This window comes from Carya illinoinensis, chromosome 9 (genome assembly GCF_018687715.1).
Source record: "Carya illinoinensis cultivar Pawnee chromosome 9, C.illinoinensisPawnee_v1, whole genome shotgun sequence".
Taxonomy (NCBI): Eukaryota; Viridiplantae; Streptophyta; class Magnoliopsida; order Fagales; family Juglandaceae; genus Carya; species Carya illinoinensis.
The window spans coordinates 2,202,636-2,305,976 of NC_056760.1; the positions used below are offsets into that span (position 1 = coordinate 2,202,636).

At 36.0% G+C, this 103,341-nt stretch overlaps 5 protein-coding genes and 1 pseudogene across 10 annotated transcripts; 4 read left to right on the plus strand and 2 right to left on the minus strand.

The window, feature by feature from the left end:
* Positions 1–21,230: 21,230 nt before the first annotated feature.
* Positions 21,231–25,336, plus strand: LOC122275827 (BEL1-like homeodomain protein 1). 3 transcript variants are annotated; one of them, XM_043085104.1, is made up of 6 exons: positions 21,232–21,491; positions 21,836–21,974; positions 22,126–23,005; positions 23,453–23,826; positions 23,926–23,986; positions 24,072–25,336. In XM_043085104.1, exons 3-6 carry the CDS (start codon positions 22,166–22,168, stop codon positions 24,897–24,899), a joined length of 2,103 nt encoding a protein of 700 aa, XP_042941038.1. In that variant the 5' UTR covers positions 21,232–21,491; positions 21,836–21,974; positions 22,126–22,165; the 3' UTR covers positions 24,900–25,336. The 3 variants fall into 3 exon arrangements, with proteins under 3 accessions (XP_042941040.1, XP_042941038.1, XP_042941039.1); XM_043085106.1 differs by lacking the exon at positions 21,836–21,974 and having other exon boundaries at positions 21,231–21,491; XM_043085105.1 differs by lacking the exon at positions 21,232–21,491 and having other exon boundaries at positions 21,535–21,974; positions 22,135–23,005.
* A 3,886-nt stretch (positions 25,337–29,222) lies between these two features.
* LOC122277331 lies at positions 29,223–30,608 on the minus strand (annotated as a pseudogene).
* A 10,198-nt stretch (positions 30,609–40,806) lies between these two features.
* Positions 40,807–44,063, plus strand: LOC122275905. Its single transcript, XM_043085243.1, has 3 exons — positions 40,807–42,998; positions 43,125–43,212; positions 43,314–44,063. The coding sequence occupies exons 1-3, from the start codon at positions 40,807–40,809 to the stop codon at positions 44,061–44,063; spliced, it is 3,030 nt and encodes a 1,009-aa protein (XP_042941177.1).
* A 10,702-nt stretch (positions 44,064–54,765) lies between these two features.
* On the plus strand, positions 54,766–56,489 carry LOC122277374 (E3 ubiquitin-protein ligase PUB24-like). The gene has a single exon (XM_043087338.1). It carries the CDS (start codon positions 54,897–54,899, stop codon positions 56,115–56,117), a length of 1,221 nt encoding a protein of 406 aa, XP_042943272.1. The 5' UTR covers positions 54,766–54,896; the 3' UTR covers positions 56,118–56,489.
* Positions 56,490–62,618: 6,129 nt separating this feature from the next.
* Positions 62,619–64,215, plus strand: LOC122275311 (E3 ubiquitin-protein ligase PUB22-like). The gene has a single exon (XM_043084319.1). It carries the CDS (start codon positions 62,798–62,800, stop codon positions 64,034–64,036), a length of 1,239 nt encoding a protein of 412 aa, XP_042940253.1. The 5' UTR covers positions 62,619–62,797; the 3' UTR covers positions 64,037–64,215.
* A 16,734-nt stretch (positions 64,216–80,949) lies between these two features.
* Positions 80,950–95,766, minus strand: LOC122276131 (DExH-box ATP-dependent RNA helicase DExH1). 4 transcript variants are annotated; one of them, XM_043085624.1, is made up of 16 exons: positions 95,479–95,766; positions 94,904–95,049; positions 93,952–94,051; positions 93,660–93,881; positions 93,421–93,516; positions 92,310–92,585; positions 91,747–91,950; positions 91,494–91,646; positions 90,565–90,657; positions 84,021–84,235; positions 83,117–83,276; positions 82,674–82,947; positions 82,400–82,592; positions 82,096–82,282; positions 81,486–81,854; positions 80,950–81,358 (listed from the first exon to the last, which is right to left on the minus strand). In XM_043085624.1, the coding sequence occupies exons 1-16, from the start codon at positions 95,761–95,763 to the stop codon at positions 81,233–81,235; spliced, it is 3,099 nt and encodes a 1,032-aa protein (XP_042941558.1). In that variant the 5' UTR covers positions 95,764–95,766; the 3' UTR covers positions 80,950–81,232. The 4 variants fall into 4 exon arrangements, with proteins under 4 accessions (XP_042941558.1, XP_042941559.1, XP_042941560.1 ...); XM_043085625.1 differs by lacking the exon at positions 95,479–95,766 and adding an exon at positions 94,593–94,681 and having other exon boundaries at positions 94,904–95,047; XM_043085626.1 differs by lacking the exon at positions 95,479–95,766 and adding an exon at positions 94,593–94,681 and having other exon boundaries at positions 93,952–94,055; positions 94,904–95,047.
* Between the last annotated feature and the right edge of the window lie 7,575 nt (positions 95,767–103,341).

Here is a 103,341-nt window from a genome sequence, read left to right on the forward strand (position 1 = left end):
ATGCTAGCTCCTACTGGTTATTGTGCTTCTATATACAATATGGATTCTGCCATAGGCTACTGTACTTTATAATTTGCATGCAGATGTATGCTTGCTAGCTAGCTCTTTTTACGGAAGTGCGTGCAGGAGATCAGCAAACAGTATCTGACTTCGTATATATATCAGGAGATTTTGTAAATGTAAAAAATATTAAGATTTCATTTATTAGTTAGAAAAAATATTTAAAATAATAAAAAATATAATATTTAAATAATATAAATAAATAAATTTATGTATAATATATTATAAAAATTTATATATAAAATAAAAAATAAATATATTTTAATAATATATTTTAAAGGATAGGAGGAATATCATTGAAAATGATCTTATATTGTTGGTCAAGTGGGGTTTCCTATGTATGAATGGGCTGTATTTATGGATGTTCACCTAATTAAAGAAATAAATAACGACGCTGAAATAATTTCTCTAGCTAGCTAGGCATCAGAGCTATTAATGAGTACTGGTTTCCAGATTAATCGAATGCATTCCTAGCTAGCAAGCTGGCTAGTTGACGATGTTGTATATATGTATTTTCATGCGTAATTAACCCATTTTTTCGAAAAAGACAAGGAAACTAGACAAAATTATATAATTAAGAAAAAGCTAGAACAATATATATATTTATATATTTATGACGTTCATGAAGCTTTGCCGACTTCTTGTAATTGGAGCTCGCTCTCGTCACTCGACAATCTATTAATGAGGCGAAGAGCATTAAAAATTATAATTCGAAAAACAGTAGAATTAGAAACTAAAATAAATTCTAAAAAAAGGAAACTAAAATAAAATAAAATAAATTCTAGTCATGATTTATTCAGTAATTGTTTCCTCAAAACAAGCTAATCTAACGACATGCCAAGCCTATATATATATATATATATATATAGGGATTAAAATTGCGAGTTCTTGACATTTTGATTCCTACTAAGAGCATAGGCATTGGCTTCATCAAAAGTCAAGCCAAATGTATAAAATGATAAATATGTGTAAATTAAAGCTGTATTGGATTCATCAAATGAGAAATTGGGAGTTTTGAGTTATAGTAAATCTATAGTTTCCTTTAAATTTGAAGGGTTATTATACACTCATCAACTAATTATTTTACTACATTTTAATTCCCAACTGTTATAATTTATTTTTCCTCTCATTTTTTTCCCCTGCAACCTTAATTTCATTTCAGTTTTGAATTTATGGTCAGCCCCAAGTATAAAATTAAATTATTAATATACCTATAGTTAGTTTAATTGCCAAAAATGAAAAAAAAAATATTATTATTAAAAAAATAATATTATATTATTATTTTGATGAATTCAATAGCTAATCCAATGTAGGATTATGGATAGGAAGGTTTTAGATTTATGAAAAACTTGTACTTTTCATCAAATTTTGAAGATAACTTTGATGAAGTCAATGTGAATGCTCTAAGTGGCCAGCTTACATGGAGTAATTCATATAAATATGTGTGTGTGTGTGTGTGTGGGTGGGGTTAAGTGGCTTATTTTAAAAACTTCATGGATGGTCTCAGGCGGCCTAAACCCTACGATGAAAGTTACTCCAAGAGTTTTAAAGAAAGGTACTGCATGCATTACTGAAGTCAATGATAATTACTCATCCTCTTGGCCAAGTTGCCTCTGTGTGTACGTATTCAATTCGAGGAGGAACTAAAGTCTAAACAAAAGAAAAACACCGATTGAAGAATTAATTAATAAGGAAATCAAAAAATTAAAAAAGAATTATTCAAACACTGATTGAAAAACCACATTTTCTTTGTTTTTAAAGAAAGAGGTCATATATAGTGGAAATCTTAATTTTTATTTGTTTATATTATTCACTCGAGCACCGTGTCAAATGCGCATTGAACGGAGTGTCGAGTACGTGTCAAGCGAACTCTCGAGTTTAATGAGTGTTAGTAAACTTTGTACTTCGCACTTTTTCTTATCCCAAACCACGATGCATCCTTATTGGTGGGGAAGCGAGGTACCATCAATTTGAGCCAACACATCAACAAAATTAGGCTCTATAAATCCAACAACAACTTGGTACTGATAAATTTGTAAAACTCAAGTAATTAACATATGCTTACAAGCATATTAATTAAAAAAATAAAAATTTTATGTATAATTATTTTTATATTTTTATTATACATTTTATTAATGTAATTGATTATATTAATTTTTTTAATATAAAATAAATAATGAGTTCTACCACATCAATAAAATATAAAAAAATATAAAATTAATTATACGTAACATTATTAAAAAAAAAAAAGTTAAAAACTACCTGAGATCATATCTCATAAAAAGAATACTAAATTAAATCAATAAAAAAATAAGCCCATATATATATGTCGTTGAAAATCATGGAGTCTAACTTCTGTAGGCAGCAGACGATCGATGACATTAGTGCGATTTGACTTTTAGAAGTTCGAGGGTAGTGGTACTCCCTAATTGATTCCGGCTTGGTTCGGCAACTAATATTATTTCGCTCCTTTTCTTTTATCTTATTTTATTATTATAATTTTTTTAAATTTTTATATAAAATAAATAATTTATTTTTTTTAAATATTAAAATAATAATAATATTTTATTTAACTTTTATCTTTTATATAAAACCATCTCATTTCATCTTATCTTATTTTTGAATCTAAATCTTAGAATTTATGTTATGTAGCCTCCTCTGTTTTTAATTTGAGATTAATTAAAATAAAAGTTAAAAATTAAATAAAATATTATTAAAATATATTATTTTAGTTTTAAAATTTAAAAAAATTAAATTATTTATTTTATCTTGTATGAAAATTTAAAAAAAAATTATAATAATTAAATTAGATGAGGTGAGAATAATTATAATTAAAAACAAACATGACCAACTCCCTGGATCGATTTCCCTGGATCGATTTCGTGGAAAGAAGGGAATGGATTTAATTAACTGGCAAATAAAGCTTAGCTATGAACTCCCTGGAAGTGCTAATATACATGAGACAAGATGTATTACAAGTGCATGATGCGCATTCTTCTTTGATCTTTCATTGGGGTGAAACGTTTTCGGTCTTAAAAGTCAAATGAGCTCTACTCCTCATCATCTACGGTCACACATTATTTATCACATTTTTTATATTATTATATTTTTAAATTCAATTAGTTTAAAAAGAATAAAATTAAAAAAATTAAATATTTTTCAAAAAAAATAATAAAGAATTAAAAAAATATAGTATGTAGTATATTGAAATGATGAATAGAATCTTTCAAATTAGTCAAATTCGTCTACAACTTGGGTTTCGATATTTTGGTATGCATCAGGCAAATTAACATCTGTTTTTCCCATCGGCCCGACACCACAAAAGCAATTAAAAGATCATGTTCTTTTGTTGATCTGATAGAGCAAAATTAAGACATTAAATTCCGGATACATTTTTGATAAGGTACTTTCATTTTGGGCCTTTTGGGTCGGCTGAAAAGTCCAGTTTGGTGACACAACTCCAAGCAGGCCGGCTATTGGGCTCTCCGATAAATTAGTTCGACTATTTTGTCGACTTCCCTATATATTCATTACAAGAGATTGGAGGATGAATGAGACTAGTTAATTAACGAGCGACTGTGTTTCTGCACTTGTTTTGGATTAATACATACAGATAAGATCATCTAGTACATGAAAACTTCGGTTTGAAAGGTCCCAAACGCTGCAATGATCAGAACATTGTAGGATAACACTTCACCCCAGGCCAATATGAAAATGGCCTGGAATCTCATGATCGAGCAACACAAAGCTAGCAATCTTCTTGTGAGAATAAATAAATAAATAAATAAAACAACCTTAGGCCCCATGATCTCTCTCTATCATTTGATATAATAGTACTCTACTACGCACTCGTCTAGTTGACTCATGGGCCAACCATGCATGCGTACGTACTGGGAATTGTCTCATCTTTTGTTCCGTTATATAAAACGTACAGAAACTCGAATTCATTGCCTCCCTCCCTCTGAATTGAACCATCAAAGAAATCAGCCCTCAACATTGATTGACACCAGAGAGTGACTACCGCGTACTGCCCATTATAAGTACTCTGCCAATTAAGGTTGATTTAGACATGATCAATGCATGATGGTGTCAAAGTTTGCAAATTAAGAAGCACAACAAATGAGAGTACTGATGAGTGAAAGATCATACAAAGGATGATTCTGGTGGTACTCTTGATGAATCATATATATATAATACTTGGAATGTCATGGGATTGTCTATACTTTCCGAGGCACCAAGCCTCCAAATTAAGACGTAAGCATCCCTTTCACAAGAAAGAACCATCCATATATGAATCAATATCGTTATAGAATAATAAAAATAAGAACAACAGACAAATTAAAAAAAAAAAAAGCAACACAATCATGTATGCATGCATGGTTGGTCATGTAGGAGCCAATTAATTCAATATTGAGATTAATACCTCCAGATGGGCTTACCGATCGAGACCCAATGGCATATGGGAATTAATTAAGCTCCCCAAATAGTACTTGATGTGCGTGGTTTCATTGATCCAATCCCCAACTTCATCATCAAAATCTAGTGCTGTTTATCTTTTCATCGGATAATTATTATAATATTAATATTTCTAATTCTTTAAGTTGTATATATACGCCTACAATGTCACAATCCCCACTACAACAAATATGGCTTTTAGTGACAGATTATAAATAGTGACGGTTTCTAAACTGTGACTAAAAGGTATTTATTGTGACGGTTTGTGAGAACTGTCACTAAATGTTGGGCAAGAATTTCAAAACGTTCGGACGTTTTACATAATACGTTCGCACGTCACAGTAACGTTCGAATGTTATGTATATTTACGTGCGAACGTAAAAAAATTTAGCGCGAACGTTCGAACGTTTTAACTTATTACGTGCGAACGTGAATATATTAGCGCTAATGTTCGAACGTTAATGTGATAAAGTTCGAACGTTATATGTTAAATTACATAAATTAACCATAATATATATTTTTTTAATAGTAAGGTTGAGTAACGTTATATTAAAAAAAATTAAGAGTAGAAATTAAGCTACACAATACATACATTAAATATTTGTGTCCATTACATATGTCGAAAATAAAAAACGTTCGAATGATAAATTTTTACAAATCACTTTCAGAACTGCTGGTTTACAAAAGATCGAAACTCCTCAGTCAATGTCTCAACCTTATTGTTTAGCACATCTACATGATGTGCAAGATGTGCGACAGCCTGATCTATATGTGCAATCTGTCTATCGATCTGTCGGTCTATATGCGCCTTCATATCTGTCATCATTGTATCAACCCAAGCAGGTCGCACATCCCCAGCAGATGTAACTCCCGGCTGCTGACTAGTACTCGCCGACGGGCGAGCAACATCGGCCCCAGACTCAGTCGGGGGAACAAGATCTGGCGTAGGACCAGACTGACGCCGAGCTGAGCCTCTCCCCTGTGCAATGCTCCGGCGGTGTGTGGTTATGTCGATAGGGCTCATCTGGTTTATCACCATCTCCTCCGCCTGGAGTGGCACTCCCCGGGCTAGTAATAAGCGGCTGATGATGACTCCGTACGGGAGATTATCCGTGGTAACGATGCTGGCCTCGTAACGGATCCGCTCAAATATAACAAGGGGCAAGTCAATGGGCTCACCACGTGCCAAGCCAATCAGGAACTGTGCACGAGCCCGACTGAATGTGCTCTTATGTGCCACCGGGTCTACATTTGTTGCAACAAAAATGTGCAACATGCGAAAGAAAGGCAGCAGCTGATTCTGGCTGAAGGAGTTCGGCCTATCGAGCTTTGTGCGGTCCGTGCCAGTGAGGATGTAGAAATCCTGGTCCCGCTCATCGTCACCAACCTCAGCAGCAATAGGATCGCCCTCGGGTCGATCTTCTTCATGACTGGGCATAAACTCAACAGGGCCCGAAGATGAAGCAGAAGCGGCTGGATCTGCCTCGAATATGCCCGGGGAAAATGCAGCTGCTATGTCATCAGCCTGAGCAGCTGTCGACTCAGGTAGTATACGCGGAATCTGGAGTAAGTCAGCGAGAACATCTGCCGAGAACTGAAACTGTACACCGCGTACACTGAGAGTATGGGATGATGCATCGTTAGGCATGGTGGCCATCCCAATGTAAAACTCTCGAACCATTGTGGGGTAAATCTTTCCCCTCAATGTGCATATGGGGCCCCAGCCTCTGGTGACGAAGACGTCTCTCAGCGTCTTCTGCTCCCAGCTGAGCTCATCAAACTCATTAATGAGAATTTCTCGTTCCCCCATAACAGTTCGTGCCCCCAGTCGAGCAATGTCCGGATTGCCTCCATCCCTCCCTCGCTTCCTTGTCGTCATATACTGAGCCATATCCTGAAAATTAAAAAAAATATATAAATTGTAACATTTAAAAAAAATGATTATAATCACAGATACATACGTATTATGACATATATGGATTATACAGAAAATTAAAATATCATCTATTATAAATTTACATAATTTCGCCAGTAAAACTTTGAAATAATTTCACTTTTTCAATATATAAAATAATAATACTTAAAAGGAACAATATAAAAATATTTTAACAGGAAACGTTCGAACGTTATTGAAGGAACGTTCGCACGTTAGTCAGGATACGTTCGACAAAAAGATGATACGTACAGGACGTTTTTATCGAACGTTTCATTCAAACGTTCGATAAAAACGTGCGAATGAGTTCATTACGTCCGGACGTATTATCTAAACGTTCGGACGTAATGAATTTGAACCGTCATACGTTCGGACATTCTTACTAGCCGAAGAATACCAACGGTTTACGTTCGAACGTTTTTATCCAACGTTCTGTTAAAGCGTTGGATAAAAACGTTCGCACGTGAAACTAATACGTTCGCACGTTACAATATAACGTGCGAACGTAAAGAATACCAAAGGTCGCACGTTCGGACGTTGTGTCGTGACGTCCGAACGTTACGACACGTAATCGCTGAGTCGACTCAGCCATTACCGAAAGCTTCGAAACGCATGTTTCGAAGCCACAAACAACCAAAATAAGCATTTATATACAGTGGGGAATGTTTCTACGGTCCTATTTTATCAATTTACTGCGAATGGTGGCCGAAAATGCAAGTTTTATAACCGGGTACGGTGGGTTTCGAATTTTTGAAACCCACCGATTAAAAGCAAGGAAATAGAAGAGGGAGAGGGCACATTACCTTTTAGTGACGGTTGCGGTGGAGGATGGCGACGGTTGCGGCGGCTTGCGTGGCGGAGAGGAAGAGAGAGTTTGAGTTCGGTGGCCGGTTTCGTACAAGTTACGGCCTGGAAACCGTCGTGCCTGGCCTTATATACAGTTAACGTTCGAACGTTAATTAATTAACGTTCGAACGTTAAATGTACATGCGAACGTTATGTAGATTACGTTCGGACGTTGAATCAAACGTGCGAACGTATAACTTTTACGTTCGGACGTTGTGTTAACATGCGAACGTATAACGTATATGTTCGGACGTCAATCAAAACGTCCGAACGTTTTAGTTATAACATTCGAACGTTTTTATACTATATATTATATTATATATATTATATAATATATTATTATAATATATATTATATTACCTATATATTACTATATAATATGATAGGTAATATTATATATCATATAATGTATAATATTATATACGTATAATATACGTATATTATATAGTATATAGTGTTAATAGTGTATATAGCGTATACTATATACTGTTGTACGTGTATATAGTGTATACTATATAGTATATAGTATATTACACTATATACTATATAGTGTATACTATATACTGTTATATAGTATGTAGTTTTAATACGTATATAGTGTTATATACGTATTATTGAAACCTATATTATATAGTATATAGTAATATAGTATACTATATTATATACGTATATAGATATAGTATATATACGTATGTTATGATATATTATATTATATATACTAATATATTATATTATATATACTAATATATTATATTATATCTAGTGTATACTTATATAATATTATTGTATATATTATTGTAATAATATTAATATATATATATTTAATACTATTTAATATGTTTATATATATAGTATATATTATATAGTAGTATATAATGTTAATATTATATAGTATATATTATATAGTAGTATTATATAGTTATTTATTTATCCAATACTATAGTTAATATACTATAGTATCTATATAATAACTATAGTATGTACTATATATATTAACATTATATACTACTATATAATATATAGTAATATATTAACTATAGTAATATATAGTATATAATATATATAGTATATATATATGTATAGTAATGTATAGTATACTATATATTACGATATTTGTAGTATATATACTATATTATATACAAGTAGTATATATAACATAGTACTAGTACTATATTATATCTATTATATATTTACTATATATAATATTATACGATATTATATAGTTATTACGTATGTTTAACATACTATATACTACTTATACTATATTATAGACTACAATATAGATAATATATTATATAAATAATAATACTATATTATAGACTATAATATAGATAATATATTATATAATATTTATACTATATTATCTAATAACTATATTACTTTAATATAGTTATTAGATATACTATATTAAAGTATACTATACTAATTACTAGGATAATATACAATTTTTGTACTATATAATATATTATAATATACTTGTTATAACTATAATATATAATATACTTATTATATTATAGTTATAATATAATATATATTTTATATTATTAGTTAATATAAGGTTATAATATATATGTAGTACGTTCTTATATTATACTTATGTTATATATATTATAATTGGTACAAATTATTTATTAATTAATATTTTATAATTTATAATTTAATATATAAATATATTATGAGGAATATACTAAATTTTAATATGTAAATAATAATTTTTACGTTCGAACGTTCATGTGAAACGTTCGGACGTTATAATAAATTCGGAGGGAAATTTCCCGCTTAAACCAAATTTCCACAGTACGTTCGAACGTACTATATAAACGTTCGAATGTTACTGACGAATACGTAGGAATGACAATAATACGTGCGAACGTATTATATATTTTGTGGGCGGGACTATTGTACGTTCGGACGTTTATGCTTAAACGTTCGCACGTAAAATGAAACGTTCGAACGTACTTTAATGAACGTCCGAACGTTAATTGCATAACAAGCAGAAAATAAAACTTTCACGCACGGGAAAGCAGATTCATTTCTGCTTTCCTCCGTGCGTGTTAGAGTGAGAGACTGAGAGAGTTTTAGAGAGAGGGAGCTGGGAAGAGAAGAGAAGAAGTGAAGAAGAAGTGGAGGGTTATAGTGAGAGAGAGTTTTCTAGAAATATTGTTTTAAGCATTAAGGTAAATAATATTTCTCATTTTTTATTTGTAATATACATGATAATTTCAATGTTTTATTTCATATATATTTAACTAACTAGTATTGTGTATTTTTTGAAGGATCATTTGTTGTGAATTGTTGAGAAGTTGTGATTTTTGAAGAAGAATTTATTTAAAGCACAAGGTATATATACTAAACTATATTGTTACATTTTATTGTGGATTTAATTTGTGATATAGATTGTGTTGTTTGGATGAATTAAAAAGAAAAATTATTGTTATTGAATATGTTTATTCTTAATGTGATAATGTTTTAGTATAGTGTATGTTTTTGAATAATAATTATTTGTTAGTTTATGTGTCTATTTTAGTAATTTGTTGTGATAAAAGAATATATATAACAATTTATTTGTTAGATAAATAGTGTGATTATTTGTGTAAGAATAAAAATTATGGAGATGAATTATTAATAACCATAATTATAAATTATAATATTACAATTAAAACTATTATATATATAATTAGTTAAATAACTAATATAATAAATTATCATATATTACTAAGTGTCAATTATAAGGCATAACTATATAGTATATAGCAGAAAAATCGAATTACTAAAATTATAATATAAATAAGTATTATAAAATAATAATTCCTAAAAATCTAATAGCTTGATGATCCTAAATATTTTATCTAATAATATATAGTATAGGGTATATTAGTATTAATCTATAATAATAATTATCATGTAATGTATAGTATTAAAAAATGATTACTAAGAAATAGATAAGTAATTATAATAATTATCCTGAAAACTTTTCCCTCATTCATGTCTATGCTGCTGCTCACACTAATGAGCATAGTGAGTGGATGGATCCTGCAGCTGCAATTAATTATGTAAGCGGTATTCCTTTTGTTGAATTATATTATGTAACATGTGATTAAATTATTTTTTATTTGTATTTCTTTTAATATGTTACTTATTGTGTGTTTTGATCTTTCAAACTGCAGGGGAAAATGATGGAGATGCAGTCAGTTTCTGGGGATTCCTCTCCTAGTGATTTGGACATTTTTTCACAGGTGCTTGGGCCCAACTCTAGTATGGCAAGAGGTTTGGGACGATCTTTCAAGCATTCCGGTTCATCTTCCTCAACCTCATCGACATCACAAATTAATAATCTTACCAAAGATTTAGAAGCTGCACGACGCGAGAATGAGTATATGAGGTCTAGACAGCAAGAGTTGGAGTCCCTCTTAGAGCGACAGTCTCATTTAGAGACGCGTTTGCAGGACCAACAAAGAGACCAGGAGGAAAGAATCCGTAGTGAGGTCCAACAGCAAGTGCAGCGGGAGATGATGCTGCAAATGGAGCGTGTTATGTCATTGCAACAGAATCGTGCTGGGCGAGGAAAGAAAAAGAAATGAATTTTATTTCTGTATTACGTTTTTAACATCTAATTTGAAAACAGTTTCAAACAATATTGGTTGTGAAATATGTACTGTAATATGAAACAATTGGTTTGTTTATTAAGTGGATGAGTTTAGCATTTCTGATATGTACGTTCGAATGTAAATAAAATACGTTTCAACAGTATTAAACGTTCGAAAATACGTTCGAACGTAACCATACAAAATAGTAACAAAACGTTCGAACGTTTAAAAAAAACGTTCAAATGTAAAAAAAGTTTAACGTTCCAAACATCCGAACGTACATTTTACGTTCGAACACTACTCTCTTAACATTCGAATTAACGTCCGAACGTCATGATACAAACGTTCGGACATTATTTCATTTTCGTTGGAATCGAGATTCGAACGTAACGTTCGCACGTATAAACGTTCGAACGTTTACATTATACGTCCGAACTATAATCAACAAACGTTACCTTTTATCGTTCGGATGTCAGCTCGTCTTTTTTACGTTCGAACGTGTAATTTTAAGTTCGAACGTTATATTCTGTGACAGATTCTAACCGTCACAGAAAATAATACGTTCGAACGTTACTTCAAACGGCACATCCCCAACCGTCACTAAAAATATTTTTAGTGACGCTTGTACAGTAAACTGTCACCAAATGTAATCCGTGACGCACATTACGTGACAGTGGTGGTGACGGTCTAAAACCGTCACCAAATATATTTCGTGACGTTTTTTCCATTTCTTGTGACAGTTTCATCTGTCACTAAAACCTATTTTTGTTGTAGTGCCCATACCTTTAGGACCTTGCACTATTTAGCATTTGCATCTCTCTCGTATTAAAATAACATGCACTACGACATACGTAAATACATGACGTATATAAATAAAACTAGTTTTGGATCCCAAGCGCGCACAAGACACCTTTAATTATTAGGTAAGTCCGATTTTTAGAATTTAATAATATGTTGAGTTCATGGGACGTTCCCTCTAATTGGTCACGCTTCTGGCCGGCCGGGGATTTTATTCATTGGGCAATATCGCTTCATGTCTACAGTACATGTCGTTATCTTTAATGAAAGAGATAAGGGTCAAGATTAAGAGATATTATGATCAGTGACGTATGCATTCATGTTATCAACAATGGCTGCCTAACAATACCAGCTCATGCTGCTGATCCGCGGATGCAGAAAGGCCACGTACTTATGTAGTTGGGAAGTGGGATTTTATAAGCAAGTTTCCCTTTTGGCTGCTGGCCGAAGGAAGACCAACCAAGGGATCATCGAAAGGAAAAGAAAAGTCATGGGGATCTTTTAACAAATATTAATGTTCCAGCTCAAAATAATTATCCAATTACAAGTTGACATGCATATATATGCAGTGTGTGTGTCTTGCACATGACTAGAAATGGAATTTTCAACAAACAATATTTGAAACTTTAATTAAATAATTATCTTATTAAAGAACATGCATGCAATTATTCTATAGTTCCACCGGCAAAGAAAAAAGATGTATAGATCTTGTCGATCCAAGGGTGCATGGCGATTCTGATCGAGTACTTGTATATATATATTTTTTGCCCTTTTCGCTTCTACCTTTCTGATTGCATGCCTGGTCGGATATTATTGTGTATATATGTGGAAATTAAAACTACGTACTTTGATGTACGTATGTCTGCGCTTTCCTTAATTCTTAAAATGTTTTGATCATGGCAGTTTCAGGAATCCACCGCAAATGCTTTCAGCGTCAATATTATATATATGAACGGTACATGAACTCAACAAGATAATATAGAATTAATTAATGAAGATCCAGCAGCTTGAAATTAATTAAGATCTGTCATTAATATTATTAGTACATATAGCCGTAAAAATATTACAATCAAAATAACCGCAATTTTGGTCCTTAATTCATGAAAGATATATGCTATATATGATCCACACTTCAAAACAAACAGTTAGGGCGTGCCCGCACATACACGTACATATAACTTATATATTAATTTTTTGAATTAATATTTAAATTAAAAAAAATAATATTTACAATCGTGAAATATTATACAAATGCGGCACTATATCTTAAAAAAAATGGTAACTATGGAACATACATAAAAAAAAAATTAATTTTTTAATAATAAACTTTACTCTTTTTCAAAACGATTGTGTAACGCTTACATAATGATATTCAATTATATATAATATTACTCTAAACTAAAACCAAAAAGAGATCGTGCGTACTAGTTTCTAATGCGAGCTAGTTAGTTAGTTATATTGCATTAATTGACATCAATTTATAATATGAGAGCGTAAAATATATTTTAAAAATTAGGTCTAGTCGTTCAGTCTCTTATAAACCGCTTATATAACACCTAATTAATTTCTATATGGCTCAATAGTTTATAAGTTCTATTAAAGGATAATTCTATGAGATCGATCAAGTCATTTCATCATGAAGAAAAAACGAACGCGATTAGCTAGTACTGACCCCGTGTATGTATATATGTATGTGTATATATATATATATAGCATAATGCTACTATGCTGCCCAAATAGTACTGCTCAAGTGTACTACTTGATAAAATTTTTATTTATTTTTATTTAATAATTAAGGAAGTGATTTTAAATGTATTTATGTATTTTTTTTAAAATATTTAAATATATTAAAAGATATGAATAGAAAATTAAAAAAATAAATGGACGACACGCTCAGCGATAAGAGCTGGGTGGCACAATAGTCCGGCCCATAGATATATATATATATATATATATATTACGCTTGCTTGTATGATATATTAATGTATGGAAAATTTGCAATCATGATGTAAAATCGCATCGCATATTACAATATTATAAAAAATTTATTTACTTGCTATAAGCATAAATATTACGAGAATAGACTCATTCTCAATTATAGTACAATAACTAAACAGAATATGTATATCTACGTAAGTACTATGTAATTATTATTATTTTAAATAAAGTAAAAATAGTTAATTATTAAAAAATTAATTTTTTAATATAAATTTCATGTTTATTTATATATTTTTTTAAATTACAAGATATTTATACATTATAATACTGTAAAATTTATTTTCTATATTTAATAATTATTCCGGCCAGTTGATCGGAACCCCAAAAATTTAGGTTGAAACCTTTGCAGAGCTTACTTTTCAACGCATGTATGCATGCGAGGAAAAAATTGTGTGGTTCTCATTCAATGTTTATATTATATATATATATATATATGAAAATTTTAATTATAAATAATCGTGTGTATCAATATATGTATTCATCTAATATTTTTAATTAGAAAGTTAAATTTTAATAAAAATAATATTTATTTAAGTTTTAGATATTAAAAAATAACAATAATACGTAAATCAATTTATAAATTTATTTACATATAGTAAAACTCATATATATATATATATATATAATTCATCGTTAATTAATTAGCTGCTAATGGTCATGAGGTGGTACCAATAGTCCACCTACTACGTACTGTACGTACGATGGAGTACTGATCATCTTGTATATATAGTTGAAAATAATGACTTGTAACGTGTGGAGGAGCGAGAAGCAAGAGCTAGCTAGCTAGCTAAGCCATCACTCAACCCATTATAATAATAATAATATCCCTCCCTAATTTTAATTTTCTAATATCTCTTAATTCAACATTATTGTATTCACGTCAGCCAATATTATTAATTTCAAACTTACACTACGTACAACTATTTCTTTTTCGAATTTTTTGGATTTAAGTGGTTCATGCACCATATATATATAGTTAATTACAAACACATTTTTGGGTTTCATTTTAGTTAATTATGGACTAAAAAATTGGAAAGAACGAAAAAATGCCCGTTAATGGCCTACATTCTAGATCCTGAAAGGTTAATTAATTAATTAATAAAAATAGATGAATTTAGTTATTAATTAATTTGTGTGGATCAGAATTAAGACATTTTCCCCCAATACCATTATAAATTATATCATCAAATATTCTAAGAATTTAAACCAATAAGAATTGGTGGATTTAATTACTAGTATTCAATTCATATTTTCGCAAATACCAATTAGTACTACACTTGATCATAAGTCAAATTATCACATAATATTTTGGAAATTAATTATTTAATTTAGTTAAGAGGAAAAATCCAATACAATATATACATATAATATTGGTGACGAACGTGTAAATTTATAGTAGTGTGGAAATGGGCAGAAACGTAGAAATTAATTAGTATATAATAATAATAATAAAAAGTTTTAATGAAGAGAAATATTTGGTTTTTAAAAAAAATGTTTTATAGTTTTCTTATAATATAAAATATATCTGATATATTACGTCACGCCAAATTATAAATTAATCTGCTTTATAATTTGTTTTGGAATGTGCGAAAAGGGGTTTTAACTTTTGAGGATTAAACCGTCTTTTTTTCAAAAAGACGAACCGGACTAAGTAAGTGGGAGCACAAAAGTCACAGGAGGGTGGGGACAGGGAGCGGGGCAAGTTTGTCAGGTGCTATAAGAGTGAGACACGTGTCCAATCATGGAACCGACAACGACAAGTTCGGGGATATATCCGCATTAAAGAAAAGGCAGTTGCCGAGAGAACCAGCACTCCTCCTTATTGGTTGCTTTCTTGACCTTGTGAATTACGTGGGACCCGTCTATTCGTGGAATTACACGCCTAAAAAAATAAATAAAGGGAAGGGGGGTTTGATTGGACAGTGGGACCCGGTACAGAAGGAAGGGGCGAATCTTCCTTTAAGGGATTAGGTGGTATGGGACCTGTATATTTGACGCGTGTACAGTGCGGTGGGGCCCGTGTGGGACCGCTAATTTGCAATAGAAAAAGAAAAAAAGTTTCCCGACTTCAGAGACGGAGCGTGGGATCGACGCCGTGGGACCCGTTTTCTTGCCTAACTCTAGCTTCTCGTGCTTTGTGTGACGTGGCGGTCACTGAACCCTTCGGCGCCAAGAATATTAGTATACGTAATTAGAGATAACAAAAATTAAAAAATAAATAAGTTTTTTGAATATATAAAAAATAGATACTTTTCATATATTTCAGAAACAGATAATTTTATATTAAAATTATTAAAAAAATCAAATGTATCTCGCGCTTTCAAGGGACATTATAATTTAATAGATTGGTTGAAGGAATTATTTGAAATTTGGTTTAGTAACAACTCTTTTGTACAATTGCTTTGACTAACAATATAAATATCTTACCATACTCTATTAATTAATGCAACTATATCAGAAGGCTAGACGCTGAATTCTCTGAAATGAAACCCCGGCTGCCTGTCTGAAAATTTACAAGATCAAGTTTGTGCTAGAGATGGAAAAGTACTCAAGTAATTTAAGCCGATCGAGATGCTAGCGTGCGTTAATTGTAGGTAAAACAATAATTGTACATGTAAAAGCTTTTAGGGGGCTTGATTTGGAGGGAGCCATGATGATTTTTCATTTTTGACAGCTCCATTATATATAATTTATATAAATATTTAACCTTCTGGTTAAATTAAGAAGAATGTTATATATAGTCGTGGAGTGCGTAAGTACCGTATAATTATTTTAAAAAAGGGTGAGATTTACTATTTAAAAATTAATTTTTTTTACGTAGATCTTGTAATTATTTATTTTTAAATGATTGCATGTACTCACAAGTGTAATTATTATTTCTCTAAATATAATATATAACTCGTTTTGCTTTTGCTATGGATTGGAAGAGATCAACTATGGTCAATTTTTATTACTTATATACTTAGTTAATTTATTACTACTTTATGTGATTTTTAATATGAAGGCAAAACAATATTCTATATTGCATTTTTCATAGAATTTAAAGTCACAAACGTTTATACAACAACAGTACTGTTGTGCGTATGTATGAGAAAAGAATTCGCAAGGGCATCCGAGATCTGCTAATAATACATACATGCACGTATATTATGTTGTACGTGCGTATATTCGTGAGACTCTATTCCCGATTACTTAAAAGCTGTCTACTTAATTCGAGTAACAGTAGATCATAGATAAGCTAATTAATTAAAGAGAAGCACAATGATGGAAATGCCAAACGTTTGAAATAATTAGATGAATTTGGCATGTGAAATCTATAACTACTTGATGATCATGACCAAACGTTAAAGGGGACGTTGCAAAAGCGTTTGGTTGTCAAAGTTTACTTAGTTCATGAAGAAGGAGGGATGGAACTGGAAAATAAATTAATTTTAAAAATAATTATGATTTTAGGTATGTAAGATGACAAATGAATGGTCCACACAAAGAATTATAATATTATTTATTTTATAAATTTGTATTAAAAAGATAAATTTTTCTTACTATTAAGTTATATCAATATGTAGACAAATCTAGGTTCTCATGTAAAATCATATATTTTGAAATTATATATATAGAGGCATGCATGTATACACACATCATGTATATATGTATGTATGTATGCATGTATACATGACATACGTATACATGTATTTGTAATAGGCGCGTGATCATGACGGTGATCATGACGCCAACAATGACTAATAATAAAGTTAGTACGTAAAAAGCTATCCAAATTTTTGTGTTTAAATAATAGTAATATTAAGGGTTTGGTTGAGAATATAATTATTATTTTTTTTATATTTTTTACTATTATTTATAATTTATTTATTATTATTCACAAATTATTTATTATTATTATTTACATATTAATTAAAATATATCCAAAGAAAGCTTAAATATTTGTTTTTTGGGCAGCTGTTGAGGGATCTTCTCTCCAAGAAAACTCAATAATGGTTGCGTCCCGGAACGGGTATTATCGCGAAGAAAAGACTAACATGGCAGAGCACAGGAGAAGCCGCTTTTGTAGCTTAATTAAGACATGGGTCCATCTTTGAAAGCAACACCACTCTCCCTTTCCTCGCGGTCAACAATTACGACAGCTAGGACCATTATTTTTAGCTGAAATATTGAAAATAATTGATATATTAATTCGGTATTGCATATAAAATAAAAGAACAGGCCTGTAGGTGGTAACTACATGACTCGCATACATAAGGAAAAACTCGCCTGACCATTTCATATATTCCATGCTTACAAAATTAAAACTGAGGCAAAATTACATATATATGAAGTTTCTGCTATGTTATATATATGTAACTACGTACATCAATGTTTGAAGGATGAATTGCCTTTTTATTTGGGTGGGAAGCTGGGGCTGGATGTGGGGATTCATGTATGAAGAAAAAGGTTGATTTTAGGCTATGGCACGTACGTACGCACGAAGCTAGCTAGTTGCTCGCCAAATCAATTGTCAAGATTGAAAAGTAGGTCATGCTTACCTTTGTAATCAGTAGCCAAAGCCCCGGCCCACATACATCAACACCCACTTCTTAATTTTGGGGTGTGGGGAAGAGGGTTGGGTGTAGGGTCAGATTGGTGTATATATTTTGATGGTCGATCGTGATGATGCAATTAGTTTTGGAGAATGAAGCACATGTGGCTTGTCTTGATTTCCCTATAACAACTTTCATCTTTGCAATCTTTTGATTCCTGCCTCTTTTCGACCCAATACATGGGAATTTTTTAAGCGTGAAATCCCTAGCTTTTTAGATGTTCTCTTGCTCCCTTGCTAGTCATGAATTTGCTGTGAAAAGAAACTAAAATTTTGGAAAGAAGCGACAAGCAGCAAGAATCAATTAAGTGATCCCTCGAGTGACATTATTCAAATAGTTATATATAGATCTCACACGAGGGACATGCCTGCCACTTACAAACCTTTAATTTATAATCTCATATACACACACATGTACATGACATTAAGATGATCAGAGAAATTAAGACAGACGGAAAGAGAGCACAACAAGGTGGAAGGGAAAACTAGTACCGGGGCTACTAGATATATGATGTGATATGTGTCACGCACATGTTTGAAATCATCATCTGATAATACCACTAATATTTAAGCTGACATCTTAGTACGGCATGTACAAGGAATAATATTACACCTCGTCTACGATGCTTGCTTAATAAAGCTAGCTTAGGTATACTTAATCGATCTTTCAAAAACGTGAAAATGACAGTTGTATAAGTAAATATATATGAAACTGCTAATTGCAAGAATTGATCTTACGTTGAAGTTTTATTGACCCTATTTTGATTAATCAATAAACCCACAATGTAGTTATCCGGTGTGTCACCATCAAGGTGATGATTCTGTGCACTGTACTTCTAATTTGACGATATATATATATTCTCCTGCAAAAGTTTCTTAATCAAATGACCATAGACAGGAGGTAGGATCGGTCTCTGTTATAAAGTAGCCCGTGGTTGCATTCAAGCAATTTTTTGGTATTTATGTCGCTACCTCGAGACAACTGTTCATGTATCCCCATGCAGTTCTATCCATGCCTTTAAAACATAATATATGTATATATATGTATAGCTTTTCCTAGGAGGAAAACCTTATAGGAAACTATAGGTACCAAAAGCTCTTTTAAGGCCAATGAAACAGTCATTTAGGTTGTATCGATCACCAAAATTCTAAAACTTGAATTTAGATGCTACTTCCAAACAAAACATATTTACACAAGAAGAAAAGACACAGATTTTGGGATTCGAGTATATATAATATATTACATTGATCAGGTACGCGGTCAACTCCCAAATCATTGGTAACCTTTTGATAAATTGACCGACGTGGCTTAAGGGAATTTAGAGATATTAATGATCATTTAAGAAGACCCTGCTGGCCAATTATGTACTCCAGATGAATGAGATGATTAAGCTCATATTTTGTGACAGGAGGTTTTAACTGTGTATGTCTGCATGCATTGTGTGATTTGCGAAGTTAATTATAATAGCTAGGTTTGGGTTAAAGATGGTGGTAGCTAACTAGGACGTGTTGAAAATTTAATTACTCTGATTGATGTTGAGAGGATCATGACATTTGATCACAACAGCCTAAGCCTATATATGCACATGAGAAAGCTATATAAATAAATTAATTAATAACGCTCGCCCCCCTGCTCACGGCCACCTCATTGTTCACGGCGTGATATGTACGTCAAAATACAAGTACGTACTCCTATTAACATCAGAAGCTTTTAAAGTTTGCCACTTTAATAGGTCTGTCACTGCTCATTCTCACGCCCATCATTGTTATTGATGGCGATGGAAAACTTAATGTAACAAAGCTAGTGAATTATAAAATAAAAATGGGTTGTAGGTGACAATTTTGTTGCCCTTTTAGATGTCAGGTTGTTGCAGACATTGGGATTGCCATTTGTGAGTGATTTATTTATGGTTATTTTCTGTATTTTTTTTTAAAATTTTTTTCCAGCGTATAATTTTTTTAGCAGCCACCAAATTAAAATAAGAAAATTATTTTATGAAAAAAATTAAAAAAGGAAAATGATTTTATGGAAAAAAGATAAGTGGAAAAGGTGGTCGAGCCACTAAATTGCACCCCATGTCCTCTGAATTTATCCAACATGATCTACTAGGCACCATAGAATATGATCGGGACCCATTATTATTTTTGGATGGGACTGCTTACTTTTCGGCAAATGCATGCATATATATATATATATATATATATTTACATTTTCTAGTTTAATTAAATACTCAGGAATATGTATTGTAGATATCAGAATTCAGGTATATGAATGACTAACACACGATATAGTTAGACAAGTACGTAGATACGTATTTTTAACTTTTTAAGCATTAAAGTGGGTGTTAGGGTTGTTGGTTCTCTCTCCCTTGAGAATTTAATTGCTTTATCTTCAAACTCTGGCATCCAACCACAAAAAAAAATAAAAATAAAAATTTATATATATTATTTATATATATAAATATATATAAAGATGATGAGAAGGAAACAAAAATATGAAAAAGACAAGGAGATATTTAATATTGAATTGAACAAGAAGACCCCCTCCACCCCCACTTGTTGTTCATCATCATCTACCTTTTTCTTTTTTCTTTTTAATTAAGCTTTGGTGGAAGGAGACGTTTCGTCGTTTTCCAGCTGTTTGTATCTTCTGACACGATTGGAAATTACATTTCAGTATATTTTATTTCATTTTATAAATGCAGATACATGATACATCACTCTATATATCTTTAAAAAGTTATTTTGATCAAGGAGTCCTGGCTGCATCAAATGATTTGAAAAGGGATCCAAGAGGGTCAAATCAACAAGAAGTTCTTCTTTGTTTTGATCTATTCGCAGGTACTTCACTGGAAAGGCCATAAGAGAGAGATAGAGCAACGTCTACATATAAAATAAATCCATGGACTAATTGTAAATTATTTTTCCCTGAAAATGGACGTAATTTGTGGATAATGAGGTGAATAAAGATGGGTATCTTTTTCTCAGCCCTGTAACCCAACTCTCTGTTTCCTGCCTTTTCTTCGCCTTTTTATATCTGTTCCTGTATTTTTAACCAATACGGTTTCGTCTCAACACACGCATACATCTACTCACTCTCACCCTCTCTCTCTCTCTCGAATTGTAATGGGTTCTGGTCACTGTAAGGCAGATTCTTCTTTCCATTGCGGTGTAGAGATGATCATGAAGCACGTGCACACTCGGGTTTTAGTCACAACAGGTACCAGTTTATTAACTAATACACTAGTCGGTTCCTCTTCTCTCTCTCCCCTCTCTCTTTGCATCAATATATATCTTTACTTCTTTATCTCTCCTCCCGTCTTTCCATATATATAAAGCTAACATGGCTTCATACTTTAGTCCCTCTCCTCCTCCTCTTCCTCCTCCTCCTTCACCTTCGAGCAATATATGATAACTTAATTAGGTTCTTAAGAAGAACACAATAAAGTACTGCACGGTTCCTCTGAAGTACTAGTCCTGGACAGATCAGAATTAGTGCACAAACTTGGTTGATCATCGCAAACTGAATAAATTTGTTGTTCTTTTGCCTCTTGATGTCACCAGGATTTGTCTGAAAAGAAGACCACCTTCACAGAGAATTCTGTAAGTCACCCACCCGTAAAGCTCCGACAAACCAGTTTCTCAACGGTTCTAGCTCTTTCATGGGTTGAGTGATCACCCTAATTCCCACATAATTCACAAGGTAGATAAATACTCCCTCAAGATATATTTTATCTTAGCATGTAATAACTTATACAATCCAGTTGTATTGTGCATGTGTTTGTGTTTGTGTGTGTTTCTGGATTGGGTACCTGGATGTGAAGGCTAACTAACGTGGTCTCTTTTCAATGAAGTAACCTCAGATACATAATATATCTATTTCCAAGAAAACCGATGGGGACGTACTTTCATGGCAATTCAGAAATCCAAGCACCTGATGGCTTACAAACCCTCGTCCTCATGAATCCAGCTGGCTACGTCCAATACTCCGACACGCCACCACCGGCACAGTCGGCAGCCAACAACTTCGTCTTTCTAAATTCTGTCGCCGCTGCTGCTGCCGCCAGCTCCTTAAACCTCCCTCACGCGCCGCCACCCCACACCCAGCAGTTCGTCGGAATCCCTGTACCCACCTCTGCTTCACCCTCATCCCATGACCCCAATTCTCAACCCATGCACGCCCACGCCCACCACGAGATCTCCGCCATGCATGGCTTCGTCCCTCGGGTTCAGTACAATCTTTGGAACTCAATTGACCCAAACGCGGCGGCGCGTGAGACTCCACGGTCACAGCGGGGACTGTCTTTGAGCCTGTCTTCACAGCAACCGGCGTATGGCTCATTCCGGACCGACCGTGAAGTTCCATCACAGTCTCAAGCGCCGGCTATTTCAGGGGAAGATATGCGGGTTTCTGGTGGATCATCTTCTTCAGCTTCGGGGGTTACTAATGGTGTTTCGGGTATGCGGAGTGTGCTGCCACTGCTGAGCTCTAAGTACTTGAAGGTTGCTCAAGAACTTCTTGACGAGGTTGTGAATGTCGGTAACGGAATTAAGAGTGAGATACTAAAGAAGGCTAATGGGCGGACTACGGTGATGGGAGAATCATCGGTGGCGGCAAGTGGTGAAGGTTCGGTTGGCGGTGAAGCAAGTGGAAAGCGTGCTGCCGAACTATCAACGGCTGAGAGGCAGGAAATTCAGATGAAAAAGGCAAAGCTTATTAACATGCTTGATGAGGTATGGTCGTTTTTTGTGAAGATGCATGGTTTGCAGCTAGTCTCTACGTTGGCTTGGGTATGAGGGGTTTGGTTTTCCATATAGAGGAACGGATAAAAAGAATTTGAAGTTTGATTCTTTAAAAAAAAAAAAAAAAAAAAAGGTCTTTATCGGTTAAGTTCCGAGAGATTTTGACTAAAAGCTCTTCCTCAAAGAGAACGCGTCTAAAAATTTCTAAGGTGTTCCTTCCATAGAATGAGTCCTTAAAATCTTCACAAGTTTCCAAGGTTCAGCTTTTAGAGATTGATGGTATCTAAATGTGCGTTGTTAGTTTGGTTCAGCTACAATGAATACAAAATTTATGATAGACCCTAATTTTGATGGGAATTCCAAATACGGTAGCTTTGATTCCATTGTTTCACCAATTTTTCAATCTGAATTCTTTTGTACGTGTTTTGTAATATGAAGGTGGAACAAAGGTACAGACAGTACCACAACCAGATGCAGATTGTGATTTCCTCTTTCGAACAAGCGGCCGGAATAGGCTCGGCAAGAACGTACACAGCCCTTGCATTACAAACAATCTCAAAGCAGTTCCGGTGTTTGAAGGATGCAATAACGGGCCAAATTCGATCGGCAAACAGGAGCTTAGGAGAAGAAGATTGCCTAGGAGGCAAGATCGAAGGTTCAAGACTCAAATACGTCGACCATCATCTTCGACAACAACGAGCTCTCCAACAGTTGGGAATGATCCAGCACAATGCTTGGAGACCCCAGAGAGGATTGCCTGAAAGATCAGTTTCTGTTCTCCGTGCTTGGCTTTTCGACCACTTTCTCCACCCGTAAGAATCTCAGAATTGTCATAATTCCATTTGCATTTGTTTTCTCATATTGCAATGATTCGTTATGTTTTCACTAACATTATTCAATTTGGATTTTAGATATCCGAAGGACTCAGACAAGCATATGCTTGCAAAGCAGACAGGACTTTCTAGGAGCCAGGTATCCCGTCAATGTCCTTGCATTCTTTATAGTTGTTTACATTGTTGTGGAATTTTTCATGTTGAATAGCTTGATCATAATGCAGGTGTCTAATTGGTTTATCAATGCTCGAGTTCGGCTTTGGAAGCCAATGGTGGAGGAGATGTACATGGAGGAACTCAAGGAGCATGAGCATAATGGATCAGAGGACAAAATAAGCAAGAGCAATGAAGATTCAGCATCGAAGTCCATTGCTCTGCAAGAGAAATGTCCTGCTGCTGAAAGTCAAACCAAACGTTTCAATTCGAAACAAGAGAATTCTGCAAACCAGAGCCCTGCAATTTCAATTTCCAAAGCTTCAACATCTCCGGTTGGAGGAAATATTAGGAACCAGACTGGATTCACTCTCATTGGATCGTCAGAATTGGAAGGAATCACACAGGGAAGTCCAAAGAAACAGAGAAGCAATGAGATGCTGCATTCTCCAAGAAGTGTTCCATCAATAAACATGGACGTCAAGTCTAATGAGGCAAGCAATGAGCAAGTTTCTATGAAATTCGGGGATGAGAGGCAGAGCAGAGATGGATACTCATTCATGGGCGGCCAAATGAACTTCATTGGAGGTTTTGGGCAATACCCAATTGAGGATATAGGACGGTTCGATGCTGAGCAGTTTGCTCCAAGGTTTTCTGGCAATGGTGTTTCTCTTACACTCGGTCTCCCCCACTGTGAAAACCTCTCCTTGTCCGCAACCCACCACACATTTCTCCCTAACCAGAGCATTCAACTGGGAAGAAGAGTAGACATCGGTGAACCCAATGACTTTGGTGCCATAAGCACCTCCAACCCTCACACTTCAGCTGCATACGAGAACATCAACATTCAGAACCCAAAGAGGTTTGCAGCACAATTGTTGCCCGACTTTGTGGCCTGAATAAGAGCATACTCGAAGATATGAGATTGGTGGCGTCATGGGTTAATGGTATCTTTCACAATTTCTTCCTCTTCCCTCTAATACTAAGGAACCAGGAAAATGCATGGTAGTGTAGAGAAAAAAGAATATTTACTCTAGTATAGGTTTATACTTCGAATAGAACCATTTGAGTTCTTAGACAACTTAGGATTTGAGAGCATATGGTTGAGGATTGTATATTATTTTTGTAAGTTTTGAAGATGGATAGATGGATGATGTCATAAAGATTAGTTATCTAGCTGGACATACAATAATATTAATGATTGTAATTACAAGCCGCTGTGATTAACGTGTGTTCTGTCCAATAGACCAGGCTACTTTATTTTCCTTCCATGTATTCAAGCTTGAACAAAGCATGAAGTGAAGTTAAATCCGAGCCATTCCTGATTTTCCTTGAACATAATCATTTTGAGCTTTTCATCTTGTTAATTATGTACAAATGCTATGCTGTCAAAATTTTGGTGCGAGTTCAGCTTCAAAATTTTTAAAATTGCTCGACGTATGCTTATAGTCTACTCGATCGGGCTAACTTAGAACGCGTGACGATATAATAATTTCAGTTCTAATTGATTTTGGGGTCCCCCTTTGTTGCCCGCAAGACCCATATTTAACCTATATATATATATATATATATATATATATAAACTCTATTTTACACGACTTTGAGAGTTAAGAGAGATCAAAAAAGAAATCCTCATTGTCTTCATGAGGGAACTTTATTTTCAGAGATTGAGCCTTAAAACTTTGTTTTCTTTCTTCTTCTTCTTAGTTCTAAACAACTGCCACCGTGTTCTGTTGATCACCTTAGGCTTTGATTGTTGTTGATGAGTTCTTTGATGTTTTCGGAGACTCGATTAGTGGATGTGCTCGTTTGTGCTGAGGTGCTATAGAAGGAGTCAAGAGAGTATTGGAATATGCTGTGGTGCAAAGATTGTCCCCAAACATGATATTTCGATGGAGTAGTCAAGGTTAGGCATTTAATCAAGCATTGTTAAATCTTAATTTATAATGCATAAGCAAGCCGCTCGTAGTTGTTTATACTTGCAAAGGGGTTGTAACCACGGTAATCCTCATCTGAAAGCGAGGGATGAGTCCGTTCTCTTTGTTAAAAAAAAAAAAAGAAAAAGAAAAAAGCAGCTCCTAGTTGGTACTTACTGTGTTTTCTTATGTTCGGAATTTGACAAACAAAAACTAGATAACATAACTTATGCAAGTGATTTAGATGATATAGACAATTCAGACTGGGATTAACAGACAATTCAGAATCTAGAAGAAAGTACTCAAATAATATAAAACACAAGTTATAGACAAATTTATCGGATTGCTTCGCGGGAAACGATATCCGGTAGCTTGTACGTATGTTCTTATGACTTTTATGTACTATATATATATATATATATATATGTAAGTAGTATGAAGAAGTTCCCACGCAATAGTATTTTATATTCTTTTGGTTTGATCATTCGTTGCCTTCCAGCCCTGGACTACCAAGAATAATTACTAATATTGACCTAGATTTGTCAGCTTTAGTGGCTAGATCAGGACAATAACTTAATGATGATATGGGACCTCTAATTAACAATCATTTCATAGAGAAAATGCAGAAGATTCTTAATTTCACAAACAGATCCTTCCGAGAAGTCTGCATCAGTAATTGTCGATCAAAGGACATAACCGCAAACTCAAATCTTGATGTGCCATGCTTATTTAGTAATCCTGGCCCAAGCTAGACCAACAAAATCTGTTCCAGAAAGTAGCATAAAAAACGATTTGTTGAAAACTTATGAACGATGGTCGGGGCAAGTCGTTAATCAAAAGAAATCCAATATTTTTTTATCTTCGCAGATTTCTTTGTCTAGGCGTCGAGCTCTCCTCTATCTCACTGGTTTTATGGAAGGAAGTTTTCCTTTCAAATATTTGAGAGTTCCTATTATCTTCAGTAGACAAAAGATTGCTTATTTTGATGATTTGATTGCTAAAGTCCAGGCTAAGTTGGAGGGTTGGCAAGCAAGATTGTTATCCAATGGGGCGCGGCTGCTTCTCATCAAACATGTGCTCCAAAGTATTCCTGTTCATAGTCTTTCCATCTTAAGGACTCCTAAAGCCGTTCTTGAGAAACTTCAACGTATTATAAGTACATTTTTCTGGGGTGTTAAAGATGGAAAAGTTAAAAAAAAATGGCGTTCTTGGGATAATATTTGTAAGCCGATATTGGAAGACGGTATGGGTATCCGTCATCTTAGAGAAGTGCAGTCTTCTCTTCACATGGAGTTAGCCTGGAATCTTTTGAAAGTTAATTCTCTTTGGTCCAATTTTTTTCATGCTAAATATGTTGGTAATCAGCACATTTCTATGGTGGATCCAAAGAAAGGGTCCTTGTTTTGGAAGACGATTTTGATTCCTCTCGTGCAAGCTCATTCTAAATGGAAAGTGTGGGAGGGAAACCTTTATTTTTGGTGTGACAATTGGTATGATCCTGCTCCTTTATGTGAGAGTTCTCAGATTTCTGATATGCCGAATCTTAAACTGGAAGATTGTAAAACTGAGTTGGGTTGGAATATGGAGTTATTTACTCGATTGGTCGGTCACCAAAAAGCCGAGGATATTATTTTGTAGCTGGGTAGGATTAAAGATGGGCAAGATGTGCTGATTTGGATCCCGAATGCTGATGGCAAATTCTCTACTAAAAGCGCATGGAACTGCATTCGTTCGAGGGGTCCAGAGTTTCCTTGGGCAAAATGGGTTTGGAATCCTGCTCTTCCTAAAAACATTTCTATTACAATGTGGAAAGCCATTCATGGATGTCTTCCGGTGGATGCTCACATCCGTGATATTGCTATTTCTATAGTTTCCCGTTGTGATTGTTGCTTGAATTATGGTGATGAGAACCTTAATCATGTTCTAGCGAGAGGGGATTTTGCAGAAAAAATTTGGAGAATTTGCTCGGTTGTACTTGGAGTTCCTTTGATGGAAGGCAGCTCTTGGAGACAAAGGATGGATTGCTGGCATAGGCGAGCAAGTAATTCAAATTGTCCTGGTCAACTATTTGGTCTTCTCCCGGCTATTATTACTTGGCGGCTATGGGGGCGTCGATGCAAGGCAAGGATGGAAGACTTGAGGGAATCGGTTCATCAGGTTTGGTGTTCTATCAAATATTGGGTGTCTTGGATTGCTTTAAAACTTAAGGATGTAAATGGGCTCACTCGACGTGATGAAGCTATTTTAAATTGTTTCACCTTGCCTTTAAATTCTCCAAGGAAGGAGATTGTCATTCCGGTGACATGGAAGCATCCTAACCCAGTTTGGGTTAAGCTGAATGTGGATGGATGTTCACTTGGTAATCCTGGTCCGTCAGGTGCCGGTGGAATAATTAGGGATTATAAAGGGGACTTGGTTTGTGGGTTTGCCGCAGCAATTGGTCACAATTCTAACAACTTTGCTGAGGTGATGGGCTTACTTCATGGGCTTCGGCACATTGATCAATTGGGGCTTTTATTGGTGGAGATTGAATTGGATTCCATGTTAGTGCTTAATTGGTTGAGAACTCAGAGATGTGGCTTGTGGTATATGGAAGATTATTGGGAAGAAATACAAAGTCGGCTAGCTAATCGGCATGTTTCTTTTGCTCACTGCTATAGAGAAAGTAATTTGGTTGCTGATGGCTTTGCTAAAATGGGCGCTAAAGGTATAACTGGTTCCTAGACTTCGTTATCCGAGTTGCCGGCTTCCATTAGAGGTAACATTAGGCTTGACAGAGGGGATCTTCCCTATATTCGGAAAGTTCGTCGTATTTGCTAGGGGGCTTCTCTCTAAGTATGTTTTTCTTGCCTTGGTTTAAGTTCTTATTGACTTTATGTTCGTGTAGGTTTTTTCTTGCAGGTTGCTTCTTTGTGTTTTGGTCTTGTTTTTCTTTTGGTTTGGTCTTGTTGTTGAGTTTCTTTTGTTTTTTTTTTGAGGTCTGGTTTTGATCTTATTTTATACTTGTATCCCCAGGCCTCCCGTTGTAACCACAATTTTCCTCCGCCACAAGTGAGGGTGTATTAATAAAATTAAGACGGGATCACAATTAGACATGTGACTTTCAGTTCTTCTTAAAAAAAAAAAAAGGTCTAGGCCTGCTAAAATTCTTTCGATGGTATTAGAGCTTTCAAGAGTGCTCTGAAAAGAACAAGTTATGCTTGTCAATATAATTCAACTTATCTAGTATTTCGACTTTCATTAAACAGAATTCTCAAATCAAATATCATCCATTAGCTTGGTTATCCTTAATATAAGCATGCAGAGTTCGACAGTATGATTTCATTTATTCCACAAAATAGATTCCATAAAAAAACATCAAATGATTGATAAGTTATAGTATACTACAACTGCAATTTATACATTGAAATAGAACAAGTAACTCAAAGCAGGGGCTGTTAATCTAGACAACTACTTTGGACAACAACTTTTCCAACATTCTATGGTTTATTTAAGGATAGTCTTTTCCGCCAGATCCCTTGATTGTTAAAGGGGTGCCCAAATTAGCGGTCTAATGAGAATATGCAAAAATGTCAAAATGCTTGACGTATCTGACGCATCAACCCAGTTGTTGACAAATTTTTTCACAATTTCCAGCTTGGTCAGTATCTGAACAGCCCATGGCAAGTCAGATAGGTAGTATGTAATGACTGCATTATTCCTGCCCCACAAACTGAACTCCAGGCTCACATGCTAAGACTTCCAATAGATCGAAGAATCTGGAAAGAAGTCTCTTTACACATTCTTCCACTTCTAAATTATCTCAACACCAGCAGTTAAAAGAGGGGCATCATCATCTTCAGTTAGCGTGTAATCAAGGTGCTCCTGGGATTGAGAAGTTCTGAGATAATTCGTGGCTAGAGGTGATGATGTCGTAAATCTGATGGCTGAGAGAAAATCCCCATTATAGCTGATGGATTGACTAGTTGCGGAAGGGCAAGAATGGCTTCTGCTTGTAATCCCATGCGTGGTATGATTCTTAAAGTTTCCACCTCCCCACCTCTTCCCGAGGGACAGCTTCCAATTACTTCACACAAGCAGTAACAATTTGTGGGCACCCTAGCTTGACTGCCACCTGGAGTATGCCAAGGGAATTTCTAACACCATGTCAGACGCCATCCATGTCTGGGCCATCTAAATCAACGCAGCGATGGTGTAGAAAATTGACATGGTAGTCAAAGTCAGATTCGTGGCAGTAAACCTCAAACGCAGTTGCATGAATCAGGGATCTGACATGTTGGCTAATCACAGAAAGACAGCCAGGATAATATCTGCTTTTCTCAACGAGTAGGCAGGAGTGATAGTATATCCAATTATCTCAGCGTTCTGTGTTCACAGTCTCACAACTCCATCTCTTGTTAATTGGTCACCAGTCCTGCTAGGAACCACTGTTTCATTACCCTGAAAGCAAGGAAAGATAAAAGGTCGAGAAGAAAAGAATGGGCAACTAAGCAGTGAGTGTTGGACATCAAAGAAACTTTTGAAATGTAGTACGTGGATTTGGGTGTTAAGAAGTGTTGAGGTATGTTGTGAATAATAGTAAAAAAGTAGGTGAAAAGTAATAATAAAATATTGAATAGTAGTAAAAAATAATGAATAGTAGTAAAAAGTAATTATAAAGTAATAAATAGTAATGAAGTACGTTGAGAAGTGTTGAGGTATCCTCAACACCCAAACATAGCTCCCTGAGCTGTCTCATAAAGAAAATAATGCTCATAAAGTTTTGATTGTGGAAGTGGACAAAACCACTCGACAGCACCAAACAAGACAGAAGAGAGTGTCATCATATATCATACAGCCAAGCACAGAAACATACAGAAATTTCAGCAGTCCAATGTTTAACTAATGGAAACAAAAAAAGTGACATGATTCTAAGGTGACCAAAAATATAAATGAAAAGCAAGTGGAAAACTTACATGAGATGAGTACATTGGAGCAATGGGCACTAAAGAATGTCTTTTAACCATTAACAGTACGTCACCAGTACCATGAAGAAGAATCAACATGAAAAACCGATTTATTACAAACACTCAACTCAATTTATAATTGTTACTAATAAGCACTAGAGGCTTTTTATTGTAAATGGCATCATAAATAATTGAAACTAGATCTCACAGCCAATAAAACGCCACATAAGATTTCTAACATGGTCTAAAAGTTCTCTCCAATTATAAAACGTTACTGCATTATCTATGTTTTCAATTGGAATTCACCTAAAGGAGGAATTTTAATGCATGAAAAATATAATGGTTTCAATGGATAGCAAAGCTGCAAAGTGCAACAAATTTTAAACCTTTCAACCTCACAATCTAAAATTTTTTATGCGGAGGGCTGGCAAGTAAATCTACTCATAAAAAATGCATTGATAGATGTGGATTTTCTCCATAGTACAATGTAATAAAGATGACACCAAGAGCTTCCTAAGCAAAAGCTTAAACCTTGCAACAGTGTGGAATTTGTAAAGAAACCAGAGAGTTAAAGCAAGGATGATATGTAAGGTAAGCTTATGGTTCCTTGGAGCCAACGAAAAATGTAATAATTAATCTCAATCGTGAAAGGCAGTACCATGCACAATCCAACCTATATAATAATTAATGTCATCTCTAAAAAACATCTCTTGGAAATTCATGTTCTAAACTTCTATTCTTTTCTGAGATGCCTGTTCTAGCGAAGCAATCAGCAGCTCCATTTTTTTACTCGTAGATATTAGAAACCATAATCTTCAAGTTTGCCTCATGAATAATATTTTTAAAACCAGCAAATCACCTAGGAATATTATGTTTTCCAGGGTTGTTTCACATCTCTTTAGAAACCATATGTGATTGCTCTTCACTGGTAAAAGCCCATTTCTAAGAAGCTTTGTGGCTTCGAGAAAAGGAACTGAAACACATTAAATGTACCAGGACTCTGCTAGAACACCATACAAGAAAAATGGACGCCAAAAAAAAAAGAAAAAAAAAAAAGAGAAAAAAGAAACTACGAATTAATGGTACAATCGATTTGATTAAGAAAGTGAGTGAAGGGCAAACAAGGAATTTCTTGAAGTGGGTACACATTTGGACTTTTAATTGTAAAACCCAAATCTTTTATTATTTTTCTGAGTTCACCATTAACCAAGCTCGTGTTGCTTTCTTCCAAATTCTCATGATTTGTATGCAACTTCCCAAACAGAATTATTAGAATGCAACCAATTTAGGGCCTAATAAATTAGTGTGAAATTAAATAATATGTATGAGACAAAAACACTGAAATTCATTCATTCTACAAAAAACAGGGAAAGCAACAGAAATAACAAGCGAAAAAATCAATGCTTTGCCAAAAACTGAATAAACTCCAAAGGGATTGGAAAAAAGAAAAACATGACAGATGAAAACCCATTTAGTAAGAGAGAATCGGAACCTTGAATTTATCTTTCCTTCCTTGTTCCTCGGAAGAAGCTCGTTTAATTCTATTTTGCACAAGCAAGCAACCTGAGAAACCTGTGTGTCAGTGTGTGGCTGAGGGTCGAGTGGGTTACAAACTTACAACTTACACCTAATAACAGAGAGAACGTCGTCGCGACCGAGATTCTAATTTGGACTGCCACTAACAAGATAAGATGGGCCAGGCCCGGAGAAAGTTATTTCCAATAAAGTCCAAAACGAAAGGCCCCCATAATTACTTGGATATATAGCAAGCTCGAGCCCAATATGCATGGCCCGAATTTCTTCCGCACGGTTTCGAAACGCGAACAAAAATTTGAAATCCATATGAGAGCAGGAATTTCTCAAAATTAAAATTCCATCGGTGGCCAGGGGCCTGTGCCCTGATGGCACAAGACCTACGTTTTTAAAATGGAGATCATGGTCCAACTCCCCTCCCCAATGTATAAAAGAAAAAAAAAAAAAAAAAAAAATCCATCGGTGGACTTTAGCCATATAATTGTTACCGAGTCCCATTCTGGATCGATCACAATGAGATATAGCTGCATGCAACTTTGACCCTATTTTTCTTCCATTAATATTAGAAGGAATATTTGTATCCTCTAGTAATCAAGCTCACAATCTAAGAGATAAAATCAAAAAGATATCAGATAGGGGGAATTCAAACTTCTAGCAAGAGATGGACTCACACTTCTAGAAAGAAAAGACTTTACAAAACTAATTAGACTCATATCACAACAAGAAAATAACCTCTATAAATAGCTTACAGGAGAGAACAAATTCTTAACTTGATTGACTATATGTTCTTACTCTTATATTATATTTCTGACTTTAGCATTAGAGTTTTCTCATGGAAATCAGTGCCGTCCTTTTATTTGTTGTAGGTGGTCAATGTGATAGGTGGCTGTGAAACCCTTAACAAATATATATATATAGCCAAAGATAGAAAGATTTCCGACACTACAACAAAACTGCCCTGTTTCAGCAATAGCATCCTTCGGAATTCATCCTATAAATCGCAGCAGTTGGACTGTACCAACTATTCTGGGTTGGTCGCACGTTGGACGCCTTAGTTTCGTTGCAACTAAGGGAACTCAGCTATGGACGTGAATCGTTGGGAAAACAGAAGTTTTCCATCGTTTTCTACTGATGCGAAAAACAGAGCATGTCCGCTGCAACTGCCGTGGAGGAGTACCATTTCTAATCGCTGCAGTTCCGTTCTTGGGTCGATTAGTAACGTTGCAATACTGATGGGAAGCCGCTGCAATATATCAGGTTTCTCAACGACTTTTTAAATTTATTTGGCACAAGTTCTACTAAGAACGGAATTTATTTGGCACAATATATCAAACCGCTGAACATCGGCAGCCCGTCAACCCCAAGTTCTACTGGGTTTCTAGGTTTGTGGGCGGCATTGAAGGGGAGGCGGTGGAGTTGCGCCGTGGAGGAAGGCAGCTGCGTGGCTTGTACACACGGCTTGAGCCAGATCCGTGTGAGGGAGAGTAGATCGACGGGGAGAGAGACGGAGAGCTTGGATCGGGGCTCTGCAACTGTCGTAGCTGGAGGTGGAGCATGGGGGTGGCGGTGGAGCTGCGCCGTGGAGGAAGGCAGAGATTTGTGGGTTTGTGGGTGAAGAGAGAGGGAGATTACCTGGGACAGAGAGAAGCCGCGTGAGAGGGACCGGCGACTGAGGAGGTGGACGGCATCGGTGGGTCGACGGCGGCGTTTAATACAGTGAGGAGATTGAGCGAGATCGATCAGCAGAAGATGAGGGAGATCAAGAAGCCGAGAGAGGGAAATTTCTGCAGATCGACGAAGAAGAAAGTCACGGACTCACCGCCGGGGGGGGGGGGGGAAGAGAAAGGGGAGAGAAAAAAGTGGGAAAAAGTGAGTATAAGAAAACGTTATTTTTACATCGAAATTTACATAGCTGCAAAAGTATTTTTTTTTATTACAACAATTATTTTGTTGCAACAAGTAAAAAATGAGCCGGAAGTACCATTTTTAATATTGCAGCAAACTGCAACTGTCGTAAAAAGTGAAACATTGTTGCAAAAGATTAATTTCGAATTTTGATGTAAAAAACTTTGCATCAATTTTTAAATTGTTGCAAATAAAGATTTTTTGCAGCAATTTTATTTCCATCAAACTTTTAATTGCTAGAAAAAGGCTTTATTCTTGTAGTGCGATAAGGAAACTTATATATATATATATATATATAGAAAGATTTCAAATAAGGAAACTTCAAAGCTGTTTCTCGTGCTTGGTAAAAATAAAATATTTTGTTGAATATAATATCAAAGCGCGTATTTAATTAATATTCTAAGAAATAAAAATGGTTAATTGCCGGTCTTTCTGCTCCATCTTGATTCTTGATGACTGATATTTTAGAAAGTCGTCAGGCCCTCTGAAAACAAGCCATTATCTTTTGACATATAAATTAGTAGATCGATCTTCTGCTTGATTTAGCAAGCAATATATATGCATGATGCAGGCCAGCAGAAGCCACTGAACGTCTCTACTTTGATCATGTCGTAGGCAACTTAATTTGACATTTCACGCCCTTTTGTTTTTTTAAATGTATTTATTCAATGCTGATCGATGAGTACTTCCCAACCATGCATGCGGTTATTTTTTTAACTCTGATTAAATTGGTTATGCACAAAGTTTTAATATATATATATATATATATATATATATATATGTATATACTGATCATGGGCTGACAGGCAGCAGGCATCTTAATTTCAACGTGCTTTAGCAGCCATGTTTACTAGGGCTTCAGATATCAGATATGATTTGTTGAAAGTTTTTTTTTTCCCGTTAAGATCATGGATCATTAATAGATATTATATATTTTTTTTGTTAGTATATATATTGATTATAAATGCTTGAGATCTTTAAATCTCCAGCCTATAGGATATTTTTTTTCTACGAGACTTTCCTCTTGATCTTCCATGCATGCATGGCAGCTTGTAGCTAGATACAAGAAAGTAGAAACCATTTTGGATTCAAGAATTGATCACAAAAAAGAAAAAAATTACACGTGTTCAAGAATTTTCAAGTGTTCAAAGGAAATTTAAAGATGAGAATGCATGCACCTGCAAGGCAGCAGCCAAAATAAATAGCTAAAAGAATATTTACAACTCCGAATCAAAATAAGCTATTTAACCACATGCAGAAACAGATCATCACAGGAACTGAACTTGGAAGCATTGAATTAACTTAGAGGAACGGATTCTACGACCAATCGCCATTTTTGACCGTAGAACAAAATAAATGTAAAGTTATATTTATTGTAAAGTAGATCTAATAGATTATATAAAGTTATATCTATTTATAAAATTATTTTTATGTAATCTTTTTTTTGTAACTATAACAATACTCTTTAAAATTTGAAGTGCTATATATAAAAGGCAGACCAACTGCAACGACAATTCTTAATTAAATGAAATTTATTACACGATATATACGTAAGCATGAAATAATTATTAGAGTTGGCGCTATATATAGCTAATTGGGATTTTGGGGGCGGCGGACCATGAAAAATTCAAAGGAGCCCTCTGTAGGTATAAATTCTAGTTGGTGGATTTTTTTCACAGAACATACATAATTATTGTCAAAACTCTTTCTATATGTAATCATAGCAATATCATGCATTGACTCGAACTCTTTGTAAATTATAATTTGACTTCGACCAAGTAGTACTGCTAATTGTGAACTGTGCGCAACAAGCAACTCTCTCTCTCTCTCTCTCTCTCTCTCTAGTACTGTATAAAGCGTGGTCCAAGGCGATCGATCAAGGATGCACTACAACAATTTGAGGTTTTTGCCACCAATTCTTTCTCCATGACACAAGAGGGTGGCAAACATCCACTAATTCTCTCCAAAACTAGTCGTGGAAAGGAAACATACTTTTTACCATGAGTTTAGTTCGGTGAGAATAATTTAGTGGGAAAAGGAATTTTTATCACTAACAAATATATTTTTTGCCACCACTGGAATTAGTAGGAAAAAAAGTGAAAATAAAAACTTGGTCCTCATGGGTTATATCCTTTAACGTAGAATTTTTTTCTTTTGCCATGATAAGGACTTAATCGCAAAAGGTTATGAGGTCTCACATTATTGTATCCGTCGGTAGTTGTTTATTTGCCACGATGATGTATGCTTTTTGCGACGACTGAAAGTGGCCGGTATTGATAGAAAAATAATAGAAACGAGGCATAATCCCCGCGTTACCCCGCGAGACCCATCTTCCCTTTCCCCTTTCTTTGTTTTCCCCGTACGCCCTTTCCTTTCTTCCCCAACCATCCCCCTATGCCCTACCTCGCGATAATCACCATGGCCCTCTCCCTATAGACGGCGGCTAATTCGCAGGGAGCATAGGATCCGCCCCACCAACGCAACCTCACCGATTGGTGCCTATTAATTGTGATGATGCCCTAGACTCCAGAACCCTCTCTTCAGCCGGAAATCAGTGGGTGCGTCCCCTCTCTCTCTCAATTGATATACACAGTAAGCCTCTCTCTCTTCTCCCTCCGTGTTCTCTATCTATCGGTTGTATGATTGTGTACCATTATAGAAACTTTTGTATGATTGTATACGATTTGAGGGAAAATATTATGATATGGTTGTCACAACAGATTTGAGTGGTAATTGCTTGACTGAATCTAGATTTCTGGAGTTATATTATCTGCATATGCCCGCTATTTAGACAGGAAAAAAAGCTGAAGGATAACAATCAGATTTTGGTTGTTTTTTAGTTTTAACGAAATGGTAGACCAGCCCTCTGTTCTGAAAATACCCCTGTATTAGATTTAGCATTTAGATTTATAATAAATGAAATTAGTTGCTTAAAATGCCATTAATTCAGCACTCTAATTAGTTTGTATGGAATTTGTAAACTGTATTGCACAAATGATAACCCATCATCATTTTCTCCTTCAATGAATAATCGAAAGTTTTTACGTTTTTTTGGACATTCTTTGTAATGAAAAAGCATACGAACAGAGAACATGATTGTTGTGGAGAATATTATTAGGTAAGATGTTGACGTTTCGTGAGCAGCCCCAAACCTTTATATTTCCCTTGAGATCTTTATTGCTCTTGTTTGGTTATTATACACAATCTCCTTGGGTAAATTTTTTGGCAATAAGTACTTATGGTCTGAAAACATAAAGGTTTGTTAGGGTGTCACATACTCACTTGTGATTGTATCTAACCAGCTGGCTCATGATAAGCTAGTACTATTTGGTTCTTCGCACACTTATTGTCTGAATCCACACATGATTTTTTTGTCTATCAGACATGCATGCATACATGCCCAGCTACTCACAATAGCTTAGTGTACGTGGGAATGCAAATTATAGGTATTCTGGCTAGGGGCCTATATTGTGTATGGTTGCATCATACCCTTAACAGAAATGTTGTCCATGCTGTTATAATGGTAATTAGGGTTGTCCAGACTCGTGGTTAAATTTCCTTTAACCCATACTCTATTGATTGGAAGGTGGAATTGTTTTTTAGTGTTTGTTCTCATGATGTAGTAAAGCTGAAATCAGTTCAAATGATATCCCAACTAGTATTCCCAATGCACCAGATTGTTGTCATGAAGGTCCACTGCTAATGGTCAATTTTCACTTTACCATTATTATGGTTGGCTTCTTTAACTCCTAAATTCTATGAATCATTAGCTGAGATCTTAGAATTTAGGAGATGGGCAATCTTCCAAGGCTGGTTCTTTGGAGCAAAGATAGCCCTTATTGTAAGTAGCTCAATGTGCCGTAATTCACATTGAGCTGATGTGCTTTGCTTTTCTAGACTCACATCTCCACTATAATCACAATTATAGTGGGATTTGCTCCAATGATCCACTTTAACATCTTGTAGTGGGGTTTGCTTTAAATGGTATTTTCATGTTTTTCTCAACTTGGTATGAGACAATTTTTCTGATACTAGCAGTCCCGCACAAGTTCTGATTATTGTTGGTCACTATAATTGGTTAGCTTAATAGTGCAGGGTTGATTCGTGTTTAGGTGAAACAACAAATGGATTCTTTTGTATGTTGGTATGTTAAGTCAGCTAAGAATATATATTCTAATGGGGCTGCTCATACACTAGGGTATGAACTCTTCAATAAGGGATTAGTAAAGCATGTGGTTGATATGGAAGATTACCCTTCTTGTTTTCATTCCTTCATTCTGCTACCGACTTCTCAACCCTGTATTGGAAGGTACTCCCTTTATGAAAATTTACATTAACCATACTTTCATACACAACTTTCTTCTTCAAAAGGTTAGGGTTATTAGGACTGGCCCAGATTAACATAGCTCTTATAATAGAATAAGAGCTTTTTCTCCCCTCATATCTCATGTATGTGGGGATTGCACATTACTCTACATAACCCCTAATACATGTTTAGCATGGTTGCATTAACGTGCTGGATCATTTCTGCATTACCCTAAACCATTTTGATTTTTACACTCTATGCTTAGCATAATTTGAACCTGCTACCTAATCTATAATTGGGGAATGGTAATCCAACCAATTCACACACACACATAAACCCACTCCTCTACCTATATAGTTAATTATATACGGAAAAACAGAGGGCAAAAACATTGGTCTCGGTTTCACCCCTTTAGGTTGATTCCCCCCAAGGTCAACGGACTGTCCACACTAGATATCCTCTCCTTTTTAGTGTCTCATGTCATGTCCTAATATAGTAATGTTGGTTATCTTGATCAAGTCTGATCTTCTTGGGTCTATTATCCCCACCTGACCAATACATGAATTCAGATTTTCCTGTCAAATTTATGCAGAGGCTGTGTGTCACAAACAATTTAATTCAGATTTCTGATTCTCTTGACTTCAAATGATTTTAATTCTCAACATAGACGTAAGGATGTAAATGTAGTGTGTTTAAATTTCAATACCAATGATTTTGCCGGACGGTGAATTCAATCCCTTATTTCACCGTTTATTGTGTGGTTCATCACTCATATTGATATTCACTCTGCGGATAAACTGGTTAATCTTTAATGGATTCATGATTGGTGCGGGCCATTTTCAATTTCTCTATCCTATCCTGTTTTTATACATCACCCGAAGCCGAAGGAATTAGTTTTTTTTTTCGTATTTATTTTTTCGTTTTTTTTTCCCACATACTGAATTTTACCCTTGAGTTATACATCATCTTATTAATTCATGCGACTATATTGTTTTGTAATATTATGACTTTGTAACATTTCTTATTCATCATATACTATTTTCCCATATGTAAACCTTCCATATGTAAACCTTCCAGTATGTAAAACTTTCACAATGATCCCAACAACTATATCCGGGGAAAAAAAACTGCAGCACAGATAATCCATATACATGTTCAGCTACAAAAATATATTTGCCGTTATCCATATGTAAACCTTCCATATGGATCCACCTAGTTTGCGTCTAATCACCTTAAATTTAATTTAAGGTGTAACCAAAATCATTACTAAGTTAGAGGGTAGGACACTCCAATTCTGATGCTAGCTTCTAATCCTTTGGGAAAGATACCCAACTCAGATTAACAGCATGTGGACTACACATTGGTTAACCATATGCATTTGGTCCCAAGCATATAGTTAATCTGTTTGGATTTTTTAAATAACTATCTCTGTATCTGCAACCTCGCCCTAAACAACAATCTTGTGGGACCAGCTTGTAATTGGCATGATCATTACATTGTCAATCTCTTCATGATGGCCACACACCACACTAATGTGCAGCTATTAACCGCCTTCTGACTTAAATGGATCAGGATGCCGCATGTTCCCATTAATTAACTACACGCAACAACCATAGGCATGCCAATATACTTTCATGTATGTGATCTTTGACCTTATACATCACAGTATTGGATGATTTTGAGGTTTAATTGTTGGATATTTAGTTTGAAGTCCCCAAGGTGAAAATACTTGTAGGTCTCCAAGATTTTTAACAGCTATTGACAGTTTCATAGCTATAAATCATTCTGAAATACTCTGTAATCTACCAATATCCTAATATGTTGTTTGCTTCCATTTGGTCAGCTTCATACTATGGATAAGTCTTGGATGCATATCAATGATAGATTGCATTCCAGTGACTATGCTGAAGGGGTTAGACAATTCGTCGCTATGGCCATTTCCCACACTGCTAATACTGATCAGATTAGGTGTCCATGTAGAAGATGTCGGAATAGAGCTTTCCACTCCATTCGTACAGTTGAAGATCATTTGTTCTTTAGAGGGATTGATCCAACTTATACTCCATGGATATTCCATGGAGAAGATGATCCATTCCGGAATTCAACTTTTTCGGACGAAGAAGAAGATGATCCATTGGCTCATAGTGATTATATTGATGATCTCGATGAGCTTTTAGATGACATCCATCATGGGTCGTATATGGATCATCATATCAGAGCTGACGGTGAATCTTATGGTGGCGATCAGCCCTCCACCTCTACTCCTCCTGTGAACTCTAATTTCGAGGACTTGGTAGCTGATGCACGACGTCCACTTTATCCTTCATGTACTAAGTTCTCAAAGCTATCATTCATCGTTAAGCTGCTTCACATCAAGAGCATAGGTGGGTGGACCGTGAAGTCTTTTGATATGGTCCTAAAGCTCTTGCAAGAGGCATTTCCTGATGCTCTATTCCCTGATTCATATAATGATGCCCGTCGCTTGGAGCGGGGATTGGGATTTAGTTACGAAAAGATTCATGTCTGCCCAAATGATTGTACCTTGTTTTGGAAGGAAAATGCATCGTACAATGATTGCCCTAAATGTGGAGCATCTAGGTGGGAGCAGAGCACAATTCAGGGCCGAAGGATACCACAAAAAGTACTCCGACATTTTCCCCTTAAGCCGCGCTTGCAGAGGCTATATATGTCAAAGAAGACAGCCCAAGACATGAGATGGCATGTAGATGGGCATGTTGACGATCTGACGTGCATGCGACACCCATCAGATTCGAAGGCTTGGAAGGACTTTGATAAGAAACATATGCCATTTTCCACAGATCCTCGCAATGTTAGACTTGGTTTGGCCAGTGATGGGTTTAACCCATTCAACAACATGAGTAGACCGTATAGCATTTGGCCAGTACTGCTTGTGCCGTACAACTTGCCCCCCTGGCTATGCATGAAAGAACCATACACTATGCTCTCGTTGCTAATACCTGGCCCTAAGTCACCAGGTAATGATATTGATGTCTTTCTGCGTCCTCTACTCGATGAGTTGAAGGAGTTATGGGAAGAGGGTATTCGTACGTATGATGCATACAGCAAACAACACTTTATGTTGCATGCAGCGCTACTCTGGACAATCAATGACTTCCCCGCATATGCCAATCTTTCTGGGTGGAGTACAAAGGGCAAGATGGCATGCCCCCATTGCATGACTGACACAAATTCACAATGGTTGGTATATGGCCGCAAGCATTGCTATTTGGGTCATCGACGATGGTTGGCCCCAGATCACAGTTGGAGACGGAAAAAAAATGCTTTTAATGGACATGAAGAGCACAATCTCCCCCCATCAAGGGTCCAGGAAGAGCAATTGCTACAACAATTGAGTCAAGTGTCCCATCTTCAGTTTGGTAAATCTTCTACCAAAAGGAAACGAACTCCCAATCATCTTAATTGGACGAAAAAGTCAATATTTTTTGAACTTCCTTACTGGTTATCCTTAGGTTTGAGACATAATCTGGACGTCATGCATATAGAGAAAAACATATGCGATAACGTTGTTGGAACATTGTTGAATATTGAAGGTAAAACTAAGGACTCTGCCAATGCACGTAAAGATTTGGTCAATCTTGGAATAAGGAAAGAATTGCATTTACAACAAAATGGCGAGTCTATAACCATGGGTCTTGGATGCTACATGTTAAATTTAAATGAGCGAAGGGCTTTTTGTGAGTGGTTGTCAAAAGTTAAATTCCCTAATGGGTTCGCATCGAATATTGCTCGGTGTGTCAATGTTCATGAGGGAAAGATCAGTGGAATGAAGAGCCATGATTGTCACGTATTTATGCAAGCACTGTTGCCGGTTGTTATTGGTGGGTTCTTACGGGCCGACGTGCGTCAAGCCTTACTAGAGTTGTCTTGGTTCTTCAAAGAATTATGTTCCCGAACTTTGAACTTACCAGTGTTGCATCGTCTTCATGCTAATATTCCCTTGATTCTCTGCAAATTAGAAATGATATTCCCTCCAGCTTTTTTTGATATCATGGTGCACCTCTCTATTCACTTGCCAGAGGAGGCTCTACTTGCAGGACCCGTGCAATACAGATGGATGTATCCTTTTGAGAGGTACTTAGGAAAGTTCAAGCGGTACGTCCGCAACAGAGCCCGTCCTGAAGGCTCAATTGCTGAGGCATATGTGCATCTCGAGTGCCTTACATTCTGCTCTATGTACCTCCATGATATAGAAACTAAGTTTAATAGAGAGGAACGCAATAGTGATGTACTTAACAGTTCTGCTGAGGAGGGGAATAGGGCAAGTTTATCGGTTTTCTCACAGAAAGTTAGACCATTGGGGACAGGGCACCACCACAAATTAGCCGACATACTAATGGTCAAGGCCCGATGGTATGTTCTTAATAATTGCGTGGAGGTAGAGCAATACATTGAGTACGTCCATCATCCTACTGTTCAATACTTTAGGTTATCAACAGCAATTGCTGATACCTTCTAACAAAATACTTGTATTGACAGGGAGCACTATAACAAGATGAAAGAAGAGAACCCTGATAACATCGATCGTAGGCACCAGAGTCAATTTCCATCGTGGTTCAGGGCACGGGTAAGAGTTTGTTTCCTTCTGGTCGCATGTAGTTAAGTTAACGTTGATATTCCATAATTAGCTGTAATGATTTACACTTTCGCTTTCCTCTTGTCTGGTAGATTCGAGAGCTACGTGCAGTTAGGCCAACAGAGGTATCCGACGACATATATGCATTAGCATGTGGTCCAGATCCATGGGTCGCATCTTATGCTGGATGCATAATGAATGGTGTTCGATTCCATTCAATGGAGCGTGAAAGGCATCGCCGCACTCAAAACAGTGGGGTTGCGGTGCATGGCGAGCATCGGGGATCCACCGTTGACTTCTACGGAGTGTTGCATGATATTATAGAAATGCGCTACATGGGTTGGCGTAAGGTTTATCTATTTCAATGCTGTTGGTATGATGTTGGCGACCCGAGAAGGGGGATACGGGTTAGGGACCACTTAACGTTGGTGAATACTGCTAGGCAGTGGTATAAAGATGAGCCGTTTGCCCTTGCGTGCCAAGCAAGTCAAGTATTTTATTTGTCCGATCCAATTTTGGGTGGAAGTTGGCAGGTCGTCCATAAGGTAACAAGTAGAAATGTTTACAACCTTCGCGCAATGACGCCTGTTGAGGATGCGCTTGATGATGGTGAGTCATCATGGGATGACTCAGACGATGACCTTCGTAATGCACTAGACAACTATCCCCCTACTCTTGATGTTGATGAAGCCATGCCCGATCCATTGAACCGACTCGGTGAAGAGCATTTGCTAGTTGAGACAACAAATATCTCGCGTCCAGACCCGGCCCAATCAATCGACGATGATGTCGACTCCAATCCTGACCCAGGTGACGATGAAATGGGTTGTTGGAGGACATAAGTGACGATGACAACTCGGACAACGAGTCCAGCCATCCTCTGACTAGGGAGGATGATGATTAGTGCCCCAAGACATGATTGTAGTGAGTTTATTTGATGATGTTGAAAAGAAAATTTAGGAGTATGTCTAATATTGCCTGTCTAGTAGTTTTACCAAGACTAACAATCTAATATAGGTTCCATAAAGTTTTTATAGTTGCTCACCTGTAGTTGTAACTAATAAACTATAGGTGATTAGTTAAGCTAACGTACTTGCTGACTACGTGTATGTGTGTAATGCGCAGACAATGAATGACATAGGGTATCGACTCCATTTTGCTAGAAGATCAATGGGAAGCAAGCATGCGAATGCATATAGGTATGTTCTTTATGTGGTTAGCGTACAATGTTCCAATGGCCAAAGTTGAACAAATTAAGTAAAACATGTGGTCATTGGTTTCCCATGACCATTAAATTGATAACCAAATTGGTTGGGTTAGGTTGTGAAAGGTTGCTGTTTAACAAAATTAGATAGAGCTCAATTGGTATTCCATGGGTATGAAGTTTGGTATACATAACAAGGCAATGTATACATGATAATGTAACTAATAATCTTTGTTAACTTAGAAATATAAGTTGCTCAGTTACTCATAGATGGTCATTACATATTTTGTGCAGATTTCGGGGATTGCACATTAAAGCTAACGTGATGCTTGGAGAACCTACATCAAATGTCGAGCATCTAAGTTAGTATATTTTGTGATAGTGTGTTGGGATTTAAATGGTACAAATTGCTAGGCTATGGTTACAGTTGAATGTTAGGTTGATATTCAAATGGGAACAATTTAAGTCTTAAAGCGTAATTTGTCTCAACTGAATTCTATATTCCACTAATAAGTGAATGTGGTTGTCCTGGCTCATGTGGATTTAGTATGGAAAAATTGAATGCAAGTAGAACAAGATGTGTCCATATAAGATGACATAAAAGCACGCTGCATGGATGACATAGGGTATAATGCATCCGAATGGGGGAGTGATATAAATATTAATCCTAGTTAAGGGGTGAAATAACATTTGGTAGTTGCTGCAAAGTTAATTATAATAGGCGTACATGCGGCTAGTTATGCTCATCTAGGGTATATTATGTACTAAGATGTTTGCGAGTTAGTCAGGTTCACACACCATGGTGAATGCAAGTTATGTAATATTCGTTTACGTAAAGAACAACACTTTATGAAAACCATATGGATGAATCAGAGGTTTAAAATCTGTTTCACACAATATTAATCCTACTTAAGGGGTTAAGTAGAAACCAATGCATAAAGTTACATTGCCCATATCATATAGGTAAGTATTACTACTGACTTATATGATATGGCATGTGTGAAATCATAGGTAAAGAGCTGCGGCAGTTATACAACCATAAATGGAATATTGAGTGAAGATCAGTGAAATTTTATTTTCCATTCGCAGGCATGCGGGAAAATTTGTGATGGAGATGCCATGATCATTAAGTTAGCACAATCCAGAAAATAGAATATAAAATTGATAAGAATTGTAGTCTGATTTTTTTGAGGGGTCTCCCTTCGAGAATATAGCATCTGTGGTTGTGAAAGTTATATGTAGATGAACCAGTAAAGTACATTTGCATAGAGTGAAGAAGCAAAGTGTTTCTATATGATTGAATTGTCTAAAACAGAGTCCAGCTTCTAATATGTTCCTGACTAGGTGCAAATTGATTAATAATGAATTAATTAAGTATAATAAAGGGTTAGTGAGGTTCAGATAATCATCCACAAGCTAGCTTAGCTTGTGGATGATTATTAACTATGATACTCTGCCCAAAGTATGCATTATATTTGTGGCCAGGAAAGAAAAGAAATGTCTACCAATTATGCTGGCACAAGATTCATTCATGACTAGCAGGCATGGTTCCAATTGGAATATGTTTCTCCTACTTTAAACCCAAAGTACATCCGCAATATATAACTATAACAGGGCAGTGGTGTAAAGAGCTAAGTAGTTATTGATCCCCAGGATATTTTTTATAACACTAAATATCCTTTAACAAGCAATATTTAGTTACTCTTCAAAAGTAGTTCATTTAATGGTATGTAAGGATATAGAAATTGATTTATATGTATAGCAATGTCAGCATATATATTGTGGAGGGGAACGAGGGTGTATTTCCAGATCCAAATATTTCTAGAAGAGGCTTTTATGCCTAATTAATAACCACCAAATTCCAGTGAGTATAAAATCAGAATGCAAGCAAAATTAATTAAAAAGTTGCAGAATAAATTATAAGTCTCCTACCTAGAATTGGTGAATAAATCAATAATTACTTATTGCTCACCAACCTACCTATAGGGAATAATTTATAGTTTCCACTAACATGAATATCTCGCGTCCAGCGCATATACAAGTGCAAAATGTACTATACAGATTGAAATATCTGTATAGCAATTTAAGTAAGGGATATTTGCAAGTGCACGTAAATAGCATTCTACAAGGCATCCAACACAGATTAATAACCCAATGGGTGAAACTTAGAAAAGTGGTGGACATAGATAATTTAAGTCAAAATACAGAGCGGGAAAATTGTAAAATTCAGGGCGGGATATTTTAATTGTGATGATGCCTTTTGGCTGGGAAATGGCGCCAGTGATGGGGTCCACAGCAAAGCTGAACTGCAGGGTGGATTGATGAGGAATTGACAGCAGGGGAGTTGGTGGCATCGTACAGCAAGCTGAGAGGTTTGAAGTAGAGTCATACATAACATATTGGGTTCCTCAGTTCACGTAAAGCAACACTTCCAGTTGAGAAAAGGTTGAGAGTTTTTCTCAACCTTTTCCTTCACTGCACGGGTTCACCTAGACTCCCTTCTGAGCTGCTGGCCATTTCCTCTATATCCATTCACAACCCCACAGCTTCTCTATCCTCTTCACATCTGCCAGGCAAGCCAAAGTGGAAGGAATAGTCAGGTACACATTGCTACTCTACACAATTATATTTGTGCAACTCCTTCTGAATGGATGAAAAGGTTATACATTCTCGACAGTTCTCTGTTTTTTTAGCGTGTAATATCACTTTACAAAAACCTGTTCATGTAAAGCATGGATTTTTCTTCTTCTTAGGCAACAACTAAATTGTGGTAGGTTAAATTTAAGAACATATGTTGATTACATATCGGTTTGCATCAAAAAAGTTCATGCACTATACATCACAAGCATGTTATATTTGTCAAAAAACCATGCTGTTTTTTACACCAGCTTCATACTTCGAACAGTGCTACACAATGGGTGTTTTGTGCAATATTGTAGTAGCTGTGGTAAACCAGATACCCAAAGTGATCATCCTTAATACATCATGCATTACATAGCATGCATTGAACTCTCTTCTGAGCTGTAAGCGCTACTCAGTTATATTTTTATAGACATGGACATGTTTAGTTCCCTACATTGAGTATTACCTGGCTGGAATTTACAGAACGTTGGTGAAATAGGTTGTTCCCTGTTTTTACATATCAATGTAGTTTCTGGGTGGAGTAAAAGATAAATTTTTTTACTTTTCTAACACATAATAGCATCCACCTATGTGCACATCACAGTTGAAGAGCAGGACACCACTTCAATACTAGCACCAGTAATAGGGTAGGTACAGATGATTTTATCATGTTAGTATTACAATTTAGCTATAAATTGTAGAATAATGAAAATAGAAGTAAAAAAAAAGTGGTTAATGACTTCTTATTGATAAAGACATTTTGGCAGGTTCAGTTTGGTAAAATTGAGCCCTATGATAGTTAGAATATTTTGTTAAAATGACAATCACAGAGTTAAGACTTCAAGAAGACATATTAAAGTAACATGGGGAATGGTTAGTCTCTTACCCCACTAACTTAGAAGAGCCTTACATGCCTTGTTTTGTGAAACCAGCTGGCCTGCTACTTAGTGTTTTTTACATAAAACACAGAGGGCAAACTTTGTCGCATGGGGTCAAAGTTGGAGCAAAAACTTGTCAAATATTTCCCCCCTGGCTATATCATGTTAGTATGATAGGAAATCAATACTATAATGTGGCAAACATAACAATTAGAGGCTTATTTATCATTACTTTACATGTCGATACTGTTTTGTTTGGCAAATATGTACTTAATGTTGTAAATATGTTCCTGGTTGGATGCAGCAAAAACAGTATTGATATCCACCCAATAGCAAAGTCAAGGATGGTGAGAAGTATAAAGTTTCGGGGGGGTCGAGTCCGACATGGTAGAGTTCAGCTATGTAGTAGTCAAGTATAGGACACGTTGCCTCCGAGCACCGTGTTGCGGGATGAGCCGGACTCAAATGATTCAACTCAGGATGTAGGAGCAGCGGGTGCAATAGAGGTTTTGGGTGGACACCAGGTTGGAGATTCAATCACTAATAGAGGTATGTCATTCGGTGCAATAATCCAAGCTATAGCATTTACTAAGTATTTCTCAATTGATACACAATCAAATAGTAGCCTAATGCAATCTATACTAATGGTAGCTATATATATATGAGACAATAGTTATAACAATTTTCTGTATTGATGTAGATCCACCCCCTAAGAAAATGGGAAGAGGGCCAGCGAAGGGCACTCTATTTGAAAGGATGAGAAAAGTGGGAAAAATACCACTTGTTATACAAGATGGACATAGAGGGCCATCTTGCGAGAATGCAGCAATATTCACTGGGCGACTAACGGATATCATTAAAGTACATGCCGACATGAGGCATGCCAGTTGGAGTTGTGTACCTGATGATGAAAAGCAAGAATTGATTGACCGTGTTAGGGTAGGACTCTGTTTTTTAATGATAAACAACATAAGCTGCATTCGTACATATCCAACCCACAAGCTGGATCATGTTTGGCATTACTTTATGTAACAGCTTTGCTTCTTTGATATTGCAGGCAGATTTTGTTCTAGATTGGAATAGAGACAACCATCGTGAGATGGTTGAGACACATTTGGCCGACAAGTATAATACATATCATTATGCATTACACAAAGTATATTTAAAATATGCTTCACATGAAGAGGCCCTACGTGGTGGGACGGACAAGGTGGAGAAAGCTGTATGGGAAAAGCTCTGTGAACGGTGGGCAAGTGCAGCTTTCAAGTTATAATTTATGGACATTAAGTTTCTGCTCTATTTAGACCTTTATAACAAGGTCTGCAAAATTCTGTTCAGTATTGTAGCAACATAGCTGAAGGCACCTCCCATTTAATTAGGTTTCATATTCCTGTTTTTCTCGCACATGTTAAATAATATAGACATAATGTCGTTTATAAAGGGGCATTAATAAAGTGGAAACGGATGCAGGAGAAATCCAGAAGGAACAGTTCAAACAGGCAGAAACTCAAGGTCAAACACACCGGTGGCCGAAAATCCTTCATACGGATACTTGAGGAAAAGGTTTGTCATATGCATATGGTATAAAACCTTCCAGATTATGGGTATATCAGACAATAAAGTTACTCTTATTTGTGTGTTTCAGCGGGAGAAAGCTTCTAATATGGTAGAATTCTACAAGGAAACACATTGGTCAACACGGAAGGGTAAATGGATCAATGCAGCGACCGAACACAATTACGTAAGAGTGTTAGATTTAATTTTATATCTTTTAACAGGTTTCAAAGTAACATTAACAACCCCCTGATTTTCCTTTGATAACATTTTCAGAATTTGATGATTGAAAGGTTAGCTGAAAAGGATACTGAAGACGATGTAGAAGAAGCTGCTGACACGGTCTTCAAAGAAGTTTTGGGAAACAGACCTGGCTATGCGGTAGGCTTAGGGCACATGGTGATTCCAGACCCCTCTCCTTCAATGAAGAACAGTAGGGCATTTATCCGGCTATCGGAGGAGAATAAACGGAACAAAAGTGAAGCGGAAATGTATAAGAGCAAACTCGATGCAATGATGGGCGATATTGCGGAGTTGAGAAGGAATTTTTCTGAGCATGAGAAGGTCTTAATGAGCTATAGGAGCACTGATCAGCAACTTTATGGTAGTGAGTCTCATGGAGAGACTCAGCGAGATGCTTAGGCATCTCACTTGATATTCCAGGATTTTTGGCCATTGGAAATATTTTGTGGGACTCTATTTTTTGTGTGTTGTTTATAACATTTGTAACAATCCAATGGCCAAAGACTATAGTTAATTATATGTATTTTGGTACTTTAGTATTATAGTTAGGGTGCATATCTATTAATAGTGCAGGAAATGTAAAGCTGAAGGGTATTACTTTTTGAGTTGTAGCTATGTTGTTGTTATGAGAGGGTAAGTTCTCTCTCTCTCATATAGTAAAGATATGATCTTATGCTTGGGTCAGATTTGATTAAATTGACAGAAAAACTCCAAATCAGAAGGCTGATTTAAGTGTTTTCAAAATTGCAGGTTAGAAGAGTACTGTCCAGCTTTCAGTCATAATGTCCATCGTGGAAAGTAGATGCAGGGTTTGCTCATCTGATGATATACATTTTCAGAGCGGGAGGTAATTAGCTGGGCTGTAATTTGGGTATGTTTAGGACTCTATATTTCTACACACTTAGTGGAAATTTTCTCACTAATATCCATCGAAAGCACCCAGTAATCTGTTTGAGGTTTGGTTTAACAGCCCAAGTTGTTAGTTTATATGCTATAGTTAAATATTCACACCTAAGTAGTTAGATAAGATAAGGAAACCCTCTCTTATCTAACTATTTCGGATATATAAGGAAACGGTAGTAAAATGGACTACCGTAATCATCTATGTGTGGATAATAAAGTGGCATGTATATCTGGTATTGCTGATTGACCAACACTTGATGGATAGTGCGAAAATAATGTAGCTTTAAATTATTTTGTTTTCGTAGTTTTCAGCATATGAATTTTTTAAGTTTGATATTGGATTGTGCATTTAAATGAGTCTCTCTCATAAATTAGAGGAGGGGATATTTGACATATGTATATTGGTTGAAGGGGTAAATTGTTACAACAGATTGTGGGTCATGTGATGATGTGTATCTAACCATACTCTCATATGGGAGATTCAAGATACTCTGTAATCTACCATTGCTATGGAAGATGATGTTTCTGGGTATAAATATGGGTCGGTTGTTTTCTTGCAACACTAGCCCAATTCCGAATAGCAATTGGGCTGTTCTTAAATAACGGATATATTTAAGCATGTATTAATGTATTGCAAGCATGTGAATGGCAGACCTGCTATAGCTATGACAACTTGTAGAATATGCATGCAGGAACACAATAGCTTAATTCTAATGGTAGGTGTACATGCTCATTGAATGATGGTCTTTTGTATGTGCCAATTGAGTCTCCAATATTTAATTTTCCATACACGCACGAATTGCATTCATACAGCTAATTATAATTAATAAATCTGTATATGCTATAAGGGCTTGAGTATCTGTATTTAAAAATAAACCCAAGGGTATTATCAACGATTAGTATAGTACATTCCCACCCCATGCCATGTCATATAGTAAGAAGTATTCTCTTAGTTTTACACTTAACTTTTTGCTAAATGTTAAGGTAACATTTAGCAACCTGTTTTTGTGTTCATCAGGATTTCAGATTGTTGTGGAGAAAGATGTCAGCAACATCATCATACCCACACTACACAAGCTGTCTAGATGGACATTCTTCATGTTCACAATAGATGCTGCTGGAGAGAGTTGTGTTATCACCTGCTATATGTAACATGAATTCTGTCTTTCCCTTGTTGTACGTGGAAAGGAATGTAATTAGCAGTTTAATATATATGTTGGCAAATTTGGTTATTAAATGCTATTTCTATGGATGTTGGTAGATTATTGCTTCTTTATGGTATGGATATGATTTTTGCTTAACAGGTTATTAATTATAATTAGGGTTGTCCAGATTGGTGGGGTTTTGTGTGATTGGTTTTGAAATTGAGCAGATATTTGGATGCACTACTGTTGGAATGGATTTTACACTGATTTACCCAGTGTCAAATGATAATTCTTTGTGTCAATGACTGTGAATTCTATTCTTTTTTGCAATGATCATTGTTAAGAAACAAAAATGTGAGGTAAGGTGGCAGTGTATAAAGGAAACACTTGTTGTGCCAATATATATTTAATTTGCATGCTTAGATTCGTGGTACAAAATCTACTGCCCAAGAAATGGAATGGTGGGGAAAAAATTAGAGGAGCTATATGGACTCCCAATTAAGATAGACAGCACGAAGGTTGTCATGGCAAAATTCCATTTTCTGCAACAACCGTAATTATTGGACTGATGACTATTGAAATTGTATCCACGAGTGAAACCATCCGAATTCACTAATAGCCACCAGGGAAAATTATACCATATAGCCTATTGTCACCATAAATGATTGGTGCTAAATGGAGTAACAAATGGATTCCAATTTGTATTTCCGATCATATTCTTCGTGGTAAAAACATAACTTTTACCCACCAAATGCAGGTTTTGTGATAAACTGTTATTGTTCATGAATTATATGCCACCACACTCTCACGGCATCATTTGGTGGAAATTTCTTAATTCCCACGTAACTACCATGTTTTTCCGACTAATGTTACTCATGGAAATAACAAGATAAGCCACCACAAACGCACTGATGCACTATACTTTTGTCACGGCACAAGTTCATGGATTATAGAACTTTACCCAGTATCTTAAATGGAGGGGAAGACTTATTAGCAATGATACATTTCATGACAAATACTTATTTGCAATGGAAGGATTTTCGAGGAATTCCTTCTTTTGACAAGGACGCTGGTAAGTAAATATTATTTATCACTATATCACCTAATCCGAAACGACTTATACTCACGATGAAGTCAGTGGCTAAAACTTTTATACGAGTAGACGAGTGACGGTGAAATTCATGGCTATAGAGGTTTTTCGGACTGCGGCTGTGGTGACAAGTGATGTTCCTCTCACCACAAAGGACAAGGTAGCAAGGCAATTTGCCACGAAGGGAAACAGGTTTCTCCACCCCGAGCTGTCGTGACAAAAAGTGATTTTTTCCCACCACTTAATGAATTCATGTGAAAAGGTTAGTGCTCATGAATTATATGCCACCAACGAGTCACGAACGGAATTGGTGGGAAAAGCTGTTTTTCTCACATAACCCCCAGATATGGCCACCAAATTGCCTTGTGGAAAAAACCGAAATTTGTTGTAGTGATGTTACTTTCATCATTTTGCATGACCAACTAATTCGGGACTATACAATTCATTCAAACCCGAACCCCAGTATTTCATCATTTCTAATGTAACATAGACCCTTGATCAAGCGCTGTGAAGGTCTTTAATCCACTGAATGCCTGTACGTCAAAGAAATTAATTAAGGGTAGGTTTGAATAGTGAGATGAGAATTTTTTATTTTATTTTAAGTGTAAGTTTAAAATATCATTTTTTAATATTATTATTATTTTGATATTTGAAAAAGTCAAATTGAGATTTAAAAATGTTGAATTGTTTATTATATTTTATACGAAAATTTAAAAAAAAATTATAATGATGAAATGAGATGAGATGAGTTTGTATCTCATCCGGCCACTTGCCGAACCTGCCCTTAATAGAAAAATCTAGCAATCTTGTCATAGAGTTTATTGAATAGTGCACTGGTAGTGGCGGTAGTAAATTCATATGTCAAGTCTATTTTGGCAAAGCACATAAAATTAAACTATGAATAACTCTATTCTAAGGCATTTACAGTACCACACTTGCATTCACATGTCATAATTTGATTTAAGAGATAAATTTTAAAATTTGAATATTACAAATCAAATTATCATGTTATGTGGATCATGTGATGTGTAGTGTAGAAGTCTTAAAATAACAATACTTATGAACAATATTAGGATTGCGAGATATATATATATATAGGTTGTGTACGTATTGCGCACTACGAACTCCAAATCACCCAAGACTTCACTGCCTTTGAATTTCTCAACAGGTTTGCATGGATTGTGGATTCATTATAAGAAGAAACCCCAATTGTGTTTTCCTAATTAAACCAATATCCAAAAGATGAAAACATTAGTTAATGCTAAGATTATTTGACAAATTTATACAGAGATCATAACTTGGTTAATGTAAAGTGATTTGCTGCAAGGTTTGACAAATTGGAATTGGACTTAGATCGAACCAGGTGAGAACTGATTCAATGAATCGGAGAATAATTAATTCAATGAATTGGACGATTCATAAAATGTTTGGATGCAAGTAATTCGTTGATAATAAAAATATATATATAAAGTGATATTCATATATTTAAGTTCAAATTATGTAAAAGAGTTTAAAATGAATTTGTTGACTGGCTAGCTAGCTTTAATATATAAGAATATGATATAAATTTAACTAATAATTTCAATAAAAATAATATTTTTATCATTCTACAAAAAAAAAAAAAAAAAAATTAAGGTCTTCGAGTAATAATTAATAATAAGATCATGACAATAGCGCGCAGTACCAAAGACTCATTTTCCTTCTAGTACTCCATATTATTTTTTGTTTCAAATTTCTACCCTTTTGGGGTTTGTGATTTGTTGCGTGTCAGCCATTATTCCGTTTACATTTATTTGGCCGTAGTCTACAACTTCCTCATTAATTTGACCAGCGAAAGCTGCCATAGAATGAAATTATTGAGTAGAATCGTCCCATTAGACTGATTTTGTAGGAAACGACCAGTCTGATCGGGATGTATATATGTCTCTCACCCTCCTTTAATTTAGATTAGCCGCCTTCTTTTACCACTTTAACCAGAACAACCTTGTCCTTTCATATATACATTGTTATTTTCTTTAAGATATACACTATTGTGCATGTATTTGTGTTCATTCATGGATGACATTGAAGTTCCTCAGTATTTCCTTTGCCCTATATCCCTCCAAATAATGAAAGACCCAGTGACAGTCATAACAGGCATCACCTACGACCGAGAAAGCATTGAACACTGGCTATTCACCAGCAAGAAAACCACATGTCCGGTCAGCAAACAGGCCTTGCCAAAAGGCTCCGACTTAACCCCTAATCACACACTACGCCGCCTTATTCAGGCCTGGTGCACCCAAAATGCCTCGCATGGCATCGATCGGATTCCCACACCGAAACCTCCTCTCGACAAGTTTCAAGTCCTCAAACTGATTAAGCATCTTCGGCAACCTCAGTTACAGCTGAAAACCCTTAGAAAATTGGAGTTGCTGGCATCCGAAAATGATAAGAATAGGAGTCATATGCTTGACGCCGGAGTGCCAAAAGCCATGTTGTTGTTTATTGCGACCCGTTTCAAGGAAGGCCAAACTGATGGCCTTGAAGAAGCTTTTAGTGTACTCAATTCTATCCCGATTCCTTCAGCTGAAGCAAAGCAACTTCTTATGGAAAACGATCATATTATCGATTCTTTGACGTGGGTCCTTGGTTGCGAAATGGAAAACCAAGAACTCACTGTGAAATCCCATGCGATGATAGTGTTGAAAACAATCACCACAGATCCGAGCTCACGTATTCTAGAAAGATTGGAACCCGAATTCTTCAACACGATTGCGAGATTTTTAAGAAGTGGGACCACTCGACAAGGATCTAATGCCGCTTTGAATGTGCTGTTAGCTGCTTGTGATTGGGGTAGAAATCGAATGATGATGGTTGAAGCAGGCATAGTTTTCGAGCTCATCGAACTTGAGTTGGGATTGCCCGAAAAGAGAACGACAGAGCTCATTTTAGGAATATTATTTCATCTATGTTCCTTCGCCGACGGGAGAGCTCAGTTTCTGAGTCATAGAGGAAGTATTGCCGTGGTCTCAAACAGGATCTCGAGGGTTTCACCGGCAGCCGATGATCGTGCGGTTCTGATCCTTTCAATAATATGTAAGTTCTCAGGGACAAATATGGTGATTCAGGAGATGTTGAAGGTTGGAGCAGTATCAAGGCTTTGTTCATTGCTCCAAGCTAACTGTGACACATATTTGAAAGACACAGCAAGGAAAATCCTCAAGTCACACTCTGATGAGTGGAAGGATTCTCCTTGCATTGGTGTTCCTAATTAAGATCAATAATTCAGGTGAAATGCATCACCTACTTCATTCTGATCTCACTCTCACTCCCTATATATCCATATGTCATTTCGAACAAATTATATAAGAAAAACGAGGTGTGTTTACTTTGGCACGCATTCCTAGGACGATAGGTGTATTTTATGTATTCAAACAGTTTACCATGAGAATCAGGTGGATCCAGATCGAAGAGAGAAGATGCCAAAAAACGCTAATCTCTGAATTAATAAATTGGTAGAACAAAGAAAACTAAAAGCTAGCACGGTTTTGGATTAGAACTCCAGCACCAACCTCAAGAAGGGTACCACTGGTACTGATACCTTCGGCTTGTCTTCTTCCCAAAAAATTGCCTGCCCATATATTATAGATCAGCTTTTGTTGTTTATATTCTGAATTATACTGTATTGATTTCCTTATTTTATAGAAGTTCTTTTTTCGTGGGATTGACCGATATATTGGACAAGGATTAATCATTAACTTACACATTTTTGGCTTTAGATCATGATCATGATCAACGATAGATGAGCAATGGTAAAATTACCCTAAGAATTAGCTCGTACTCCTTGGGCTTTTGAGAATGAAACAAGCTTAATTAATTATTTTATCCCCGGCTTTAAGACTAATACACGAAGTGGCATATATATATATATATATATAGTGTCTCGACGACTTAAACGTAATTCATGAGCAAAATGGGATTTGAAATCTGAGGAATTAACCAAGGCTAACTGGGCATGTTGTTTAAAATAAATGAAGAATAATTAGGAGAGTTCAGAGTTCACTTCCCTTTGAACAATAGGATTAAAGAAGGAATGACTATGAAACTATCCAGATGAATATTTTCTGCCAAATATGATAGAATCGAAGTATGCAAAGTTGTCATGCATCCTCATCAATTACATATGTGTGTGTGTGTGGGTAGGGCATGCATGCATGCAGCTAGCAATGTTAATCCAGTTACAGCAGAGGTGGGGCGCGGCATGCTGGAATAATAGGTACGAGAAACTTTTCCAGGGAAGTAAAACTTTAAACTTGATTTCAGAAAATTTAACTCCCGATCGAGGATTCTGGGGATCAGATTACACATCTAATCGACAAATCAAGATCCGGTAGATCAAACGGAAAGAAAGCAATATTTGCATCACCGTGCTAGAAATATATAGCATCGATCCTTGTTGGCCTGTCAAGCCAATATGTATTAATACAAATTTTCCTGTAAAACATGGTACTGAGCATTAACTTATTAATTTAGGCTTTAATGATTGGAATAGCGCCGATGCCCGAACCTGATCATATAGCTTGCCAATATTGTTTTTTAAATAACCAGAAATAATAAAGAATTCACTTCGTTTTTCTATTTTGAGGTTTAATTAATTATATTAATTGTCTAGTAAATCAATTTTATATACGCGCGCATGCAACGACTACGCTTTGATTGATCAAATCGGAAAGTAAACTGAATCCGGCCCTTATATATTGGACTTCATTAGTGGTAATAAAAGATTCCACATACAGTTCGTGTAGCCAAAGATCACGATTAATTTCATCAATGTACCATGTGAATTTCATGCAGTAATTGCCAGGCCGTACTTTTTTTAAAAATTGAAGGCATTATGATTTCTCAAAGAATTAATCACATTTCCACTCGCGTGTACTTCAATATATAATTATATATTGTAGCACTTCATCATGAATTGTGCACTAACTATATATAAATATATATGAAAAATGATAGCCTTGTTACGGGTTTATGTCCGGTTTACAATATAGCTACGTGTTAGCTAGTTTGTGAATCAGACACTTCATATATAAACAAAAAATGAAAAAAAAAAAAAAAAAAAAATTGAAAACGCAAGATCTGGCTCATCAAGCCCATTGCCCACTGTACACCATTTTGTCAAGAAATTTGCTAAGTAGCTGCTAGAACGTCCGCAATTCCGGCCCTACACCATGCATGCTCCGTTCATACGAGCTTCTCTCTCTCCCTCTCTAATTTTCGAGTTTCCCTACGCAGAAGTCAATCGCTCTCATATATATTTGCAATTATTAATTATTAAAAAAATATATATCTATGATTATTATATATAATTAATAATTGCAAATTAAGCTTTCACAATTAATACCACATGATACAGGGAGGAATTAAGAGATGGATATACGTGGAATCATAACCGTCAAACGTACGTTGTCACGAGAGCCATGGTTACTTATTAATTACCCATTGACCCAATATGGGAAGACTTCATGTGATCATTAAAAATAAAAAAATGGCGGACGGACGTACGCAGGGCTCAAACGCCATTAATTCATAAAATAACTTACAATAAAAAGAAAAAGAACTTAATTATAACAAAGCCGGCCGTGAACCAAATAATTTAGACATGCATACACATGAAACAATTAACATTATTCATGCGTAACGAGACTTCAACAACTTAACTTTAAAATCTTGGATTTAAATATTTTTAATTTAGCATGACATCAATATGGAGTGTTTTTTTCTAACATCAAAGATATAAATAAAAAAATCTTCATAAACCAGCAATATGAGCACCAACTTTCGTTCCTATAATCATTAATAAGGGATAGTGCTGTAGTCACAAAGTAATTTTACAAACTAACATACATGATTTAATGTGATCTGTCAAATCTATTTTATAATAAAAATAACTTTACAATCTGATAAATCACATCAAGCCACATCAGTACTTTCTGATATATATTATTTTTATGTAATCACTTTATAACTTGAGTATTTCTCATAATTAATTACCAACCTTCCATGAATTTTCATCGGTGCAATATATATTGGATTTAATTAATAAATAAAATATTTCATATTTTTTTATATAATGGGGCTTGTCATAATTAATACAACTACTAAGACCATATTGACGGAGGATCATATTATAGGCCAATATCCATCGATGGTATTCTCATTATACAGTCATAGCTAGATGCACTCCATCCTTTGCTTATGTTATTATGTATAGCATTATTTAACAAGGAAATTGTACAATAAGTAGTTTTGACGAGAAATTGGAGATGACATCATCATGTTCATATATAGATTAATTAAGCATGTTTAATTTGTTGCGATTTATATTTTGAAATTCAATAGTGATCTTCTTAATTTGATGCGATCCTCTTAATTAATTATAATTCGGAGAGCTAGCTCGGTCGGGGTCTAAGTTCCATTAATTCCTTTTTAACGACTTATTTTTTATATATAATTTATAATTCCTGACCAAATCATGACCGGCGAAATGTGGCTGTTGATTCAACAGTTGACTACATTGCCAAGAAGAAAATGGCTGAATTTTACTTTAATTTTAAAGACACGTATGAGGTACTATTTGAGCGAGGATAATTATTTTTTAAGATTTTCAACGATATGATCCGAAGATTATTATATATTTTTGGATGCATCTAAGTGACGCAGATTCCCCCTCAAAACCATTTTTATGGGCAAAGTATATTATATATATATATTCTCTAGTAAAATGGTGGAGTCCATATTATATAGCTAGCTAGCTAGTTGTATTCATGTAATGATATATATGAAAAGTTAGGACTTTCGTACGTCCACTTGTAATTAGTGTACGTAGTCATTATTCTTCACTGGCAGCATATATAAACTCGAAATATTTTCTCTCCTCGGTAAATAAGCGTTTTATTTGGTGGAAAAAATGAAATATTTCAAACAGTATATATATGATTTAAATTCGAGAAATAAATTAAACAAAACCACGTACGGTTTAATATTTTTATTTAAATTAATTAAGTTTCAAATATATATTTTTTATGAAATGTTCTTATGCAATATTGTCAGGAAAAATAATGATATTTTGGGATGGATAAATAATTCCTAATTACAACACTTAATGAAAAATCAAAGACGATAAATCAGAAAACGCTATTGAGGCCACTAATTAATCAACGCTAAAGAAAATTCAGCTTTTGATCAGCCAGCTGAGCATTTATAAGGATGCAGGAAATTTCAAAATTAAGGAGGTTGTTAGATTTTCCGAATCGATCATATAGTCCAATAATATTTTCATTTCACGTGAAAATTAACAAGACGTTCTGGATTCCAATTACAACATAATTATAATTAAAAATAAAATAAAAATAAAATAAACGGCAACGCTGCTGGCACACGGCTTGATCTAAATCAGTGTGATGATGATCGCAATGATCCAGATGATCAGTCCGTGGTCGTATCTACTAGCTAGCCAACAGTATATGCAAGGAGTAGATAAGGACAAGTCAGCGTTGCTAAATGCGCTTTTGCTTAGACTCCGACTTGGCTGGCGGATTTGACATTTTAGCCGTGGATAAGCTTGCCACTACCTACGTACTATTCTTCATTACTACTACTCAGTACTGACTTTATATTTGGGTCTACCACGTGACAGTATTTCACGACCGACGCCAATATATATGCGACTTCCCCCACCCACCATACACTTGTTGTCTTGTGGTAGAGCTTTCACTTTTTTTTTTTTTTTTCTTTTTAATTCTTCCATTTTTGTCTCTTTTAGAAATTTGTTATAATTAGCTATTTCTCTAGCTAGCTTGTTTGTTTTTCAGTTGGATCATCAATACAATAGATGGCTTTGGATCGACCACGTTTTCTTGAATACATTAATATATATATATATATAATATTATAAAAATATTACTAATTATTCGTGACTAGTTATTTCATATAAAAATAATTATCTTATGTAAAAATAAATTTATTTTCATCATAAATAATTATTATCATTATAAATAACTCGTCATATTCCTTTTATCTTGTAGTGATATATTATATACACAGCAACGACCTACGTCCAAATACTTTGCTGATGCAAGAGCTTACAACATGAACTTCGTGATGTTTACTGTTTTCCATGGATATACAATATTTAAACAAACAAAAACGCAGTAGTTGTACTCATGTTATTTCGAGTCAAAAGTCTATGATCTGTTCATAATTAAAAACATGTAGCTAGGTTTTTTCCCTCTTTAATTAATCAAAGGTGAGATTTGATGGGATCAACTGAAACGTACGTACGTAGGCTTCAAAAAAAGTAACGATAGAAGTTATAAGATTTTTGAAAAATTAATGGGCGAGATCAGTATCATGATGATAATCATGATCATCAGGGTTTGTTGTGTATATATATATATTGGGTCGTTATTTAATTAGCAAGATCGAAGCTGGTGAAACTCATCTGAGAATTAACAACTTTACTTCATCATATATATTTTACGTTAAGAGAACAAACACTAATAGTATACGACTCTAATTTTCTGATAGGGACCGTGCGCAGTGGTACTTAATTTATATATAATGTTGTCTAGCGCTGTCGTGTAGAAAAAGTACTGCTAAATGACATAATGAAATTGCATATTAAAACTAATTTTAAATCATGAGATTTTAAAACAAAATCCTGCCAAAATGCAGATGATGATGATGATGATAAGGTTAATTGCTTGTTGGGATCTCTCTGAATAATATTATCGTTTATGTTATGCAATCAAATAGTCACAAAACTGACCGACCGACCATCGCCTGACGGCCTGATCTGCCCATATAATATTATATACGTACTGGAAGTAAAATATAATTTGAAACATCAATCCAATCAAATAATCAGATCATCATGATCAGGGCTGCTCAAGTTCCACCTAGATATATTGCCACAGTTGACTTTCTGGTAATTGGTAAAATTGATTCATGAAATCCGAAAATTAGCCCCCATCTCGGACTATTTACAAGGCTCAATCGATTGAGGTCAACTAATGTCCGTGACGGCCATTAGATTCAAACTTTTCACATTTTCTTTTTTACCGCGCGCGTACTGCGCCTGCAGGCCTCTATATCCCATTTGTACGTGACCATGAATGTATACAATATATATTACATATATGCGCATGCTCTGAATTACCAGATCATACAGGCCGTGGAGATAGGGAAGATGATGAATATTAATCACTTCCAATAACCAAATCATAAAGTAAAGTACTAGCTAATTAGCAGACAAGTAGTACGTCAAAACCCAAGAAGTTAAAGTACATGCATGTTGGCCAGATCACATTAAAAACTAATAAGCTGGCCTGCCGAGTACTACTCCTACCACTACTAGAAACCAATGAGAGTGATTTCGTTGCCTAGCCTCCACTTGCTTTTGTCGGCAAGTTGACGCTTAGAAAACACGAGTTTGAGAACCGTAGTTCCAGAGAGAGAAAGTCAAAAGGTTGGGAAGGGCATGGGATATTAATACATATAACAAAATATGTGCATGTGCGATTTACCACCCATTCCTGACCTGGTAAAGTACTTGGCCCTCCTCGAGCCTTTCAAGAGCTTGGAAAAGTCATCTCATCTCTCTCTCTCTCTCTCTCTCTCTCTCTCTCTCAACGCTTCTATTTCCCGTGTTTTGACTTTCCAATTTTGAAAGCCCGATCAGTACTCACTCACCCACACGCATATAAAATCCACCCCCAACGTCTTCAAAACCCTGCAACAGCTTCGCAACCCAGCTGATATACCCTTTTCAAATACTCATCAAATACTCAATTCCTGAGTATTAATTCACAACTCTGCAACAGCTTCGCAACCCAGCTAACTAGCTATACCCTTTGTCAAATACTCAATTCTTCCGGGTTTTTATTGGCTTTAGATGGATGAGATCGATGTTCCTCGATTCTTTCTCTGCCCCATCTCTCTTGAAATCATGAAGGATCCTGTTACAGTCCTTACTGGGATAACCTACGACCGTGAAAGCATCGAAAAATGGTTGTTTTCCGGGAAAAACAATACCTGCCCGGTCACAAAACAAGCTCTCCCTGTTGATTGTGACCTCACACAAAACCACACTCTCCGGAGATTGATCCAATCGTGGTGTATCATGAACGCTTCACATGGCATCGAAAGGATTCCAACACCCAAGCCTCCGATCCACAAAAATCAGATTTCCAAGCTAATCAACGATGCCAAATCCCCACAGTTGAAGATGAAATGTTTAGAAAAGCTCCGCTCAATCGCTTCCGAGAGCGAAACCAATAAACGTTGCATGGAAGCTGCAGGTGCCGTTCAGTTCCTAGCGTCAATAGTCTGTAACACTAATTATTCGGCATCAGAACAAGTTTCGGATGATGGGCTTGACTTTACAAGTGCAAGCTGTGAAGCCCTGAGCATCCTCCACAATCTCCAAGTTTCTGAAGCATGCCTAAAGAGCCTCACTGGGAAAAATGATGAATTTATCAGCAGCTTAATACGAGTGATGCAACGTGGGAACTACGATTCTCGCGCTTATGCTGTTTTATTATTGAAATCTATGTTTGAAGTGGCTGAAGGGATGCAGATGATCAATTTGAGAACCGAATTCTTCATCGAAATAGTCCAAGTCTTGCACGATCAGATTTCGCAGCAGGCTTCCAAAGCTGTATTGAAATTACTAATCCAGCTTTGTCCATGGGGAAGAAACAGAACTAAAGCAGTCGAAGCCGGAGCAGTTTCTATTTTGATAGAACTTCTTCTTGATTCTTCCGAACGGAGGACTTGTGAAATGATTTTAATGGCGTTGGAAATGCTGTGCGGATGCGCGGAGGGAAGGGCCGAGCTTTTACAGCACGGAGCTGGACTGGCTATTGTGTCAAAGAAAATTCTCAGGGTTTCCCAGGTCGGGAGCGACAGGGCGGTGAGAATTCTTTGGTCCATTTCGAAGTTCTCTGCAGCTCCGGCTGTTCTTCAGCAAATGTTGCAGCTGGGCGTTGTGACAAAGCTGTGTATAGTTCTTCAAGTGGACTGTGGGAACAAGGCTAGAGAGAAAGCTAGAGAAATACTTAAATTACATGCTAGGGCATGGAAGAGTTCTCCATGTATACCAAACAATTTGCTTTCTTGGTATCCGTCTTGAGGGAGATCGAGTAAATTGTGCCTTTCTGTTTGAAGGATCCTTTTTATGCACTTGTACATAATTAATTATTGGATTACATGGGGATTAATTAATTATTAGACCCCAAAATATATGATGAAATTCATGTAAGATCATTGCAAATCACAAATATTATTAGCTGTGCCGGCACTTTTCACTAATCGCTTGGAAGGTTTTTTTTCTTTTTTTCCCCTTTTCTAGGCTCGATTATTGATGGACAGATTGTTTGGAATTTGGAATTTGGAATTGCATATTATGGGCAAAAAATACTCCAATAATGTTCTACAATATGATACACAAGTCAAGTAAAGATAATAGATATATTTTTCTTTTGGAATTAACGGATCGAATACAATATATTTGGGAGTCTTTTTCTTTTGATCTTGGGTACGTGTGATCGAGATTATATTAATTATATATATATATATATGGCTGTCCATACTCCATATATGATCACAATTAATAAGAAAATTAATAGATATGCAAGTGGTACTTCATGATCTCATGTTTCTTCTCCATTTTCAATATTAATATTGTTACCTTTTATAAAGTGGTTATAATGGCACGAATTTAGAGCAATATATATGAGTTCTTCTTCCCAAAAGATAATAATGGAAAGCCGTATGCTATCTTCCCATCTTTCTTCATAATTTCCTAGATTTCATTGTTGCCACTAATCGTGCGCTTCCCATGTCAGGTATTCTGTAAACCAGCTTATCACAGGCCCTGCTGTAGCTAGCTAGCTAGGACGTTTTCTATTTGAATTTGTAATAGATGAGCTATAAACAGGGTGCTTTAGATAACCAATAGTATTGGATCTCCATGCACAGATCATGCACGGCTTCTGTATTCAAGTTGACTGCAACGACCAGGCCGTAACGTCGCAATCATTCTGGTGTTCCTGACCCATCGTAGTTCATGTAAAAACACGGCCTGAGACTGTAAAAACAAATATATATATATATATACATATAGAGAGAGAGAGATAATACAATACTCTCTCTCTCTCTCTATATATATTCCGTTGAATCAATATATAAGATATATAGCTAATTATTTCTCATATTCTAGTCACTTTTACGTGGCCATATTCTAATTAATTAAAAAGAAATATAAAAAAACTGATCAGGGTATTAATATCATGTCATTTAATTAATTTAGGGTATTAATATCATGTCATTTAATTAATTTCCCAATATGAATAATTAATTACCGCAAGCTGTCAGGCTGGGGTAAAAGAGATCAACTTCTCTTCCTCTTGTACATGATATATATAGTTCGATGATCAGTTGATGATCTCTTGATCTGAGGATTAGATAAGCCATTAATCCCAAGATTACTGCTAATTAATTGGTTCATGATCAATAACTACTTCGTCGCCTACATTATTATTTATACAGATAACTGCTCTCTAAATAAAAATGTAGGCCTGTAATGACTATATGATGTGGTACTATAGTAGTATACCACAAGAGCTGTTAGAGATATAAAGTGATCCACGTACTAATGTCAATGTCCCATGTTTCAACTTTTTTTTTTTTTAGTCTTTTTTCCCCCCTCTTCCTTTCTCCTATTGCCTCTCCCCTCCTCCCCCTTTCCTTCTCCCTTTCTAATTCCTTATTGACATTGCCGTCGTAGACTCTCATCGATGTAGCTGTCGAACCTTCCTCGTCGACATTGCCCTTCATCGCAATCCAATCATCTTTCTCACCTTCGTCACTAACATCAGAATGTCGGCATTGTCGTCATTGCTGCCACTCCACACCAACATATATGATCTCTCTCTCTCTCTCTCTCTCTCTCTCTCTCTCTCGCTCTCTCTCTCCCCTCTTGGTTAGGCTAGGGGCGGGGGAAGTAAAATTGAAAAAAACAAAAACAAAAACAAACAAAATTAACTAGCATTGTGCCATGACAGTTTGTAGAACTCTTTTGTTTCTATAGTATTTTATAATGGAATAGTTATATATATATATTAAGTGCTGGCAGACTGATACACTAACACAATAGCAAGACCATGAATGCGCAAAATGAGGAGTTTTTTTATTTGTTTTTAATATTTTGATTGATTTTTTTTATCCACTAATTAACAATATTTTTTAATGATTTTTGTGATTATTTATTTATTTTTTAGATTTTTATTTTTAAATATTTGTAATTTTTTTAGGTGGCATGTTTTTTTTTCCTTCTTCTGTAGTGAGCATGGTTTTCTTTATCTTGATTAAGGATTATTTTTTAATTTTTTTATGATCTTTTTATTTCTTTTTACAGTTCTTTCTTAAAAAAACTGGCATTATCTATACGCATGTTCTTTCTTAAACCGCCACAATTACCTATACGCATGTTTGACAAACTCGTATTATCTATACCCATCAACTGACAGAGAGACTTCTATACACATGCACTAACCTTGACCAATTGACAAAGGGACACAACAACCAGATTTTTGTATTGATACAACTGGCAGAAATCACAAAAAATAAATTACTAACACAACCTACCACTTACACAAAATCAGGAAACACAAATAAAATACCGACTTCTACACTGACACAACCCAGCACTCATAATCGAAAAACAAATAAAATAAACTGACAGAACCCACCACTCTCGAAAAACACAAATAAAATCTAGCTAATAAAATCAACAGACTTTTGTATGGACAGTAAAAGAAATAAAATAGAAGGGAAAAAAATATGTACACACAGGGCACTGAAGGATAATGAATTTACTGTTTATTACTATAGTAGCTGGATAGCTGTTTATTTTTAAGCATGCACTTTTTGTTTGTTTATATTCTTTATCTTAGAATTGGAGTATGTTTTATCAACAAAAGAAAAGGAATTGGAGTATATATGTACGTAGCGTTGAGCTTGGGCTAAGCTTGTTTGCGCGTCATGTAACATGCCCGGAGTCATTTGGGACGTTAAGCAAAGTCTTGAAGACTCGATCGTAATGATTAATTTTCAGAATCGTGTTTTGTGTTGGTAAACTCAACTAAATTCTCACAACACCGGCCATGATCACGATGATCTGTTTATAAATTGTAGATTAATGTCATCTTGAAATTATGCCAATAATAATAATTATAATATAAGTTCCCTTGTTAATTACGTGATATATATAATTAAGCTTACTTACACATGATAAAGCCAAAGCCTCATGTTTCACCGAAAGTAATTACTGGCCGTACGTTCTATGTCAAATGATAGTGACCATGTCTCTTAATTCGTACATCGATCGCTAAGATCAATCCAAGCCACAATTGCACGGCATATATGCGCAAATATGGGTTCTGATCATGTCGAGTACTAGGCAATTTAATTAACTCCGTCGTCGTCCAACCATATAATATTGCTAATTAGCAGCGTCCTAGATGGGTGCATGGTTTATTAAAATATTATATATATTAAGATCTATGCATTTAATACTCTGATCAAACTTTCAATACCTTTTACCTTTTGACTGGCCTGGCCTTTGGTTGACATGTTTTAAAGTTTTAGTCGTGACTCATGCGCTAGTTAGCTCCTTCAAAAGATTAATTGGATACGATCAAACTTTTGGACCCTTTGTAATTCTTCTGAAAGGATCAATCGTCAATTCAATATATAATGATTTTGGGAGTCGTTTTCTTGGATCATGTGCTTAATTTCATGGCGGGACCATAAGTTGCATACATGTATTATATACATTTCTACCCCTTCCAAGTTTCTAATTAAGCTAGCCCACTTAATTATTACTTAATTTGCCAATTTCTAGTCTCGAGTGCCCGAGAGAGCCATCGGTTAATCATTATAAGATTTTAATCTTTGAATGCTCCAACCAATTAAGGAAGACCAAATGAATTCAGCGTTGAAAAAACATGAGGTACAAAATTAACATAAAATTCAGATGGTCGAACTTATATATAGAGAGAATGGAATATGTTTAATATTATACCCCCTAGCTAGCTACAACATGTTTAAAATTCAGCGTTGAAAAAACATGTCGTTCACAAATTCTGCGAAGGTCAACGATAGAAAATTACTATTTTATCTTCATGCACTTTTATGTGAAAGGTAGATTTTTTAATCTAAGCTAGGTTAAATACATAAAATTAAAAAGGCTTTCATTCAATTATATTAATTAATTCAGATCCAAAAAATGGAACACTCATCATAATATATATCAAGGCAGAGACGACCAGGGTACGTATATATATAGGCCGTATATAGGCCATATATGTATATATTGGCCAGCCAAAGATATTATATATATATATATATAGAAACTTCCTCCTCCAATTCGACCTTGAAAACTGGCCGTATCCGTATGATTCTTGCAAGTAATTGCATACATTTGGCGTGCAGTATCTCTCTTCTATTAATTAATCTACGGTCAATTGTGTATGAAAAAGTAAATATACATGCATGATCATATTCTACAAACTGCGGGCGCCTGATATATCTATCATGAGTTCGTAGGTGCGCGTTGGGCATTACAGGCAGCAATATTCATTTCAATCTATTGCGCGTAAAATAGTTGAATTTATATCACGTACGCGCACGCCATGGCCGGTACGCGTGTATATAGTAAATAGCGGCGATCGATTCACGCATGCATGCATATTGTTGAACTATCATCATGTCTATATACAACGTTTGTTTGAATGGATTAGATTGATTGCATGCAGTATTTCCGATCTTTTCGGTCCATTTAGTATTTCATATTGTGCACGTAATCGTCCTCCCAGTACAGCATGCATGCATCCAACAATATGGACGCTAACCAATTAAACACCCAGCTTTCTAACGCATTACGCGCGCGAACATGAGTCCCAACCAGCTCGCTAGCTTCCTTTTCAAATTACCCTTAACAAGCATTAATACTGTGGATATATATTAGCTAGCTAGATAAGATCGATGAAGATCAAATAATTGAGATTATACGTACCTGGCCTGCATATATAATATATATATATATATATATACCTTTCAAATGTGATCAGACCTCTGATTACTATATATGCCAAGTCAACATATATATGTAGCAGGAAAATTTAACAAAGGAATATGCGTACACTTTCCATCATGACTCTATTTAAACTATTATAACTGATTATTATATATTGTATCCTTTCAACTGTAAAAAATGATAAATAATATCTTAATCTAATTTAACATGAGTTCAGATCATGGATAGACAATAATATATAATTCGAAAATAGGTGACGTGACGCAATTATCTTCTTAACGGTAGGATTCTAATTTATCATTGATAGTTTAGGGTTCAAAATATATAACGCCTAATTTATTGGTGGGTAAAATTATAATTTCCTAAAAAAAGTACTAGGCGTACTGCATCCACTTGACTTTTGAGTGAAAATGAGAGACAAATTCACTACAAGAAATTTGATCTATTGCAGTGATTTTTATATTGTTGCAAAAAAAATCGTTGCAAAAGGTCTTCTATTACAACGTTTTTTAAATCGTTGCAATTTTTTTCTTCAAAACTGAAAATGATTGATGATATTTATATTTCTAGCGAAAAATTTAATATTTGCAGCGATTTTAATCGTTGTATTTATAAAAATATATTTGCAGCGCCTAATAATAGTCAGAATTGAGTTGAGCGCCCAATTTAATTTTTTCCCCCCCGATTTCCTCTTTCTTTTCCCTCCAGTAGCCTCGCGCCCCCCCCTCCCCCCTCTCGATCCGCAACACTTTCTCCATCGACCCACGCCGCCGCGCACAGCCCATCACCAGTGACCCCACCAAGTCACTACGACCTCACCTCGACATCCGCCCCCTACTTCTCCCCCAAACCCCATGCCGGAAATTTCCTTTTCCCCAAATCTGGCCTCACCTCTCTCTCGGATTTCTCCTTATCGTCGTCGCTAGGGGCGCGTTTCTCCACCACTCACACGTCGATGCCATCGCCATCGCCAGTCCTCTATTGGAGCCTCCTTCTCCTCTGTGCCTAGTGTAACAGCCCGCTAGAAATTTAATTGTGAAATTTATATTGACTTTAGGAATCTCGTGAAGATCCCATAAGTTTTCACGAATCCATTAATCGTATAGGTTTTAGTCTAACTACATAGTTAGTGTTATTATTTACTATGGTATCCGAAATGTGTTTTTGATTATTGGAGATAGTTAGAAATGTCAAAATGTATTATGGTTTGTGTCATTAAATTGGAAGGTTATTTAAGGTCTTATGGTGCAATAACAATTTTTCATATTTTCGAACGAAACGTCTGCTCAAAACTGTAGATATTATTGGATAAAAATATCTTGAGCTAATTTTTGTAGATATTATTGGATAAAAATATTTTAAACTAATTTTGTGGATATTATTGGATAAGAATATTTTAAGCTAATTTCGTGGATATTATTGGGTAAGAGAGTCCTACACTTAACTCTCACATCGGGTAAGAGAGTCCCACACTTAACTCTCACTTTGGGTAAGAGAAAACTACACTCAACTCTCAACTCCAGTCTTATCATCTTCTTTATCTCGTCCATAAGTATCTCCAGCCATCACCCACGAACTTATCTTCATTTACACGTTCCTTTAAAAGAATATCAAATACTTTCTCTCGGACAGCTTTTAGGAGTTCTTTTGCACGCTCATTTCGAAGCTTTTTTCCTCGTGATCGCGTTTAAAGTTTTATAAGAAATGCGGAGATCGAGGTAAGTTAGCTTTTAACTTACTAGCAGTCTACTGTGTATGTGTGCTAAGTAAAGGAACTACAGTGTATGTATGTATGTTATCATATATGTCATGCCATGCCAAGTTATCATGTAATTGTCTATTATACAGAATTTATTCTGTCATCAAATTTTATCTGTTACATAATATATTCTGTCATGTATTACTGTACATTACAAGTATGTCATGTTAAATATGTTGTCTATTATATGTTATGCCATGTTACGAAATGTTTCTATCTCAAGTTGGTCATGTATTTCAAGTTATGTTCAAATCACGTTATGTTACGTCAGGGTTTCAGTCCTTTCGTATTCCAGTCATGTTTCATCTTGAGTACATTCAGTTTGTGTAGAATACATGGGGCCACAACAACTGTGGAGTATGTATTTAACTGCATTGTGATGTGTAGAATACATGGGGCCACAACAACTGTAGAGTATGTATTTACACGTAGAATACATGGGGTCACAACAACTGTGGAGTATGTATTTAACTGCATTGTGATGTGTAGAATACATGGGGCCACAACAACTGTGGAGTATGTATTTACACGTAGAATACATGGGGTCACAACAACTGTGGAGTATGTATTTTTCATGTTAAGTCAAGTTTGTGTAGAATACATGAGGCCACAACAACTGTGGAGTATGTATTTACACGTAGAATACATGGGGCCACAATCACTATGGAGTATGTATTTTTCATGTTAAGTCAAGTTTGTGTAGAATACATGGGGCCACAACAACTGTGGAGTATGTATTTTTCATGTTCAGTCAAGTTTCAGAACAAGTTCATGATAAGTCAAGTTTCATATCACATTCATGTTAAGTCAAGTTTCAGAACAAGTTCATGATAAGTTAAGTTTCATATCATGTTCATGTTAATTCAAGTTTCAGAGCAAGTTCATGCTAAATCAAGTTTCAGATTAAGTTCATGTCAAGTTAAGTTCAGTTCATATTTCAATTTAAGTTATATCAATTATGCTATGTTGTACGCCAAGTTATGCTTTAATTACTTATGAATTTGATTATGCATTTATACTTTTACTATCATCCATGCATCATTAGCTTGTGTGGAAGTTTTTTGTTAACTTACTGAGATTTGTAATCAAATCTCACTTTGGTAGTCCCAACTACCATTCCCCCCGAATGGTAGATCTTGTTACAGGACCTAAAGGAGAATCAGGAACTGATCAATTAGACACAGTTGACTAAGCGACGGTGCGACGTCAATGTTAATATAGTAGTTAACGTAAATTACTACTTGTACGATGGAGTTGTATCTCTAGTACTTTTTGGATCATAACCATTTTGGACTAGTGTTGTGATCTTAGTTGTTCAATGGGTCTTTATGTATGAAATATGTTTTAAGCATTTGGAATATTTTCAATTTGGTGCATAGTATTGCTAAAAAAAAAAATTATCCGCTGCGAATATTGCATAATGTTATATGCATGTTAGGAACATTGCATTTTATATGTCATGAACGGGGGCAGGTAACCTTGTGTTGCATGTCTTGACGCTTCAAATGTCCGTCCGATCCCAAACAGAATTTGGGGGCGTCACACCTAGCCCAACCGCCCGAGGCCCTCCATCTCTCCCTTGCTCTGTTCGCAACCCACGGCCCCTACGTGGTTTACTTCTTTACCAGTCCCTTGTGAGTTTGGGTTCTTCTTTTCTTCTGTTTTTCTTCATGTTTTGCTAGAATATATATATATATATATATATATATATATATAAATATATGTAATTCTCACCCTGACATTCATGATTTCCCATTTGTTACATTTCCGAGGCTCAAATCTATGTTAATTGATTTGAGATTGCTATCCTGTAACGGAAACCCTAATTTATTAGACACTCGATTTGTTAATGCATTGTTGGTGTTTCCGTGTGTATGTCGCCCACTGATTGCAAAGGAATGGGCTTCTTGTGCATTATTGATTCATAGAGAATTTTTATGTCATGTTATAAATTCCCTCTTGTGCATTATTGCTCTATGTATAAATTCTTAAGTAAAAGTTATTACTTGAATGCCTACGAGCTCTTATAATTAAGTATTTAAAGCTTAGTCTATTCTACTTTGATGTACTGTGTCTAAAATTCTCTACGAATCTTTAATTCTCAACCTGATTGTCAATTTTTTATTTATTTATTCTGTACAACTCGGAGGGATTTAAGAATTGTGTCATTGTGGTCTCCTTTATTTGCATTATTTTATGTTTTGGCTTATTGTCTTTGTAATTCTTTCTTATACAGCTATAAGTGATTACAAACAATCTCTTCAGTTCCAAATTTGTAATAAGGAGAAAAGAAATATCCATATGGAGCTATACTTTATGGCTTTCTGTGTTTTATTCTTCTCATTTTCATTTTCACATTGCTTGGTTATTTTATCTTAGGATTTTTATTTGAAGATTCACGTTATAGGTTATTAGAGGTGGCAGAAGAATTGAGATATCTATATATGACATTGTTGTTGGTGATGTTGTACCTCTTAACATTGGTAATCAGGTATTACATGTTTCGTTGCCTAAGTTAAACTAAATTGGAATTGCCATAACTCTTTTTATATGCTTCAATAAATATTATTATGCCTTGTTACCAATAGGTAGCGGCTAATTGCTGATAAATTTCTTGCAACTAAAGTAGAAAAAAATGATTTGGCATTCATGACGACAAGCTCTGGTTTATCTAACATGATGTGGATATGATTTGAATAGCAACATCTTTAAGGAATAAGTACTAAGTAGGAATTATCTAACATGTGTACATGCGCGTGCATGCGCGCTTAACTCATCTTCCTAAAGTTTAAAGTGCGTGATCCATTTACAACCTTCTGAAAATTTCTGTATAACTTCATTTTTTTCATTAATTCTTTGTATGCTCCACTGGCATTCAGAATTTAATTACAACACTTGCTGGAGATCTTAGTGGTCCATTTTATGAGAATGCATTTGTTTAACACTTTTCTTGTCAATAAATGTAAAAGCTCGGAACAGAATCTCGTCACTTAAACGATTATTCTTGTTCAACTAAATGTTGGTCATAAATTTAGCATAATCTATTATGGATCTTTTCGACACCATGAATATGAAAGCATGTCCTTTTCATGGCCTCAAGAGCTACAACTCCTGCTTTTTCTCATGTACCTACTTCTTACTTTATGACTATCTGTTTTGGATGATATGAAATCTGTTTTGAATCACGTATTAATGGTTATCTTGTGGATATCCATGATACTCAAGAAATTGAAACTAACTATTTATTAATATTCAAGAAATTGATTGTTTGAATGTTGCTTTTGAAATATCTAACTAATGGTCCCAAAAACATAGATATCTACCAAATGTTTGCTATATGGTTGAGTGATTTTTTTTTTTTTTTTCATATTGTGGAAAAAGAAACTTGTTTTGGTTGCTGCATCAATTGCAGTTTATCCTGATGGCTGTGTTTGCATATCAATCCTACATCCTCCTGGTGAGGACCTGAATAGCTATGAGCTTGCAAGTGAATTCAAGACACTGATTTATACGGTATGTCATAAACACTTCAAACTAAAGCTCTCTTACTTTCTTTTTATAAATCTGGTAAATTTGAGATTGGAAGTCTTTGCTTTCCAAGTTCTGGTTCAAGGAAGGTTGTGGTGCTATGTTCATATTCTAAAGCAGTTGTTGAACTGTAGATTAAATTGCAAAATGTTTATATTATTTCTTTGTAAGTGAAAAATACTATTAAGCTTTTCTAGTGTTAACAATACACTTTTTTTCTAGAATTTTATAAAAAAGAGGTTTTATTCTAAAGTTGTACTTTACTTGAATGAAGTTCTACTTTGAGATCAGTAAATTAGATTGATACTGATGTGTTACAACTACTATGGAAAGTAGGTTTTCCATAGTATAAGAGCCAAGTTATAAATCAAACTAAGGTAGCCTTAATATGTTATCTCTTGGATTTATTGCGTCTTTTATGCTCTGATCATTTTGATCTGATTATGTATGTCTTAAGAAGTAAGACATGAATCCGTGGAAGAGGTGTGTATGCATGCTATTGAATTTAGGCTATCATTACTAGTAACTCTCATTGTTTTATGCTATATGATTGAAGTTGTTGGATGATATGAAATTTGTGCATGCCAAACCTATACTAGGTTTAATTTCTGAAGTCCAAATCTATCCATGTGATGGCTTTTGGTCTTTAAAACTGTTTTATGGTTTGCCACAAGTTTGGACTTTTGGGTATGGAAGGGAATGGGTTGATGGGTGTTCTTTACTGTGTTCTCAGTTTTTGAACTTTTCCCAGAAGCAGGAAAATGATACATGGGCTTGTGATGAGTTTTGACAGATCTATTGTATAGGGTAGACCGCAAATTTAGTGATCAGATATCTTTTGGGGTTTACTGAATTTGATTCCGTTTTTAATTGTCAATATACCTATGTGCATGCCTATGTTGCTAATATTTAATTGCTTTCTACTTTGATGTGTGTGGTTCGAATGGCAAGTAAAGTGGCATATATGCTATAAGCCTAAAGGCATGCTGCATATGGGTTATAATAATTGATAAGTTGGTCATATTAGTGAGTTAGAGTTATGGTCATATCAGTGAGTTAGTGTTATGGGATGATATTGAACAATATGCAAACACACGAACATAAACAGCAGGCGGAATCATGTGGTCTTTACTATTGCCAAAAATTTAATATAGTGGACATCGTGGACATTAAATTTGACACTACAAACATAGTGGACATCGTGGAAATTAAACATGCTGCATTGACATCACACAGCTATTTTGAAAACCATAAAGAAATCACTTTATGATCACAAGATTATAAAGAAAAATGTCGCAAGAGAACTCTATTAATGAAACTGAAGAAAAATAAGACTGAGCTACACACATAATATGTCTCACGCATAGCCTTTATATAGGCTACAATTTGAAATCTAAAACTAACTTTACCTGTAAAAAAGATCTAAAACTAACTCTAAAACAACTGATATTAAACGGACAACTCATAGCCTTTATATCAGGGCATGCTACTAAACGGACAACTCATACTGCATACGCAAATCCTAAAGGAAGATGATTTTACGTATATAGTTGGTCAGCGTCTCCCTAGTCATATTTGGTGCTTATTCCTACATATATTTGGGAGCTTATCAGACATGACACCTGGAATCACCTTCGCCAAGCATATTTGAGTCCATTTGTCATAGCTGTTATAAGGTATGGAGCCTCTCTTACAACTATAAATCTAGTTGACATAAACCATCATCTTCTTTGGGTGCTAATATCATGTAAGAACAGAGAAATATCAGCATGTTCTTGAAGTTTCTTTCGAATTATTACCTCTGGTTTATCTTCGCTAAAATAAATGTTAGTATTTGTGTTTCTCATCATCAAAACAATTTACTTAGGAGTTATTACTCATTGAAAATAAGTGCTGATGAAATATGTAGTCTGTTATGCAAGTTTACTTTAAATGCAAACCTGTTGTAGATAACCGGTGATAAGACGGAATTGTGTATTATGAAAAGGAGAATTGTTTGGTAGCTTGTTTGAAAATGATCTTTTTGTTTTTAGTCATTTAAACAATTTAGTTGGTGGGATTTTTCAACACAAGATAACAGGTGTAGAAGTCTGTGCAAAGGAAGTATAATTTTAGAACCTTGTCCAGCGTTTCTATGGTGTTAGTGTATCCGATTAAATATTCAATTGCGTGGCCACCTTTTTTTTCTATAACCATGTGAAAGTGTGTATAAGTAACAGTTTTCTGTTACATATCATTGATTGTAACTAATAAACAAGTTTCTCTTCAGATTCATTGATGAAGTTTCATCTGATTGGGCCCGAGGCTTCTCTATGTGTGTGTTTTGTGCTGTGTGCATGTGAATATTGTGGTAGTGTACCATAAATCCTGCTTAATACATCTTTCTTGCTGTATAGTAGAAAAAACACCTTTATTTTCTGACTTGAGGTAAAATGTGAATGAATTTCAGAAGTTTGAAATGGAGAGCAAGGTATTTTTGAGATGCTTGTGTTGGGTGAAAATTCCAGATTTTTTATACTTCTTTGTTCTCTTCTATTTCTAAGTAAATTCCTATCATTTCTACATTCTTAACCCATGATCTTCATATATCTTTCATGTAGAAAACTGGATGGCCTTTATTGGACAGCAAGCATGCTATAGTTGGAGGTGGCTTTGGCTAGAACATCTTATTCATTTTTGCAAAGAATAGGTGCAATAATAGTCTGTGTTGGATGATTAGAGAAATTTTAGCAGTACTTTGAAATGTATCAAGTTACCCCTACATCTACATAAATTATAATGTAAATGAATTTATAATTTGACTTGAGTAAGGATCATTGAGTACTTTGTTGTTATTTTTTATGTACCCTTTGTATTATTAAGTAAAGGGAATTAAATTCTAGTTGATCTACTAACTTTGCTTTTAATACAAGTGAAAAAAAAAATTACTGAAACTGTATGTTTCAGTATTAATTTTTTTTTTAATTTTGTAATTGAGTATTTGCAGCAATTTGTAGTCGCTGCAAATAGGTCAAAACTCGTTACAATTGATCGGTTTTAGCGATTTTAGTCCCTGAAAAAAATATTAAATACAACAAAACAAGCAAGCGTTGTTTTTTATATTGGGTATTTGCAGTGCTTTTGATATTGGGTATTTGCAGCGCTTTTTAATTTTTTGCGGCGATTTTAGTCCTTGGAAAAAATGTTAAATGCAACAAACAAAGCAAGTGTTGCTTCTGATATGGTGCATCTGCAGCGCTTTTTGATTAATTGCAGCGATTTTAGTCCTTGCAAAAAATTTAGATAGCAACGGAAGAAGCAAGCGCTACTTTTGATATGAGGTATTTGCAGCGCTATTGAAAGCTTTTGCAATGATTAAAATCACTGGAATTGTTCAAAAGCAGCGATCTTAATGAGAATTTCATAACCTATTTCCAGCGTTCTATTTTATACTTTGCAACGAAAAAAAAACGCTGCAATTGATATCAATTGCAACGTTTTTTTAATATCATTGCAATTGATCAAAAAAGAAAGGATTATAATGTTGAACGTGCAAGGAATATAAAAACTCTGCAATTGAGATATTGCAGCGTTTTTATGGAGTATTTGCAACATTTTTGAGCGCTGCAAAAGGCCAAATTTCTTGTAGTGAAAATAACTTCATGCAATTCTCTTATATGGGAAACTTCATGTAGCTAGACTTTTTAGTCACAAATTAAATCGCATCCAAACCTTATGGTTTAATCTTTTAATTAATTAATATATATATATAGTATCCTAATATATATATATATAGACACACAATATAACTATCATAAGTACGATCGATAGATATTAATACTGTCGAACAAGAAATGTGTAAAGATAATTGGCAAATATTAATGGATCATGAATTCAAACTTAAACACATATGTAGATAAGTGGACTTAGCTATAGCCTATGGACTGATATATCTTTACAATTTCGTATTTATGTCACAGTTGTTTACCGGCCATCCTATATATTCTATAGATAAATATAACCATATATATTCAGTAAAATAAGGAAATGATCATATTCCTCGATCGTATCCTAGCTCGGAAAAGTATCACGACCAGTTGACAAATTGAAGGGGCACCAATTAGCAATCAATGAATTTGGATCCGGCCTGTGTTTCTGCTCAGAGCCCTGGCAGCATTGGTGTTTGAAAGGTATGATTCCACATCATTTGAGAGATTGACCATACTACTTCTTGAGAAGCTATGCTTCGCCTAGAAATGGCAATGGTGGCCGCAACCCACAAATATTGCTTGTGTCATACCTTGCATGCAGATTGTTAAGCTCTATCTTGATGCCTCCGATTGGAGTCCGGTCCACAAAAGTACATCTGCTTATAATTGGAACTTGGACAACTATCCACAGAGAGTTCGGAAAGAGTGTGGCGTCCAAAGAAACCACTTTCTTCCACCAATTCGTTGGTTATGTTCGAGCTCATGAAGTGCTCTCATGGGTTTGACAGACTCAAAGACTTCAAACTTGAATCAAGCAATTCAGGCAACTCGAACCCTGTCGTCTTGGATCAGGCTGTTGATTTAAAAAATTTGCATAAACAAGTGCAAGATCATCTGTGAACCAGCAGGCATCATTGACGAGCTAGTCGACTCAAACGAGGAATACTCCCTTCGGCCCCATACGAATGACCCAATGAGCCATTTGGGGGATTCCCATGAGCCAAACTTCTTGACTGAACACCATCAGTGGATACCCCTTAATTAATTATTAAGGACTTTCCCCTTGTGTTTTTTCTGCAGCCACCACCAACGGGTACATTCCTGAGGGACCCGCCTTTTGTCCAATACCTTCTGCATGCAGCCCTTGCAAAAGTACCTTGGTTGTGTCAAGCTGTAGTTATTGTAGTAGCAAAATTTTGTGTTGCAAGAACCACACCGGGGACAATTTGGCGATATATCGATGTTTAGTTTCCATCCTCTCTCCATGATCATTTGCCATAGACTGCATATGCTTTATCAAAATTAAGCCCTCTCTGTCTCTCTCTGTGGGAGCTGGGAGAGATGTGGGTCAGTTGGAGAGAATACAGTAGTGCCAACAAAGTAATATGGGTTATTGGGAACGTTTATGCATACCCCAATGCACATGAATACTATTGGGTTTAAACTTGTTCAAGGGCATCTTGGAAATGCGTATGCATGCGCCCTATGCACATGAAAGTGCATGAAAAATTGGGATTTAATGGTGCCGTACTTGAGGACGACAGGTGGTGTGTCGCAGCCCCGGCCCGTAGGTTGATGCAAGGTGTCGGTGCACTGGGGAAACAATTGCTTAAGGGCCTCGAGAGGCTCATTTTAAGTTTCTTCCACGGGCAGAAATGCATTAGATCGCTTGATGGGGTTTCCCTCGAGTTCTTCTTGATCCTCAATGTCTCATCCTCCAATCACACAGATTTTATGTCCTCTCTAATAAAACTCAAGTTGATCTGGAGTTGGTATTCTGTTTTTGGAATAGATCAAGTATTGCTAGCTACAAAGAATCAAATGACATCATGGCATCAATCCTTGATATACATAATCCTAAAATAGTGCTCAAGAAAAGATCCTAAAAAATTAACTAACAACATTATTTAGGAATTTAAGCTTTATATATAGCTCACCTTTAATTTTCATCCACCAACCTCTCCCTTTTACGATCTTCTTGGTGTTCATCATCTGAAGAAAATTCTAAAGATTTGTAGGGGAGGACAGCTAGCATTAGCTGAATCTTGCATGAGATGATCATCATCAGTCGTCTATGCAGGCCGTGATCTGGTACTCGGTGATCAATCTAATGATCATATTGAATCAATCATGCATTTTTTTTTTTTTTTTAAGAATGTTTCGGACCTTATTGTAGCAAAAGCAAAACAAGTTTTGGGCACCACGTCGATCGTTGCATTATTGTAATAAACTCATTTTTCCTTGATGTATTTCTTTTTCTTGTCTTCAGTATTTTCCCTAGTGCTTGATTGATGATTCTTTCATAAACTAAAGGTAAGCTCATGTTTTCTAATTTCATTTTTAGCTGAAATTTTATAATACCGTGCAAGATCAACACGTGCATAAGTTCCTTACGAAGGAATGCCAAATTGAAATCGGAAGATATATACGCAAAGAATCTCTAGGATCATTGGCTTCTTGGATTGTGAAGTTAGAAAATAGCGAGCATGCCAACCTTAACAAAACCCACACATAATTTCATTTCCAAACATATATAACTTTAATACAAAATACTTTTTAATTTTAAATTTTTAAACTTTTTCATCTAATAATTACCTAATCATTATTTATACACAAAATCTAATACAACTTTTATGAACTTTAAAATAGAATACAAAAATCAATACAATTTTTTACAAACTTCAAAATAAAAATTATATGCAAACAATTTTTTAACTTTTTTAATCTCATTTTCCAAAACTCACTCAAATATTTTTATTCAAACTATTCCACTACCACCATTAGCAAGATTATAAGATATTCCAAATGTTCAAACGAGTGCTCAAACATCATACGCTGCCGACTAATTTTTAGATTGAAAACGGAAAGAGGTGGTAGTTACTCTTTTTGTTACTGCTAGTTACTTGTCGTATTAGTTTTCCCTTTTTTTCTTAAGGTCTATTCATGTCTCTGACCATCAAAACCGAGTATTGAAAATCTTGCAACCTGTATAAATATTATAGATAATACAAACGGAGATCCCTAAAACATGTTCCACGCAATCTTGGGTACATAAACCCAAAAAAAAAAAACGAATCAGTATCACAGCGACCGAACAAATTCATATATATCCTAATGCCCAAAACTATCGGCGGCAGAATCTGCCTTTTATGTTGCATTGGACTTTCTAATTCTAGAAGAAAAGAAGAAGAAGAAGAAGAATATGACTCAGATTTAACGGTGTTAGTTTTGGAAAATGATCCGAATTTAGTATCATACGTTGTGACTGTGCAATAATTCAACCGCAGCAGCAACTACTCCTTTTCCCTCCATAGAAATGTCAAACCCTGGTTCCTCGATCTTTTTATTCAGAAGCTTATCGAGTTCACCACGCAATTTCTGCAAAAATCCATTACATATTCACTTCATCAAAGTCATGGAAAGAGACAGAAATAGAGAAAGAAAATGAAAGGGAACTTCATTTGAAGAGGCATTCAAACAAAAAATCTCCAAGAGACAAATGTACCCGTATTAACTCTAGAACGCTTTTTGATGCAGAGAAATGTAGGTAACCACCAAGCATCTCAATGCCCTCCCCAGTTTTGCTAGGGATGAGATTACCACCGAAAAGAAGTAGAGCATAATCTGATATATTTGTGGAATCTCGGACATAGATACTGGTCGTTTTCACTTTTTCACTGTAAACCATGTAAGGCAGAGGGAATTGATGAACCCCTGCATTGACAGATGCAGGATGGATGTCAACTTTCCCGACTTCTTTAGTGTAGAATGCCGTTCGCTTTCCTCTTCTTTGGCACTGCACTACGTTTGGGTAGAGTCCAGCACAAAGGATTGCACAGACCATCTCTAAATCATGGCTGTATTGATTGTAAGCCTGCACAAACATATGACAGCTATTAAATCCAGCAAATCCTTCTTTGGATTGAAATGCAGTACAGTTCTCGAATCATTTCGTCAGGAAGGAAAGAAAGCAACACTAGTTCACCAGACACAAATCAGTCGATAAGAAATCTCTCCAAATGAAATTGTGCAAGTACTAAAAAAATGCATAAATAAATAAATGGACAAAGTGGGGAGGGTGAAGGAATACTAAATTAAAAACCATAAGAGCTCACATTAGGACCCCTTGATTTGTCTACAAAACCAATGTCTGATAATAGATCTAGAAACTGCATTCTCATATCCTCCATCATCTGCAAGGTTACTGGGGATAAGAAGTTAGCCCAACAGAATGCTCTTTCCTTTCCTTTACGTTTTGCATCCTTCCATCCTTCAAAAGCTTTAAGAAGTGCTATGTGGTCACTGCATACAAAAAGTGGTGAAGTTAAAGAATTAGTAACAGAATCAAGGGAAACCTTAAAAAAACAAAAAAAGTCTACAAAGGTAAAGGAGCAGAATGGCTCAAGCTTAATGACCAACCTGCAAGAATCACCAGCAAAGTATCTTTTTGCTGCATCAGCTTCCTCTTTCCTATTTATTGGTAGGATAAATGGGTCACGATGTGCAAGTGCAGCTGCAATTGTTAAGGCAGGATTGAGGCATTGAAAGATAGATCCCATAAGAAGCATCTTCCCGATATTTGGGTCCAACGGTAGAGTGCAAAGATGGCAACCTGTTACAATAAATGATTAAGATTACAGTCAACATCCTAAAGCTGATATCTAATAGAGAACTAGCATCCAATGTTACAAACCAAGTGGCGTAAGCTCCTCCATATCATCTACGGCTCCAATTGTTTTAAGAAGTTCAATTGCATTTTGCACAGCAAGAGTATCTGGTGGCTGAAGTGCTTTTGCCAAAAATGATCCAACAGTTCCAAGCTGCAAACTTTTGATATGCAGGCAGAGCTCTTGCAAAGGTGTTCTGAGAATTTCAGGCAACTGATACTGAACCATTGCATCATGGATCATTTTGGGATACAGTCTATAACAAATTCCAGGTTGCACACGGCCAGCACGACCTCTTCTCTGAAGTTATCTCGCCATAGTCACAAGAAAAAGAGAGGGAGAAAAAAGAAGAGATTTCCAATTAAGCAACAGATCAGTTAAGCTATTTAAGGTGGAGAAACATTTTTTTTTTTTTTTCTCAAGAGAACCTCCCATTGGCTATTATACTTTTTTGGCACTAACTGTATACCTGATGCGCAGAAGCCTTAGATATCCATGATGGTAACAGACAAGCCAGTTTGTTCAGAGCATCATAACTAGTTTCCTTTGCCTTTCCACAGTCTATGACATGCACAACATCATCTATAGTGATACTACTTTCTGCAATATTTGTTGCCAGCACAATTTTCCTACAACAGTAGATGAAGGATATATAAAATTTCTTTCATAAAAATTATATGGAATCTAGGAAAAAATTGGCAAGAAGTTTGAAGTTGTTTGTGAAAAGTGAGACACAGGCTTGGTCGTGTTCCAATTGATACTATGCTGTTAAATACAGGGAGAAACCAGATATTCTTGTGAATAAACTATAACGTCCATGGTACCATAAAGACCCATCATTCTCAAATCTCACACTTTGACAATTATATGATACTGCGAGTAAGCAGAAAATGTCAATATTTATGCTCATTTGTGTGGGAGGAGTTAATGAATTGAAAAAGACACTCTAGCTGCATGACTGCAGTGTCATTACTTTTGGATAGGTCCTTTTAATTTACGAAAACTATGCACAGCAAGACAGCAATAATTGAGCTATATAGTCCATATATGCACCATCATAGAAAATTAAGAAATTGATATTCCACAATATTCAACTCCATTTATGTTTGGTTAGCTGCTCAAAATAACTCCCAATTCTCTAGCCCTGTAGATTTTGAAGACTTTTCGTCTTTTTATTTGCCTTGCTAGTTGGTTGTATCCTTTCTTATTCTTCCTATGTACTTGGGTTGCAACCTTTGCATGTTTTGATAAAATTGCGTAACATATAAAAAAGAAATAGATGTTTCCATAACAACTGGTAAAAGCTAAACATCTAAAAAGATAATGAGTTAATCGTAACAATAAAAAAGATAGAACTTAGAAAGTGTGCTTGCCTCTTGTTAGGGGGAGGGCGATCAAATATCTCACGTTGGTTAAGGGTGGGCATTGAACCATGTAGGGGAAGGACAAGAAACTTGCTGGGATCACCAAGGAAGCTGTTTCCTTTAACTTTGTCAAGTAACTTGGAAATGTCGTCCCAGCCCATAAGGAATACAAGAATAGCTCCATCACCTTCATGGCGACAAATATATTCAATTGTTGCTTCCACCTATAATGAAATACCAATGACAATGATCATGATCATGAAAAAAATCCTATGTTTACCTGGAGACAGGAGATATATATAAAAAATAATAATAAATGAAATTGCATAGAAGAAAGTAGTGATAGAAATATATATATATATATTTTTTATAAGTAAGAGAAAAATATTATTAATCAGAAAATAGACAAAGCCCGTGTACACAGGAAGTATACATAAGACACCTAGGAACGTTCTATGCGCGATGAATTAAAGATAGGAAATCATGAACATTGCCCCCGTTTAGTACAATAGCGGACAACCAAAGCAATAAAGTGTGTAGGAAAAAGTTCTTCAACTCTACCATAGAGCGTTCCTTGTCTTCAAAGCAGCGCGCATTTCTTTCCAACCAAATACACCACATAATACAAAGCGGGATCATCTTCCACATTGCTGCCACATGATTACATCCTTGCATCTTCCTCCAACAACCCAACAAACCTACCACCCTCGAGGGCATAACCCATGCAACATCAACCCTTTGAAAAATCTCATCCCACAACTCCCTTGTAACCTTACAGTGTAGTAGGAGGTGATCAACAGATTCTCCATTCTTTCTACACAAATAACACCAATCCATCACTATGCACCCCCTCTTCCTCAAGTTATCCATGGTCAAGATCTTCCCAAGAGTGGCATTCCATACAAAAAAGACTACTTTAGAAGGCACACGAGACTTCCAAATGCTCTTCCAAGGAAAAGGAGAATGGTCCTGTGATGATAAGAGTTGATAAGAGAAAATCTGAAACAATAGATAATTCTCAATCATGAAAGTCCCTGATAAAAAGAACATTCTGCTGATGAACAACATGAAGGAATAACCGCACATCCGCCACTGAAGCCTCCCTATTAGCAGCAATACGAAAAAGCGTTGGATAAACTCTTTCCAATGCATGGTCTCCACACCACACATCCCACCAGAAGCTTATACGATTGCCATCTCCAACTACAAAGCGAACATATCCTTCAAAACAAGACCACCCACTCCTTATAAATTTCCATAAACCCACATCATACCCCCCTCTCACTTCGTTGGAGCACCAACCACCCTAAGCAGCTCCATATCTTGCATCAATAATTTCTTTCCACAAAGACCCCCCCTCCGAATGATATCTCCATAATCATTTCCCCAATAGGGCTTTATTAAAAGTTCTCAAGTCGCGCACTCCCAACCCCCCTTATATAACTGGAGCACAAACTGTCTTCCAACTAATTAGATGGAATTTCTTCTCCTCCCCCAAGCCCCCCCATAAGAATGCCCTGATGATTTTCTCAATCCTGTTCCCCAACCCTGCCGGTAAAGGAAACAATAATAAGAAATACGTGGGAAGATTTGAAAGGGTGCTCTTAATAAGAGCAAGAAGACCCCCTTTCGATAAATAAAATCGTTTTCAGCCAGCCAACATTTTCTCTATCTTCTCCACCACCCCATCCCATATAGTTCTAGCCTTAAAAGTTGCACCCAACGGAAACCTCAAATATTTCAAAGGCAAAGAGGACACCTGACAATCCAATAAGCGTGCTAAATAGCGTATATTTGAAACCACACCCACCGGAACCATTTCAGACTTACCAAGATTCACCTTGAGTCCCGACACTGCTTCAAAGCAAAGTAACAGTGCATGTAGAGTTTGAATCTGGCTTTTATCTGCTTCACAGAAAAGTAAAGTATCGTCTGCAAATAAAAAATTCGAGATGGTAATCGAGCCACCAGTACCATTACCCACCTGGAAACCAGATAAGATACCTCCACCAACTACGGCCTACACCATCCGGCTAAGAGCCTCCATAACTATAACAAACAAAAGGGGAGATAGGGGATCTCCTTGTCGCAAACCCCAAGAACTATCAAGAACCAGGCAGTCGAAATACAATGACTCATCCAGGCAATCCACCTATCACCAAAACCACACCTCCTAAGCAGGTATAAGAGGAATTCTCAATTCACATGATCATACGCCTTCTCCATGTCAAGCTTGCATAAAATGCATAAGCCTCCCTCCCTCAATCTATGGTCCAAGCATTCATTTGCAATGAGCACTGAGTCAAGAATTTATCTTCCATGAATAAATGTGTTCTGGGGCTTGGAAATAATATGTTCCAACACCGGGCTTAGCCGGTTAGCAAGAACCTTTGAGATAATCTTATACACTCCACTAATCAAGCTTATAGGACGGAAGTCTTCAACAATCGAAGCCCCGTGTCTCTTAGGAATGAGAGCAATGAAAGTTGCATTTTTTTAAGGGATTTTTCAAACTTTTGAAAAGAATGAAATTCGTTGAAGACCTGCAATACATCCCCTTTGACAATGTCCCAACAAGTTTGAAAGAACCCCATAGAAAAACCCTCCAGCCCCGGCACTTTATCCCTAGTCATACCAACAATGACCTTGTATCATCGAAGGGTCTCTCCAGAACGCGAGCGTTCTGAGAGTCAATAACATCAAATGATAAAGCATCAAGCTTCGGCCTCCACTCAGCCGATTCTAAGAGAAGGGTCTCATAATAATCCGCGATATGATTTTCTAGGTCCAAGAGAGAAGATAACACCTGAGAACCTGAATGTAGCGACTCTATAGCATTATTGCGTCGATGTGAATTTGCCACTTTGTGAAAGTACTTCATACACTTATCATCTTCTTTCAACCAAAGGGCCCTGGATTTTTTACGCCAAGAGGTCTCCTCTGACAACAAAACCCTCTCCAAACTTGCCAAGACTGTACCCTTCCACACAATTATCTCCTCCGAGGTATCTCCTGATAATTCCCTCCCCTCTAACTCCTACAATTCCTCCAAAAGGGTAGATTTCTGGTTGTCAATGTGGCCAAAAACTTCCATGTTCCACTTCTTCAAGTCTTGTTTCAGAGCCTTCAGCTTACCTACAAGAATAAAACTTGGGGTACCAGTGAACTAATACGCAGACCACCAATTACGCACCATCTCCACAAACCCATCCGCGGTAAGCCACACGTTTTCAAACTTGAAATGCCGGCAACCACTATGAATGCGCCCCCACAATCTAGTATAATAGAAAAATGATTTGAACAGACTCGCGGTAGACGTTTCTGACATACCTCCGGATAGTGAGCTTCCCATGAAGGAGAGACAAGGAATCTGTCCAAACTCGATTGTTAGACCAAGTGTATTCGCCTCCTACAAGGGGGAGGTCCATAAGGTCCAACTCAAAAATGAACTCAAAGAACTCCTCCATGGCCGCTGAGTTCCAAAAATGTCCTGACCTCTCGCTATGAAAGCGAGTAATGTTGAAATCTCCTCCCATGCACCACGGTACATCCCAACGAGAGTATACACCCGCCAACTCTTCCCATAACCTCCTCCTATCCCTGTCCACATTGAGCCCATATGATCCTACAAATGCCCATTCCCATCCGTCAACAACGTTCTTGAATCGCATTGCTACTGAGTAATCCCCGATACACTCCTCAATCACCTCAACCACTCTTTTGTCCCACATTAATAACACTCCACCTAAAGCTCCTAAGGAGGCCAAGTAGGACCAACCCACATATGCACATCCCCAAAAACTTCGCACTATTCTTCTGTCGATAAACCGTAGCTTAGTTTCTTGAAAATAAACCACATCACCCTTCCACATCCGCAATAATGCTTTGATACGATGGCGTTTATTGCAATCATTAAGCCCCCACACGTTCCAAGAGATAATCTTAGGCTGCATGTAAACTTAGATTGCCCCTCCCTTTTGCTCTATCCCTACCGCCACTTCCTTCCTTTGCATCATAATTAATGGAGCAAGTTAGCCTTTTCAATTCCCTATCCCGCTTTATGGCTGACTTCATACGCCTATCTTCAAATGCCATAAGAAGAGCCCTAAATTTTTCTCTATCACCTCCATACGAAATCCCAATAACAGCTTGTATCTCCTCCACTTTTGTGAAAACCCAGTTAGAAGGAACTCTCTCATTATTGAAACTGGGCAGGAGTGTGCATAAAGGGGTTAGCACGGCCCTCTCCCCACCAATACAGTCTTTATCCACCAAAACCAACTGCAAATTCGAACTTAGAGTCTGATTCTTCCCCACCAATTAAGACTTCCGTACCTCTTGAATCCTCCACGGCTTCAGAAAGCCTTCCAACACCAAGAGAGTTGCATTCCCTCAGTCTATTCCCATCAGATCCGTCATTCTCCCATGGGAAATTACCTATTAAAGGCCTCAAAAACAAAGAGCCACATCCCAACATTTCTGACGACATCGATGAAGCGGCGAGACCTCCGGCCACCTTAGGCGACCTTATTTGTGTAATCTCCGTCGACAGTAGAGGCCTCTCAACGCTGTGGAAGCATAACTCTTGATCGTGTAAGGCTTCCGGCGCACAATCCGGCACCCCAGACCTCGCTAGTGAAGCCACCGGCATAATCTGGCACCCTTGACCCATCGCGACGAAGATGGTACATCATCAAGCGTACGCTGCATACGGAATTGGGAGTTCGTCGCCTGGGTCTGAAGGCCAGGCTAGGCCCTAACTACAAGGCACCGTATGCACTTCAACCTCAAGCCTAAAAGGCAGACTGGGCCGAGGCCATCGGCCTGTAGGATAGGCCTGCACTGCTGAGCCGCAAAGTGCAAGTCCTTGGGCCCGTTAGGCCCAACTGAGGCCAAACCCTTCCCCTTATCATGCAGACCAACGTCCCCTGGATCCTTGGGCCCAACTAGAATCTCTTTATCAAAGTCCGGCTCAACCTGAGCACCCATATCCTGATCCAGCCCCATAACCTCAATGCAGCATTTCAGTAATCCCATGTTCATCTGCAAGGTATCCACTTGCTTCTCCATTTCAGCCAACGCATGCATCAAGTTTTCCATATTTAGTCTCGACACCTTCCTGCCATTCCCTACGCACGACTGATCTTTCACCAAAGAAGAATTCTCATCTGTCCTCGCTACAAGTTTTGGGCTCGAGACAGAGCCTCCTTGTACAAAAGGGAAAGCTGGTGCCCTTGCGACGGAGGAGCATGCTGAATCAACGGAGGAGGCCCCCATTGCGGGTTGCCTTTGTTTTTCCCCCTTCCCACCCAAAACAGAGGAAGTTTCAGGGATTTCATTCAACAAAGTTCCTCCACCCTACCCCCTTCCTCTCTTCTGGTATCACTATCAGACCACAACGCTTCCCTTGGCCGAACTCTGAAGCGGAGATAAATCTCCCATAAGAGTTACTCTGCCGTTGCACCACCAACACCTGAGACCCACTTCTTCGTGATTGGATAAATTCTGCAGAACCCCCATAGCCTAGAGCTTCCTTCACAATTGTAGCCAACCAACCCATAGAATCTTGAGCAATGGAAATGCAGTTCACTGCACGACAACTGCTCTCCGTGCATCTCCACCATCGCTCATTTAATTTTTCAAACTCAACACTTCTTTTTTTTTTTTGAGTAAAAAAACTCAACACTTCTAATCAACAATAACATTCTTCGACAACCCCATCACAATGTATCTATTCCTAAAGCAAAGTAACAACTGAGCTAAACACCACTGAACAACACCATCGTTAACGGGAATGTATCACCATCGTTAACGAGATGAGACATTATTTTTTTTTTTTTTTCCTTTCTTAGTTGTACAGAGAGAAAAAAAAAAAAATCAGAGGATAGAAATATCTTATCTTTAGAATGAAGCCAAAAACCTATATAGGAAAGTACCCCATCCAAGCAATACATAACAAGGGAGCTGAGTCTTTTTTACCGAAAGGGAGCTGAGTCTTTTTTACCGAAAGGGGAAGTGCCACTTAAACATAAATTTGAATGTTGTATCATCATTACACATGCTGGTTAGGTTGGGCATATCAGTGAATAACAGAGCAGCTGTGTTTTATAATCCGTTTTATGCTTCGTGCCAAGTACCATACGGGAGTAGGATCCCTCAGATCCACCATTGGTTGCAGGTCAAATGTTAGTAGAAATATACTTCCTACGAAATTTTGGTTCATTAAATTATGTTGAAAGTCCAAGAAAGGGGGACAGATGGCTGAGCATTTATTAAACATCTTTCTGTTTTTTGTTGGGACGATAACACCTCTCGTCCTGTATATATTACATTTCTTATTAATCTCCTGAAAAAATACAGAAATTGTCTAGCAAAATTATTAGAAGCAACACAATTGAGCAAAAGAACATCCATCAAAAGAAAAGGAAGGGAAAAAAAAATCCTAAGTAGAAAATCAGATACACTGTGCTATTTCTTCTGAGCAAGAAAAAAATTCCAAGCTATTGATAAAGAAAATTATTTTCATTGGTTAATGGATAACCGAAGTATATACCAGGCCCAAATCAAGCTGTGAACCAGACCAAGCTTCAAGAGACTTTCTTGTAGATGTACTAAAATTTTTGTAGTAAGAATCAATATTAACATCCTGCATGGAACACAACGATATTATGGTGAGTATGATATGAAATTATAGCAGAAATTCCTGTATGACACATTTCAAGATATTGTAATGAGTAATTTGACATATACTTGCCAGAAAATGTCCAAATGCTCATAAAGCATAATTGAGATACATGAGAACAAAATAGTACTAGAGATATGGGCCAAACATTGTAGATTAACGACAGTTTCTGCACACAATGAAATGTCCAGCAGTTTCAGATACCAAGGATATAGCAGATGAGAATTTCTGGTCTTCGGTGTTTCCTTTAAGGTCCAAAACTAAACAAAAACAAAAGAGTTTCCTAGAGAATAAGTTCTGCTTGGCCACTGAGATTTCTCATATGAGAATTTTGAGTTTTAAGATTAAATATTAAAATATTATATTTTAATATTATTATTATTTTGGGATTTGAAAAAGTAGGAAAAATGTTAAATTATTTATTATATTTTGTATGAAGATTTGGAAAAATTGTAATGATGAGATGAGAATTGTGTTTGAGATGAAAATTCTTTGTGGCCAAACAGTACCTTAAAGGCTAGAAGTCTTATCATGTCTTCTTTATATCTCAATTTATGCAGCCGTCATAAAATTTTCTTATCAGTAATCTAATTTCTAAATTCAACAAGAACACAAAGTGTCAAGTTGTTAATACATACAATATGTACCCATCCATTGCAGATTTGCATTTCAAGGACTATGAAGTAATCGGAAGCTAAACTTAGATACACAAAATGACATCTAACATAAATCTTTGGCAGATATGGGGGAAACAAAAAAAGAAAAGAAAGAGAATTAGGGAGGTGAGAATGCAAGTATGCCTCAAATAATTCCATTAAAGGATCCTTCTTAGAATCTTGCTGTCTCCTTCTCCTCGAATTCCCCTCAACGTTGTCAAACTCTGACTTGATATTATAACGAGTTTTCTCCAACACATCCTCTAGGAAAAACTCAGCCACAGGGAAAGTCAATTCCTGCCATTTTGACAAAGAAAAAAGGTGTACGCACAGTATACATTCAGCAACCTCAACAATTGATCTTTCAACACTATAAAGGCAAAACAATAATAAATACCAGTATATGTATAATTGGGGCATTCCCAAAATATTTGGAGAACAAGTCGGCATTGATGGTAGCACTCATTAGAATAAGACGTAAATCTGGACGGCGAGGAAGAAGGTCATTCAGAATTATTAATAAAAAGTCTTCATTCATGCCTCTTTCATGGATTTCATCCACTAGCAGATGGCTCACACCAGTTAACTCTGGATCCTGAACCTGCAGTCCAACATCAAATGTGAAAGAATATGACAATGTCCTGGAAGAGACAAGAATCAAAGGCTTCCCATGCTTTTACAAAAATGAGACATCACGGCATTAAATCCCTTTTTTTTTATTTTATTTTCTGGTGGGATGATACTTTTAGTTGTCCAAATAAAGCTACAAGTGTTTTTGGACAAATTTTTTATTTATTTATCAAAAAAGTTGTCCACCAACACGTGGCCCTATTTGGCTTGTATGCACTAGTGAACACATTGAGAAAAGATAAATACACACAAGCTGAGAAAAGAAAATCTAGGTGAGACCAAGCAAAGGTCCAAACAGCAGCTAGAAGTAGTTGATAAACATCACATTACCAACTGTCGAAGTAATACTCCAGTGGTACAAAATAGCAACCGTGTTTGAGCAGAGCGCTTTGCCTCTAGGCGGATCTGATAGCCAACAGTTTCACCAAGACTCTCCCCCCTTTCGGAAGCTATACGAGCTGCAACAGAAATAGCTGATATACGACGGGGTTGGGTGCACATTATGCTGCAATCAGCACCACGCAGACAGAATATTTCATCTTCTAGAATAAACTGAGGGAGCTGAGTTGTTTTGCCACAGCCTGTCTCCCCTGAAACTACCAATACCTATATTGCAGATAAAACCAAAAAAAAAGAAAAACTTGAATACAAGAAGTGACTCTGGATAACAGAAACCGAGGAAATAAGTTGTAGATTGATTATTACTCTAATATTCAATGGAATCAATCAAGTTCTAGAGACATTCCCTTAAGAAACATTTCTTTTATCAGTAAAGAAGAATTTTATTGACAAGAAAAGTTGGCATAGCCTAAGTACATGGAAAGTATACAAGAGCAACACCTATGCATGATTGTCTAGAGATGCAAGAAAGTTGTGAATATTCATGCCATTAAAATCTATTACAATTGACCAATGGAATAAAAAATTAAGAAAAAACATTCTAAGCTTTGTCCGTTCGCTATCCTCGAAGCAACTTCCATTTCTCTCCCTCCAAATGCACCACCATAAGCAAATTGGGACCATCTTTCAGATTACTGCAATGCGAGAGTTACCTTGGAGGCCTCTCCAACCTGCTAGTAAATCAACCGCCCTGCTTGGAATCACCCAAACTAACCCCACTATATCATGAATTGTTAAAATGCAACCTCTAGCATACAGCGGGTCAAGGATTGCCTCCCCCCCCCCCCCCCCCCCCAAAAAAAAAACACAACACAAAAAAAAACAAAAAAAAAAACAAAAAACAAAAAAACAAAAAAAAAACAAAACAAAAACAAAACAAAAACAAAAACAAAAAAAACAAAACAAAACAAAAATACACACACACAAAGAAATATGAAAATGCTATTGGAACTAGTAGAGCTAGCTCCTTAGAAACACAAAAAATGTGTGAAACTTTTAAAGCATGGCTAGCAGCAAAAACAATCAATATGCAAAACCAGACCTGGTTTTCTGCAACAGCTTTCAGAAACTCAGATTTCACTTTGAATGCAGGAAGCTTTTCTCTGAATGATAGCATTGCCCTTAAAGAATTACTTGCCTGCATGTAGGCAGTACACAACATGAACAATACTTGACTTTGCAATACTCTTACAAAATAAAGTAAATAACGAGAGCAATTTGTTATTGGTGCACACGACATTTAAAAATAATGTCATAACTTGAGAAAATTGGAATAATTACCTTCATGTTTTCTTGCCTTTGCTTAAGTTCGAGACTGAACTTCTCCTTAGCAGAATCAATATCCAACAAAGAGTCAGACTTTCCTACATTGCCACCAGCTGATGATTTATTGCCTGCTCGAGCGGGTGTCCCAGAAGAATCATTAATAGGCACTGCCTGCTGAGACTCTGAACTATTCAAAAGACTGCCAACTCTCCTCTCAATATCTGAGGACATTCGGATCTGCAGAAAGGTCAATATTTTTAAACCCAATACACAGACTTCATATACAGATAGTGGAGATCAATTGTACCTCTTTCTGTGTGGATCCATGACGTTCATCAAGATCTGTCCTGTAATCTGGCAATGGAACTTTGCTGACAACAAGAGCCTTCCCTTTATTGTATGCATGGCTATCTTTCCACAAGTACAAATTCATAAGGAAAAAATGTAAGATGAGGCTTCAAAAGTTTATTTATTTATTTTATAGGTAATTTATATTTATTAGTAAAGCACAGAGAGGCACAACAATTAAAAATTTATTTATTAATGTAAAATAAAACATAATCAAGTTGAAACCCTCTACAATTTGAAAGAAATAATATTTCGAGTCTGGACTACAGATGCCATGAATTCATCATATTTACAGCAAGGTAAGTAAGAATCACATTAGATTGCCTAGGTCAATTTTGCTAGGTTATAATTATAAAAAATCATACTAATAGCAAGATAGACTCATCATCCCATGTCTCACTCATTTTTATGGGTCCTTTGATCTAGAATCCCATACATAAGACCAATTCTGTTTAGGGAAATTACATATCAGAATCATCACTTCTAACTAATCTTTTCCACTTTTTCACACTAAATTATACAAAATAATATCTATTGATAGAGAAGTCCGATCTTTGATCTGCTTATGAACATAAAGCAAGACTAAGTTACAAAATTTACCTGTCATGTCCTAAATAGATCAACAAGGCTATGACACGAGAATGAGCCATTCTCATACCAAAGAACACGGTAAGTTTTAGTGCTTATACCTATCAAAAAAAAGTTTTAGAGCTTATAACATCAAAGCAAACCAGCCACTAGTTACACATCGCATAGCTCACAAAAATTAATTCTGCAAATTTAATCAAACTACATGTTTCAGAACCTAAGCACAATTAGCTGACACGCATGAACATTGCCACAAGTGTGTTAATGCTACCACTAGATGTAGTTTTAAACCCTTTTGGTGCTGAGTATTTACAGGCACTCACAAGTAAAGCCCCAGCTGATAAGCCATGTCAAATAGGGTTTGCTGGTCCGCACGACTGTAATTATGCTTAATTATCATCTCCTGCTCCCCTCCTCTTTTCATCTGCTCCATCTTACTCCACCATTCATTCTCATCAAGAACTTCCATCTGCATATTAAAATCATTTTCAATCCTATTACCGAAAAAGAAAATGAAAAAGAAAAAGAATATGAAATAATCTGCACCAAATAGATCTAACTTGAAAATGTTTCGGTGTTAACAACTTTCTTCGAAATTATTCTGAGTCCAAAAAAATAAAAGAAAAACCTCTTCTAATTGGTACACTGTGTATCCTTTGCTAGGTTAAATTTAATCATGTATCTCCTTTTAATTTGTTAGAAATTTCCTAACATAAGACATAAGCTTAATACTATAAATCCTTTCCATTGCCGATTGCTTGGCAAGCAAACAGCGGTGACAAAGAAAACAACAACTTTGCTTCAGCCATAGCGAAAATGAACTCGTGTAAACAAACAAACCAAAAAACAAAGGGAAAAAGATCATATATATCGTATTAACATAATCCAATAAGGCTACCTCGGCTTCATTCTGTCTCAGGCGCTCAGCTCGCCAGGCAGGGTCCCACCACCGCTGCTCCCCGCGTCCCCCACCGCGGCCTCCTCCGCCACCACCACGGCGGCCTCCACCTCTTCTCCCGGAGTTGGGGCCTCCCCGGCGACCGCCTTGGAAATTGGGCCGGTGAGACATGGGAAGAGCAGAGATTTGAAGCCGAGAAGAGATTGAAAGTCGCGGCACGAGGAAAAGGAGTTTGGAAAGGATGTGGTAGCAGCGGTAGTTAACACCGAATGAGTGCGGAGACATTTATAACAAACATATGGACCGCCCAGTATCCTACTTATATGTCATCTAACATGAACTCCAATTTTTTTCTAACAATAATATTAGATTAAGAAAAATAATATTTACAGTAACAAGTGTTGTGTAATATATAATATCTATTTAAAATAATTAATAAATATGATATTTATATAATATAAATTAATTTTTTAATAATTAATTTTATTCTTTTTTAAAATAATTATGCAATCCTTATGCATATATAACTGTACGTGAGATTATTTTTAGTTGCGGATATTATAAGAGCCCACAATCTCATGGCCTTTCCAACGACAGATCCCACTAGGCCTGTCGATAGTCCGACTCTCCCACGGCCCAACATGATCCCTCTCATTCTCAGACTTCCGGAGAGAGAGAGAGAGAAACAAAAGGAATGAATAGAAACAGCGAGCTTTGCGCTTTCACGCCTTAGTCAATTGTCGACAGGGATTCGAGCAGCTGTCCGCTACACTCCTTCGAACCCAGCAGTCCGAGTCATAAGCCCAGCGAATTATTTTGTCCCTCCATTGAAGCCTTGCAGAAGCTCACCTCACCGTTGAAACTTGAGCAATTAGGCAACAGGAGTAGAAGGAATGGATCCGGTGAACACGCTACTTGGCATAATGTAATTGGAGGAGAGCACTCCGGTTTTCTGGTGCTCTCTACTCCTTTCGTTGAAGAAGCTTGCCTCAAGAACGGCATGTCCTTCATTGAGATGCTCAGACCCTTCCGCTTCTGCATCTTTATTAGAGAATTTGATTAGTGATTTGGTTTTTATAATTATGATATTAACTCCAACAGTGTTTATGTCAAAACTCCAAGGCGGGAGGCCACGGGCCATGCCTTGACTAGCACCCTTTCATGCCCAGACATCACGTCAGCAGCACTATTGGCATCGCTTGATTGCCCACAGTCGGTGTAACAGCTCGCTAGAAATTCAATTGTGAAATTTCTATTAACTTTAGAAATCTCGTGAAAATCCCATAAGTTTTCACGAATCCATTAATCATATAGGTTTTTGTCTAACTACATAGTTAGTGTTATTATTTCCTATGGTATCAGAAGTGTGTTTTTGATTATTGGAGATAGTTAGAAGTGTCAAAATGTATTATGGTTTGTGCCATTAGACTCAGAGGGTTATTTAAAGTCTTATGGCGCAATAACATTTTTTCATATTTTCGAACAAAACGTCTGTTCAAAACTGTAGATATTATTGGATAAAAAGAAATATCTTGAGGTAATTTTCATGAATATTATTGGGTAAAAATATTTTGAGTTGATTTTTATAGATATTATTAGATAAAAATATCTTAAGTTGATTTTTTGTAGATACTATTGGATAGAATATTATGAGATAATCTTTTATAGATATTTTGGGTAGGAGAAAACTACACTCAACTCTCAACTCCAGCCTCATCTCTTCCATATTTCATTCATAAGTATCTCCAGCCACCTCTCCCCACGAAATTATCTTCATTTACACTTTCCATTAAAAGAATATCAAACACTCTCTCTCGGACAGTTTTTAGGAGGTCTTTTGCACGCCCATTTCGAAGCTTTTGTAAGTGTTTTATCATAAAGTCTCCTTCATATAAGTTGTTTCTTTTTTAGTCTAGTTTACATGGATATCTTATTTGCCCCATTTGAAAATCATTTGGTCAGTCAAATATTATGTAAACTATAGAAAGGTCATTCTGGGAGATAAACTGGAGAATATGTTATAGTTTGGAGTTTTTGACCAAGCTAATGGATAGATATTGGTCCGAAATTTTTATGGAATATTGTTAACATGTATATGTGACTATTGGTTGAGGATTTTTTCATGATTAAAGGTTTTGATGAAAGATTTTCTTAGATTTAGAAACTTAGAAACTGGAAGAAGAAAAATAGTTTCTGTTTTGAGAAAGTTTAACTCTTTGGTGGTCTAAACCTATTCTAATGACTTTAATAATTTTATTGGAGGATCCTAAGTATCTTATATACATGTTATATTATTATTTTAAAGATATTTGATGTTAGTTTCAAAGATATGAAATTGTATGCAAAGAGATATTCAAATAAGCCAAAGTGTGGATATTCTTGGCTAAATTTATGTTTTGGTTAATTTCTAACCATGTGATATTGAATTAGAAGCTTATATATGTTTTAGTACATCTTTTTAAACCATGTGATGGTTTGGTTTGAAGATCATATATTTATAAGTCATAGATCAAGAGATTTATCAAAACTAGTTGATGAAAAAGTTTCTGTTTTTGGACTAAGTATAAAACCAAAAACTCCAAATGTTATTTTGTGATTTTGGTGACTTTAGTTTGATGATTTAAAGCATGGTTAATGTTAGGATGATATTATGAATATGTTAGAAGTAAGATTTGATTTTTAAAATTCTTGGAGATGTTTTGATTTAAGGTTAAAACTTGTGATTCAAATGCTTGGATCTTTTTACAAAAAAGTTTGGTGTTAATTATTAGCTTTTTCTAAATGGATGTTTTAAGTATGGTTTTTAACTTAGGATTGGAAGATGTTTGTTGCAAAATTTTGGTTTAAGCATAAGTTTTGAAATTGGAAGGAATTGCAACAAAAATTAAGGGAAATGGCCTATGGATGTTTCGGCCATAGTGTGTTCTTCATAGTTGTGTTTTGTTTTAAATTTTTCTGAGTTGATATTTAAGTTTAGGACAAAATTTACATGAGGAATGTAAATTTTGGAAACTTTTGGAGTTAGTATGCAAAATCCTTAAGTTATGGGTAAAACGGTCATTTTCCCACATGTAGAAAGTAAAATGAAAATTTTACTCTTTAAGTTAGTATTTTTCATATTTCAAATTATTAGTGATTTAGTTCTAACTTTTAGAATCACTAATTATAGTTCCTCGTGGTCGCACTTGAAGTTTTATAAGAAACGCGGAGATCGAGGTAAGTTAGCTTTTAACTTACTAGCAGTCTACTGTGTATGTGTGCTAAGTAAAGGAACTACAGTGTATGTATGTGTGTTATCATATATGTCATGCCATGCCAAGTTATCACGTAATTGTCTATTATACAGAATTTATTTTGTCATCAATTTTTATCTGTTACATAATATATTCTGTCATGTATTACTGTACCTTACAAGTACGTCATGCTAAGTTTGTCATCTATTACATGTATGTCAAGTCATGTAATATTCACTGTTGTAAGTATGTCATGTTAAATATGTTGTCTATTATATGTTATGCCATGTTACGAAATGTTTCTATCTCAAGTTGGTCATGTATTTCAAGTTATGTTCAAGTCACGTTATGTTACGTCAGGGCTTCAGTCATTTCGTATTCCAGTCACGTTTTATCTTGATTACTTATGTATGGGGTCACAACAATTGTGGCGCATACACTACGTGAGACACAGCAATTGTGACACGTAGAATACATGGGGCCACAACAACTGTGGAGTATGTATTTAAGCAGTTAAAGAATAAGTTTCCGTAGAATACATGGGGCCACAACAATTATGGAGTATGTATTTACACGTAGAATACATGGGGCCACAACAACTGTGGAGTATGTATTTTTCATGTTAAGTCAAGTTTGTGTAGAATACATGGGGCCACAACAACTGTGGAGTATGTATTTACACGTAAAATACATGGGGCCACAACAACTGTGGAGTATGTATTTTTCATGTTAATTCAAGTTTTAAAGCAAGTTCATGCTAAGTCAAGTTTCAGATCAAGTTCATGTCAAGTCAAGTTCAGTTTATGTTTCAATTTAAGTTATGTCAATTATGCTATGTTGTACTCCAAGTTATGCTTTAATTACTTATGAATTTGATTATGCATTTATGTTTTTACTGTCATCCATGCATCATTAGCTTGTGTGAAAGTTTTTTGTTAACTTACTGAGATTTGTAATCAAATCTCACTTTGGTAGTCCCAGCTACCATTCCCCCCGAATGGTAGATCTTGTTACAGGACCTGAAGGAGAATCAGGAGCTGATCAATTAGACACAGTTGACTAAGTGACGGTGCGACATAAATGTTGATATAGTAATTAACATAAATTACTACTTGTACGATTGAGTTGCATCTCTACTACTTTTTGGATCATAACCATTTTGGACTAGTGCTGTGATCTTAGTTGTTCAATGGATTTTTATGTATGAAGTATGTTTTAAGCATTTGGGATATTTTCAATTTGGTGCATAGTATTGCTAAAGAAAAAATTTATCCGCTGCGAATATTGCATATTGTTAGATGCATGTTAGAAATATTGCATCTTATATGTCATGAACGGGGGCAGGTAACCTTATGTTGCATGTCTCGACGCTTCAAATGTCTGTTCGATCCCAAACGGAATTTGGGGGCGTCACAGTCGGAGCCCTTGGAGAATGTTAGGCCACGGTCACCATCAACTAGGCAGCGCACAGTCAACGCATGCGTGCAAGTGAGATTGTCACACCATGCTCAGCGCAGGCTAAATTGCACGCACACACCGCGTGCATGCATGGCCTATGCACAAGCACAGCTCCCATGCATGGCCTGGGTGCCAATGCAACGCACGCATGCACACCTATGTTAGAATTGACAATGCAGTTGCCCAGCAAGCTGGCATGCCGCTCAACACCCTGGCATTGGGCAGAGTCATGCTGATCAACGCTCTGGCTTTAACTAGGGCCTTGCTGACTGTTGAACCCCAGGTTTCAAGTTTCATGTGATTATAAATCTACACATGGATTTTGATGATAACAAATGAATTCAAAGAATAAAGGAGTTTCAAGTTCAAGTTGTTCACACAATGGAATCAAGCACATCAAAGAACCAAGCATGAGCAAGAAAGAAACAAATTCACATTAAAGTCATAGAGTAATGTTGTAAATTTCTTAAAATTCGAAATTAGGATTAATGCTCAAAATTAATATTTTATCATAAAGCATTAAAATACATTTTCCACATGTGCATGAATATTTTTGAAAATTAAATTTGAAAATTTTGAAAAATGATTGATTGTCATCTTTTGCATGTGCATGCCTTGATTAAAGGGTTGAACTTTGAAAATATTAAAAATGATTGATTGTCATCTTTCACATGTGCATGTTTTATTTGAATATTTTCAAAAGTGATTGATGTTTTTTTAGACTTATACAAAAGGTAGATGATTTTGTTTGAAAAATTTGAAAAGTAAAATGTGCTCATTTTGTCATATACAAAAAGTAAAAGATTAGGTTTGAATTTTTTGAAAAGGAAAATGTGCTCATTTTGTCATATGCCAAAAGTAAAATATTAGGTTTGATTTTTTTGAAAAAGTGAATGATGTTGTCTTTGACAATTGAAAAAGAAGAACCTTTTATTTGAATTTTTTGAAAAAATGAATGATGTTGTCTTTGACATGTGAATCTTTTTAAATTTGAATATGAAGTCTCATATGCCTATAAATAGATTATTTGAGAGCTTCACATTCACAACATCCAGAGCATACAACATTCATTCAAAACTTTCATTCTCTCTTCTCTAAACATTGAACCTTAATCCTTATTCATTTTGAGAGATATAGTTTGCGCTGTATTGTTCTTATTTCACTCATTGAAGAGTGTTTTCTGATAACCTACCCACTATCAGCTTTTGTATCAGAAAAATGGTGTGTATAACCCTTGTGTGTGTAGAAAGTATTCTATACGAGGAATAGTTGAATCACCACTTGTAAGGTGATTGCAAGTGTAGAGGGTGTTCTACACGGATCCTTTGTAGCGGTGTTGTTCAAAGGTGTAATAGGTTTCTATCTCCACCTGAAGGAGGTTGAATAGTGAATTTGGGAATCCTCAAGGGGTAGCTTGAGGCGAGGACGTAGGCAGTGGGGCCGAACCTCATTAACATACTGAGTTTGCTTCTCTCTTACCCTTACTCTTTATATTTATTATTATTTCATATTTTGTTTATATTTTATATTATATATTTGATTTATAATTGTTATTTTTTTAATACAACTCAATTCATCCACCCTCTTGTGTTAGTCATCTGGGCAACACTGACCAATACCCAGGCCCCACAACCTGGGCCATGCTGATCAATGCCCAGGCTCCATTAGCCTGGCCCATGCAGACCAATGCCCAAGGCCCACTAGCCTGGGCCATGCAGCAACCCGACATGTTTAAGCCCACCACGATCCAACCCAGCGACTCACCAATGGTGCCCAGTCCATACAACCTGAGCCACACATGTAGGGACCAAGGACTAACCAGGGCCAACCCAGCAGGCCAACCTGAAGACTCACGTACACAAGCAAGCAGCCCATGTTGTGGATTCACCCAGACCACCCATGGCCCACTAACAGCATGAGGCGTTAACCAAGAGGTGTGGATCCAACAACCATTTTCCCTTTGTAATCATTTTATTTGCTTTCTAGTATAAGTAAGGCACTAGGCCATCAGTTGGTTTTTATCTTAGAACATTTGGATGAATTTGGCTTGTAAGCCCATATAAACACATTGGTGTTTTGTCACTTAGACTTCATTTGGTGCAATCCGTGAATCCCAAAGGAGAAAGCTCACCCTATGCAATTCGTGAATCAGGGTTATCTATGCTTTTCGTTGTTTTCCCTTTATTAATGCATTGTTGAGGTATTTCAGCATTGTGGATTATGTTTATTGCATTGCATTCGCATTTGCCTGTAATCGTTTTGCACTGCTCAAGTGGAACATCGCATAAGGCAGCCACGAGTTGCCATTGAAGAGCATCTGGTCTGCACCAGACCTTCTTGGTCGAATTTGGAGCAAGGTCAGGGACAAGCTGACAATTACTGCCTACCACCCAAGCCACTCACCCAGCCATTGCCACCTGTCTAGCTATAACCACTCCCCTACATTGTAGGGAGTAACCAATTACACCTTAAACTGCTCAGCCACCACCCACTCGGCCAGCCCACAAAAACCACCCGTAGCCACGTGTGCTTCATCATTAGAAGACACATGTGCTTGACTTGGTCAGCCCATCAGCAGAAGACACGTGTGCTTAACTCAATCAACCAACCACTTAACTGTCTTATCCTACTCAACCGTTATAGCCCACTCAGCCATTGCCCAGTCACTAGAATTTCGCCCACCATCAGCCTTTGAACACTCATACGAGTTCAGCCAACACCACTCATAACCATCACAGTCAATTAAGTGGCAAATCACATTGGTCATCAAGGCACAAGGAGAAACGCAACAACTTGGTGTCTAGGATCTTGACCGAGGACCCTATCAGTTTAACAACAACGACAATAACCTCTCTCTCCCCCTATCGGGTGAGGCTACTATGCCGCCTAGCTTTTACTTGGCATGCTGCCTTTTGTAAAAATAAAAAATAAAAAAATCCTTTTATTTTCACATTTTTTAAATATTTTTAAAAAATAAAAAAAATACCGATACACTTAAAATTACTTCTTTAATCACTAAATAAAAATAACATAAAAAATTCTGCCCGCAGCATAGTAGCATTATGCAATCCGAAAAACTTTAAACCTCCTCTGAACTAAGCTTAACAGAGTTATTTGGTTTTCTTCAAAGAAAAAAAACAGAGTTGTTTGGTTTATAGTGGGAAAGAAGCAT

What these genes read in the sequence shown, in the direction of transcription:
- LOC122275827 (XM_043085106.1), top strand. Translation starts at nt 22,166, where the DNA reads ATGGGGACGTACTTTCATGGCAATTCAGAAATCCAAGCACCTGATGGC. An exon ending in TTATTAACATGCTTGATGAG is followed by an intron (nt 23,006 to 23,452) that starts GTATGGTCGTTT and finishes TGTAATATGAAG; the next exon opens with GTGGAACAAAGGTACAGACA. An exon ending in TTCGACCACTTTCTCCACCC is followed by an intron (nt 23,827 to 23,925) that starts GTAAGAATCTCA and finishes TTTGGATTTTAG; the next exon opens with ATATCCGAAGGACTCAGACA.
- LOC122275905 (XM_043085243.1), top strand. Translation starts at nt 40,807, where the DNA reads ATGGATCATCATATCAGAGCTGACGGTGAATCTTATGGTGGCGATCAG. An exon ending in CTAATGGTCAAGGCCCGATG is followed by an intron (nt 42,999 to 43,124) that starts GTATGTTCTTAA and finishes TTGTATTGACAG; the next exon opens with GGAGCACTATAACAAGATGA. An exon ending in CATCGTGGTTCAGGGCACGG is followed by an intron (nt 43,213 to 43,313) that starts GTAAGAGTTTGT and finishes CTTGTCTGGTAG; the next exon opens with ATTCGAGAGCTACGTGCAGT.
- LOC122277374 (XM_043087338.1), top strand. Translation starts at nt 54,897, where the DNA reads ATGTATTTGTGTTCATTCATGGATGACATTGAAGTTCCTCAGTATTTC.
- LOC122275311 (XM_043084319.1), top strand. Translation starts at nt 62,798, where the DNA reads ATGGATGAGATCGATGTTCCTCGATTCTTTCTCTGCCCCATCTCTCTT.
- LOC122276131 (XM_043085624.1), bottom strand. Translation starts at nt 95,763, where the DNA reads ATGTCTCCGCACTCATTCGGTGTTAACTACCGCTGCTACCACATCCTT. An exon ending in TGAGACAGAATGAAGCCGAG is followed by an intron (nt 95,050 to 95,478) that starts GTAGCCTTATTG and finishes TTTAATATGCAG; the next exon opens with ATGGAAGTTCTTGATGAGAA. An exon ending in CTAAGGCTTCTGCGCATCAG is followed by an intron (nt 82,948 to 83,116) that starts GTATACAGTTAG and finishes AGATAACTTCAG; the next exon opens with AGAAGAGGTCGTGCTGGCCG.